Below are 119,153 nucleotides of genomic sequence, written 5' to 3' on the forward strand. Positions count from 1 at the left end.
CATGTGTGTGTGTAATACTTGCAGCTTTTTTAGTCAAAATTATTGAAACAAGGAGGGTGAGGCCATACAAAAAATGAGGCTAGAACAGTTTGAAACAGACTATATCTTTCCTTTTGAGCTCAAATATACATAATCTGACCCGAATATGAAAATACATATGTATATGTGTAGTACTTGTACCTTTTTGAGTCAAAATTATTGGGTGTACGTACACCCATGTCCACTTCTAGAGATCTGCAGGCTGCAGCTGCCATTGCATACAAGATCTGCAGCAGAGTGCATACTCTCTTGCAGACAATCTATTTGTAAACAGCAGAGTATGCACCTATTTGTACCCATAAGCAATCTAATTCCATCATTCCATGATCACAAAGTGCAGAGTGCAATTATGCACCATCATCGTGAACTTCTCTTTATGTACTTCTCTGTAAACAGTGATTATACTTATGTTATTTTATTTGACTATAACTTCTGTTTGGTATATCCTCGATCTTGTATGTGAACTTCACATGCTACAATTATTTCAGAAACAAAAAAAAAATACAAGTGTCCGAAGCAAGGTTAATTCCATATGCAACTGTGTGTTATTCTGCAGCTCAGTGTCACACTTAACTGTCCTCTGTTTTTCTGCAGAACGCTTCTGGTTATACCATTTTATATTTATAATATCTTAGTTTTAGTATCTTCCTCTCACTCTTCACTGAGTTTATAAGTAACTTTGTGGTGCAGTCAAATTTGATACAAATCATTACAACCACCATGCCTCCCCGTTAGTGATTTCCAGCTCCCAATTTGTTTCGCTTGTGAACTCCATCTTAGCCAGTTGAAATCAGAACTGTCTTGTCTGTGTTAAAATTGAGACATCATTTTGTTTTCTTGGCTCTCGGCAGGGAACACCAAAAAGTGAGTACAACTGACGGAAATGGGTGGCTCGGTTGTTCAGAAAACTTCCATATACTGATGTTTGATAACAATTAAGTATCAACATGGTGACTTGAATGGTGAAAAAAAATTCTAATTATTATTTTCAACTAATTCTGAATACTGAAGAGCCCATGGTCAAGGTTGCACTCTTCTCAAAGTATCATCCCAAAGAGACGGTAAAGGTAAAATAGAATCTCAGAGAATGTCTCAAGTTTGCAGGTGCAAATCCCAGAGAGCAACAGAAGCTGGCATCCCAGAGAGAATATCACCTGTGTAGTTGATTCTACTCAGTACTCTGTAGTTCGCGACCATAACAGGTTAGCATGAGAAGCTCCCAAAACAACTTTGCAAGATGTCCTTACTGGGAGCAGGTGTTAAACCTAAGTCAAATTTGCCATCCTAGTTTGGGAATCTCACATTCCTATGCACCACAGGAAAACATACAGCTGCCAGAATCTGAGAGTTTGATTTTAAGGTTAACAGGAATAAGCAGGGTCAGAAGAGGAACATTTCGAGTTAGTTTACTTATGTGGTTATGCCTAATGCTTTGTGTATGAGAGTCAACCAAATTGCAATCCATGTTGTTCCTCTGAAACATTTGTAGATTGTTATAGTATCAACCATTTTCTTCACTCAGGTAATATAAATGCTTTAGACCACAACACAGTACAAAATTAACCACAAGCTGTTACCAAGACGTGGTGCTTGTGTTTCAGAGACCATAAACACAGTGCACTCCTATGATCCCATTGTCATAGCCAGGCAGCAAACCCAGGATATTTAGTATGAACTTATCCCTTCACTGCGAAGCCCAAGTCAGCAACACCACCACTTGAGTTTCTCCATTCTTCATGCATGCTCGACAGAGTCTCTATCAGAAATATGTGAAGAATGCCTGAATGTTAGGATCGTTTCAATCAGTTGAGTTAAATCATAAGCACAGCTAATGGTGCATTTACCTTGCGGGTTCAGCCAAAGCTTTGATTGTAGCCAGTATTTCTTCTAGCTCCTTTTTTCCATACATTTTTGTATTTTTGCTTTCTTCCCCAAATAATCTCCCAAGTTCCTTCTCCATGTGGTACTCCAGTTTCCGAGAAGCAACGATCATAGTTCCAAGGCGGTGTCCAAGCTAAGGTCAAAGAAACACAGCCGAGATGGCACTGAATAAGTAAGAGAACTAATTGTTCAAGGATTGATGATAGAGGTACATCATATCAGTACATGTATGGGACAGTCATTAGAAATCAAATCCCCAAATGGAGGGGTAAAATTCTCACATCACTCGTGAAGTCAGGTTTCAGGCACAGCGGATGCTAGCAAAACACATTGCTGCAATAGCATAACAGCCCATACTAGCTTGGACGTTCCTAGCATAACATTGTTTAATTTGGCTAGTATGATCAGGATATACCCCACACTGGACCAAATTGAAGGAAAAAGTGATGGAATTTCCACAAAGCAGCAGAAGTGGGCGATCACACTAGTGGACGAAGGCCCCTCTAACCAGGGTCTGGGGCTCTGGATAACTAATCGCAACAAAAGCTCGCTCCTGACAAGTTCTTGCAGCAGAATCAGGCAATGCGCTAGTTCGTTTTGCAGCAAAAAGTAACCAATTTGCCACTTTTGGCATGGCATTGCTACGTATGCAGGAAGAAAATTGAAGCAACTGATCCACAAGGGAGTGCAATAGCACAAGGCCTCCATCAACGATGGTGACCCTTGTTTCTCGGGCAATTCAATGGTCAAGCAATTTTACAGACCGACTGACCGATCGATCGATCGATGCAAAGGACTAATCCGGGGACGGCGAGCTCACCGTGCGGGAGTGGTAGGCGAGAGGTCGAGAGCTTCGTGGGCTCACGTAACAAATCGACGACCATCGGAAATTTGGATGGGCCGTCTCAACCCCAACAAACGTGTAACCCGCGCTGGTTTTTCGAACCAATCTTTACATAAGCATTGCGTACAGAGCCGAGACAGTATGTTACCGAGATAGTTACATGCAGTGCTTTATCTCCTCGCAGCTTGTGCTGCCTTACGAGCGACGTATGCAAAAGCGTAGAGCCCCAGGCCAACGCCTGCGACGCCAGACCCAATGAAACACCGCCACGCGAGCTTCTCCATCCTTCTTGCATTGCATGCTCGATGGCCTCTCTGTCGTCGAAAAGGCATGATGAAGAAATTCTTAGGATCATCGTCGATCATTTCAATAGATGGTCATCATCTCACATCAGTGCGTGTTTACCTTGCTTCCTGGAATGAAGATTTGATTTCAGCCACCACTTCGTCTATCTCCTCTGCACTTTTCGTTTTCGGCCAGTGACCATCTGTTTCTGTCCATCTTCCGAGCAGGACCAGCTCCATTGAAGTACCATGATCTCACAGCTCCATGATCGCCTAATAAGATCAGATCAAAGAACATTGCGAAGCTGTGAGATGCCATCATGCCAATGCATCAGCAAGAACTAATTAATTGTTCAAGGATTGATACGTAGTATAATATAACAGAGGCGCACCTGATGAGAGGAGCGGCGGCGGCAGGCGAGAGGTCCTCCTGTGCCCGTCGTCGGCGGCGGTGACACACGGGCGGCGGGGACCATCACTACGGGAAACAAGAAAATTGCCGAGTGTATTTTTTTTGCCGAGTGTTTTTTTTTCGAGCACTCGGCAAACAAGCTCTTCGCCGAGTGTCCAGCCAAAAACACTCGGCAAAAAAAAACACTCGGCAAATCGGGGCTTTGCCGAGTGTCAAATAAAAAACACTCGGCAAAGAGGGGGGTTTGCCGAGTGTCAAAAAAAACACTCGGCAAACAGGGGGGGTTTGCCTAGTGTTTTTTTTGACACTCGGCAAAAAAATAATTTTTTTCCCTCTTCTCACCATGAAATTTTTTCTACTCCCCACATACACCATGTGGTACTCCATGTTAAAATTTGGTATATTTTTGGATTTATTTGCTATCTTTATTTAATTAATTGCATTTCAAGGGAATTTTTGGTATAAGTCAAATTTGAACCGCAAGTGATTCAAATTATGGAACAAAATGAGTAGAAAAATGATATTCATGTTTTTCGGCCCAATTTGAGACCTGACCCATGAAATGACAAGAAATTTCGAACATCTTGTTCAGGAAACACGACCACGAACATGTGGCAGTGATATTTTTAAATTATAAAAAAAATGAGCAAAGTTTGAAAATCATGAGATTTGTCATGATGTGATGATATCATAGGTGGAGGCTGTGGAAAAAAATTGAGAATGTTTTGCATATTTCATCACGTACGATGTTTACAAACCGAAGTATTTCCGAAGAAAAATAGTAACGTTGAGAAGGATTGCATAAGATTTGGAGTCAAAATAACGGTCGAGTTTTGATTTGACTACAAAACTTTTTGTATAGTGAATAGAGAATATATATTATTTCATGTAAATTTTTGACAGTTTTTTGAAACTGTTGGATATTTTTTAAATTTTTTTTAAAATAACTTTGCCGAGTGTCCTACGGTAGACACTCGGCAAAAAACCCTTCACCGAGTGTCACCCCTAGGACACTCGGCGACTTAAAGTGCCCGGCCACCCAAAGACTTAAGTGCCTGGCCCCCTCTCTCCCTCCCGTCACTCCCACCCATCACTATTCCCTCCTCTCTCCCTCCCGCCGCCGCCCGGAGCCCCCCGCCGCCACCCGCCGCCCGGCGCGCCGCCCGGCGCCCCCGGATCCGCCAGCGCCCGCCCGGCCCCCGGATCCGTCGCCCGCCCATCCCCTCCACCGGATCCGCCGCCCGCCCGGCTTCTCCACCGGATCTTCTTCCCCGCCCCTCCCCTCTGTCACCGGCGGCGCCGCCCCCGGGATGTCCTTCCCCGCGGCGCCCCCCCCCCCCCAGATCCGGTGCTCGTCGTTGGGGGAGCTCGGGCAGCGGTGCTCGTAGGCGGCGGATCCGGTGCTGGCAGCGGCGGGGTTCATGGCGTGGCGGCGGGAGGCAGTGGCGGTGGCTGGCGGCGGTGGCGGCGGCGGAGCATGACTTTTTTTTTATTTTTTTCAATAATTGGTTGCCGAGTGTTTTTTTGGCACTCGGTAAAGTCTTTGCCGAGTGCCCGACACAAAACACTCGGCGAATCAGTGTTTGCCGTCAGGATTTTTGCCGTGTGTCGTTTGCCGAGTGTTACACTCGGCAAACGTTTTGCCGAGTGTTTTTGGGGCTTCGCCGAGTGCCCTTGGCACTCGGCATCTTCCCTGTTTCCCGTAGTGCATGCCGACCCTTGTTGCCAGATAGCGCAGCGCCATGGCAGGCACACGCGCACCTCCTTGCTGGATCTTGAGAAGACGCCGCTCGCAGCGGCGGCAGCGCAGGGGAGGAGGAGAGAGACATTCGCGGGGTAGTCAATCGAGCTCCTCCTCCTCTTCTTACAGAACTACCGTGGGCTGGGCCGTGTCCAGCTTCGTGGGCCGTTTCGAGTTTTCAACCCCAACACCAACAAAAAAGAAAGTCAGGACACGTCACTCGTGACACTTTGTTGTCTGAGTTTATTTTTAATTTCCTACTAATTAATTTTGCTCAAATAAAAGTCAGCCGTTCAGTGGGCGAGAAATTCAAATATGAAATATGCGGTTGTCCGTCCCGTAAAGAGTATCAAATTATACTCTAAAATTTGAGTTTATACATCCACACCAATGAAAAAGTTTGCATAAGCAAACGTGTAGAGAGCCAATCAAATGATTAATCGATATTATTTTTCTAGTTTCAATGCATGACAAAAAAAGATAGCACGATTTCTAATAACAACTAATTACAGGCAATACCATCATTTCTCGTAATTACTATTGTATCTCTGAAATTTTTTAAAACAACACTTTTTATACGGGCCTGATACCCAACTGGAACAGAGTAGCTTCTCCTCGTCAGCAGGATTCGTGATTGACAGACCTGTGTCAAACCAACTGCACACACCATCAACCATCTAGTGTAACACGAAACTAGTTTAGCAGCACAGATTACAATTCATCAGACGTCAGCCGTCGATCTGACAAGCGTGGCATGAAAATTATTCCCCTCAAGTTGCAAACATTCGAGAATTTTTCTTAGCCTAATCTTGAAGCAATTGCTATGCAACAAGCGACTGGTTTTTGTTCACTGATACAGCTTTCCAAGCACTCCAGAACAAGCAATGGATTAAAGATACCTCTGGTGGACTCATAATCGTCCACAAAAATGATAAGTAATTTGTCTTTTTTAGCTCACATATTGTCAGTTTTTTCTATAAAAAATTAGTGTGTCAATATGAGTATCCATGACCTATAAGAAAATTATTTCACTAATTTTGAAAACGCACAAATATTGTTTTTTCTAAATGGGATGTAGGCATGTAGCTAATCCCAAGCTCACTCAAATCTTTACCGCGTCTTGTCAGTAAATGTGATTACAAAGGGACGCTCTGTTGGCCCTGTTTGTATACGCTTTTTTGGAACTCGCTTATCTGGCAAGCAAGCTTATCTGATAAGCCTGCTCTCTGGAGAATCTGCTGTCTGAATAAGCAGGGTGTTTGGCAATTCTGATTATTTTGTGTCGATTGTCTGTCCTAGTTGGTAAATTGACCTGAATGCCCCTAAGGCTGATAATAGCTCGGTGAGGGTGCGGAGGAAGACGGGCAGGGGAGGAAGGCGGCAGGGGCCAAGCCCGGCGGCGGGGGCCAAGCCGCCAGGGGCCAAGCCCGGCGGCGGGTGCTAAGCCCGGCGGCGGGGGCCAAGCCTCCAGGGGCCAAGCCCGACGGCGGCGGCCAAGCCCAGCGGCGGGGGCAAGCCTGGCGGACGGCACCCGGCGTCGGTTGCAGGGGCGGCAGCGGCAGACGGGAGCCGGCGGCGGGGCCAAGTCGCCAGGGGCCAAGCCCGGCGGCGGGGGCAAGCCCGGCGAACGGGAGCCGGCGGTGGTCGCGGGAGGCGCGGGGGCGGCGGCGGCGGACGGGAACCGAGCGCCAGCGCCGGGATCTGCAGGCGGCGGGACTGGCGATGGGATCTGGCGGCGGACGGGATCGGGCGGCGGACGGGAGCCGGTGGCGCTCGCGGGAGGCGTGGGAGAGGCGGCGGCGGACGGGAACCGAGTGGCGGCGGCGGGCCAAGCCCGACGGCGGGACCTGGCGACCGACGGGAGCCGGCGGCGGCGGGCCAAGCCCGGCGGCGGGACCTGGCGACCGACAGGAGCCGGCGGCGGTCGGGAGGCGGCGGCGGTCGCGGAAGGCGCGGGGGCGGACGGCTGGAGCGTCGGTGGGTGAGGGGCAGCGGTGGGAAATTTCCTTCGCTTACTGGAGAAGCGTCTCCCACCCCACTTACACAATAAGCCGGATGCTAGTTGTTTCCCAGCTTGTGCACTAAGCGGCTTACGTAGCAAGCGGGAAATAATCAAAGCGTTTGGGTGGGCTTATGGCTTATTTCCACCGATAAGCGGGAAATAAGCGGATACAAACAGGGCCGTTATCAAGTGGTGTACGCCCTGGGATGGCCGATAGAGAGTTTAGTAGGAATGTTAGCTGCCTAAGCTCTGTTTCATTGGTATCATTGTGTAAGTACCCAATGATCTCCAACCCATGTATGTGTGCCAGGTAGGCTCGTGTTGTTATATGTAACTATTTCCATTTTCTTAATCCAAAGATACACAACTCTTCTGCGCATTCTTGAAAAAAAACAGTAAAACACGCATAGTCGGCCAAACCAAATTTTCCAAACAATGGTTACGCTATTCGTACGTCGCCACGATCTTCTAACTAAAGATGTGGCCACGTTGGACCACGTTTGTTTGTCTCCGATCAGACTAGCGTGCCATGTACGTTTGGGGAAAAAAAAGAGACTAGCACGCCACGGAAAAAATAGCGAAAGGTCATCTTTGAATAGACCCTTGTATACAGACCAAATCTTCAACACATCTCGCTATATCAGACCCCAGTTGCTGACTTGTCTACCTTTTCCTGCCCTCTCAAAGTCTCTGACAACATTGTATTCTTAAGTTCTCATCTTACTTTGCAATATGATTTACCCTCCAAAAGTTCTCTATACGAAGGATAGCTGTGCACCACTTCCATGTGATTCAATCAAAGGTCAGCCGTAAATCTTTCCTTGTACTCAAAAGTTAATATATCCGTTGTCTCATGTATAGTATTCTATGTTGCATTTCCTTGAATCCTAATGGCGGAGATGGTGAGTTCTGTGGTTGCCCAGGAAACATTTAGCCAAATCCTGTCTGGGCTGGTTGACAGGTACAAGGAAATTAAAAGGAAAACTCAAGTGCAAACAGAAACTTGGAGAGGCTGGAGATGGCACACATCAAGCTGGAGGCTGCTCTTGAGACATCTAATTAGTGGCAGATCACTGATGCATCCTTATTGCGTTGGCGTAGGAGGCTGAAGCGTGCTGCTCAAGAGTGTGATGACACACTGCACAAATGCAAGCAGAGAATCCTAGAAGACGAACAAATGGAACGGGATGTAAAGAATTCCTCCCTCCCTAACCGTATTGTGCATGCTACCAAGTCATTTGCTCTCTCCATATTTAAACGCAATTACAATGACTTGAGAAGATCCATTGCTCAAAGATTTGAGTGGTATGCAGATGGTGCTAGTGAGTTTCTGAGATTCATAGAGCTTGGTGGCACACCATGCCTTCACATGCACTTTGAATCTCTAGTCAAAAACATTTTTGCAGGCAAGGAACTACATCATAAAATTGTTCGGGGAAACGAGTATCCTTTGTTTCAATTATTGTTGAGTCCCATCCGTAATCCAGTGCATGGAATAGATGTTAGCCTAACATTTATCCAGTATGATGGTACACCGGAGGGTAATATCTGCTTTAGTTTGGCCGTGCAGCTCTCGGAGAGTATAGACATAGTTGGGATCGCAGTTAAGTGCCTCCAGTTATTTGCCCCTCATTTCAAGTGTAAATTTAAAAATATTAGAAATGAACTTACTCAACTACACAATGCAGACTTCTCATGGGAGCCCTCTTTTCATTCGGACCATAAAGAACATTGGGACAAATTCAATAGCTTGTTCTATCAGGTGGTTCGGCCAAACCCATTTTGTTGCAAGGAGCATGGACAGCATGAGGTTCGATGTTTTAGGAACATGGACATGGCAGGATCATCAGATGGTTTGCTAGAACCAGTAATTCTATTTGGTTTGCATTGCCACGTCTCACTAGCTATGTACAGAAAACAGAAGACCTTACTATCTGAAGACCTAATTTCTCTGCAAGATTATCCATATCTGAAAGCTGGGATCACCTTTTCACCCCATGGCTCTTTTTGCCAGCGAATAGGAGTTCTGAGATAGCGGCGATAGTCGGCAAGGAGCAACATTTCTTGCATACAGACATTACCCTGGAACAGCTGGAAGAGAGTATGCTGCCAAAGGCAATAGATTACTTCTGCTAGAATGCCAAAGCAATGGTATACCAAATGCTTTGGAAGTCTAAACATGGCAGTGCACTTATTCAGGTTGAGAAGCCATGCACGAGCGCATGGAGATCAAGCATGAGAAGACAGAGCACTTCTAGGGGAGCTAGGAAAAGAAAGCTGTTTCAAGGAAATGATGAGGAGCTCATTAGGAATCGGATACGTCTCTGTCACTGGCTTGACTCATGGTTTACACATGTGCCTATCCAGTTGCAAAGGTCACTCATGATTCAGAAAGAAAAAGAAATTTTGATAGCAGCACCACAGTTACTACACCTGAAATTCTAAATCATTTCATTAAAGAAGAAGGGAACCTATGCAACTGTAGCACATCACTTATTCTTGGTTTCAATTCGTGTGTCTTGTATGTGTGATGTTTGGTTCTCACCAGTTGAGTATACGCTGGGAATTACTCAATTACATGGGAGATCAAAATGCAGTGCATTTGTAAGCGTAGACTTACAAGTGTAGGGTCTAATCCAAGAGGCCAAAGCACAATGAATTCTCTCCAGGCTCGTGGGCGTAATGCTTCTTCCATATGTATGTGGTTTACAAAGTCATCTGAAGGAGGCAAGGAACCTTCAAGGTTTTACAATTTTATTTTCAGGCTTTTTCTGTCACTGCCAAAATTACTGAAATCTACGAAATTTCGGTGTGATTTCTTCAAAAAACATTTATAGTCTTCACCAAATTATAAGACTTTTGAACATTTTCTGGATCTAAACAAATGACTACTATGATTTATGGCTGTACAATTATTGAGTTGAAGAATTTGCAACACAAACAATAGAAAATATGAGTCTAGAATACCATATTTACAATAAAGCAATGTATAAGTGTAATACTGAATTTCAGAATTTTCTTTCGGTCACCACCGAAATTCGGTAAATTTCAGTGAAATTTCATCGATATTAGGAACCCGCTTCAACAAGTGTCCTGATGGTTGATGTGTTTGGTGGTGTTCAGTCTTGTGTTTGAGCAAAACTGGGTCAAGATGCCCATCTGCTAAAGTTTCGCATTGTAGGGACCAATTCCCTCCCAACACCTCACCATCAAAACCCTGCTAGTTACTTCACTAGTGCTCCTCTAAGCTCTCAAAGTCTTCGAGTTATACCTATCTCCTTCTTAATCGATCCTCTCATCTTCACCATCGGTGATTCAACCGCGGTATGTATAGCAACTGACCGTGCATTCCTCTTTGATGACCATCATCTCTCATTCAGTTGGCAAGTCGGTGAGAGATCAATCAATTAATTTAACATGATGCACAATTCTTCATTTTTTTCTCAAACGATTTAATCACCTCTGCATCTCATGATCGCTCTTTGTTTTCTGAACAGGGGACCCCTCCTAAGCAACACTCATGGCAGGCATGGTGGGTTCAGCTGTTGTGCAAGAGACCGTGAGCCGAATCACCTCCTACCTGTTCAGCAAGTGTGACCATGACAAAAGGACGGCATCCACAGGGCATCACATTGAGAGGCTTGAGATGGCACACACCGAACTAGAGCTTGCACTTGAGAGATCTTCAAGGATGCCGATCACAGACGTGTCCCTTCTACGGCGCAGGAAGCTGTTGGAGCGTGCCTTCAAAGACTGCGGAGATCTGCTACACAGGTGCATCAAGCAGCAAACAATGGACGTCATAGAGTTGGAACAACCAGTAAGACACTCCTTCTCTAAATGGATCACACATGTGACACAATCATCCGTGTCCTCCTATTTTACTGGGTTTCGCAAAGACAACATAAGCTGCTCAGATGTTCGAAGAAACGAGTGGTTTGCCGAGTGCGCCAACCGTTTCCTCAGAGATGTGGAGTCAGGATGCTCACCTCTGCTGTGCGTGTTCTCTAACCCTCTTGTCAGGCAACTTCTTGAGGGCAAAACTCTAGAGTACAAGATGGTGCAAGGAAGTATACTCCGGTGTCTACACATACAGCGCATGTGTGTGGAAGGGCGTGGTGTGGAGGCGACGCTGGAATTTCGCTATGAAGACTGGAAGACACCGATGACAAGTTTTTCTCTCACGCTGATGCTACGATTGTCAGAGAGCACGGACATTATCGGAACTGCTATCAGATGCTTGAAATCATTCACGTCTTCGATGAACGATGTGACTGAAGCAGCTGTGAGAGAACTCACCCAACTGCCTCAGGAAGACATTTCCCACTCACACGCTGCTTCATGTTTCACCTTAAAAGATTTGTGTTCCTACGACACCCACTTTTGGCGCCCGGATCCACTATGTTGCAAGCCAGACGGGTGTCCTACCAGCTACATCCCATCAGAATTATCATGCAAATTCCCGGAGCAGGTTATTCTGATACACATCGAATGCTACGTTTCAGCCTTTGAGTGCAGCAGCCTGCATAGCACGACTGATGGAAATTCAAGAAACCTCATGGCTGACCGGCCACCTCTGAAGCTTGGAGTGGGCTTCGCACCTCACTTTTTCCATGAACGCACGCAAGGTAGAACTGCAGTTGAAATAATCGGAGGGAAGAAAGAGCTTATAAATGATAGCCTACAGCAAATGGACGAGACAGTACGATCAAAGGCAATCAAACATTACATTTGCCAACCTGATCTGACGGATTATGGAATGTTTCTGAAGCCAGGACATGGCGGTGCCTACTTCATGGTGCAAAAATCAGGCACTGAAATAGTAAGGGCGCACAAAGTCGATTGTGCTTTCAAAACTAGGGGATCTTCAAAGAGAAGGCGGTCGAAGTGAGAAGAATGGAGCAGGGGTGGAAACTTGGAGGCGCCCTGCCCTTCCCCCCATTTCTACCACTCGTCGAACGAGGTGTATGCCCTACCCACTCCCATCTCGCTACCTCTGCTGCTTGATTCTTGTATGATAGTATTACAGAGTAGTAGGTTAAATAGAACATTACACTATAATCAATGTTGCACTGCTAGAAGTAAAAAAAAGCGATCATTCTATAATCAATGTTCTGTTTTTCCTCCCTATGCCTCACCCTTCTATTAGTGACTCGTCTTCTTCTTTTTCCTCTCTAATCTTGGGCATCACTTCTCCTTCTTAAGTTTTCATCTTTCCTCGTAACATTAAGTTGGCATCTTAAGCACGGCATGAAAATTATTTCTGCAAACTTGGAATTAATGTTTGAATATTTTCTGTTATTAACATGTGGCAGTTCATTCATCTGGAACCTTTCAAAGAAGAAGACATTGTTGAATTCCTTGTACAGTGGCGTGCAAATTAGATGATAGCTTTATTCACCGGGTCTTGGAAGTAATCCAACCACCCTCAAATGATGATAGCTTTATGCATACTGGCCAATTATGTGCAGACACGTACTGAAGTGCAGATTGTCACTTTGCTCTGAAGTCAATACACATTTTGGAAAGGAAGTCAAGTCAAAATATAATACTCATTTAGTCAAAAAAATTCCCCATGTATATGCCAATTTATCCCCACCCTCAGTATCATTTTCTTATCTTGCTCTTGAAATCACCCTGTTATTGACTAAAGATGGTCAAACCAAGTTTGTTTTTGTCGGTCAAACCAAATTTTACAAGCAATGGTTATGCAATTCGTACGTCGCCACGATCTTCCATTGCTGTAGACTAAAGATGTGGCCATGTTGGACCACGTTTGTTTTTGTCCCTGCGCGTGTGCGTATCGAACTGGAACAGATAGCTTCTCCTCGTCAGTTCGTCAGCAGGATTCGTGATTGACAGACCTGTGTCAAACCAACTGCACACACCATCAACCATCTAGTGTAACACGAAACTAGTTTAGCAGCACAGATTACAATTCATCAGACGTCAGCCATAGATCTGACAAGCGTGGCATGGAAATTATTCCCCTCAAGTTACAAACATTCGAGCATTTTGCTTAGCCTAATCTTGAAGCAATTGCTATGCAACAAGCGACTGGTTTTTGTTCACTGATACAGCTTTCCAAGCACTCCAGAACAAGCAATGGATTAAAGATACCTCAGGTGGACTCATAATCGTCCACAAAAATGATAAGTAATTTGTCTTTTTTAGCTCACATATTTTCAGTTTTTTCTATAAAAATATTAGTGTGTCAATATGAGTATCCATGACCTATAAGAAAAAAATTTCACTAATTTTGAAAACGCACAAATATTGTTTTTTTAAATGGGATGTAGGCATGTAGCTAATTGTCACGCCCTAAAATTTTTGAATTTTAGGATTTGATTAAAAGGAATAAATAAATAATGATTTTCTCATAATTTTAAATTTTTCCTAACATTTATTTTTCTTTACAGGAAATTTAGTATAGGAAAAATAATTGTTTGTTCTGCGGAATTTAATAATGTTCTTCTGTGTCTGTGTATTCATGCCGGTGCATCTTGGTTTTTTTAAGTGCAAAAGGTTTTAAAATATGTTTGGACGACAATCATGTTCTTCTAAGAATTTTCCAGCTTTTTTTGGAATTTATTCTCATTTTCCTAGAGCTTAATCCAATTTTTGGATGGTTCTATAGGTCTTTCTAGGAGGTCCAAGTATTTTATTTGGGTTCCTCGTGTCCCAAATCATCTCCAAAAATTTTCATGAATTTTTAAGAGCTTTCGGAGTATTTGTTGTGATTTAATTACGATTTCAGAATTTTTGGAATTGTTTTCAAATCCGAAATTAATTCCCAAATTTAGAAAAAAGAGGAAAATAAATTCGGACTCAAACTGGGCCTATAAATACTTTCCGGTGATCTCTTTGACGTCCTCTTTCCAACACTGTAAATCACATCTCGTTTGGACAACCCTAGCTCCCGCGGTTCAACGCCGAACATATGGATCTGTTAAACTTCAGCGAGTTTTCCAGCAAGCAAATCCAGCGAAACCATCAGTCCTCGGCCGAAGGTGAGCGCACCAACACATTAGTCACATCGTCCTCGTTCCGTTTTGCCGCTCAAGCGCGAGATCGGTTGTCGTTCTTGGCGAATCCCTCTTTTTTTCCCATTTTGTTTCCCTCTTTTCTTATCGCCATGGTGTAACAAACGAGTCAAAATTTACCTTCATTAAGCTTAAGTGAAGTCATTAGAGCATAATGGCACCAATGAACAGCTTTGCACCCAAGTAAAATGACCCATTTGCCCTTCATGAGCTGAATCAGTGTTCAAGCCATAACTCAAAATTTTGCTTAAGAACTTGAAAATATGTCCAACTAAGAGTTGTATAACTCACAATTTCTAAAAACTTTGGTAATTATCACTTTGCTGGAAACGGATCAGAAAAGAGCCAAAAACTCGAAATACAAAACCTGTGCTGAAATTGCAAAACAAGAAAAGTCCCAACTTGGGAGCTTTTATTTCAAAATTTCTAATGTAAACTCAAGCTGGACTCTATACAAAAGTTTTAGAGCTGCGAGCCATGAACAACTTTGGTTATTAGTGTTTGGCCAAAATCTGCACAAAAGGGCTTCAAAAACGAGGTCAAATAGGGCTAAAAGGGTCAACACCGTCACAACTCTGAAAACTGTCTAAGTCTGAATTTTCAGATTTGGCCGAACCTTGACACATTTTATCTCACAAACGGTTTCGAATCTGAGCAAACTCCTTTAATAAAGTTTGAACTTAGTTCTAAGGTCTGCAACTTTTGTAAAAGGAGTGCACGTCGTCCAGTTCAAAACTCGCGCATAAATTCTCCCCAAAACCCAGCCTGTCGCATGCCTCTGTTCGCGCCTGTCACGGAACGACGGCGCGCCCGTGCCGCACCCGTGCACCGCGCCCTGCAGCCGCGCTCTGCAGCTGCCCCGTGGCATGCCCCCTGTCTCCCTGCAGCGCCCCGTGGCATGCGATTCCTGGCGCCGCAGCGGCCCCTGCCGTCGCTCCTCGCCTGCAGCCTTGCCCCGCTGCCACACGCGCACGCCGCGAAGCCCCGCACGCCACCGCCGCTGCTCCGCGCGCACGCACGCCCGCGACTAGACGGTAACGCTTCCGCCTTGCCTGCAGTGCCTGGCAATGCCGTCCGCCACGCACGCATGCCTCGCTGCAGCGGCTGCCTGTGACCTCGCCTGCCGAGCCACCTACCACGCCCGCCGCCAATGGCGCCGCCACCATGAGTGCCAAGCAGCAACATGCGCGACACCTCTTCAGCCCCAGCTGCAGCCGCATGCCTCGCCGCGGCTATAAAACGCCCACCAGCCCGCCCGCACTCCCCTTCGCCGCTCCCCGCATCCGCACCGCCGGAACGCCAGCGCCCGACACCGTCACCGCCGCCAAGCGACTCCGCCGCGGAGCCCCTGTCTCCGAGCTACGAAGCCCCTCGCCACCACCCCCAGCTGCTTTGCCTCCCCCTCGCGAAGCTACTGTGCCCGCCCATTGCCTCCGTCCTGCCCGTGCGCCGCCAGAACGCCGCGGGAAACACCGACGCCCAAGCTCCGCCTCTGCTGCAAGCCATTCGCCGCTATTCTGCCCCGGCCGAGCCTCCCCGTCGCCCCCAACTGCTTCAAATCGGCTCAAGGTGAGCCCGTAAGCCTTCCCGTAAGCTCAAGGGTGTGTTTGGTTTCAAGGACGAGACGGGACGGAATGGGATGGTTCCAATTTTAGAGGTATTGGATGGGAGTCAAGTGGGATGGGGTCATCCCCTTGGAGGAATATTCCTCTAATATGCGGGACAACCCCGTCCCTCCAAATCGAGCAAACGGGGTCATCCCGATTCGATGGTGCGGCTCTCCGTTACCAACGTGAGCGAGTGGAGACGAGCGGCGGGATGGCCACCAGCAGGGACGAGAGGAGCCTCGAGGGGATTAGCGGCAGGACGACCGCTGCGCCGTCGTTGGGGCGACCGCTGCGCCACCGGCAAGGCAAGCGGGAGCTTCGCCGCAGGTCCTCGGGTGACAAGATCTGGCGCTGGCGAGGCAGAGCGACGAGCTCGGGCGACAAGATCCAGTGCGGGCGGCGGGCACGAGCTCCCCAGGCAACGCGGCCAGGGCATGAGGCCGGCGGGGGCGGGTCCTCGGGCGGGGGCGGTGGGGCCGAGGTTCCCTGGCGGCGCGGCAAGGGGCTAGAGCTCCACTCGTGGCACGCGGCGTGGTCCCTGGCAGGCAGGGCGAGCTCCCTTGGCGGCGGCGTGGTCCGTGGTGGGCAGGGCGAGCTCCCTTGGCGGGTGGGGCGAGCTCCAGTGCCGGTGGGGCGAGCTCCCACTGCGGGCTGCCATCACACCGAGGAAGAAGATGAAGTTGTTAGAATGACTGGTGGGGCCCGCTAACGGGAGCTAACAGAAGCTACAAACGGTGCTCGTCCCCTCTACCGTAAAACCTCCAACCAAACAAAAAATGAGGATGAACCTGTCCTTCTCAATCAAACATGAGTTGGGACCATCCCATCCCAAAAACTTGGGATAGGATCAACCCATCCCATCTCGTCTCCAAACGAAACACGTGCTTACCGTCCCAAGGCCGCCGGCGAGTCGCCGGAATTTCGGCCGGCCGCCGCCACACGCGCGCCCGGGGACCCGATTGTGGTTGAGAAACTCGAATTAGGGGCTTTAGTGGAAAACTCAGGGACCCCTGCACAAATAAAGTATAGACGTGAGGGTTAGATCGCAAGTTTGCCTCGGAGTTTTGTTTTGTTTTTGGCAGAAATAGAATAAACTTTGTAAATGCACTAAACATCGTAGAAAAATCAAAAAAATGTTAAATTAATTTTGCTAGACTCTGTATGAAGTGTAGTTTCTTATAAAAATAATTTTGGCACATGTCTCTGTTAGAATTAATGTTGTATGATTTAATTGTTGTTTAGCTCATTTAAATCATAATAAATCAAGGAAAAATGAAAAAAAGGTAAATCAAACTCTCAAGTGTATGTAACATAGAATAGGAACTTAGAAAAATAATTAGGAGCCTAGAATAGACATTTAAGTCACTATTTTAGTTTTATAATTGAAATCTAAGGGTAAATTTTTCTTTTGCATAACTATTAATCCAGAGATGATAAAAATTTGAATTCACTTGGAATAGTTTAGGAATGAGGTGTAGTTTACATGAAAATATGAAACGTTGGCTGACACTTAATGAAAGATAAATAGGAGTAATATATGGAAAATAGATATCCTTCACTAAAAATCATAAACAATTCACAGAAGTGTTTGTTTCACCCCTAGAACCCCCTGTTAAAATTTCATCTCCAGATTCGTTATGGTTTGTGAGTTAAAAATAGTTAAGTGTATTCTACCTTAGGGTAATGAAATGTTTTTAATTATTTTTGTACACCTCTAAGGGATCCCAAATTTTTACAGTAGCTTAGTAATGACAAAGTTAAGTTGATGGTAAAGTTTCACCTTCTTTTGTTGCTGTTTGGTTTGTCAAACTAAATTTGGAAGATGAACCGGTTTAAAGGCAATAAAGAAAACAATAAATTATGAAATGGATAAAAATGGTACATTGGAAGAGGTACAGGAAAACATTTAGAGACAGGATAACTTTCCAATCTTAAGTTTAAATAGCTTGGGTTATATATGAACGCAATCACCAACAAGTGAGCCAAGAGTTTAAAATTGTGAAGTACCTTTCTCGCGGAATAATTGATGTATGTGTTGGTCTAAGGAAAAGTATGTCTTGAAATGAAGTTTCTTTTGTAATAATATATCAAATGCCTTTCAGACTTCTGAACTTGCATTTTGAATCATTTGCATTTGCACCTCATGTAGAGCTGAACCTTGCTGACGGTACGTACGAGCTGCACCCGGTGCCCGAAGAAGAAGCCGTAGTGGATCTGCACCACGTCGAAGTCGAGCCCGTGCCAGAGCAAGCCGAGGACCAGTTCGCTAACTCCGAGTGTGAAGGCAAGCCCTGGAGCATAAATTTCCTATCTTTGAATACTTGCAATATATTGGTTGCCTTGATTGTGCATTTACGTTTCTAGGAATTGATTGAAACCATAGATGCATGAATGTAGTACCCTTGACCTGAACACTAGTATAAGAAGTCGAGTAGTTGCAATGCTTAATAGGACTCGGTAAAAATTGAGTGATTTCCTGGCACTCGCGAGTTATAGGAGTTGAATGATTTTTCTTTTCGTTGCAACTATAAGGATGATGGATGGGGCTGGGCTTATGTTGGTACTCGGTGGTTTGCCCCGTCTATCTACTTAAAACTTGACTAAGGTCGAAAAGTGATGGTGTTCGTGTCAAGTGTTTGAAAGTACTAATCTCACACCTAGTATGGGATGGGGAAGCCTAGTACCTGATTGAACCGGGATGTGAGCGGATCATTCCACTGTCTCTAGAAACTGAGTTTCCCCCTAGTGCATCATGTGGTGACAAGTGCGGTCATAGTACGGCGTAGTCCGGGTCTATGGAGCCTTGTATCAAGGGAGGTGGGCCCGACACGGGTCTGGGAATTGATGGGGATGGCTGACAAGTGAAGCGACCCTTCGTGGTGCGCGGATGTCGTGGGATTAGGTTCGCCATGCATGGTTAATAAATTCGAATCGATTCGTCTACCTCTCACAGTTTGAGACTACTTGATCACTATGCTACACTGAGTAAAGATGGAACTTGGTGATGATATAAATGTTGATGCTTGTCAATTAATTGTTTGGAACTATGCTTGCTTAGTATAGGATGCAAATCTAGGTTGGTTAATGAATTTAGAACTTGTGGCTAAAAAGTTGAAAGTAAGGACCTACACTAGTCGCTTTTGGCAAAAACAAACCCCCTAGCCAAAAAGCTAGGTGTTGGTGGAAGTAGTACCACCGGTCGGTTAAGTCATATTGAGTGTAGTCGCTCAGCCTTATTTGTGACATCTCTTTTTCAGGTAATGAGAACGAGTTCACTATAGGTGGTACTTGGCCTACCCAGCTCCCTCATGGCTGGACAGTTGAGTGGAAACCCTCCTCGGATGGCGAGGATGGGGATTGTTGATGTCATGATCGGCTTCGTCATGATATCGTGTATCGACGTTTAGCTTCCGCTCGCATTTTATCTTTCGCTGTTGAACACTTGCAAACTTGTTGAATTTCCAAAACTCTGATGTAATAATTGTTGAACTATGTTTAAATGTGATGTGAATGTTGTAATCTCTGTGTAACCACTCACCTTCGTGTGAACTCGCTTTCCCGATCCTGAGTTGAGTGGTTTATCGGATGAAATCCGATAGGCGACCGAATTGATTTGCTTAAAGTGCATGATCGCGTGTTAGGCGACTTAAATGTACTTTAGCCAAGTTAATTTGGACGGTTCTGCCACACCTGGCATCAGAGCTTGGAAAGTAGCACAGAGAAAACAACGGACCTTGAACACCTTTTTCTAAATTTTTTTTGCAAGAAATGAGTTTGAAAATTCGTAAGTTCGATAAGGATGGGCTTAGTACGAGAAGCCCTAGGGAAATTTTCGGATTATTTTAAGGTGGCTATTAACTATTGGTTATTTATACTAACTTCCAGCACTTCGCCCACGTTTATCATACGTGCGCAGAGTCCCGCATCGCAAGTATGCGAAGAGTGATAGAATTCAATTCCAACGAACCTATCATCACGGTTGTTTCTCCCACGTTTATTATACGTGCGCAAGGTTCCGTATGTAAATCATGCGAAGGGTGGTATGGTTCGATTCCAACGAGCCTATCATCACAGTTGTTCACCCACATCTATTATACGTGCGCATGATTCCGCATCACGAGTATGCGAAGGGGTATACGGTTCTATTCAAAAGAACCTATATCTGGTTGTTGCGCTGTCCATGCAGCATTGCACGCATGGGTGCCTTTCTATAGTGAACGGTAATGTATGAGGACACTTTCGTGAGTGCTGGCACGAAAGGTTTAAGAAGTGATGTAATTTTTTCTGCAGGTACACTAACTGCGCTTACGTAAGAAACGATATTAGAAAATCGCTTAGTTATTATAGCGAGGGACGTAATTATTGCCTTGCCACTGGCACTAACCGCGTAAGTCCAAAACTTTTTGGCAATTATTTTAGTTGTGAGGACCATTAGGAAATGCATGCATCATGAAATAAAATTGTGAAACTAAAAGGACGAAAATCGATTCGCATATGAGTTTAAAGGTTGCACAACGATAAGGACCTTCTAGCTGTCCTCTTTCCGATGCTAGTGTTGTGAAAAGTTTTCGACCTATTTCCACGTGCTATCTTCTAAAACTTATTAAGAAAAGGATAATTGAAGTAACTTCGAATCAACTTTGGTTGGGGTGAAACATAAAGTTTTTTTCTAGTTGCTACTCAAAGATAGGCTGAGCATGAAAGATCTTTTAAGGAGGAAGCAAATGGAATTGGACTCATATACTTGTGAGCTGTGCATTCTACAAAAGATGGAAAAGATGGAACATCTCTTCTTCAGATGTAACTTTGCTAAATCCTGCTGGCGTTCGATTGGCATATCCTTTACCCCAACAAGGACAGTTATGCAAATCCTCAAACAAATCAGAAATAGACTAGATTTACCATTCTCTATAGAAATTATCATTCTCATGACCTGGAGCATCTCGACAATGAGGAATGATTGGATGTTCAATAACATCAATCCGATAGTACAACGATGCAAGATGAAATTCACACATGAGTTTTCAATGCTCCGTCATAGAGTCAAACAAACCATGTTCCCCCTTAGGGCAAGTGCATTGGTGTCGTCTAATAGGCGGTCTCATGCATTGACACGTAATCTTGAGACGATTCAACAGGCAATCCGTACAATGGGTTGTCCTATAAGTTGTCTGATAGTGGTATATAATTCCTTAATTTGTGCATAAGAAAAATAAAATATTATGAGTTGCATGGCAACAATAACTCGTACAATGGTTGTTAAGTTGTCTCGTAGTCCTACAATTTAGCTCATGAGGTGGTTGTTTTGCGAAGCAACGACCTCTTTCTCTCTCCTCGCTCTCTCTCCTCCACATCATCAAAAATCCTACGTGGCACTATATGAGACGACTTATGAGACCCCTGACGTGTAGCAATGTACCTACCCTTATGGAGGTCCGGTTAAATCCCCTGTAACTTGACTTACCTTACGCTTTCCCTTACCTGAAGCCCTCGGACTTCTTTCCATCTTTTTTGTTTGTGTAATAGGCCCGTAGACTCCTTGTACTCTTTTTCCTATTTATTTTTATTATATAACCAGTAGGGGATCACCCTCCTGTTCTTTTAAAAAAAAAGTTTCGGTGACCCTTCCCTTGCTCCCCCTCAATCTCATGGAAGCTTGAAAGAGTTGGACATCTTCTTTAATCAGGTAAGCCAGGTCCACGACTTCTTTAGGTTCTTGTTGAAATACTCACCGATTATGTTCCTTCCAAATATTCCACCAACACTTGCACATGAAAAAGATGTGCAGAGTTGTATTCTGATTTGTTTTGTTCTTGGACCTTGTCAGTCATCCAACCACACACTCCACTTGATTTCCCACGAAACTTTTGACCAATTGATGCCTGCTGGGAAATTATATACAGACACGTACTGAGGTCCAGTCACACATGTCAAAATATAAAATACCTTCAGGAGACTTGAAGTAAAAGAAACCCTTCTTTAGCCAACGAATGTTTACTTGTGGAGACCAATTCCTCCCTACCCCTCACTATCAGCGAGACCCGATTATGGAAATGACCACTTCTTTTTCCTATTAAAGTCTTGGGCAGCAATTTTTTCTTACCTTGCACCTCCAAGCTATCCCAGCCCTATACTCAGGATATTCAGTACCTCCATGCAATTCCATCATCAAGTAAATTCTTGAAGACGGTATGCCAAATCTTTGCTTATGATTCAAAGTTCTTTCGTGTTCCATATTCAATTTGGCAGATAGAGATTTCTCTAAACTAATTATGCATCGATTTGTAGTCTGTTCCTGTAAATAGTTTCTTATTCATACTGGTCCATGTGACATTTCCTGAGCAGGGAAGGCTGCTAGTCTGCTACAAGTGCTTGAATCCTAATGGCAAATGTGGTCAGTTCTGTGGTTGTCCAGGAGACAGTTAGCAAAATCATATCTGATCTCGTTCACAAGTGCGAAGGGAAAGAGAAATCAAATTCAAAAGAAGACATGGAGAGGCTGGAGATGGCACACATCAAGCTGGAGGCTGCTCTTGAGATATCTAACAAGTGGCTCATCACTGATGCACCATTGTTACGTTGGCGCAAGAAGCTGAAGCTTACTGCTCAAGAGTGTGATGAAGCCTTGCAGAAATGCAGGCAGAGAATACTAGAAGAAGAACAAATTGAACAGGAGGTGAGGAATTCAACCTTTCCTAAACGGATGGCACATGCTACTACGTCATTTATTTTCTCTGCCTTTAGCAGCAACAAGAATGAGTTGAGCAGATCCATTGTTCAAAGATTTGAGTGGTTGTCAGATGGAGCTAGCGAGTTTCTACGGTTCGTGGAGCTTGGTGGCACACCACGCCGTCAGATGACTGTCAACTCCATGATAAAGCACCTTTTTGCTGGCAGTGAATTACATCATAAAATTGATGGGGGAAACAAGTACCCTTTGTTTCTACTATCAGTTGTTCCCTGCCGTAATGCAGAGCATGGGATAGAGGCTAGCCTAATGTTCATCCGAAAAGATGGTAATGCACCGGAGAATGACTTTTTCCTTACTGTAATGCTACAGATTTCAGAAAGTACAGACATTATTGGTATCACAATCAAATGCTTGCAGTTATATACCCTTCATTTCAAGTCTACAGTTGAATCTATTAGGAACGAACTTACTCAACTTCCTACGCAGGACTTATCATGGGTGCCATATGCTGATTCATGCAAAAAAGAACACTGGGGCAAAAAAGAACACTGGGATAATCTTTATAGCTTTAGCACTCGATGGTTTCGCCCAAACCCATTATGCTGCAAGCAGCATGAACAGCACAAGTTTTGTCATAGTAGCAAGGCAGACAGTTCAGGATTGCAAGATGTTTCTCTGGAGTCAGTTATTGAAGTGAATTTGCAGTGCCAAGTCTCATTTTCCAAGTATAACAAACAGAGGACCTCAATGTTAGAAGGGAAATGTTCTCTGCAAGATTCTCCCTATCTGAAAGTTGGACTCCTCTTTACACCCCATGACTATTCGGAAGACCTACTGCCTGCAGATAGGAGTTCTGCTGTTGTTATGGTCAACGGTGAGAAGCAACATTGTCTTCACACAGATATGACCTTGGAACAAGTGGAGGAGATCATGCTGCCAAAGGCAATAGGTTACTTCAGCCAAAACACTGAAGCAACAGTATACCAGATGCTTTGGAAGTCCAGATCCGGCACAGCATACATTCAGGTTGAGAAGGCAAGCATCTTCATGCCTAGAACACGGAGAACATTCCTTGGAGGTAGGAAAAGAAAGCTATTTCGCCGAAGTGACGTAGAGTTGGGGAATCTGACAAACGTGGTCTCTCATTTTGTCGACTTATGGGTTAAGCATGCTCCCATCCAGCTGCAAGCCTCGATCATGGACTGGCTTCAGAAAGAAAAGGAAAAGCAGTTAGCGCCACAATCACTGCGGCGGAAATCTAGACCGTGCACCATTATTGATCGATCGGGGGAACAGGCAGAAGTGAAAATGGAAAAGGAGTGTTCCAGGGAGGATCGCATGCAGGTTGGAGTTAGGATTCATAACTGAGAATTAACAGATCTGTCAAAACATCGAGGTTCAAATGATTTCAGAGCTCGAATTTGGGTTAAATGCTCCTGGTACAGGGTCAGGACCAATGAGTTCCTATCTTCGTCAACTTGTATTTGTTTTGGTCTTTGTTACGGAAAAAAATGTTCTGAATTAGGAATCTATTTTAGTATATAGCATCCTGAAAGCGGAGAACGTGTGTACAGTATAGTGGCAGTTCCATTCTATGGTTACATTCGAACAGTAGTATAATGTAGTATTGTGTACCGTAAAAGATTTTTTTTATTTTAGTTGCACTGTAACTTATCTGTAAGTGTAGAGGTGTCCTTTTAACCATTACAATTGATGGGAGGAAACTGCAAAATAGTATGCCTGTTACTTGAGCCAGTTGCCGTGTTTTACTGGAATCAGCCTGTTTCTGCAACCAGCGTCTGCGTCGTCAACAGGACAGAAGCGTTAGTTTCCGGTCGACTGGTGGCGCCCGCGCATCCGCGACGGCTTCGTCTCTCTCTCTCTCTCTCCCGGGGCCGGCCGGCGGGCACAGCCGCACAGCGGCGTTGAATGGCGCAGATGAGCTGGCCGACGTCTCAGCAGAGCTTTGTGCCTGCGCCATGTCATGCCGCGCCCAGCATCCCGCCCGTCGGCCCCTTCGCCTCCAGGCTAGCTAGCTGCCTCTCACACCGGCCGGCTGACGGTAGCGTGGCGCTGGCTAGATGCAAGAGGGCGTGGTTCCGAGGTGTCCACGAGGAAGAGGATGGCAGCTAGGGACTGGCTGAGGTCTTAGTGTGGTGCCGCTCCGGCCGGCGCGCTGTGCCACCATGGCCCCAAAGGGTGGACCCCCTGGGCACCTACCAGCCGCCCGATCGATACCGTGCGGCCGAGATCTGGGCGCATCGCAGGAGGCGTCTTCCACGTCAGGCCGGCGCTCGCGGCAGCTGGTGGCCTTGGCCGGGCGGCAAACCGTGCCGCGAGCGCGGCCAGACGTGTTCGTTCGTGGAACGGTGGAAGTAATGCCACGCGCCGCTCGGGCCTCCGGCGATGGTTGTCCCGGTGCCGCCGTGTTGAGGAGGCCGGGGAGGAGAGGGAGGAGGGTGCACGGCGGCGGCGGCGCCGTGGAGGACGAGGGAGAGCGGCCGATGCGCCGTCCACGGCCCACTACGGCCGCTGTCGCGGGGTTCGTTCTCCCTCCGGCCCAAGCTAACGCCACAGCACTGCAGGAATGTTATGGTTCTGGGCCAAAAAGTGGTTGTGGTGTGTGGCCGGAGGGAGAGACAGCCAAAAGCCCAAAAAAAGGCCGACAGGCCGCCGCCGCCGCCGCAGGCGCGGAGGAGGCGGCGACCGGCGATTATGGGGGTGCGGTGCGGGAGCGGAGGCGGCGCCGTGGAGGACGAGGATGATGACGAGCGGCCGAGGCGACGTCCGCCACCACTGCCGCGCTCACCGCTCAGGGATTAGAGGTAACCTCGACTTACTCCCCTGCCCCTGTCCCGCGTCGAGTGCGTCTGGAGCCAGTCGTTGGATGGAGCTGGGCTAGGAGAGACACTAAATCAATTGCTCAAAATCAGTCAGTTTGTTGTCATCCAGCTTCCAGGATATACAGATACAGCAGTACTCCCTTTGTTTCCCCCAGCTATCCGTCCTCTGTAGTCTGTACTTGGACGTTCATGCATCAAATGCAGTCCTTCTGATTAAGCAATGAGGGGCAGGCAGAACACAGAGAAAAAGAGGATGTAAGGAGAAACGTCGGTGAGTCTTAGACGTCAGCCAGGGTAGAAACGCCTTTGGAAAGTTTTGCTTCATCCACTACAAAGTTACGAGACAAGAGGGGCTGTTTCAAGCTGCCGACTTTTCCTAGTTCCCTGCCCCTGTACGGTACCGAATTCATGGGTGCTCCAATTGTCCACAGTTAGCATATAGAGCAGCCTCCATGAAAGGGTACAAGAGGTTTTCTGTTAGATTCTCATAGTTGATTGAAGTCGGATGTCCCTTCTTGAGCCGGCATTTTCCACATGTACAGGCCAAATCCTCCGGACACTTTGCTGCAGACCTCTGCTACTGAATAGTCTGCATCTTTCTGTTTCCTATAAGCCTTGGACCACACTATCCTCTTCTTAAGCTCGTATCTTACCTTGCAGTTTCAAAGGTAGATACCTTCATACATAGGATATTTCTGACCACCACTTCCTTGCGATTCTGTCGCAGTTAGATTCTTACAGCCGCTAAGCTAAATCTTTGCTTGTGATCCAAAGACCATGTATTTCTATAGTCTCTTATGTTTATTGGCGTACTGTCATATGTTGCATTTCCAGAGCAGCGAAGGGATGCTATAGATTGAGTCCTAATGGCAGAGATGGTCGGTTCTGCTATTGTCCATGAAGCAGTTAGCCAAATCTTGTGATCTGATGTCATTAATAGGCATAAGGAGAAAGAGAAATCAAAGGCCAACGAAAACTTGGAGAGGCTAGAGATGGCGCACATTAAGTTGGAGGCTGCTCTCGAAACATCTGAAAAGTGGCAGATCATCGATGCACCCTTGCTGCGCTGGCGTAAAAAACTGAAGCGTGCTGCTCAAGAGTGTGATGATGCTGCTCAAATGCAAACATAGAATCCTAGAAGAAGAACAGATAGAAAAAGAGGTGAGGAATTCAGCCTTTCCTAAACGGATAGCACATGCTACCAGCATATACAGATAAAGGAGTAGTCCCTTTCCCCATGGCAACCAGTCCTCTGTACTTTGATGCATCAAATGCAGTCCTTTTGACTAACAAATTCAAGTTAAGAAATGAGGGGCAGGAAACATAGAAAACGAATATGTAAGGAAAAATATCAGTGAGATTAGACATCAGCCAGGCTAGAACACCGTGGAACTTTTTTGCAGAGACTCGGATATTTTTGCTTCATCTACTATAAAGTTGTGTCCTGTTTTAAGTTGCCTCGCTTATCTGGCAAAGGCCAAGATATTTCTGAGTTTCCTGCCCAGTACAGCTGCTGAATAAGATGTTTAATAAGTTGACATATTTTACGTCGTACTCCACCTGTACCATTTAGCATAGCAGCCGCCATTTGATTTTTCTTCACACAGCTTAAATGCACCCCCTTCAACTTGCCAGTTGCCATCACGTACTACATGTTAGGCAACTATATCCAAGCACGTAAAAATGCGGAGACTCTCACTGCTGATTGAAGTCAGATGTCCCTTCTTGAATCAACATTTTCCTCTTGCAGAGACCAAATCCTTTACATCCCTCAGACCCTCTGATAGTGCATTTCTGTTAGTGAATTGTCTGCCTCCTTTTGCTTCCTATAAATCTTGGTCCACACTATCCTCTTCTCTAAGTTCATATCTTACCTTGCAGTTCAAAGGTAGATAGATACCTTCATACACAGGATAGCTGACCACCGCTTCCTTGCGATTCTATCGAAGGTAGATTCTTACAACCGGTAAGCTAAATATTTGCTTGTGATCCAAAGTCCATATATTTTTAGTCTCATGTATACTTACATACTGTTATATGTTGCAATTCCTGAGCAGGGAAGGAATGTTATAGATGCTTGAATCCTAATGGCGAATATGGTCAGTTCTGCTGTTGTCCATGAAGCAGTTAGCCAAATCTTATCTGACCTCATTAACAGGCATGAGGGGAAAGAGAAATCAAAGGCCAACGAAAACTTGGAGAGGCTAGAGATGGCGCACATTAAGTTGGAGGCTGCTCTCGAGACATCTGAAAAGTGGCAAATCACTGGTGCATCCTTGTTGCGCTGGCGTAAAAAGCTGAAGCGTGCTGCTCAAGAGTGTGACGACACGCTGCACAGATGCAAGAATAGGATCCTAGAAGAAGAACAGATCGAACAGGAGGTGAGGAATTCAGCCTTTCCTAAACGGATAGCACATGCTACCAGGTCACTCATCTCCTCTGCCTTTGGCCATGATAACCAGTTAAGAACATCTATTGTTAGAAGATTTGAGTGGTATGCAGATGGTGCTGGCGACTTCTTGAGGTTCATCGAGCTTGGTTGCACACCGCATTGTCACATGCCCTTCAACCCTTTCATCAAGAACTTTTTTGCAGGGAAGAAGCTGCAGCACAAAATCGACCAGGGAAATGGGAGCAGTTTTTTTATACTGTGGTTACCCTTCATTACTGCAGAGCATAGGGTAGAGGTTTCCCTAGTCTTCATCCAGAAAGATGGTAATGCACCAGAGAACAATTTTTACTTCAGCATCATGCTACAACTTTCTGAGAGTACGGACATAGTTGGGATTGCAATGAAGTGCTTGCAGCTGTTTACACCTCTTTTCAAGTCTAAAGTTGAAGTTATTAGGAACAAAATTATGAAACTGCCTGCACAAGACTTCTCATGGGTGCCGTTTGTTGACTCACGCCAGAAAGAACATTGGGACAATCTAGTTGGTTGTGTCTCTCAGTGGCTTCGTCCAGACCCATCATGCTGCAAGAAGATTGACCAGCATGAAGCTCACCATTGTAGCAACACAGACACGTCAGATGTTTCTCTAGAACCAGTTATTGAAGCGCATTTGGAGTGCCAAGTCTCACTGGATGGAGGCGAAATTTGTCTCCAAGATTCTGAATATCTGATAGCTGGACTCCTCTTTATGCCCCATGGTTCTTCAGAGAACCTGTCGCCTGGGGATAAAAGCTCTGCTATAGCAGTGAATCACAGTGAGGAGCAACATTGCATGCATAGAGACATTACCTTGACACAGCTGGAAGAGATCACACTTGCAAAGGCGGTAGAGTACTTTCGCCAAAACACAGACGCATTAGTCTACCAGATGCTTTGGAAGTCTAAACAGGGCACTGCATATATTCATGTTGTGAAGGGAAGCACGAAGATGCAGAGCACACGACGAATGATTCGGGGAGGAAAGATTGTGCAACAACAGGAGCGAGATCATGTGGTTCCTCAGTTCCTCAACTTATGGGTTGGACATGCACCCATCAGGCTGCAAGGCTCGATCGTGGACTGGATTCAGAAAGAGGGAAAAAATAAGCTAGCATTTTCACCGCTACGCCTGAAACTCTAGATCATTTAACATGGATCGATAACGGAGATAAGATTTAAAAGAAAACAGAAATTTTCCGGGTAGTAAGTAAATGTTGAAAGCTCTTCTTAACAGTGGACATGTCCTTCAAAACATCATTCTCAGTGCAAGAATATTGATAAAATCTCCATATAGGTCCCAAGACAGAGAGGAGAATATCTGCAGCATGAAGGTTATTGAGTTACATATGCAAACAGTTTTTTCTGTGTTGGTCTTAGCTAAAAAAATATGTTCTACTTTAGGAATCTATGTAAGTGCAGTGCAGTATGCCGCTTTTTTAGGTTTGAAATGTCCTTTTCATATGGTCTCAATTATATCTTATTTGCATCTTATCATTTTGCTCATCATGTGCTGGGAATTGCATGCATGGCTTACTACATCAATGCATTTGTAAGTTGTAAGCATAGACCATATTTACTTTGTGTGCAAACATTGAGCATGTGGCTATGTACCACGGGCAAATTAAGTTGAAGAGAGATTATTATGAGATCTTATCCGAGTGCGTTTCACTGAATGTACATCCTTTCGTACTGGAGAGATGGTGGTTGATTGCACACTTTCTTTCTGCAGTTTTTGAGATGCAGACAACGTGCAGCATCAGAGTGCCTCCCAAACTGCAGCCATTTTCCAGGGGCTAAAACCATGGACATAAATTGGTTGCTTCCACCGGTGGAAAAGTGAGCATTAGTCCCGGTTGAAGAGACACATAGGTCTCGAAAATCCAACCAGAACTAATCTATCAAGACTAAAGGGTTAAAAAAAATGGGCCCACCTGCGCGCCGCCCACTTCGCCTGGAAGAAAGGGAGAGGAGGAGAGAAATAAGGAAGAAGAGAAAGATTGCCTGCACGAGACAAGGGAGGGGAGATGATAAGGTGGAGAGAGAGGAGATGATAAGGTGGGCTAAACGCCTCACCATCCCACTAGCCGTTACAACCGGGACTAAAGGGTCTCTTTAGTTCCGGTTGATATTACCAACCGGGACTAAAACTTCCGTCGTCGGTGGCCTTCAGTGGTGGTTGTTTGACACGGGACTAAAGACTATTTAGTCCCGGGTCCAAAAAATGACCGGGACTAAAAACGCTGGACGGAAGATACCAGTGTTCAAGCGACTAGTTTAGGTCCTCCCAAAATTTATATCCTTCATCTGACAAATATGATAGCTTTTCTGAGCTCCTTGTACACTGCTGTGTTAATTAAAGATGTTGACTTTCCTGTTCACCATTTGATTTTCAGGCAAAGCGGTACAGGTTGCCGCATAATGGCAATATATATCTCATATTGCTATTAAGTCAAAATCATAATACTGTGACAATCTGTGCAAAATCATATAGCTTATACTGGGTTCCTCCTATCCACTCCACGCATCATTATCATAATATTCCTATTATTGACTTTTATGCTTCTTTTCGCTCTGAAAGTCTTGTACTTCACTATCTTCTTCTTCCTTATGTTCTAATCTTACCATTCAGTATGACCTGAAGCGCGTGTGCTCAGGAATGCATGCGATGACACAATACACATAAGCAGAAGAGAATCCTGGAAGAACAAATGGAAAGGAGATGACCATATCCTTTGTTCGAAGATTTTTTTAGTTATTTGCAATTATTGGTGCTAGTGAGTTCCTCAGATTTAGAGAGAGCTTGGTAGCACACCACTTCGGTAGTTCGGTTACCTTACAAATACCTATGTGTGGTGCAAGGTCCACACCATAAATTCAGCTCGCGTTGCGTTCCCTACAAGTGAACAAGCTATGTAAGGCCCGTCTACAAGCGGACAAGCTATGTAAGACCGGTCTTAGTGCACAGTTTCATTAATGCATTGTTACCAAGACTGGAAACTTGGTAACTGTGCATGTTAGGTGTTGTGGGGATGAAACCTCTCTCTCCTCTCATAATAACCTTACCAAGTACGTGTATGCTTACAAACACACGCAGTTGCAACAAATTAAAAGAAACTGGCCGATCAGAAAGTGTTTATTCGCAAAGCAGTCAGGGCGTGTGCATCAGTTTTATTTACTGCACCCAGCAAGAACTCCCAAGGCAGCGAAAACGGTGTTGCCAGTTTGGTGACATGTCATTGTTACTACGTCCCCGTGGAAAATTAAAGCACCTGACAAAAGGGAATGTAATAGCACAACACTGACATTAATCAACGATGGTGATCTTTGTTTAATTCTAGTATAGAGGACCTTGATGGACAAGCAACTGACGGGAGTTCTCTGCGCTTGTTGTTGACGGGAGCAAACGACCATCTTCCGAGCAGCAGCAGGTCCACTCAAGTAACCAGCAGCAGCCTAAGATCAAAGAAACAATATATCACGTACGGTTTGCGGTGCACCGCAAGCAACTTTGAACTAGCACAAATAGCGTCTGTGTTAGTGGGTGCTCGTCTGCCAGCATAGAGCGGGTTGTGCTGACGGACGATGTTAGCCACCCTCCAGCACAGATACTTTCTGTGCTAGCCAGCACAAATCGAGCACAATGATCAAGAACTAACTTTTTTTCAATGGATTGATACCTATAACAGTCAATAGCTAGATCGAGCCACGCAGGTTTGGTTGATTGGCGCCAATGCCAGATAAGAACATCGTTAATTCTCTTGCTGCATGCAAGAATAATCCAGCAGGTTTGGTTGATTGGTGCCGATCGGTCTGGCCAACAGCGGTGTACCGTCGTCGTCGTCGTCGTCAGCAGGCGAGAGGTCCTCCAGTGCCCGTCGTCGTCGGCGGTGACACACACATAGCGCAGCGCCATGGCACCCACCTCGTTCGTGGCTGGAGATGGAGAACACGACGCGTCACGCGCGGCTAGGGTTTCGCGCTTTCGTCGTCGTTGCTAGTCGAGAACGCGAGATCCTTCTCATCTTACGGAACAAGCGTGGGCACTGGGCCGTCCAGCTTCGTGGGCTCACGTCGCGAAGAAGAAACAAAGAAATTTCGTCCGGATGGCTGGGCCGTTTCGACCCGAACACCACCAAAAAATTCAGGGACACGTAACTGGAACAGTCGTTTTTGCTACTCAAATGCTCTTTTTGTGATGTGCTTGGACCAAAGTGCAGCAGTAATAGCATAGCACATCTGTAAGACTGTAATAGCGTGTACTGAGGTGTGTGTGGGTAAGTGGGTTATGCATCATGAGCAACAAGAGCTAAGGAAATATCGTCACAAGAGATCATGCATGTTGTGTTCCTCCATGTCGCGTGCCTGCACAAGTCTGCCGCCACCATCTCCCCCGCACCAGACCGCTGCCGCCGCCGCCCGCCCGCGCACACCCACCATCCACCCACGCGAGGCCGCTGCTGCCTCAACTAAGCCCCCCCTGCTGCTACTCCTGTTGCGGGAGAGAGCCATGGAGGAAGAGGAGGAGATAAGAGAGAATTAGAAGGTGAGGGGTTCCACCTAGCTCCACGTTGGCAGACATGTGGACATTTAATCTAAGCAACTGTGATTTGAACCTTACATGAACCAATTAGTAAGTTTAAGAACTTCAAAGTAGAACGACATTAGCTGCCAAGTTTACTTACCGCCCATGCATTTTACTCGAGGTCGAGCCGAAGCTGTGGTCTGGGCCTCCAAAACCGCATGCAGAAGCTTCCTCTCCCCATCCCGGGGGCCAAAACCAGAGACGACATCTCTCCCGGTTCCAGATGCGCGCGCCTTCCTTCCTGCCCCCAGCCCGACACGCGTCTGCGTCTCCTCTCGCGCGCGTTCTGATCACCGCCCGCCGACCACACCATCAGTCCCACTATAAAAACGACCACACCGACCGCGCCTTCTCGGCGAGAGAACGGGACAAGACTAACCAAGCCCCGAGATCTCCATCCATCGTCATCTTCTTGGCAACTCCGACGACGAGCTGCTCGGCCGTCATCCCGGCCGCGATGTCGAGCGCGTTCGGCGGCTGGTGATCGGCGGCGGCGGTGGAGATGATCGGGCTGCGGGGGCGGGAGGCGATGCTCCAGGACCTCGGCTCCGCCTCTTCGGGCGCCGCCGCGCGCGCAGGGCGAGCGAGACGACGTCCGGGCCGGGGCCGCGCCGCCGCCACGGCGTCACGCCGCCTCGGAGGATCGGAGGAGGACGGCGCGTCGACGGCTGCTGCGGGTCCAAGTACAAGCGGCACGGGAACGAAGGACGCGGGGGCGGGCGACGGCGACGCTGGTGCGGTTGCGGCCGGCGCGTCGCCGCCGGGTCGTCTGAGCGCCGAGATCGCTGTGGCCATCCTCGTTGACTGCTTCGGCTACTGCTGAGATCATCATCATGGCATCCTCCTCCTCATCATGCGGACCCAGTCGGCAGTCTCCCCTTTTGACCTTAGCATATAGGAGTATACTACATGCATGTAGTATGTACTTCCCTTCGTGATACTGTTGACTTTTTCCATTCAATGTTCGTCTTACAAATATTTTTCAAATAGATAGACCTACGGGTTCAATCAATCTATCTAAAGTACATTTGACAATTATGACATAATGATACACATTTTACTTAGTTAACTAGCTTGTTCAATAGTACATTTGACAATAGATAAAATAGTACATTTGACAATAGATAAAATGATACATATTTTATACATTTGACAATAGACATAATGATGCACATTTTACTTTAGTTAACTAACTCGTTCAATAGGACATTGGACAATAGACATAATGATACACATTTTACTTTAGTAACTAACTCGTTCAGTAGATATTGATGGTCAAAATTACTCATGCATTTGACAATGGATATAATGATATTGACAATAGACATAATGATGCACATTTTACTTTAGTTAACTAACTCGTTCAATAGTACATTGGACAATAGACATAATGATACACATTTTACTTTAGTAACTAACTCGTTCAGTAGATATTGATGGTCAAAATTACTCGTGCATTTGACAATAGATATAATGATATTGACAATAGACATAATGATGCACATTTTACTTTAGTTAACTAACTCGTTCAATAGTACATTGGACAATAGATATAATGATACACATTTGAATGTACTATAGACATAATGATACACATTTTACTTTAGTAACTAACTCGTTCAGTAGATATTGATGATCAAAATTACTCGTGCATTTGACAATAGATATAATGATACATATTTTACTTTAGTAACTAACTCGTTCAATAGATATTGATGGTCATTAGAGTTCATGCATTTGACAATAGACATAATGATACACATTTTACTTTAGTAACTAACTCGTTCAATTTCAATAGATATTGATGGTCATTAGAGTAAAAAGTTAACGGTGTCATGGAGGAAGTACTCCATATTATGCAGGAGTGGATGAGAAAAGATATTATATTTCGCGAAATGCAAAACACTGATATTTGAATTGTTACGTGATTGGCTTTTGTATCCGACACAATATGGGCTGCAATCCAAAAAGTAGGGAACGGGCTTTGCCTTTTCTTTTTCCAAAAAGAAAAATGGTGGAATTGAATCTGAGAAACAAGGAAAATCGCAAAGCAGGAGGTAATAGAAAACGATGCGAAATTTCATATGCTCAAATTGAGGGAAAAGTGTGAGTTTTTTTCCCCTTAAAAAACGAGGGTAAAAAAAACAAAAGAACAAAGAATAAGCAACATGTTGGGCCAACCAAACAGCCCATGACAGCCCACAGCCACCACTCATCGAGCCCAAGTAGGCCCATCCTGAAACCCCCGTTGGCGGCAACCTGCCAAGATATCCCCGAGAATTCGCGCTCCGTGCCCCCAAAATCTCCCCATTCCCTTCCCCTCTCCCCACCTCCCCCCCACCGCTCCCCGCGCCGAGAAGGGGAACCCGCCGCCGCCGCCGCGAAGCAATCCATCCGCCCATGGCCTCCCCGTCGGAGAACGCGGCCGCGCCGCTAGAGGAGCCCCAGGCCCCGCCGCCGCCGAACCCCAGCGAGGTGGCGGAGGGGGAGGAGGAGCCCAAAACCCTAGAGCGGGCGCAGGAGCTCTTCGACAGGGGGTCCAAGGCCATCGAGGACGAGGACTTCGTCGACGCCGTCGACTGCCTCAGCCGCGCGCTCGAGATCAGGTTAGGGTTTCGTTTCCTCCCCTCACCCCCCCCCCCTCCGACCTAGTTGCCTGAAGCGAACCCGCGTGTTGGTGAGTTTTTGGAGTAATTGGTGGTTGGTGCGGTGCGTTTCTCTCTGGATCTGCTGGATTTGGCACGAGCGCTTGTGTAATTCGGGGATTCTGTTCACTAGGGTTTAAGGGGTTCTACAGTAAATTGCCTAGTAAGAGTGGTTTCGTTTCGTTTTGTTAGTGAGCGAGAAGGAGGATGGTTGTCATTATCAGGGATTAGTGGAATTGGCTATCAAGCTGTGAGCGTTGTGTCTGTGTTTGTTTATTTTATTTTATTTTAGATCATGAGCCCTGTGTTGGTTGGTAGTAATGCGTAAATTGTTTTCACAATCAATTAAAGCGCAAATAGTTAAGAAAACCGTGTTGTCTGTGTGAGAATATGCAAATGTTTCAAAGTTCAATCAACAGTGAACAAAGTCAACATTGAACAGATAGTACCATTAACATTGCTGATGAAAATCTCTGCAGCTCAGTTCTCGATTGTGTTGTTCTGACTTGTTTTACGTTTCCTCTTCTGGCTTGATGTAAGTTTTGTTAAGAACCTTTTTAATGGTGCACTGAAAAAATTCCTCCTATGTTACCAACTAGGACTGCACATTATGGGGAGCTCGCTCCAGAGTGTGCCAGCACATATTTCAAATATGGATGTGCCCTGCTATACAAAGCTCAGGAGGAGACTGATCCTTTGGGCAATGTTCCCAAGAGTGAACCAAATGAAGAATCAGTGAAGAGTACAACTGCTAAAGCTGATAGTGAATGCTCAAAGGCCTCTGGTAGCAATGCTGAGGATGCTGTGTCTTCTGGGAAAGTTGGTGCTGAAGAAGGTATACTCTGACCTCATGTAGCAACGTCCACTGAAACTCACTATGATTCTGTTTATTTTGATAATTTATAACTAAACACTAAGTATGAAATATTCTTTTCATCTGTTTACACCTGCTAATATTATGTGGAATTCCTCCCTTATCAATAATTTGCTCCGATGTGTTTGCAAAGTACTCCAATAGTTAAGTGGTAGAACTAATGTCTTTAATTTCCATAAGCACCTCATTCTTCAAAGTGGTTTGTTTTTCTCAAACCACTTTTTCGCTATCAATAGTAAATGAGTTACTAGACAATAGAAAATACTTTGAGTGCTCATATATAAGCTTTGTCTTGTGGGTGCGATTCAGTTATTTTTCTTCTAGATTTGTGTATTCTGTGGTGTCCTTATCTTGTGTACTTGAATAACGATGCTAGAATAAACAGTTAGGTGTCACTGGAGCACTAACTTTATTTGATCCTCATGCAACTAGCTGCCTGATCAGTGTGCTTGCATGGGCCAACTTCTACTAAGATACAATTTTCCTTTGTAGTTTGGTGTTAATGTGTTTGTTTCTTTTAACACACAGTCCAATACTAACAGTACCTAAGCTGAGCTAATAATGATTAAATTGATGGTTTTGTTCCATGTATTTTTTTGGCTCTGGTAGATATTGATATAGTCCTTTATTAGGTGAAAGCTCAAATGGCAAAGATCACGGGGATGGAAATGGTGAAATCGAGAAGGATGACGATGATGACGACGATAACGATGATGAGAAGATGGGAGATGAAGAAGATTCTGATTTGGATCTTTCGTGGAAAATGTTGGACATTGCTAGGGCAATAGTTGAGAAGAGCCCAGACAACACTATTGAGAAAGTAAAAATTTATTCTGCTCTTGGTGAAGTTGCATTGGAAAGAGGTAGTCGCGGTTTCCTTGTTACAGTCTTGCATTTGATTGGTGAGCTGTTAATACTCATGGCCCTCATTTAATTTCAGAGGACATAGACAACTCACTCAGTGACTACATGAAAGCTTTAGCCATGTTGGAGCAATTGGTTGAGCCTGATCATCGTCGAACTGTGGAACTGTATCCTCTGTGACAGTTATACAATCTTGTGTGCCATACTATTATATAAATCCAGTTTGCAACCTGTCTGTTGGTCTCTCTTTATGGGTACATTGTAGCCTGTAAAACGGAAGACTTTTGCCTAAAGATGTGCCTTCTTTAAAAGTCTATATATTAGTTCAGTTCATTTTGGTTCATCAGATAATGCGCTTGTAGCTTTACTTGAATGCACTTGTTAATGTAGATGATAAAATTACATCCTCACACCCTGTATTGTTTTCTTGCTTTTCCTTTGTCGATTTCCTTGATTCAGTCCTAGAAACTTCCGCATATGTTTGGTTTATGAGCTCGCATCCAAGATTGGAGATGCAATCCCATATTGTGCAAAAGCGATTTCACTATGCAAGTCACGCATACAGTCTCTGAAAAATTCCAATGATGCTTCTTTGCCTGGTAAAGATGGTGAATCTGCTGCTGAAGGGGGCTCAGAAAAATCAGCTCGTGAAGCTGAGATAGAGCAGCTTACTGGCATATTGACTGAACTTGAGAAGAAGGTAAAATGATTTAGTTTCATTTTTGTTTTGCTTCATGAGCCTTAAACTGTATCAGTAGTGAAGATGATTTGTCTTGCTTTAAAGGAATAACAACATCTTTGAATTGTTTTGTGTTCAGCTTGAAGACCTGGAGCAAGCCATGTCGCACCCAAACCCTATGGAAGAGGTCATGAAGGTGATTGCATCCAGGGCAGCTGCTGCGCAGAAAGCTGCTGATGGGATGCCAAGAGCTGCATCTTTCACCTCTTCCCAGATGGCCACTTCGAACAATGGCTTTGACTCCTCCGTCATGTCTACGGCAGCAACAACCGGAAGCACCGGAAGTACTGTGACTGACCTTGGCGTTGTAGGCAGAGGCGTCAAGCGAGCTAACATCATGCCGATCTCAGCTGAACCTGCTCCGAAGAAGCCTGCGGTGGATTCAGCATCCTCAAAAGGCGATAGCAGCAACAGCTCGGAGCCTCTTCCTACGGCACAGAACGGTGATGAATCTGTATCGAAGTAGATTACAATTTCGGTACCCCTACCTATCATGTTAACTTGCTGGAATCTGCTAGTGGCCTATGTCTATGTGGTTCTGCTTCAATTAATGTGCCCTGCTGTTAGCTGTTTTAGCTAACCTTTTTAAATGTTTGAGAAGAGTACTGTTTGAGCCATGAACTCATCCTGAGCTCTGTAACTTGTAAGGTTAAATTGCTGAGAAGTTTATCACCCGTGGTGACTCGTGCCTAGTATATCGTAGTATGCGTGGTAAGGGTGTGTTTGGATACCAGGAGCTCCCCGTCACATCGAATGTTCGGATGCTAATTAGGAGGATTAAACATGAGTTAATTATAAAATTAATTATATAACACTAGGCTAAATTACGAGACGAATCTATTAAATCTAATTAATCCATCATTCGCTTACTATGGCACCATGTTGTCAAATCATGGACTAAGTATGCTTAATAGATTCGTCTTCCGATTTAGCCTAGGGGTTGTGCAATTAGGTTTGTAATCAGCTTATGTTTAATACTTTTAATTAATGTCCAAATATCCGCACCACGTTGTCAAATCATGGACTAAGTAGGCTTAATAGATTTGTCTCCCGATTTAGCTCAGCGGTTGTGCAATTAGTTTTCTAATTAGTTTATGTTCTAATTAGTGTCCAATATCCGATGTGATAGGGGCTAAAATTTTAGCCCCTATCTCCCAAAGATCCCCTAAGTTTAACTTGCTGGATGTTTCACTTGATGTGGCCTGCTGTTGGCCGTTTTAGCAAAGCATGGCGAGTCGTCTGATATACTGTCAATGTATGTTCGGTGAGATGTGCTATCTGGTGTGTTTTTTTGGTTATTTCTCCGTTTGGTTCTTGGTTACCCTCCAATTATGGTTCACTGCTTTGCTGTTGACCATGGCTATTTCCGTATTTGGTTTCTTATCGTGATGGGCATTCAAATTTTGCTATGTTGAGCTCTGATTTTTTTTTTGGAGAACATACATACTGAGGTCTGATAAGAGTATAATCATAATGGGTTTCGTTTCAGCATCTGTTTGTTGATTCTTTGAATTTGTCCACAAATTCAGTTTCGTTAGAAGAGGTGGTGGGCCTCTGCGCCTCACCTTTCTCCGACCAACAAAGCCCATGCGAAGGCAAGAACGTGGAATTTTTTTTTATTTTTTTTATTTTAACATTTTTTAAAAATATATAGTTATTTTTTTTTACAAATTTATAGCCAGATGAGACGGCGAAAGAGATACCGTAGCATCCTTACCGCCGTTTCAACCGGCGGAATCTCCCATCACTCGACACTACACTTTCAAAAAATCATAACTAATTCATATCAACTCGGATGGAGATAAACGTTATATGACAATTGTAGATCTCGACGAGATGTACAATTTTGTAGTTGAAACGTTTTTCATTTAATGTCATATTGGTGTTCAAATAATCGACACAAGTTTCAGATCTAAAATTGAATTTTAGATCTGAAACTTGTATCGATTATATGAGCAATTAAATGACTCCAAATGAAAACGGTTTGAACTAAAAAGTTGTAAATCTCGTAGAGGGCTACAATTTTCATATAAAACTTATCTTTATTAGAGCTCATATGAATCATTTATCATTTTTTGAACTGAAACTTGTGTCGATTATTTGAGCACCAATATAACATAAAATGAAAAAGTTTAAACCATAAAGTTGTAGATCTCATCGAGATCTACAATTTTTATATAAAGTTTATCTCCATCCGAATTGATATGAATTAATTATAATTTTTTGAAAGTGTAGTGCCGAGTGGTGGGAGATTTCGCCGGTTGAAACGGTGGTAAGGATGCTACAGTACCTCTTCCGTCGTTTCATCTGGCTATAGCCGTTTCAAACGGCGGCGTAGGTCTAGATTTGCAATTTTTTTCACTATATATTTTTGCAAAATGCTAAAATAAAAAATAAAAAAATAAAAAAATTCCAAGAAAGTGTGTGGGCGGCGGGCCGGCAGGCGGCATAGTTAATTGGGCTGAGCGCAAACACAAGTTGGGTGATTGGGCCGAACGGATTTGTAATATGCGGTGGCACACCTGACTCTCTCGACGCCGGCGCCGGCGCTGCCGCTGACTCGTCACGCCGCCAACCGTCCACCCGCCACCGCGGCGCCCCCCGTCCTCCGCGAATCACACCGGCGCGACGCCCCCGCCTCGCCCTGGCCTATCCGCCGGCGGCGCTCCGCCGCCTCACCACCAGCCCACCACCAACCGCCGACCATTGCCGGGGAGGCGGGGAGTCGATGTCCGGGAAAGAGAGAAGCCCCCACCCCCCACCCCCCCACCCACACCCACCCACACACACACAGAGCCAACCTGGCGACCTCCATAGTCGCCGCTGTACAACGGTGCCGGTGAGCTTCTTCTCTCCTTAATTTTCCTTTTCATTTTTTTCTTTGGCATAATTATATTGGTTGCTGTGCAAGTAGGATTGACCAGTAGATATCGATCTAGCGTTGCACCACTGCATTGCAATTCGGGACTGATTGAGCCCAACGGATTTGGCTGCCCAATAAACATAAATCAATGCGACTGATTTGCCCCGCAACGGCCGCGTGCTTGCCGAGAAGGCGCCTGACCTGGGGGAATAATCCCATGGCGTGAAAGATGAAAACATTCTGTGATGGTTGGATGATGCTTGCCTGGTTGTGCAGGGCTAGGATCGAGACATCTGCCCCGCGGGTGTCGATTTGTGCAAATTAAAATATACTGTTCTTAAATATATGATACCGTTGACTATTTTTTATTCGTTTGACTATTCATTTTTTCTACAATTTTTTTTGCAAATAGATAAACCTACAAATTAAATCTAAAGTACATTTGATAATACACATACTTAAATATATGACACCGTTGACTTTTTTCATTCGTTTGACTATTCATTTTTTCTACAAATTTTTTTTAAATAGATAAACCTACAAGTTAAATCTAAAGTATATTTGATAATAGACATAATGATACGCATTTTACTTTAGCTAACTTACTCGTTCAATAGATATTGGTGGTCAAAGTTGGAGTAAAAAGTAAACAGTGTCATATTTAAGAACGGAGGAAGTACATGACGATGTGCTTTGTCCATGGCGGATTGTTGGCATATGTAATCAGTAATTATGCCATGCAGTAGCATATGGCAGGGTGTGTGGGTGGTGTTGCTGTCTGACGACCATCAGCTTATCTTTGCTGCATTTTTATTTCCAGCACCAACTGGGTGAACTCTCGGGCCGGGATCACCCAAGGACCATATTATATACTTATTTACCTATCATATTATTTTTTAAAAAAGTTTATTTCACAGTGTTTCTTGTACTTTTTCCCCCAGGAGAGGAGATATCTGGCATCTATGAGAAGGATCTCCTGCCAGACAGCTGCCTCCACCTGAAGGCCGTGCTTGAAAGACCTAAAATCAAAAGGCTGTACTCTTGGGAATTCAGAATCCAAACAATCTGCAAAATGAGCCACTGCCAGACTCAAATGAGGACCCTGATGAGGAGGAGCACATACAGGCCCAGATGCAACTACTAGTTCAAGACCTGGAAAACCAAGCACTAGAGCAAGGGGAGGTACGGGGCGGCCGCCATTCCATAAGGATTGAACCCATCAGTTGCCAACGCAACGCGTACGTTACGGGCCTCTAGAGCTTTTGCAGGATAAATCGCATCAAAGCTTCTCCAGGCTTCAGCATCGGATGGGTGTACCAGCTTCTCAGGATTATAGCGACGGCCATTTTTGTGCCATGTCATCTGTTTCGCGGATTCTTCAGTCATGAAAAGCCGTTGGATCCTCGGTATGAAAGGAAGATACCGTAGAACCTTCACAGGAATTGCGAGCTGCTTTTTCTGACCGTCACCATAGTCAACCTCCAGAAATCTAGACGATTCACACTTCACACAGTATTTTGCTTCCGCATACTCTTTCCTAAATAAGATGCATCCCTTCGGGCAAGCATGTATATGCTCGTATGGCATCTTAAGTGCATGAAGGAGTTTCTGTGCCTCATACATGCTCTTTGGCAAGATGTGACCAACCGGAAGCAGGCTTCCAAAAACTGTCAACATAATATCAAACGCGTCTCGACTCAAACTAAACTGAGACTTCACAGCCATTAGGCGTGCAATGGCATCTAGCTGAGAAACCTTGGTATGGACGTGAAGGGGTTGCTGTGCCGCAGACAACATTTCGTAATAAGCCTTAGCGGTAGCCTCTGGCTCCTCCTCCCCACGTGCCTCTTCGAAGTGTGCTTCATGATAGTCATTTAACATGTCTCCCACCCCGGCATCATCATCAAATTCCTCGATGTGTTGTCTCAAGACCTCCTCTCTCCCACGGTCAGATTCACCATGGTAGATCCACCTGGTGTAGTCTGACGTAAATCCGTTCTTCACCAGATGTTTGCCCATGTCTAGCTTGGTTTGCCGACGCATGTTTCCACATTTGCTGCACGGACACCAAGTCGATCGAGCTCCATTGACACTTGCAAACGCCCGTTCCAAGAAAGCATCCGTCTTGTCAAGCCATTCATTGGTCAACGTATTCTGACTAGTGCGACCCGTGTACATCCACTGACGATCCTCCATCCTCTACCATTTAAATAAGTAATACAAAATTCACATTGCATATACACGTTCCTATATTGTCTACTAGGTAAAGATAGGTCCTAATCCCACCCGAGGATGTGTAGGTGGGTTTAGTATCCATGGTCTACTCCGACCCGAGATAAAATTTCGGCAGCACCTCCCCGCTGTTCTCCAAATACACGTCCTTGATAGGAGATTGTGTATCTGGAGAACAACAGGGAGGTGCTGCCGAAATTTTATCTCGGGTCGGAGTAGACCATGGATACTAAACCCACCTACACATCCTCGGGCTGTCCAAAAAACGTGGACAATTCGAAACAGATACGATTATAGATATGCAAAGATCTGCATATTTCCAACCGTATCTCTTTCGAACGGGAGACGCCTAACTAGGTTACGTGATATACGAACATTATACGGAAAGAGAGGTGTAGCATGCCTCACCTTGCTATCCTACAAAGTGACGAGTCGAGGACGGTCCTTGTAAGCCTCTCCTGCAACAAAAGAAACAAAGCATTGTTTAAGTCAAAATTTCGGCAGCAACTCCCCTGCACGGGGAAGTTTCCAAAACCTGCAACATAATAAACGGCACGATAGCCGACAACCACAATCTCACCAAAGAGTTGGCACGATGGCCAACAACCACAACCACAACCAACCACACCTCTATTCTTTTCAACATTTTCTAATTTCTACTCTTCCTTCTTCTCGAATTTTCTAAATCCATGCCTCTAATTTCTAAAATAAATGCTACCACATCCTACCACCTCTCTAATATTTTCAACATTTAATTTCTAATTTCTAATTTCATGCATTCTCTAATATTTTCAACATTTTCAACTTACCGGACGGTGCGGCGGCCGGACGGGGGCGGCCGCGGGGGGCCGTCGCGGGAGGCCGGCCGGGGGCGCAGGGGAGGCCGGGGAGCCGGCGGCGGCGCAGGGGAGGCCGGGGGGCCGGCGGCCGGCGCCTTATCCCGGCGCGGGCGGCCGGGCGGCGCGGGCGCGGGGGGCCGGGCGGCGGCGGCGGCGGCGCGGGCGCGGGGGGCCGGGCGGCTGCGGGCGCGGGCGTGTGCGTGCGTGGCTGTTGGCGTGCGTGTGGCCGGGCGTCAGGCGCGCGTTAAGTGTGGATAGGGCCACTTTGCCGAGTGCTTATGATCTAGCACTCGGCAAAGCCTTTGCCGAGTGCTAGATCAGGAGCACTCGGCAAACATTTTTTTTTAATTTTTTTATTCGGATTTCGCAGTGCGTCTGGCAGGTGGACCGCGTCTATGTTTGCCGAGTGCTTGTGATCTAGCACTCGGCAAAGGCTTTGCCGAGTGCTAGATCAGGAGCACTCGGCAAACATTTTTTTTTCAATTTTTTTTTGGATTTCAGAGTGCGACTGGCAGGTGGACCGCGGCTATGTTTGCCGAGTGTCCCAAGTTTGACACTCGGCAAATCGGCTCTTTGCCGAGTGCCATCCCTTGACACTCGGCAAATGAGTACTATTATTTCATGTCAAACTAGTTTTATTAATTAAAAGATTGTAAAGTTTGCAAAAACCTAGTCAAATTCACTAAACATTGCGTATTTCATTTTCTAAGTAATATTGTTCCATCATTTCATGGATTTATAGCTCATATTAAATTTATATCTATTAAATTCATATACGTGCAATTAATGAATAAAAATTACCAAACGGATCTGAAAAATTCCCAAAATTTGACATGAACCAATCTATGTTCTCTATAGCCTATAAAAAAATTGGACTCAATGAGAAATACATGTATCGATTCGTCTCAAAATCTTACCGGATCCTTCCAACTTCTACGAATCCTCTCGGGAGATGCTTCGAATTCTAAACATCATATGTCAAAACTTGTGCGAAACCTTGTCAATTTTTTATCACAGCCTCTGCATATGAAATCATAGCATCTTGCAAAATCTCATAATTTTCAAACTTCGTTTGTATTTTTGAGAATTAAACAATCATTTGGCCACACGTTCGTAGTCGTGTTTCCTTAGCAAAATGTTCGAAATTTCTTTTCATTTTATGGGTGAGACCTCAATTTGGACTCACTAACATGAATATGATTTTTCCACTCATATTATTCCATTATTCCAACCACCTGCAGTTCAAATTTGACTTAAATCAAAAAATTACTCTAAATGAAATTAATTGATTAAATATAGCAAACAGGTCAAAAAATAGTCCACCTTCTACCATGCAGTGCCAAATGCCATACATGTGGAGTGTAAAAAGTTTGGAGGGTGGAGGAGGGAAAAAAATTACTTTTGCCGAGTGTGTCAAAAAACACTCGGCAAACCCAATAGTATGCCGAGTGTGCCCCCTAGCACTCGGCATACTCACCACTTTGCCGAGTGTCCCATCACAACACTCGGCAAACTAGTGGCTTTGCCGAGTGCCCCCCGTAGACACTCGGCAAAGCCTAACGTCCGTCACACAGTCGCGACAGCGGCGGCACGGGGAAGTCACGTGCTCGGCATTTTGCCGAGTGTTTATCTTTGCCGAGTGCCTCGTGGGTGTTTGCCGAGTGCCTCGTGGGTGTTTGCCGAGTGTTTTTGTGGTGGCACTCGGCAAACCGGTCCTTCGCCGAGTGTATTATGTTTGCCGAGTGTTTTTGGTATTGCACTCGGCAAACCGGTCCTTCGCCGAGTGCCCGAAATAATACACTCGGCGAAGTAATTACACTCGGCAAATTCAAGGTTTCCCGTAGTGACAGGACCAGCATCAGGAAGAGATGGATCTGCAACTGAGTTTGTCTGTACCTCTCCCTTCCTTTTCAACCCCAGATGTCAGTGGACAAAAGGGGAATAGTTCTGGGGAAAGTGTGCAGCAGCAAGTCCAAGTGGAACAAGTGCAAGAAGGAGAAGTCCAGCAAGAAAATGAGCAGGTGGTTGTTCTGGCCATTCCCACCATTCAGCAGCTTCAGAATGTTCAAGATGGGCAGATTCCAGTGGCCCAACAGAATGCGCAGCACATGCCATTTCCAGTTCAGGGGGTCCAGAACATGGGGCCAAACCAGGAGAATGAACACATGGAGGTGGACAATTCCTCCACCCAATTCAGTTAAATCAGTAAGGTGGGCCAGAAGCACAGTTCAACATAGACTTAAATGTAAACATGTTCAGAGCTGAATCAGGACACAGTAATGATGCTGATCCAGGGTGGGCTGCAAGGTTGAACGAGGCCTACAACAAGCCAGTTTCTAGCCCAGATCTGCAACAACTTTGGACTAGATTCTTCTCCATGGAGGGCTCCCCTGAACAGGTGATCACTATCTCTAATGAATGGGCACCTTTTTTTACTGTTAAGCTGCTCACACCTAATAAGTTTGACTGGGCAAGTTCATTCTTATCTTCAAAAGCTCGTGAATTGTTAATGTCTGGAGGCAAAATCAGTGCAACAATGTCTCTATCACTTCCAATTGCCTGTCCTCAAAATGCAACACCTGCATGTTTAAATACTCAAATTCAAGATAACGATATTCATGATGACTCAACTAATCCTGGTCCCCGTGTTCAGAGAAAGATCAAAATGTCAACGCCACTGGTGGAAACACGGGCAAGAAGGAGCCCCAGGATAAGGAGCCGCAATGCTGGTTTCAAGCATACGAGCTGCAACTCAAGGAACTGCCTGGCCTGTGCTGCTGTACCACCTACGACGACCAAGGCAATGGTGGCCATTGGGGAGGACTTCTGCAAGATAAGCAAAGAGAAGTTATCTGAAGCAACTCTCCGAACCAAGCCACCAACAGCCAACCTGATAGGTGACAAGAGAGGGGCCAGTTCAAAGAGACAGAAGGGCAACGAGAGCATCAAGGAGGTGGAAGAAGGAGAATGCTCGGCCACAGGAAGGAGGACCGAGAACTGATTTGGGACCTTCGTCATCATCTTTTGTCTTATAATGATGTTAACACTACGGAAAGTCAAAAATTGCCGAGTGTATTTTTTTTGCCGAGTGTTTTTTTTCGAGCACTCGGCAAACAAGCTCTTTGCCGAGTGCCAAGCAAAAAACACTCGGCAAAAAAAGAACACTCGGCAAATCGGGGCTTTGCCAAGTGTCTAATATAAAACACTCGGCAAACCACCCTCTTTGCCGAGTGTCAAAAAACACTCGGCAAAGAGGGGGTTTGCCGAGTGTTTTTTTGACACTCGGCAAAAAAATAAATTTTTTTTCCTCTTTTCACCTTGAAATTTTTTCTACTCCCCACATACAACATGTGGTACTCCATGTTAAAATTTGGTATATTTTTGGATTTATTTGCTATATTTATTTAATTAATTGCATTTCAAAGAAATTTTTGGTATAAGTCAAATTTGAACCGCAAGTGATTCAAATTATGGAACAAAATGAGTAGAAAAATGATATTCATGTTATTTGGCCCAATTTGAGACCTGACCCATGAAATGAAAAGAAATTTCGAACATCTTGTTCAGGAAACACGACCATGAACGTGTGGTAGTAGTATTTTTAAATTGTAAAAAAACAAGCAAAGTCTGAAAATCATGAGATTTGTCATGATGTGATGATATAATACGTGGAGGCTGTGCAAAAAAATTGAGAAGGTTTTGCACATTTCATCATGTACGATGATTACAAACCGAAGCATCTCAGAAGAAGAATAGTAACTTTGAGAAGGATTCGATAAAATTTAGAGTCGAACTGACGGTCGAGTTCGGTTTGACTACAAAACTTTTTGTATAGTCAGTAGAGAACATATATTGTTTCGTGTGAAAATTTGGTATTTTTTTGAAACTGTTGGATATTTTTTATTTTTTTTTATAAAAAAACTTTGCTGAGTGTCATAGGGTAGACACTCGACAAAGGCAAAAAAAAAAACCAAAAAAACAGGCCGCTCCTAAAATCCCCCGCACGCCCCCCTCCACCAGTCGTCCTCCTCCCGGCCGCAAGCCCCGCACCCGCCCCCTCCTCAGCTCCCTCCTCTCCTTCTTCCCCCCACCTGCACCCCTGGCCCCTCCCTGTGCCGCCATCCCCTCCCTCCCTCCTCTCCCTCTTCCCCGTCGCCGGCCGGTCCCTCCCCTCCCTCCCCTTCTTCTACCCCGCCGGCGTCCGCCCCTCCCTCCCTCCTCTCTCTCATTTCCGCCGCCGCCTACCCTTCCCCTCCCTAATCCCGACTCTGCCCCAACCCCCTCCACTCCATCTCCGCCGCCCCTCCCCGGATCCGATCGGATCAGGCCGCCGGCCCGCCCCTCTCCCCGGATCCGGCCGCCGCCCGCCCTCCTCCCCGGATCCGGGGGGGGACTCCGCCCCGGATCCCTTCAACCGGTGGCTCCCTTCAACCGGTGTGGTGGTGGAGGTGGTGGCGGGCCAGGTGTGGTGGAGGTGGTGGTCGGCGGGTGTGCTGGTGGAGGTGGTGGCCGGCAGGTGCGGTGGTGGAGGTGGTGGCCGGCCAAGAGAGTGGGGGGCAAAGATCTTGTTTCCCCTTCCCCTCCCCCCCTCTCCGACGGATCCGGCGGTGCTGGCCCTCCCCTCGCCGGATTCGGTGGAGCCGGCCTCCTCTACAGATCCACGGTGGTGCTGTGGTGGTGGCGGAGCAGGCGGTGGTGGCGGCGGTGGCGGAGCAGGATGTGGTGGCGGCGGCGGCGGCGGAGTAGGTGGCGGCGGCGGCGGCGGAGCAGGATGTGCTGGTGGCGGAGCATGACTTTTTTTTTATTTTTTTCAACAATAGGTTGCTGAGTGTTTTCTGGGCACTCGACAAAGTCTTTGCCGAGTGCCCGACACAAAACACTCGGTGAATCAGTGTTTGCCGTCAAGATTTTTGCCATGTGTCGTTTGCCGAGTGTTTTTGGGGCTTCGCCGAGTACCCCTGGCACTCGGCATCTTCCCTATTTCCCGTAGTGTAAGACACCTTGCAGTGATGTCTAGTGGGAGGATGGGGCCCACAAAACAATATCGTTTGTCGTGAATTGGTGGGTAAACATGCTTGGGTTAATTAGTTGGATTATCTGGCTTCATTTTGCTTTTTCGTTATGTACTTTGGCAAACATTGGGGAGTTTTCAGTGTTTTATATGACCGGTTTGTTCCATAGAAATGACGGTGTTGTGATCAGAAGCTGCACAACCAATATTATTCAGAGTTCATAATGAATCAGACTCAAGGCAAAAAAAATTGGGGAGTGCTGTCATGGAATGTCAGGGGATCAACTCGGTGGAAAAATGGGACGCGATTAAAAGTAAGATAAATGAGTCCAAATGTGATATATTATGTTTACAGGAAACCAAAAGGGAAGCGTTTGATCAAGTATATATCAAAAAAAATTTGTCCTCACTCATTGGATGAATTTGTTTTTCTGCCCTCGGTTGGGAATTCGGGGGGATCAATAATAGTTTGGAACAAGGCAAAGTTCAATGGCACTTTAGAATTTCAGAATGCTTACGCCCAATGGGTCTCATTCACCTGCAGAGTGACAGGAGAAAACTGGTACCTACGCTTGTTTCTAAACTGGCCCATATATAACATCGGCAGTAAGAATTAATTGTGTTGACATTTTATCGGTCTCCTCCATAATTAATCTGGCATCAAATTAATCTGTACAATGTGCAGCCGATTGAAATTAACATCATCAATCGGCTCTTCTCGTTGGAATATTATATTGACTTGAAGTAACTCCAACAAGCCGATGAATACTCCCTTAACTAATAAACTTGAGATAGTTGTCGTAGATACTTAACCATCTGAATAAAAAATGTGAGTCTTCTATCTTATGTCCCACTGGGCGTGTCAAAATGTGTTGATGCAAAATTCTGACGGTGGTGGACCCTGCATTAGCACATGAGGACCTGGAAGATATGCTAAACTCTGGTGCGGAATCCAAATTGGTGCGCATGGTGTGCGCGGACGTGACAATCAGTTTAACCATTCAACTGACAAGGTAGAGATAATCCTTCTTGACGAGGGTGAGTAGTTCACCGGCTATCAGCCGATTCAATATAATTTCACGATAACCATCGGCTAGAAAGTCGATAGGAAACAGAGCGCCGTCGAGCTCTCGCTCCACCACAACCAGAGCCACAAGCCAAATGAGATCTAAACTGATATCGCGACCAATATTTCTAGGTGAAACCACAGTGATGCGCTCGGTAGTTGCAGCCTATAAACACTCAGCAGGACACCAATCTAAACCTCGTCAGCCGATGAATCCAATCATAATAGAACTCAATTCCAACGGCACTCGAGGGGCAGCCAAGATTAAGATGCACCAGGTTATTAAAAACAGATCTATCATCTATTCCGACAGAATTAATAACAATTAATGTGTCGTAAATGGCAAGATGATAAAACAGATAAATATCAGCCGATGTAAGCTTAATCAAGGTGGGATAACTAGTGAATACCGTAGATCGAGATAGAAGTGATGCGCCGTAAGTCAAAGATCCAAGATACTCGATAATTGGTAGATAAAACTAGACAAAACCACAACGATGCGCCCGGTAGTTAAAGTCTAGAACACCTGATGACGGGTGCTAGCAGCTTCCGGAGATCGAGGACGATGCAGCCCAGCTTGCTAGAAGGAACTCGTCGAGAAGCTATATTACTCCTACTCCTAATGCAATGGCGTGAAGACGAAAGGTAAAAGTAAATATGTTTATTTATTGATCGTGTGATAAAAATTATAATAACCTTGGGCGCATATTTATACCCCGAACTAATCACTCCTAGCATGAACTAATCACTCCTAGCATGAGTCGTACGGGACTTGCCTAATACAAAATATTTAAATAAAAGGAAATACTAAAATACATGGACTCTAATTTCCTTTCCGCAGAGTCTTTCACGATGAAGTTTCTACTTATACTGATTTCGGCCGAGGCATCTAGATTAGAAAATATTTAATTCCAACAATTCGAACGCCATCTCGTGGCTACCTGAGACTTCAATTATTTTAATCATCCTTGCATGACACGCTAGCTTTCCCTCTTGATGCCATCTACAGGATACCTGCCAATGCATACTGATAGCCGATGATTTTTCTCCACTCCGGACTTCACCGGGTTTATCGACCAAAATTCGGTGTCAACACTAACAAATGTATATGCTCCTTGTACTCCAAAAGAAAAAATGGAATTCATTCATTGGTTCAAAGAGATTGAGATGAAAGATGACGATAAATGGCTTGTAGCGGGAGATTTCAACCTTTTAAGGAGGCTAGAGGATAGAAATAAACCAGGAGCTAATTGTTAAAAAATAATGGCTTTCAACAACGCCATCAGCAAACTAAGGTTAGTGGAATTGCCACTCAAATGCTGTAAATTTACCTGGACCTGTAAATTTACCTGGACCAACAAACAGAGAAACCCACTTTTAGAAAGACTGGACTGGTTCTTTATCTCACCGGCGTGGACAGCCACCTTTCCCAATACCTTTGCCACAGGTTTATCGAGAGATACCTCGGATCACACACCTTGTATGGTTTCAGTCCAAACAAATGTGCCAAAACCACAAACCTTCATATTTGAGAACTACTGGTTAGAACACGAGCATTTCTTACCGGTTTTTCAACATGCTTGGAACTTACCGTTGCACCATGTGGATCAAGCTAAAAAGATTACGGGGAAATTCAAAAACTTGAGAAGAGTTCTTAAAACATGGAAGGCACAATTACCTAGTTTGGCAACGACAATCTAAAACAACAAAATAATCTTACAATTCATGGATATAGTTGAAGAAACAAGCGATTTGACACTCGAAGAATGGAACTTCAGACATATCGTATGAAAAAATTTGGAGCAATTTTTGCATCAACAGAAAGTATACTGGAAGCAATGAGGAAAGGTAAAATGGATCAAACAGGGAGATGAATGCACCAGGTTTTTTCACGCACAAGCCTCGATCAAGAACACCAAAAATACAATAACGCATCTGATGACAGAAGGAGGAACACAGGTAACCCAACATGAGGCCAAGGCTGAAGTTCTTTGGAACTCTTTCAAACAAAGGATGGGTGAATCGGATTATACACATATGTACTTTCAGCTGTAGGATTTATTGCAACAAGATGACAACCTTCTCAGCCTAGAGGAACCGTTCACAAAAGAAGAAATAGATAGGGTAATTGCTGAATTGCCAAATGACAAATCACCTGGACCAGATGGGTTCAATGTACAGTTTCTCAAAAAATGCTGGCATCTTATAGCACATGATTTCTATAAATTGGTGCAAGATTTCTATGAGGGCAATTTCTGCTTACAAAGCATCAATTCTTCCTTTATCACACTACTGCCCAAGAAAGAGTCCCATTTATGTTGGTGACTTCAGACCCATCTCTCTTCTTAACTCCACACTGAAGTTAATCACGAAGCTTTTAGCACAACGCCTGCAGCAGGTCATAAGGAGGCTCATACACCATAATCAATATGGGTTCATTAAAACAAGAAGCATACAGGATTGTCTAGCATGGGCATACGAATATTTACACATTTGCAAAGCCTCGAAAAGAGAGCTGATCATCCTGAAATTGAACTTTGAGAAAGCATTTGACAGGATTCAACATCAAGCAATTCTTGAGATTCTCAAACATAAAGGCTTTGGCACCAGGTGGTTGAAATGGATTAAAGCGATACTTGGGTCAGGAACTTCATCGATACTCTTGAACGGAGTTCTGGGGAAGGTTTTTCATTGCAAAAGGAGGGTAAGACAAGGTGATCCCTATCACCTCTCATCTTCGTCCTTGCAGCGGACTTACTACAAACAGTGCTAAATCATGAAAAGTACATAGGGAACATCAATCTACCGATACCACAGAGAGCAGGGACAAACTTTCCAATTGTACAATATGCTGATGATACATTACTCTTTATGGAAGCCTGCCCACGTCAGTTAATGGTACTGAAAGAAATACTACATATCTTCGCCATGTCCACATGACTGAAGGTGAATTATGCAAAGTCAGTAATGATGCCGTTAAACATCTCTGAACAAAAGCTACAAAGCTTGGCACAAACTTTTGAATGTCAAATAGGTTCCCTACCTTTCATTTACTTAGGCTTACCCTTGGGGACAGTCAAATTGAAGATAGAACATTTCATGCCCCTAATCCAAAAAGTGGAAAGAAGACTGAATTCAATGTCCATGTTCTTAAGTCAAGGAGGGAAACTGGAAATGGTAAACTCGGTACTATCGTCATCAGCGGTGTTTCACATCTCAACAATCAAATTACACAAGGGGGTCATAACACAATTAGACAAATTCAGAAAACATTGCCTCTGGAGAGGATCAGATCACAGTTCTAAGAAGCCTTCAAAAGCTGCATGGCCACATGTATGCCTACCTAAGGAAAGTGGTGGACCGGGAGTCATCAACTTAAGTGCCCAAAATGAAGCCCTGTTCTTAAAGTTTTACATAAGTTTTTCAACAGGGAGGATATTCCATGGGTTCATCTTCTCTGGGAGAATTACTACCATAATGGCAAATTACCAGGTGAACAGAATAAAGGTTCCTTCTGGTGGAAAGATGTGGTCAAGCTCCGGGACAGATACAAAGGGTTAGTTGCGCTGTTTTTGCATGATCTATGGAATGGAGTATTATCAAAATTAGATTTCCCAGAGCTTTTTTCCTTTGCTACGAATTCCAAGAGCACATTCAAAATAGTAATGGGGAAACCACAGTTCATACAGAATTTCAATCTGCCTTTGACCACACAAGCTCATAATCAGGCTATCGCTTTGCAACAATGGATCTCTAAGCTACCTTACAGACTGACAAAGACACTTGGTCCTACATCTGGGGATCACCAGCATTCATAACCAAAAAAGCGTATCAAACAATTATTGGAACAAGGAGCATCCATCCAACTTTTCGTTGGCTATGGAGATCAAGGTGTCAAAAAAATACAAAATTTTCTTTTGGCTTCTGCTCAAGGACCATTTAAGTACAAGGGATCTCTTAGGAAGATGACAAATGCACCTAGAATCATACACTTGTGACCTTTGCATTCGGCAAAAAAAGGAAACGGTAAAGCACTTATTCTTTTCTTGCAACTTCACCAAAGCATGCTGGAATAGCATAGGAGTCACCTACATTGCAACAAGAACAACAATGAACATCATTGGCCAAATCAAAACAAAGTTAGGAGTATCATTCTACATGGAAATCATTGTACTTATGACATGGAGCATCTGGACAACAAGAAACGAGTGGATGTTTAATAACTTGGATCCAAGGCCAGAGCAATGCAAAAGGAAATTCGTTTAGGAATTTAAGGATATTTTGTTAAAAGCCAGAGCAAGACGCATTCAACAAATGGAAGTGTGGCTACACTCTGTTTAACCCTTTCTTTAACTTTCCGCCTAGGGGTCATTTCCCCTCCCGTGTGTAATAACTAGAACTTTTATCTTTTATTATTAATATATAATTAGTAGGGGGCTCGCACCCCTCCTGTTCTCTCAAAAAAAAGTCATCCATATGCTGCAAACTTGAGGGCAAGCAAGTCACAACGAAAGGGAGGCGATGGGGGTGGGAGTGGTGGGTGTATGGCAAGGGCGCCTTGGGCACCCTAGCTGCTTGGGAAGCTTGGTGTGCTGCTGGCTCGGATTGACGAGTACAAGCCTGCTTACTGGAGCCAAGAAGTGAGGTCAAATTCCTAGCTAGAGAGAGCATGCATGCGTTCCTAAAGATGTCGGATATAGAGGAGCCTGATGAGCAAGCAAAGTGCTGGGCAAGGGAAGTGCGGGAGCTGTCCTATGACATCGAGGACAAGGTTGATGAGGACAAGGAAAGTTACTTCCTATCAGTTTCTGTGTCTCCGATTCTATTTTGGGTTTATATGCTTGTGGTTACCAAATACATGTTCCTCTTTTATAGTACCTGCAAACAATATAATTCGAGTATTATAGATTCACCTCACCGACTGGCCAAGTAATGTTCAACATTTATGTACTTTTATTCATCCTCCAAAAACTTTTCTGTTCTATAAATATAAACCAATATGCTAATGAAACCCTCTTAATAGTACGATCCATGAGCTACAAACTAGAAAAACCTATATTACACTAAGTGTCCTTCGTCTCTTTGTGACTTTGTGACACTTATTACTAGAAAGGTCCTTAGCCTTGTCGCATTAGCTCCATGCCGCTTTCCAATTCAAATTGAGGGGACACATTCAAATAAACTTATGATATTATAACCAACATATATCCGCTTTAAAACACAAGGGTTAGTCACAATTAAATGGTTATCATTTATCATCGAAGCACACCCTTACCAAAGGTGCGAAAGAGTCTAGTGATTCCTAGGTGCTTCGCTGACGTCCTATCCTAAACAATGAAAGAGATTCTCTATTTGTGATGTTGGAACTTCTGACTTTAAGGTTTGGATCCCAAGTACTATATTGTCGTGATGCTAAAACTTCTGACTTTTTGATACCATAATAATTTACATAAATTCTAATCTTGATGATGTGGATACTTAAGAGAAAAAAATAAGCGTGAATTTCATAGATTTCGGTGAGGACCGAATAAGGGTGAAAACGTAATTAAGAACCCTGGTCTTGATAACTAACCTTCTGACCATAGTTTGGCTGGCAGAATAATTATTTTGAGCAATGATTGATGCCCTCGAAGTAATCATCCTATCATGTGTTACATCCCCCTTAACAATTTGAGTTGACCAGCACAAGCATGCATCATGGTTGGTTCCTACTCCCACCGTTTCGAAATTACTCGTCACTTTAGCTTTGCACTAAGTCACATAACTATATCTCTGACCATCAATTCTCCTAGAAATTTAGTCCATATGGAATAAAAATGATATGTTTTCCAGTAATGATGTGTTTTTTATTTTTAAATTATATATTTTTCTCTTTACCTCTGTTCCCTTTTATTCCTTATTTGCTCCACCTCCTTAGTACTATAGTGTGACACCCGACTCAATTTGGTTGGCCCAGTATGGCCATGAGCACAGGTGCGCATGTTTAGTGCACCTTGCTAGTTGAGTAAGGGTGGAACCAACTTATAAACCTTTGTCAACCAGCCATAGCACCTTCGGGTTAACCCTTTTACACGAAGCGAGGATAAAAGTGTAAGCAGAGTGTTATGTGTACGCGCGCCCGCCCCTCGGAAGGGCTAGACGGTGCGGCTTTGGAGGACGGGGTTGTTACAAATGGTATCGGAGCCGACCCTCACGGTTGCGCGTACGGGTCAGTGTGCGGGCATATGGCGCATGGCTCGTGTGGGCTCTGGATGGGCCACATGGCATGGCATATGGTGCCAGCATTGGACGTACGGTCGTGCACTAAGAGGAACGTTCCTGGACATTTGCCCATGTGTGGGTGAGTTGGACCGACCCTCGCGGTTGCACGTACGGGTCAGTGTGCGGGCATATGGCACATGGCTCATGTAGACTCTGGATGGGACACACGACATGGCATATGGCGCCGTCACTGGACATACGGTACCGACGAAGACGTCGGGTTCTTTGAGGGGGGTGAATGTGACACCCAGCCTAATTTGGTTGGCCCAGTGTAGCCCATGAGCACAGGTGCGCATGTTTAGTACCACCTTGCTAGTTGAGTAAGGATGAAGCCAACTTATAAGCCTTTGTCCACCAGCCATAGCACCTTCAGGTTAACCCTTTTACACGAAACGAGGATGAAAGTGTAAGCAGGATGCTATGTGTACGCGTGCCCGCCTCTCTGAAGGACCGAGCGGTGCGGTGTTGGAGGACGTGGTGTTACGTATAGCCTTCCTTCTTCCTTATCCGTCAAAGCCAGACCAACACGCTGCTGACCTTTTGCATATCGTTGGAAGTTTGACTTTGTTGCAAGCTGTTGGACAAGTACAATTTTGTACAAAATATTGTTGCCCCATGTGGTGTCAGCTAAGCTCGATCTAGCCGGCGTGATGCCCCAACTAAATAATGCCACTGGCGTCATAAAAAATAATCTCTCCGGCCACCTAGCCTATATATACCCTAGCTATGCAAGCCGGCCAGTTCGCCGTAGCCGAGTCGATCAGCTGGTCGCAATTGGATCCGACGACGCAGTTGTGAGATCATCAGGGTATCATGCATCTTCTTCTAATCAAATTAATAATAATCTGGTGCTGGAATTAATATGATTTTTCTGTTGATGCTGTCCTTCTTCTTTAATCAATCTTCAATTTTGCAGGGAGGGTCGAAACGATGATGGCGGCGCTCAAGAACAAGAGGATGGCCGTGGCCATCGTGCTGATGCTGGCCATGCTTGCCATGGCGATGACGGTTGCGGCGAATTGTATATGTGACCTTTGCAACTGCGAATGCGTCGAGTACTGCCAGCATATATGTCCAGAATGCGGGTGATACTTGCGCCTACACCTAGCTTGTTCCAACAATAAGCCATGCCCGTCTGTGTGTATGCAATGTACCTGCCATATCTCTTGGCAAAGATTAATGTTTGTTAAGATCTTACATGAGTTTTTTGAGCTACCGTACCAATAAAAGTGCTAGAGAGCATTGAGTGTGCATCATTTTCATGGCTAGCTTCACAAGATCAAACCCCTCTTAATAGTAGGGTCCATGTTCTACAAACTAGAAAAATCTATATTACAATAAGTGTCCTTCATCTCCTTGTAACACTTGTTACTAGAAAGATCCTTAGCCTTGTCGCATTAGCTCCATGCCGCTTTCCAATTCACATTGAGGGGCAACATTCAAATAAACTTATGATATTATAACCAATATATATCCGCTTTAAAACACAAGGGTTAGTCACAATTAAATGGTTATTATTTATCATCAAAGCACGCCCTTACCAAAGGTGCGAAAGAGTCTAGATGACGCGCGAAAGAGTCTAGATGACGCCTAGGTGCTTCGCTGACGTCCTATCCTAAACAATGAAAGAGATTCTCTATTTGTGATGTTGGAACTTCTGACTTTAAGGTTTGAATCCCAAGTACTATATTGTCGTGATGCCAAAACTTCTGACTTTTTGATACCATAATAATTTACATAAATTCTAATCTTGATGATGTGGATACTTAAGAGAAAAAAATAAGCGTGAATTTCATAGATTTCGGTGAGGACCGAAATAAGGGTGAAAACGAAATTAAGAACCCTGGTCTTGATAACTAACCTTCTGACCATAGTTATGACCATATTTTGTACAAAATATTGTTGCCCCATGTGGTGTCAGCTAAGCTCGATCTAGCCGGCGTGATGCTCCAACTAATAATGCCGCTGGAAAAAAATGTTGCCCAGTACGTGGCTGGCACACCCAAATTGTTAAAGTTCGTCAAAACTTTGAGCCCACAAGCAAGAATGTGGTGGCTACAAACCAACCTTCTGACTTGTTGGTCCCACAACGCAGTCACAGACGCTCCCGTCGCTCATGTCTCGAGCTGGCGTCGAGCTTTAAACAACAGTGACAAAGAAAATCCATCAACCGAACATTTGGCATTTCTCAGTAACTAACAGTCGTCCTGATACATGAAACAGTTAAACATGGATGCAACATACTGCTGCTAGACCATCGGAACAAAAGAAAAAAACTTTCTTCACACAATTACATTATTAGTGTTGAAACAACTGAGGACATACACTACCGGAAACACTACCGGAAACAGTAGATTTCCGGAAATTATGTGCAGAGAGGCTGTCGTCCAAAATAACCCTCGCTAAATTGTTCATCACCCTCACTAGCTAATTCCAAAGAATGCACAGCAGAAACGTACGTCCAGTTGACGATACAAAGACGATCGAGGCCGGCCTTTTCTCATGCCTTCTGATTTGCTTTGTTTCCTGCCAGGATGCGGGAGATCTCCAGGCCACGGCTGAAGGCTTGGTTGAACAGGATGCGTGACTGGAACGTCGACGCAAAGGGGAACCATGAGAGGAGAACGATGGGCACAAAGATGATGGCGCCCATTACCGCGTCGTACATCCGCGCCATCTCCCGGACTGAATCCCATAGCCCAAGGGTTTTCGTTACCCTCTTCCATGTGATGGCCAGCTGCCATGACAAGTAAAAAGTTATCCACGGATCATCATTATATTAATTGACAAATTTGGTAGATGATGTAACTGGAAGACATTCTTCAGAATCAATTATATGTTTACAAATTAAAAAAAAGGAAGCTGGAAAAGGCAGCACATGAACTGAAACGAAGACAAGTTTGAAAAAGCTATAGTGAATATAATCTAACAGTGTGATCAATAAGTAGTAGCAGACTGATGTAATACAAGCATTTAGGAAATCAAAACGAACAGAGGGCGTTGTTGTACTCACACATAAAACAAACCAACCAGTTGCTATAAAAGCAAGTGCACATGCAAATAAATCCACAATAGTGAACCGTGTGAATACAATAAGTAAGGTAATTCCTGCAATAATCCCAATAGCAAGGAGGTTAGAGTTCGTCCCCATAATTTAAAAACGTGCAACATGTGAAAAGTCCAAACAATTAACAGAAATAACCTGGAAAAGGAGAACCATAACAAGGAGAACAAGCCATGAGAAACCGTAGACCTGGACAGTAATAAAAGGCATTAGATATAGAAATATGTTTGAAAGAAAGAAATTTGGTGGCAGGAATTTTAGTAAAGCATGCCATGCCAAGTCTAGGGGCTTGGGAGAGGGGTAATTTGGAGGCCTCCCCGAAATAGGGGCTATATATAGTATGGGGACTAAACCTCGATCTTTTGCCTTGGCTCCTGAATATTTTGTAGGGGCCTGTTTAGGGGTCCGGTGGAGTTGCTCCAGACTTTTGAAATGTATTGGTTGAATTCTTTATGACCTTGAAAGATGAAGCTACAGGATTCCTACACAGTTCTCACTTTGTAGATTCTTACTTTCCTTTGGATGAGGATAGGCTATACTAACTCCTACTCGCATGCAGAGGAGCTACCATCAGTCAGCTTGATCAACATCAAAGTAGTGAGAGGTGAAATAAGACATATATGATATATGCAAATCTTGATAAAGATTTAATATCAATGTATAATTAGTTAATAACAAGTGGCTGAGCAATTGAAGAACTTGCACTGAAGAATGGCAAATCGAGAGAGCTCGACTTACCGCAAGGGATGTATTATGGGCTGTAATCTTAAGCTTGTACACAATGCCATACTGAAAAATGAGAAATCTAAGGGTAAGGATTGTCTCCAGGATACGTCCTCGGAATGTCCGGATATGATCCTGTATAAACATATTCAGATAATTTTTTTTTCAAACGGTGTTAGGTTTTCATTGAATAGAACGAATTACCAAGTGTTAAAACAAGTATAATTCAAACACAGTGCATGGTTACTGACCTGCTCCTCATCCCACCAAGATTCCCAACTATTGTAACCCTTTACCCCAGCTCCACCTTTATAAAGTAACCAGGTTTTCCAGTCATCAAAGTCCTCCACAGTCCTGTTATTTCCAACAACATAGTCAGTAAATAGGGGGAAGAAATGCAACAGTAAATACATACGCATCAACAAAATGCATTAGTACCAAAACAAAAAGAAATTAAGTTAAAAAGCATCCATGTATCTTATGCATGAAAAAACGAACATATTTTTCAAACCAATTTTAATAATAGTGCATACTATCTCCCTATACTTCCAGAGCAAATAATTCATCAAGTATTGTGTTGTGTTTCTCCATAATGTGAAAAACTCACTAAACTGTCAATTCTCCCAATCAATGGTCACCATAATTCAATGCCAACAGCCAACTATATTCAAGGAAGAACTTTAAGATGGGATTGAAATAAACATACTTTTGCCACTCAAAACCAGAGGGGTTGAATATGTAGGGTGCGAAAAGCCAAGAAATAGCAAGGAACCAGCTACTGATAAGAATAAATGAAGATGAGCCACCCTTCGTGTAGCCATACGCAATGTAAACGATGAGGAGGAGAGCAACCTCAAGCCTGCAATAATAATGCCTTTCAGATGGACCATCAGCTAACAAAAGAAGTACACTTAACTAGAATTAAGGATTCCACTTGCTGTGTCAGATCCTTATAATGCCTAGGAAAACATATATCAGGTGTTTCCAGGTGTGATTCATAACCTTAAGCTGTCAACACATAGGTTACAGTCTTCATGTTTTGGACACCATACTTTGAAACATAGATTCTGCCTCTTTAATGCACTAGGCATGTCGCACAGTAATATAAGATACTTCAAGCAATACGATTGACATAAAAAGATAGCTGTCCTTATACATTTATGGAAAATATAATTGCATGACTACAGGTCAACTTCCTGTAAGAATTTATAATTACTTTGGAAAGTAAACTTACGCTTTAACAAAGTGGCTTCGAGAAAAGAGCCTATAATTTTCAGCGAACTTTATGTGGCGAACAACAAATCCTCTTCCAGTAGCATGATACTGCATGATGGAAACTGTTAGAAAAAAATCTAGGAAGTGATAATGGTAATAACAAATAATACAATTGTACCTTTGCACCACCATGGAGGATTGTTCTACTGAAGTAATGTGTTTTTGTTCCAGGAGAAAATGTGAAAAAGACTGAGCAAAACTGGAGCTGCATTGTAGTAAAACTGAAAACAGCCTGCACAAGGTTGAACAATATGATGAGATTAAAATATCCCAGTAAAGAGCAGGTGTATTTTTCCAAAAAAAAAACAGAGAGCCCACCTTCATCAGCCCCAGCTCCAATATAAATTCCATTATCATTGGTATTGCTGTAAAAATACCAATCTGGACCAAAAACTGAGCATTTAAAGCAGCATCAAGTGCAGCGTTCCCCAAAAACCTAGCTTGCTGAGATATTGAATAGTCAAGTCCAGAGAGTGCCTGTTAGAATAGCATGTCTCGTTCAAATACTGCAAAAGAAAAGGAAACAACATTCGGAGAAAACAACATGAACCAGGAGCATAACACATTGAAAATTCAAAGTTCTCACCAGATAAACCCTTCCGTACAAGAAGATATACAGAGTTAGAACAGTCATCTGCGTGCATAAATGAACAAACGAGTCAACAGACTGGTAGTAATTAACAATATGAAAGTTGCAAAATTAGTTCACTATAAGCAAATTCCAATTGCAGAGTTGTTCCAGGTGGGCACCAAGAACCAAATTTCCAAGCTAGGATCAGGGAATGAGAAACAGATGAGATTTCCAATCCAAAATTTCAATAGAATGTTGAAAATTAATACTATTCAAAAGGTTCAGGCTCAACAAGCTCTGGGTTTGATCTCAACAGCCAAGCTAGATTCCTAACGCGAATCAAGAACAAACTCAACTCAACATTTTACCAAACAGCCTTTTGGGACTCTCATAGAGGCTGAGTTATGGACACCAAGCTTCTAACTAGAGAAGCTTCTAACATTTTACCATAAGCCTCCTGCATCCACTCATAGAGGCTGCATGAACGCTCAAGATTTATGTGGCCCAAGATTTATGCCAAGTTTACTTCTGTGTTGATTTATGTGCATGAACGCTCACTTCATGCTTGGCAAGCTTAAGTGGAACCAACATACTGAATCCTCTCATCTTTTGGAACATTCAATCTTTCAGTCACTTCTTATTTTGTTTCTAAGTTTGACCAAGTAGTACTTTGAGCTTTTTATGACATAGTAGCAAAGATTTTCGAGAAGTTAATCATACCATGAGTGAGACGATGGTGAAATTAATAGAAATATCAACAGGTGATCCGACCCCTGTACTTGACTGTGTAGGTATAGTATGAGATTGTCCCATTTCAAGATAGTGTAAGCTATGTCTGCCTAGAGTTTCTTGGAGCCTACTTGTTAAGTAAATATTTAATCATGGCGTGAGTAGCCTTTAGCTATGCCTCAATAACGTGTCATCAGAGTTTTGACAATTTTTTCATACTGCTTATCTCATATTGAATTTAGTTTAATTTGTACTGTTGACATCTTCAATTCTTGCCCCCCCTTTTTTTTGAATTGTTTGGGAATGTTAGTCGTTCTACATGTCAGACCTATGCTCCGGTCGATCGGCACGCGACATGGCACCTCCGGCTGATGGACGACATGTTTGCTCTTCAAGCTTGCATAATCGAGCGAAGGCGATAGCATCATAGAAGTCACGTGTACAAATTGGTGGAAAATTCGAGGGATGTTATGTTGGCTGGTAAATATTATATGCCAGCACTCAGCACCTTGTATGCGCGGGCTCAGAAAATTTTGCCCTGGTAAGATGAGATGAAGTTGCTTACCGCCATTGTCAAGAGCTACATCTTTTAATTTTTGAATTGTTGATGAGGCGAGCGAGGCTAGTCCTGTCTAACATGTACACACAGTGAGATGTATCTTCTTGGTGAATCTATTTACCTTCCTGTTTTTTCATCAACATTATGGTGTGGTGACCAAGGTTATGAATTATTTTGTTTCTTAACGCGTGGTGAATTGGAGTAAATTGTAAACCTATTCGGAGTTCATATTTTGTTTTACTTCTATCCACAGTTCCAACTTGCATACATGCCAACATCTAATTGCTTTTCAAAGAACAATGTATTGTTTTCCATCTTCCAATTAGATTTTTTTTTGAGAAAATCTTCCTTTAAGTTTACAACCATGTCATGCGTTGGAAGGTAGTTTTTTTTTAAACAAGGTTTCTCTCAGGAATTAATGCAAGCGGCGTGGGTTCTACGGGCCCGCTTTGCTGCCCGGCCCACAAAATTATTGTTTTTTTTTCCTAGCTGCAAAATTCTTTGGCCCATGTTGTCCACCCTGCCGAGAGCCCACCAGAGAAGAGCAAAAAAACGGAAGAACCTTCAGTTCCGTTCCCTTGTTGGTGTCGCCTCGCAAGTCGCGAGTAGTCTTGAAACCTAGAGCTACCGCCGCCGCCCTCCTCCGTCCCGTCATCTCCCTCCTCCTCGCTGCTTCATCTACCTGCTTCTTCGCTGCCAGCTTGAGGCCGATTCCATCGCCGTGAGATATTCGTGAACCCTCTTCATCTTGTGTGGCGCATTATTATGTATATTTTTCGCTTATCCTGATTTGTCATGGAATATGGGAAATTTTGGGTAGGATAGATGAGGATTTGGGGACCGAAGGTTGAAGATAATTTCCCATGGTCTGGTACTCTGGTCACATTAGTTTTTGAACATCTATCAGGTGTTTTGTTTCTCAGTTTCTAATTTGAATTCTTAGTTGTACATCTTCTTATTACAGTGGACACATATTGCTAAGTTCTTCAATGGTTCATGTTTTTGCACATGTAGATTGTAGCATCAACCAGAGGTGTGTTTATTTATGGCAACCCCACCATTAGAGAGGGCTGGTCAAGAAGCACGACAGCAAAAGAGTATGCAAACAAAACTTGGAGATCCTTCAGCTTCAACGAGCGCAGCCATAGCAAACTCATCGTCATTGAATCGCAAGTCATATGGTGTGAATAAGCTAAAGCACCCAGCAAGGAAGCGGAGGAAGAAGTCCTCCTGTTCGATCGTGCCAATTATGAGGTCCCCACAACTGAAGAGGATGCTACTGTCGCCGAGGATGGGCCAATCTAGAGCAAAACGCTTGAGGCCCCCTTCCGTGAGAAGGGATGGGTCGCCATCAGCTACACCGGGCATATCACCATGTACAAGGTCTTCATCTCAACCACCAGCTTCACTTGGTGATATAAGAATAATTACTTCTCAAGATCCTAGCCAAGGTTAGATTTAACTTGTCAGTGTTTTCAACAAGGAATAGGTCAAATTCCCTGCTGGATTCCCTATCGTGATTGACTGATTATGTGGTATTGCTTTCAACTGATGATGCTATTCTTGTTAAGTTTATTTTGTCAACTAGGCCACTGTTATCATAGTTGTATCCTTGATGCTTATTATCTTATACAATTTTAGGACTTATCTTTCTGAATATGTTAGCAGTACACTGTCCTGATCAATACTGGCATACTTATTATGGTATATATGCATCGAGAACAACTAAAATGAACAAACTTGGATTTTCTGTCTGAAAAGAGTTTGAGACAAATTATGATGGAAATTTACTTGTATAAGATAAATGCATTCACTGTTCCTTTATAAAAAAAATGCATTCACTGTTGTTTATATTTATTGCTTATTGCCAATCGATAGAATCGTAGAGGCACTGCCATAGGTAGTAGGAAGCAATGTAGCATGCAAAGATTGTATTAGAATGAACCAAATGGTTGAGAATATGAGAACATGTTCTCTGTCCAGTTATGCTAGTTTCTTTGAAAAAATGGAATCTTAAACAAGAAGTGTCATGTAAAAATAATGGTTAGCTTCATTGTATTGAAAAGGTTACCTTTCAGCTTAATTAGTTGAGCATGCACCAATTTGAAGATTAAATGCTGCTTTAAACATATGGTTTACAATAGTTTCTAGAACTACAATCACTGAGGACATTGTAATAAGCTCACATGAGTGAAGGTTAGCCCTTTAGGAAATGATCAAGACCTCATATTCTAACGGCTTGTCGTCTAACAGCTCACATCTGGACTTCGATGAAGAATGTGATTACTTGTGTGCTATGTCACTTCATTATCAATGATTAGAAACTGCAGAAAAAGAACCATAAGTTTTGGTCTTGAGACTTCACCCTTATAACTTCCATAATAACTTTGGCTTTCCATCTTACTAATTATTTGGCCCCACCCCACTACGCAGGCCCTACCAGTGGTCAGACTCCCACCATCTGTTCAAGGATCATGCTGAGTTCACCTTCCCACGCTGACATCGATCGCATCCTATACATGGAGCCACCACTCCACCCTCACTCGTCGTACCCACTGATGGAGGCATTGATGGAGGAGCTCATTGAAGAGATTCTCCTCCGCATCCCACCGGATGAGCCTGCATACCTCATGCGAGCTACCCTTGTATGCAAGGCCTGGCGCATCATCCTCTCCAATCGTGGCTTCCTCCGTCGCTATCGTGAGTTCCACAAAACACCGCCCCTGCTTGGCTACATATTCTACTACAACACCAGCATTGTTCCCCAATTTGTATCTCTTGCCTCCACGTTCTCCCCACCAGAGGCTTATGATGACCGGACATGCCTCGATTATCGCCATGGTCGTGCTATCTATATTTACGCCCGAAGGAGTTACATCATATGGGACCCCATTACTGGTGACAAGCACCTAATAATGGTGCCTGCCACATACCATCACTCCTACTACACTATAATGGAGCGCAGCTACTTCTGTACTGCAACGGTGCTCTGTGCCGTGGATGGCTGTGATCACCTCAACTGCCATGGTGGTCCATTCCACGTCATCTTTGTGGAGACATACATTGTCAATGGCGTGCTTGTCGCATGGACGAGCATGTACTCTTCGGCGACTTGTACATGGAGCACCTCGACCTCCATTAATGTTGATAACCACATCGATGGGACACGTTGTCTTCTCATTGGTGCCTCACTCTATGTCCCCCTTGAGCATGGCATAAGCATACTCAAGTATGACCTGAGCAGCCATGGTCTGTCCTTGGTCAACACGCCGAGAATGTCTAGGGCCATTATGATGAAGGCAGATGATGGAGGACTCGGGTTCGCTGTCGTGTTAGAGAATTGCATCTATCTGATGTCATGGGAAGCTAGTGCTAATGGCATTGGTGGATGGGCACAACAAAAGGCTATTGAGCTGGAGACATTGCTCCCCAAATCTCTTGACCCATCATACCCTCATGAAGTGATCGGTTATGTTGAGGGCACACACACTATTTTCATCAGCACAGATGCAGGACTCTTTACACTAGAACTCAAGTCAGGGCTGGTGAGGAAGGTAGGCAAAAGAGATGCCTACTACAGCATCATACCTTACACAAACTTCTACACTCCAGGTATTAGCTTTGTGCCATATTCTTCACCATTATGTATGCATTAGACATGTTTTTGTTATTGATCTAGGTTAATTAGACATGCATATGATATTTTAGTTAGTATCATAGAAGTACGAAAGATGGTGTTTGTGCTCAGGAGTCACATCAATTGGGTTTGTGAAATTAGATGATTGCATTCAAATCTTTAACCCTAGAAGCTTAGACATTACTACACAACTTCTGCTACATGTTTGATCATTGATTTATGAATATTCGGTGACACTATAAGAGTAAGCTGAACTTGACGTTGATTTATAAATTATAAGTTTTGTTTTATTTTTTTGGAGATATCTGTTCACAAGTAAATGAAAATGAAAGCTTGCAGTCTCCTATGCATGAAGATAACTTTTTGATCAGTATATAAGTTGTTATGAGCTTGAAATTTATTTTTGAGGGCTGAATAAATCTTGAAATTGGCTAGGTACTACCTTAAGGAACTTTGATCAATGATCTATTTTATATGGCCAATTTGATGTACTGATATTATGGTCACTTATAGCAACCTCAATCTTACAGTCATTTAAAGTTATCAAATTCAATGTGTAAAAGTGAGCTATGATCATGATTGTAAGTTTTCTGCATATCATCTTTTCAGATCTTGCCAAGGGCAGATTGTCACCGCCTTGAAGATGCAGTTATGTTCAGATCTGCTACTAACTGTTGGTTCTTGCAGAGATGATGATTCAATGTTTTGTTCTCGATCAAACAGTTTAAGAAAAGAGTAGGCCCTCATGGTATTATATGGTTAGATTTCATTTGGGCAGCAATAATTTGTCATCGTGACAGTGGACTATATATCTCTTGTTTCCAGGTGGGCGGGTTAAGTAAGAGCTGGTAATATCATGGTGATCAATTATGCATGTAGTTATTGGCATCCAACTTGTTACGTCATCAACTCATCGTTATCCTGCAGCTGCGTAGTTTAATTTTAGTACCATTTCACTTCCATGCCTGAACTTTATGTCCATTTTCCGTAGCGTCTAGACAAAACTAAAAAAGGAGCCGACCAAATTGGCAGCAGCTTCTCACACACTTGCAATTTGCTAAATAAAATTCTTAATCCTTCAAGTTGGTTATAAGTTGAATGCGTTGTCGTAGATATCCTGTTAGTGGCAAGAGATTTTTTTTATTTTAACATTTTTAATTTAAAATTTAATAATATCTCGAGCAAAACTCAACTTTTTGTAAGTAGTGCTAATCAATTTGACATCACTACTCATGGTTACACCAATCTATTTGGAACTAACATCCCTATTTGGCGAGACTCAAGAGGTGAGTTACGCCAAACATATTGGCATGACTTGAAAATTGTCACGCCAAGTACCATGAAGCGACTTGCCTCTTGATGAGTCAGTCCATTAACTTTTTCTTTATACATTTGACTATTCATCTTTTCCACAAATAATTTTACAAATAGATAATTTTCCAAGGCCTGGCGGGAGCACCTCACCAACGCCGCCTTCCTCTGCTGGTACAGTGAGTACCACCACCTGCCCCCTGCTCGGCTGCTTCTACAACCACAGGTTTGGACCTACTGCGGCTGACTACGTGCCGGTGATCCGCACTCCGCTCGTCCCGCGCCTGCCCAACAATGGGCGTGGTCTCGTCATGCTGGATTGCCGCCATGGGCGCGTCCTCTTCCGAGGGTGCGCCGCCGCTGCGGAAGGCCATCCCTCGTTATGTGGGACCCTCTCACCGCCCACCACAAGGACGTGCGCTAGCCCATGGTGTTCCCGAACGCCAACAACAATTGGAGCATGGGCATCCTCTGCGACGCCGTCCAGCCCTGCCAGCACGTCGACTGCCATGTCGGTCCGTACCGAGTCATCTTCATCGGCATGCCCGCCCCCCCCCCCCCCCCCGCCCCCCCCCCCCCCCCCCCCCTGCGCCCCTCTGCCGCTGCCACCTGCATGGAGAACATGGCAACCACGGTGGTGAATGACAATGACAACATGTTCTTTGGGACCGACGGGAGCGCTATCATTCGGTATCAGTTCGTCGGCGAGGCGCACCGCCTGTCCTACATCGAGGTGCCACTGGCCATCCTAGGTGTCCAAGGCACCGTGCTTGTACCTAGAGACCGACAGGATCAATATGTTGCCCAAGCCTAAGGGTACCTTTATTCTGATTCCGTTTATGGGATTCTACACCCCGAGAGGAGTCTGAATTAGTTTTGCGATTCAGTTGCTCTGTTCATTGTCTCGATGTCTGAATCAGTTTTGCTCGGGAGGAGTGAATTAGTTTTGCTATCAGTTTCTCTATTCATTGAGTGTCTGATTTGTCCGCACGGTAAACATTGAGAAATTACTGAATTGTTGCTTGGTGGGAAATTTGCTTCTCTGTGTTCTGTTGCTGGAGTAAACATGAGAGTGCTCTCCCATTTGTGAATTGGGACTCCACACTTATTACTTCATCAAAGTTCACTAGTTGAACTGACTGGAACACCATTTATTATTGGCATATAATCCAATATCAGCTTACAGTATCAGCATACAATCCAATATTAGACCTGTTTATCTTATCTCAGCATACAACTGTACATATCCATATCAACTTACAGTCAACAACACTGATATGTTTAATTTTTTATCAGCATACAACAGTACTTTTCCATTTTAGGGGAATACAGGATGCCTTCCTTTTCTATTCCCCATGCCTATTTTCCATTTCAGCTTGGCACTAGATTTTGTGGATTTGCCATTGGGCTTGTTCTTTGTTGCTGCCTTTTTGTCCTCAACACTGCTGCGACTCAAGCCCCTTTGTGGACAGGCGCTGCTTCCGCTTTGAGTTTGGCCCTTCCGCTGGGTCTTCAGCAGCAGAGTCGTTCACTGCCAGAGGAATAAAACCAAGAACATCATTGTAAATGGAACAATGAACAATTAGCATTACACTGGAGGTAGTACTTGAAACAGCATGAGATTCTCAGGTTTTCAAGATTCTATCCCTGACTAGTAATGCAACTTGTTCTACTTTGAATATGCTGTAACCTCTAGCTTTGTTGGTGCATCATCATCACTTCACAACATGTATATGTAGTTCCGTAATTTTCTATGACCTAAACTAAGGACCGAATTCCATCAATTTTTCATCATGGTAGACACACTACTTAGTTTTTTTGGTATGATAGTCTGCAAGTCTTTCTTATATGAATACATAACAAACCACACCGCTAGCAGAGACTAATTGGAAAACAAATCAGAAGCAGAAGGACTATATTGCACAGAATCAAAGCAACTGACTGACACAAGAAATTGCAGAAACGAATACCTTCCATTGGGCTTGACGACAGAGGAATAGCTTGACGATCCTGTACAGCATCCAGTGAGGATGGGGAACCAGAATGGTCCTCCAACTTTGATGAGCTTCCAAGGCCTCTCTGGCTGCTCATCAGGAACATCTGGGGAAGGAATTGCTAGTAAGAAGATGATCTCGTAAACAGAATGCTCCACATCACTCAACATTACGAAGAAGAAGATGGGATCGAGGAAGGGGTGCTGGAATGGGAGCTCGACACTGACGATGCACCCGACATCGACGTTCAGGATGTGGATCAAAGAAACTACGGTGTCAATGTCCCTATAATTGGATTCGATCCTTACCACGAGGTCATCTCCTTGCATCTCAATCATTATCATCTATAGCGTACCATTGAAGTAGCTCCAAGGTTCAATACATGGGCAGAAAGTTATGGTCATCATGCTCGCACGATGAGAGTGCACTATCGTACTTCGTGTACTCGCCCTGTTGAACCGGAGACTTGTCCGAAGAGAATTGACTTGGAATTTCCCTTAAAAAAATAGGATTAAGTACATTATCTGGTGGTGGTCGACTTGCCTCAGGATTATTCTACCAGCAAGGCGCCGTCGACCCTAAGTGATGACAGACGATCTCAGCATTCATCTTTGTGCTGTGAGCAGACATAAGCTTCAGAATAAGACATCATCCTCGAAAACAGTAATAAATATCGTCTTCGATTTTAAATATTTTACTTCCTATACATGCACTGAAAGTTTGTAGGTGAAGCAAAGTTATTTTAAAAAATAAGGAGAAGAATATGAACCTATACATGTGTGAATCACGGCTCACGCTCCGGTAGACAATGCTACTGTTTCCGGTAGTGACTAAATAGCCTGGGATTTACTGCTGTCCTGACTATGGCAGTGTGATGCACTCAGTGTATGGTAATGTAAGACCTATTTAAGGCCTAAGCACTGTCTCGGCGATGTACCCATTTACTTATGCTAGTTGTGGAATTGTTGAATGTCTTACTCTCTGTGGTCTAAACACACCCTGTATGTCATGTTTTATGTCATAAATAGACTTGTCTTTGTTAAACCTTGCTCTACTTGTAAGCTGCATTTGTTATGGGTTTGAACCTCCCATTCCTATTTGCCGTCCACCGCCCTCCAACTGACCTCGCCGCACTGCTGTACCACGGCCCAACCCCTGGCCCTAACCAGGGGCGCCCCTTCTTCTCCGGCAGCGGTGGCATGACGACGACGGGTCACGAGATAGCTCGGTAGCGCGACCACATCGTCGATAGACTTCTCCCATTACATTCTTTATTGTTAGGTATGACCGCGCTGACATATGTTTTTTTTAAAAGCACGTGCCTGGGGCATGATGTACCTTTGCTAGTTGGAGTAAAAATGCGTGCTTTGGACTCTGCAGTCCTTGAACTGAACACGCTCCAAATTTGACGAAGTTTAGTTTGGATCCAAATTACTATTTCTTTTAAGCCCCACACCAAACAGCCTAATATGTCGCCGTCATGTATATAGCTGATCTTTGCCCTTCTCCAAAAAGGGACAAAATGAATACTGCGACATATGTTACTGACCAAATGCTCAAAGTGGAACATCCACACAACACATTGAGCTAGTTTGAAGTACATGATTAACGCAAGAAGAGAATAAGGTTACCTGACCGGTTATTGTTGTAGTTGTAACAGATATGTGTTTGTAAATTAGTTTGGCCAAAGATATCTCCTAGAGGTCCTGTATGTATATTGTAATTTCCTGTATGCTGTTTTTGCACAACACAATAACACGCAACCGTCGCACCCTTGAGGTTGGGGCGACGTTGCACGCAGCGCAAACGCCTCTGTTATCTTTCAGCCCCAAGTCCGGAACGGAACCGACTCATCATCATCCTATCCTGCTCCTCCCGATTTCTCGCTCCCAATGCAACAAACCCGATCGCGCGACATGGCGGCGCTGCCGGCGTTGATGGAGGAGCTCGTCGAAGAGATCCTCCTCCGCGTCCCGCCGGAGGAGCCGGCGCATCTCATCCGTGCCGCCATGGTCTGCAAGGCCTGGTGCCGAATCCTCTCTGATGTTGGATTCCGCCGCCGCTACAGCCGGTTCCACCGAATGCCTACCCTGATGGGCTACATCTGCAGCGTCTTCATGGACGCATGCCTCCAGTTCGTCCCAACCACTAGTTTCTCACCGCCGCTGCCGCCTACCAGCTGCTACTACAGGGCCCGTGACTGCCGCCTACCAGCTGCTACTACAGGGCCCGTGACTGCCGCCATGACCGTGTGCTGATCCAAGACGACTCACCAGGCTTCATCGTCTGGGACCTCATCACCGGCAACCGGCAGCACCTGAGCTCTCGCCCTTGCGCGCACCATCACCAGACCTACTTCTCTTCCAATGAGGCTGTGCTATGCGCCCGCCATCATCATGGCTGCGACCACCTCGACTGTCATGGCGGTCCGTTCCTCGTGGTCTCTGTGAAGTCAGTACACGATGCCGGCGCCGCGGAGCATGATGCCACGTACACGTGTGCGAGCGTGTACTCGTCAGAAACCTGCACTACTCATGATTATTATTACGATGTTGGGGGCTGCATGAAACGCAGTCTTCTTATCGGAGACGCGCTCTACTTCACAAGCAGGACTGTCCGTGATGTGATAAGGATCCTCAGGTATGACTTAGGCAGCCATGGGCTGTGCGTGATCGACACACCACTAGTGTCTCACAAGCAGGCTATTCCCATAGATGTTGATGGAGGGCTTGCATTGGGATCGTCCAATATGATGGCAATTGCATCTGTACATGGTCACGGCAAGTTGATTTGAATGGGGTTGGAGTATGGGTGCGACGCAATGTTGCTGATGAGCTCGAGACAGTGATCCCCACATGGCATCGCTTGCTATACCCAGTTGACACGATTCGCTTCGTAGAAGGAACAAATACTGTCTTATTATGCTTAGGTAATAATGACAGAGACAGAGACTTGGGAGTCTTCACACTCAACCTCAAGTCAAGGCAGGTGACGATGGTCGCCGAAAGATGGGATGATGATGTCTTACCTTATACGAGCTTCTACGCTCCAGGTACCACTCACTTGTGCCTTTCTTAACGTCGTCACCTTACACATGCATGTCTTCCTTCTTGTTATTTACATACTTCTATTCAAGCATATGCACCAGGTTAGCACCAATAGGTTTGGGCAATTAGAATCTTGCAGTTTCATATGCACCAAGTTACTCGCTTATATTTTTAAGTACCACTCGACTTCTATATGTTTTGAGTAGTCATGATCCATGAATAATTAATCAGATGAGCAATCAAAATGTACAAATGATGCATGACTTTTTAGGTAAGAGAATTGATATATGAAATCGAAAGCTTGCAATCTCATAAGAACCAAGATAACTAACTATGGTTTCTTTTAGTTGGTTCAAAGTTTTAATAATTCTTGATATTTGTTTTACTAAAAAAAATTCTTGAAATTTGCTAGATATCTATAGAAATTTAGCGATATACTACTCATCGAACCAAGCTTTCTCTTATAATCATCCATAAGTACATATCTCAAACATGTGCAAACATCAATTGAGCTATACCATGGTTGTAATTTTCTGCATCGCATCTTTGCAGATCTTGCTAATGGAAAACTGCCACCGCGATGAAGATGCAACAGTCCATCCCTCAGTGTGCTACTGTTGGCTTCTAGATGAGTAGAGTGTTTTCTCATAGCTCACCAGCCGGCGTTTTGCTTTGCACGTCCCATTTATATTTTTCTCCTCCGCCAATTCTACGGTCCATTTATCTTTCTTTTGTGTTGATCGATCTGTCTATGCGATTGGAAATGGTTAGGTAGAATGTCAAACTTGATGGAATCTAACCTAAATCTCAAACTTCAATTGTATTTTCCTCACAAATTGGGCATCTCATGCTTTCTGCTTCAATCCTGATCTTGTTAAGAATTAATGCAAAAGAAAAAAGATGATCCAATTAATATGTATTTTCTATCTTAAATCTTCCAACATTTACAATGTCCTATTTGGATATTTCGAATGTAATAGTTCATAGTATTGAATAAGCTATCACAAAAATTTTAATGCACTAGTTCAATATTTAGTATATGGCTCTATGCTATTTCAACATTTTTAATTTACCCGAGAAACATTTTGAAAGAATTAATTGAACATTTTAAATATATACTATTTCAACACTCTTCACATAAAATATTGAACTAATATAACCTAAATGTTTTATTTGGTTTTGAGAAATATTGAATCAAGAACTTACAAGTGTTGAACAAATTCTGCCGTTTATTTGGTTTTGTTGCAAAGAGGAAAAAAAAGTCATAATAAATCCATAAGAACAATGAATTGGTAATGCTGAGGGTTGGGCCGCTTGGGCTGTCCATTTTGTAGCAATTTTTTTTAAATAAGCTGCTAGTTTGGGCTGGCCGTAAGGTGGGCCGTTTATGGACCTGCGCGACACATAGACATGGGAAGTCCCGTTGACTTCTCCCGTTTGCGCGAGAGGCGGCGGCTGCAGCGCGATGAACGCGCCCATCGTCGGTGAGTTGTCGTCCGATTCTCATGGGGATTTGGCCGTATTCGGTTGCCGTGATGATTCCGTCGAGTTCGGGGCGGGCTGTGTCGCGGATTCGGGTCGTCCTTCCGCTGATTGGAGGTGGAATCTTAGGGTTTTAGGGGGGATGAGTGAGGGGATTAGGGCTGGTTTGGTTCGGTCCCGAATTTCTTCTCGTTTAGGTGATTTAGGACTTGTATAGGTTCGGATTTCGATGAGCGATTTACTCTTTGTCTTCCCCACCCCAAGAGGTTGCTAGCTGGTCATGAGTGATTGCTTCAGCCTTTCAGGGGAAATTGGAACGCTCGGACTAGAAAGGTTCTAATTCGTTTTTGCCATTTCAAGTACCCACCTCAATGTTAGTAGGCTCTAATCTGCATATGTTGTCTGCAGAAACGTAGTATTTCAGGGGAAGTTGAGACCATGCGCATAGCGCAGTGGTAACACACAGCAAGGATGCAAGCTGCAGGTCGGTAGTTCGTTCAACTCCTTTTCCTCAGCAAAAGAAAACAAAACAAAATCATCCCCTCACTGGCAAAACCCAGGTTTGGGTTCTCCTCAGCAAAAGAAAAGAAAAGAAAATCTCCTCACTGGCAAAAGCTGGGTTTCGGGGTTTTTTCGACCAATGGTAAAGGTTTCATTTACCTTTTTGGGACAATGTCCTGGGGAGGTCATTCCCCAGCTGGCCAAGTTTTTATTTTAGGGGAAATTGGATTTGTGCCACCGAGATATCGCAATTTTAGAATACCTTATCTGCCTCGGTTTATTTTAATAATACCAACAAAATTTCAGGCTATTTAAAGATATGCCAACCTGTTGCCTTTCCTCCTACTTTATTATTTCGAGTGGCATTCGACTGAGTCCTTCCTCCTCCGTGCTGTCTTTGCCAAGAACCGCCGCTGCGACATGCCAGGGTCACCGCCATGCGACTCCAAAGGTCTGTCTTGACACCATGCCATGCCCTCTCCCGCTCGTCACTTCTTATCGCCGCTCCTTCCCCTCTCCTGGCCCTAGGAGCACAGATCTATCTGGCCTCGGATTACTTCCTTCTTTTCTTTATTAGGGAGCAAACAAAAACAAATCTATGTTATTTTCCAATCGAATCCGTCCCTAGCTGTCGCCGCGATGTGCTTGTTCGGCAGAGTGCTAGCATGCTCTATGTGCAATTTGCTATAGCATGTTGCCCTATTTTGGGTAGGGAGGAGTTCAATTCAGCACAGATCTGCAGCATGAAGGTGATTTGGGCAAGGTGGAGTTTGATTTGCCGCACTTAACCGAGGGAGGCAATTTAGGAAGAGGAGATCCTTTGAAATTGTGGTGTGGTTTGGTGAGCGGCGGTGACTTTGGGCACAGGCATGATTTATGCTGTGGTACGGTGTGTGGCGGCATCGGGTGGAGCTGAGCTGGGGCGTGACAGCTTCAGATGGAGGTGACCTGCTGTGGTGTGGCTTCGAGTAGAGGTGGGCCGCGATGCAGATGCTTCAGGTGTAGGTGTTGGGTGCGGCGGTGTGTGTGGTAGGGACGCAGAGGTGCTATATGTAGAAAGATAGCAAAGCAATGCAACGGAAAAGATGATTGTTGGATGGAAATTTTTTCACTAAGTATCATATTTCTAAACGGGCGCGATCAATCGATGCACAGATCCATTTTTTCCTTAATTTATCAGAGGAAGTTAATCATATATCTGTGAAATACTTTAGCATATATTGTGTTTTTTTTATTTCTATGTTGACAAGAAACGTGTTGAAATATCTCTGAGATACTGAAGTGCTCTATTCTCTGTATTCTTGTAGATCCATATCAGGGGGAATTTCCGGAGATAATTGAGGAGTACTTGCAGCATGGTACCATGAAATGTATCGCGTTTAACCGTACAGGGACACTTCTTGCTGGTAATTATTTGAGCTTGTTAGTCTTCAAGTAAATTCAAGTGAATTGTGTAATTATCTTCCTAGTTCATATAGAACATGCTGGTTTCTTTTATACTTCTTGACTGGTGTTACTTGCTGAAGTTTATTTTGGTTAACATAGATTGCAATTTCTTTTAGTCTGGCTAGGCACTTTCTTTTCTGTTTTACTGGCAGGGCCAGTTGGATTGCCTGGCCCCTACTGCAGCTATTGGCTTCCCTAACTATTAGAGTATATTTGATAGTTGTAGTGGATTGCCTGGCCCCTACTGCAGCTATTGGCTTCCCTAACTGTTAGAGTATATTTGATAGTTGTAGATATACGTATCGTAGACTGTCATATGTATCCGGGGGAGCCTTGCCCCCCTTCCCCCCCAGTCTTTGTACTCTATATATACCGGCCGAGGCCTCAATGCATTACAATCCATCCATTATACCCAATCTGTTCTTCCTACTTGGTATCATGAGTTTAGGTTCTAATTCTCGGCGACAAACCCTAGCCGTCGCTCGCTTCCGCACCGCGCGCCCCCGGGGAGATCAATCTCCGCCAGGGGCAGTGCCACAATTTTTTCAACGGATCCGTTGATCCGTCTTCTTCAAGCATTGTCAAGCAGCAAAGCAGATTGGAGACATCGCCATTGGGTCATCCACCGCTGGGTTGGGCTCCGTGGCCTCAACCGTCAGGGGCCGCAAGCTTGGGCGACACTCGCTCGTCTGGAGCCATGCTCCCATAGCAGGCTCGCTTTGGACCTTTGGTGCCTGCATGGTGGGTCGCGCCGGCCAGGACGTGCCTTCGCCGTCATTCGTCTCCCCTTCTCTAATCCTTTTTTTCTTTTGTGGCAACATTCCTGTGCGTTAATGCATGAAGAAGAAAATGTGTCTTCTTCTTTTGCATGATAAGAGATCGGGATTGCGTCGCCCATCGCCCGTTGACCTCTCGCCTCTACTTTGACATCGGTGTTGACTTCACCAGCTCCTGCCTCATCTCCGACTGTGCAGCTTGGCGAGATGGACGGCGCCCTAGGGGACGCCCATGTGCATCGCCCTCCTCGCTGCTTCGTCCGTATGTCGACCTCTGCCGGCTTGTCGTCGGCTCCAGCGATCGGGATGCCTCCGCCGACTTCGCCCGCATACTTGATCTGATCAGCCGATGTGCGTGATCCACCTGGCTCAAGTGACGTTTGTCCTTGTATTGCGCACCTCTTCCCCGAGTATGGAGGGCTACCGCTGCGTTGCCTCTTCGGGCAGCAGCAGCGCCACCCGTGGTCTCCTTCACCGTTGCATCCTCACCGCCACCAACCACATCAACGACCTCGTCGTTGTGCCTTACGTGCATGGTCTTCATTAGGCTATTTGAGTTCTTCGCCGTCTCCTTCGAGCTCCGCCGCCGCGTCATCCAGATCATCAAGCCTTGCGTCAGATCATCCGAGTCAGCCTCCTCACTTCATCCAGCACTACCTCGTCGCCAGCGTCGCCGTATAATCTCCACCTCGTTCATCTACTCCAACAACTACGGGCTGCTTCGGCATCTTCTACCTCATCGTTCTTCTATGCCCGCGACTGCCATGGAGGCCTTCTCTTCTAGTCCCTCAGACAACGGCGCCTGGTTGTGCACTCTCCCTTGCACATCCGGTATTGGCAACACCGGTGCGTGCCATCATCCCCTATGTGTTCCTAGGCCTGGCAAACCCGGGAATGTCTCGCCCGGTGGTTAGACTGTATTGATTTCAGCATCGACCCTCCTCTACGATTGCCTCGACGCATCACCGTCTTCGTCTTTGGCGTCTTCCCCTACGCGCCACCATCCTCACGGCGCCTCCTCGTGCGCCCGCGGCTTCATGTGCGTCTCCCTCATCTTCGGCAACCTCGATAGCTACATTGACCACGGCTACCCTACGCACATCCTCGACCATGGCTATTCACCCTTGTCTAGGCTACCTCGACATCGGTTTAAAGGGGGCTATCATCCGCATGAGTTACTTGCTGGTCTTCTCTCCAGTCGCAGCATCCGCACCACGCCGACATTATAACTTCGGGGGGGATGTCAGTCTGTTGTCTTCTACTTTCAGCTTCTTCTCCAGTCTCACGTCTGTGGTGCTCCCGCTGTGACTGTGGGGGGATGTTAGAGTATATTTGATAGTTGTAGATATACGTATCGTAGGCTGTCATATGTATCCGGGAGAGCCTTGCCCCCCAAGTCTTTGTCCTCTATATATGCCGACCGAGGTCTCAATGCTATACAATCCATCCATTATACCCAATCTATTCTTCCTACTCTAACACATGAAAAGATCACCATCATTTTCTTTTCCTGTCAATGTGGAACATTTGGTGACCACAATCTATAATTCAGGACAAACTGTTTCTTTTAACCTTTTACTCATGCTTTCCTCATAGTGTGATCACACTAAGTTGTATCATGTGCACCAAAACAGAAGGTGTACTGGATATTGGGTTCTGTTGATGGGTGCCAGAGAATGGGAGTGAAGAATCTGTGTTAAATTAGCAAGGAACCTTGCGCTTTGTATGCACCTTTAGTTTTCTGTGGTTCACTTTAGCAGCAGTAGAGGAGCTAGGACCAATGCTTGGGGGGGGGGGGGGGGGCAATTCGACCAAAGCCAATGCGTGTGCTACTTATTCAAATTTTATCAGTTTTAAGTGCCCTAGTTCATATTTGCATTGGAAAATATAACAACATCAGGTTTAGATGCGTCAAATTTGCATCCATCAGACCAAAACAACCTGCCCTTGCACAAAAATCCATTCTCCTGGGACTCTTTCGTACTACCTTGGCAGTTTGGTGCTAGCAAAACCAAACTGCACGAGAACAGGATGCACAAAAGTCTCATGCAGCCAATCGATCAGCCTTCAATTGCTCGCGACATCCTCGGGGGGGGGGGGGGGGGGGGGGGGGGGGGGGCGGCGAGGAGGAGGGCGTGTGGCCCACTTTGGCCAAGGCATAGCTCAATAGGTTTTGGCTATTGCAATACCATGATACAGAGTGCTGGTGTGAAAAAGGGAATGCTGCGTACATTCGTTAAATCCAGAAGCTTTGTTTACTTTATTATAATAATATTAATATTAATTCTATATGAGGTTGGTGCTGCATTCCTGCAAAACTTGTGATATGTATGTCAACATTGTTTTTGAAATGCAAATCTTTGGATGGTCACCTTGAAATATTTTTGCACTGGTCAATAACAACTTCTAGTACATATTTCCAGCTGGATGCTCAAAAGGTAGCTGTGTTATCTGGGACTTCGAAACAAAGGGGCTAGCAAGAGAATTTCATGATAAAGATTACAGTGCATCTATAACAAGTGTGTCCTGGTCCAAGTATGGCCACCGTTTGCTCGCCTCTGCTACTGACAAGTCATTGACACTTTGGGATGTGTCATCTGGGGAAAAGATTTCCCGAATAACTCTTGAGAAGACTCCGTTGCATGCCAGTCTTCAACCTAGTTGTCCAACACCATCTATTTGTTTGGCATGTCCTCTGTCTTCTGCACCTCTACTTGTTGATTTGGATACCGGAAGTACCAGATTTCTCCCTGTTTCTGTATCTGAGAACAGTAACCCCTCTGCACATAATCCCCGTAATAAATTTGCGGATGGTACCCCACCTTTTACACCAACAGCTGCAATATTTGATAAGCATGGGGATCTGATATATGTGGGCAACTCCAAGGGAGAAATTTTGATCGTAGATTCAAAAAGCATACAGGTACATGCAGTAATTCCGATCCCTGGTGGAGCTGTTGTTAAGGATATTGTTTTAAGTCGGGATGGCCGATATCTGCTGACAAATTCTAATGATCGGGTCATTAGAGTCTACAAGAATATTCTGCCTGTTAAAGGTTCTGGAGAGGAGATTAGAAACATAAGCAGCAACAGTAATGACTATGAAAGTCACTATGATAAGTTAAAAGTAAATGGTGCTAGCTGCCTTATTCTTTCCTGTGAACTTTCTGATTCCATCACCAAGACACAGTGGAAGACACCATGTTTCAGTGGTAATGGTCAGTGGATAGTTGGCGCTTCTGCAAACAAAGGTGAGCACAGGTTGCAAATATGGGACCAAGCAGGGCCCCTTGTAAAGATCCTTGATGGTCCAAAGGAAGCTGTCATTGATCTTGCCTGGCATCCTGCTGAACCTACAATTGCTACAGTATCTGTAACAGGCCTTGTATACATTTGGGCCAAAGAGCATGTGGAGAACTGGAGTGCGTTTGCTCCTGATTTTGAAGAATTAGAAGAAAATGAAGAGTATGCTGAACGAGAGGACGAGTTTGACCTGAACCCACGTGAAGAAGAGGTGAATAAAATTTCTCTACTCGTCTTTTTAACTGTTATTCTTATTCATGGCATGCAACTTGAGCATTTTCTCCGTAAATCCTCTATGCAGGCTGAGGAAGTATCAATAGACGAGGATGCTGATATTGATATTGAGACATTTGAGAAGAATGCAATGTTCAGTGATGTGGAGGATTCAGTGGATGAGATCGTCTTCTTACCAGCAATTCCTTCGCCAGATGTTCCTGATGAGCAGCCAGTGAAATGCCTTGAAAGCTCATCAAAGTTGGAGGATAGCAGCCATTCTGGTTCCCCATCCTCAATGGCTGCTGTACAGGATGGTCAAGCTATTCCTATGGCATCAAGCCCAATGGAAGGTATTCGTTTTTGCAATTTCTTGTATCGGTTGCTTTGACTCTGCAATATAGTCCTGCTTGTGCCTATGGTTTGTTTTCCATTTAGTCTCTGCTAGCGGTGTGGTTAGTTTTGTATTCACATAAAGGAACTTGCAGACTACCATACTAGGAAAACTAAGTCATGCATCCACCATGATGAAAAATTGACAGGAATTTGGTCCTCAGGTTAGGTCATAGAAAATTACGGAACTAGATATAAATGTTGTGAAGCTATGATGATGCACCAACGAAAAACTAGAGGTTACAGCATATTCAGACTGGTGTGAGTGGCATTCCTAGCGCCAGAGCACTTGGGATCAGGGATAGAATCTTGAAAACCTGATCATTTCGTTTTGTTTGTAAGTAATACCTTCAGTGTAAAAGGTAACTGTTTCATTCACGGGGAATTAATGTTCTTGGCTTTTTATTCCTCTGGCAGTGAACTACTCTGCTGCTGAAGACCCAGCTGAACTGCCAATCTCAAAGCGGGTGAGGCGTCTGTCCATGAAGGGGCTTGAGTCGTTGCAATTTGAGAAGGACAAAACGCCAGCAACAAAGAGCAAGTCCAACGGCAAGCCCGCAAAATCCAGTGCCTTTGATGATGAAGCAACTGAGGACGAAGAGGTTAACATCGAAACCTAGTGTTTCCGACGACTGACCAAGAACAAGATAGGCATGGTGGGGAATAGAAAAGGCTACCATGCGTCCCCCGCCCTGCGGAAATGGATACTGTTATTTGCTGAGGCACAAAGTAAACGTGTATCACTGAATGTATCAGTGTTGTTGACTGTATGTGCCAATATTGGGTAAGTACTGTTGTATTCTGGAACGAGATAAACGTGTCTGGTATCAGTGATGATATGTTATATGTTGGATCAGTCGTGTATTTCGTTTTTTATATTTGTCACAAAGATGTTAAGATTAATATACCTTTGATACTGGAGGTGATGATGGCCAGGTGCCTCATCGTTTATGTTACGTGGATACTGAAAAGTGTAGGCATATAGTATATGCGGCGGATTTGTTTTGTGCGCCAGAGGCCAGGCATTGCAGGAGGCTCTCCCTGGACATGCCTTGCCCGCCGCGTGGCGCCACTGCTCCTGGCGTGCGCGTCCGCCGTCGCCGGCGGCGGTGGTGCCAGCCTGCCAGGGCGAGCGCGTGCGTCACGTCGCTCGCCGCCGCGTTGGCCTCGCGATGCGCCGCGGCGTAGTAGACGTCCAGGTGGACGCGCGCACGGCGAGCGGCACTGCCTCCGCGGCGTGCCGTGCGACGGTCGGGAACATGGCGTCGTGCGAACTCGTGGGTCATCTACGGCGCCCACGGCGGCGGTGCGTGACTGACCGTTACTGCTGCTGCCGCCGGCATCCTCGCAGTCGCACTATGGCAAGTGTGGCAACTCCGTGAAGAAGTCCTGACAGTGACACTTGGTCACTTGCCACATTCAGAGAGGAATTGGAGCCGGCGCAGACTGAACCTGCTGTGCTCATGCATCCACTTATATCTTCAGAAGCTAGGGAGCTTCCACTTGCCATAATTTGCGATGTGGTTAAGGTCTAATGTTGCGGCTGTTGATCCCCACAAACCCTAGTTTAACCAATGGAAAATCTAAAAGCTGAAGAGACGATGTATTTGTTGATAGTACGTGAGAACCTTACATAGAACTTGTTGGGCGAGAAGAGATACATTAGTTGATCATGACATCTACCTGCTTGTTACTTACTCCCTCAGCTCCATCCTGCAAAGAGTGTCGCTTTAGGTTTATTTTAAGTCAAACTGTTTTAAGTTTGATCAAGTTTACAATGAACAGTATCAATATTTATAACACTAAATATGTATGCTATGAAAATATATTTCATAATGAATCTAATAAAACTTGCTAGATATCAAAAGTATTGATATATTTTTATATAAATTTGATCAAACATAAGATGGTTTGACTTAGGACATAACTAAGGGTACACTCTTTGCTGAAGATAGACAGAGTAATAAATGATCTCAGTTACTAACCCTTTGTTTCCTTAAACTGCACAAATTAAATATAACTAGCAAGATGCCCGTGCGTTTTGCTACGGTGAAATGTGGTTGTATTTTCTAAACCTCGTGTATTTTTTATATTTCTACTACTATATTTTATTATAACGGATCTCTATACATTTGCTAGAAAATCAATAGAATTTTGACTTAACATACTTTTTCTACTCATACTTATTACACTTTTATTTAAGCAAGTGATTCCTAGTAACAAAAATAGGTAGAAGCATAATATATCGTACCATGCAAGCATTCTAATTTTAATCTTAAAGTATATGAGGATTATATAAGCGAATCCGCAATATAGTGGACAACTGTATAAGCGATTTATGGGTTCATTCATCCCTCTTCTTTTTATAACATTCACCACTGAGATCAAGTTGATCTCATTGTACGTACAACACTGAGCGCATTGATGAGAATGGCCAATGTGAGTACATGAGAAAACACAAGCCCATGCCCTTTTGATCTGGTGCGTTTTTGGTGTACTTGGGCGGGGCTTCCCTTTAGCTGTTCACACATTGGGCGAAGGGATGCTCCCTCCCGCCGTAATCCATGTCGAGGATATGTCTGTGGTGCTCTCCTCCTCGAGGTTGGTCTTGACGGCGGCGCTGGAGAAACCGGCCACCCGCATAACTCGGCTCACACTGGGATTGTCGAGGATGGAACTTCATGGTTAGCATAGGCTGTTGTTGCTGCGGTGGCGAGGTGGATGGCGGGCTTGGCAGCGCCAGCACACCAGGTGCACCCCGCACACCTCCCATCTACTACGGCCGCCCGCACACTAGGCTCCCGGCCGCCCGCCCTCGCTCCCTGCCACCCGGCTCCCCCACTCCGCCCCTCCCTGCTTTCCACCGCCCCTCCAATCTCTCCGCCGCTCGCTCCCGCCGGATCCAGATCCGGCGCGGGGCACAACTCGGAGGGACGGGGCGTGTGCCGGCCGACCACGGCGCTGCACGGGCCAAGCGTGGGCCGCTGCTACTCCGCCACAACCTCTTCACTGCCCGCCCTCGCTCCCCGCCGCCCGGCTTCCCCACTCCGCCTCTCCCTGCTTTCCAACACCCCTCCTTGCTCTCCGCCGCCGCTGCCCACTCCCACCGGATCCAGACCCGGCGCGGGGTGCAGCTTGGAGGGAGGGGGCGCGTGACGGCCGGCCTTGGCACTGCATGGGTCGAGAGTGGGCTGCTGCGACCCCGGCGGGGTCGTTTGTTTCGGTTTAACCCCCCTCCTTTTTCCACCCGAGCCCCCATTTGTTCAGCATTTGGATTGCGGGTTGATTACTAAAAAGTTGAGGGACTTTTTTGTAAAATGACCATGAGGGACGGAAAAAAAAGAGGCATAAGCCTTACTTCTTTAATAAGGTAGAGACTTATTGACCACGACGGGTTACTCTTTATTTCTTACTCAAACTTTCCTTTATTTCTCTTGGTCCTTTCTCTTGGTCCTTCAGTATTTAATAAGATTTTGAGAATGATCAATTGACCTCATTTGTTATGAGATGCGACGAACAAGGTGTATATCTGTAATTCTGTATCCTACGGCCTAAAGTGTAATTATTCCTCCTCAACCATATCCTATTAATCCCATTTGTTGCTCTCATATGTTTTCATATTTTATATCTGGCCAATCTGAAGGTGACATCACAAATCTAACGTTACAAACATTTGGGAAATTCTCGGAGAAATCATTAACTAATTTGTTTCTAGCCTTTTTGGTTTGAGGAATCTATCTGATGTTCCATCTTACAAAAATTGTTTACAATGAAGTATGCAACAACTCAAACAGTTGCTGGACCTCGACCGTGGGCTAGAGAAAGTCCATTGAAGTACAGACCTATCAAGAAAAAGATGGGGAATCTGCAGGAAAAATCCAAGAAAGTCACGTTGAGAGGTTATTAACGCCCGTCGCGTAACATGGTTGAACGCCCAGCAACCACGATCGCCATGTCGCCGCCGCGCCCACCGCCGGAGCTGATCGACGACGTCGTCACGGAGATCCTCCTCCGCCTCCCGCCGGGCGAGCCCCGGCACCTCTTCCGCGCCTCCCTCGTCTGCAAGCTCTGGCGGCGCCTCCTCACCGACGCCGCCTTCCTCCGCCAGTACCGCCGCTTCCACCGGACCCCTCCGCTGCTTGGTTTCTTCTCCCGCTCCGGCTGCGACGGAGCCATCCCTCGCTTCGTCCCCACCACGGCAGCCTCCCCCTTCCCCCGGCCGGTGTTCGATTGCCACCCCTGGTCCGCCATCGACTGCCGCCACGGGCGAGTTCTCCTACAAAAGATGCAGGGTGGGAGGAACCTCACCGTCTGGGATCCAATCACCGGTGGTCAGACGGAGCTGGGCGGCGGCGACTTCATGTACAGGTCCTTGTCCGCGGCGGTGCTCTGCGCCGCGGCCGGATGCCACCATGACGACTGCCATGGAGGCCCCTTCCTCGTGGTCTGGATTGGCAGAGACAGCGCGGAGGGGCCAGTGCACGTGTCCGTGTACTCATCGCGAGTTGGTTCGTGGGGAGCGTCGATTTCTGCTAACGTCGCCGTTGATGACTTCATCAACCCCAGTCGTGGTGTCCTTGTCGGAGATGCAATCTTCTTCATGCTTACGATGAGTGCCAGAATTCTCAAGTATGACTTGGTTAAGCATCACTTGTCTGTGATTGACCCGCCGGCAATGTACGACAAGGGCATTTACCTCGTGCCAACCGAGGACAATTTGCTTGGGATCGCTGGCATCAGCGGTTCGAGCCTTTACCTGTGGTCGAGGAAGGCGAACGCAGAGGGAGTTGAAGGATGGGTGCAGTGCAGGGTGCTCGAGCTTCGGACTCTGTTACCAGTTGGCAATAACCCTTTCACAAAGGCTGTTGTGATTGGTTTTGCCGAGAGTACTCGTGTCATGTTCATGTTCACGGATGTTGGTATATTCATTATCGAGCTCAACTCAGGACTGGCAAAGAAGATAAGCGAGCCTGAGATCTACTATCCCATCGTACCCTTCATGAGCTTCTACACACCGGGTATGGTTCTGGAACTTTGCTTGTTAATTTGAGTCCTGCATATATTGTACATCCTCTATATATTGTGTACTGATGCTGATTTGTAGGCATGTGCTTAAGAAAACTGAAAATATGACAATGCAAAATCACATGTAATTCTTTGTCAGGTCCAACCTGTTCATGGGGACCATTCTTGATATTGGCAATATTCTTTCACATTGTGAAACCTGACTTTGTGGATCTTTTGAATTGCACTGATGATAGCCATTAGCTCACTTTTTTAATGGCCTTTTAGCTTGTGTGTTATTTTACTATGATCATAACTCTGTATTATATATTGATCTCGCTTCAGATTGCACTAGCAGCTGATTGCCATTGCCAGCGGTGACACCTTATTTTCCTTGTGAAAGTTTCGTTGTCCTGATGTTTACATAAATTAATTCTGGGAATAAATGCTACTCTTGCTTTTGAAAATGAACATCTGACAAAGACAATGCAACATCACAGCTAATCTTGTTTTTGGTCATCTACTTGATACTGACAATGTGCGCATTGGAAGTACTAGTTGATGATTTTTTATCAACCACAAGTTGATGTTCTAGTATTTTTTTTGTTTGTACATTCTTTCACTAAGATCTCTTGTATATGTAAAACAGTAGGAATCACTACTATTTCATCTTACAAAGTTGTATATATAGTAAGTTATGAAATTACTTTAACCTGTATGCTTGGTACTTCTCAGATTGTGCTTGCGGGAAATTTCCATTACCATTAGAGACAAATTAATTGCTGCTGAGCTGAAGTATGGTAGTACCTGTCAAAATTTTCAAATCTGCCAAGCTGAATCTTCCCCTGTTGGCATGTTAAAGGGCTGATGCTTTGAAATGTTTGTCAGTATTATGTTAATTTAATTTCTTGTAGCGTAAGTCACAATAGTCAGATATGGACCTGATGTTCTTCCTCTGTATTTGTTTATGATCATGACCGTGAAAACTATGTCTGAGGTTTAGAGTTCATCTTACTTTGGTTAGTGTTATATTAATGGGTTACGAGAGTCCTCTCGGAACTGCGCATATATTTTGGTTCTTTTGGCTGAAAGTTGAATCTGATGGCTTGAGTTAAGCTTTTTACTTCCTGAACGAGGTTGGTTGTTTCAGCTTTTTTTCCCTCTAGAATACACCTTGAAAATGTTGAGATTCAGTACAATTTCTGTAGGCAAGGATGCTGTCAGGGGGTTCGTGTACTGATTTAAGCTTCATTTTTTTGGACTTGGTGCTTTGATGCTCATTTTTTTTGTTTGTACAACACTTGGATGCATATGCTAGCTGTTGCTTGGTTCATTCTGAAAGATGAAAATGGCCTGAGTATTCCGTCAGCATGTTTCAGAATTAGCCCCTCAATGCAAAGCATGTTCCAGAGAATTAGCTCCTCAAAGTTCATTAAAAAAACGGTCACGAAAAAAAAAGTTCATTAAAAAGAGGTGCCATTTATGTAGGTTGCGTACCTTAGCACAGCCGTGCAGCATGAAATCTGCAAGGTTCAGCTGATGACCTGATCGTGAATTTCTTTATTATACCAGCAATGTGAATTGCAAAGCAGCTGTTGTATAACACAGTTGGGACTTGGGAGTCAGTAATCTATTCAATTAGCGACGTCAATGTTCAAGGATAGCATATTGTCACTTGCATCAAGGTTACCAGTTATGGTGTCATACTCATGTGAGCCTTTGTTCCTTCGGGGCTTAGCCAGGCTAATGGGCTGCAAGTAGCCATGTTCGGTAGCCTGGTTGGAGTTTTAGGCCATTCCCACGAGATGCAAAAAGATGGAGTAACCTGCATCGCATGGAACACAAAAATTGATTGTTCCATGGGTGCAGGCCGTAACTCTGGTGTTTCTTTTTTCTCAACCACCGTCACTCGCCCAACGCAGGCCTTGGCAGGTAGTGATTAAAATTTCGACCGAAATTTTGTGAATTTCATGAAATCTTAGGTCTTTTCGACGGTACTATTCACCGAAAGGTTATTTTTTAATCCAGATTTCAGCTGAAATTTCATGAATTTTGATGATTTTGGTGAGGATCAAAAAATAAGTGAAAACAAAATCTAGAACCTTGGTGGCAGTTCATGGCCCAACGCAGGCAGCGGCAGGTCCAACGGACAGCCGGTGGCAGGTGCCGCGACAGCGCACACGGCAAATGCGAGCATCAACAGGGTGAGTGGCGAATGCAAGGCGTGGTGGCGCGTGGAGGATTCCGAGCATATCTGTAGCAGAGAGTGGTGACGGGAGGGCGGAGGCGATGCTGCGGCCGCAGAAGCGGCGGACTTGGACGGGGTGCCGCAGTGAGCTCACCGGCATCTCAACCTCGTCGTCACGATCAACCACTCAGCCGGAGGCTCGCCCCCGTCCCCCTAGCCTTCAGCCTCGTGAGCATAACCGCCGCCAGCAGCGCAATCCAGCCGCGACCGTGGAGCCGGAGCTCCTCAGCGGAACAAGTTCAATTCAAGAGATGAATCAAATGAGGGAAAATTCAATTAAAGATTTAGAACTAAAATTGGGTAAGGAACGAGTTCGATTGAAGAGATGAATTGAATTAAATTAGCGATGCATTAAGTCAAGCACCAGATGCAATGCTTTTGAAACTGATGACCAGGCAAGGGGGTTGTGCGTGGTCAGCATGGCAGCAAGCAGCGCGACCGGGCTGCAAGCTGTAGGGTATGCGGCGGTGCATGGAGAGCTGGGGCCACGGAGGGTGACGGTCGGGCAAATGGGCAGCGGACGCGACGGCGCGCCCCAGGTCGGGGCCTCAGCGGTTGGGCGAGCGGCAGACAGGCGCCAGCACAGAGAGGAAGAAGAGGCGCCTCGCTGCTGGGCTTCTTCTACTGCGTCGGGTGCCCGACCTATTCCCCTCCCTTCATCCCCACCACGGCGGCACCCCCATTGCGCAGGCCGGCGTACGACGACCACAATTGGTCGGTCCGCGGCTGCCGCCACGGCCGCGTCGTCATCATGAAGTCGTTCAGGAAGTTCGCTGTGTGGGATCTGATCACGGGTCACCAGGAGGAGCTGCCGAAGCTCGACATCAGGTACACGGACTAAACCGTTGCGGTGCTTTGTGCCGTGGCCGGCTGCGACCACCGGGACTGCCACGGCGGCCCCTTCCTCGTGGTCTGCATGCGTTACATTCATTGAGAAAAGCAAAACAAGATACTAAAAAGTAAATAATACCATCTTACATGATTTTTTTTGGCGAAAATTAAACCATCGTACATGATTTGCGAACACCAGAGGTCCACGTAGTTCTTCACCTCTAGTCTAGTGACTAGAGGGAGAAACAGCATACATAAAACATATTTTTTTCTTGATTATTCGCGAATTGTGACCCTAACAAATTATTAAGAGACATTAACGATAGAACCCTGAAAGGCTGAAACATCTCTTGTAGGGCAATCATAAGCAGATCATCTCAATCTTCTAACGTTTCCACTTTGCAGCTCTCCGGGTCTTGGACCTGCCGTTGGGTTCCGGCACACGAGCCATTCCACTGCATGACTTCCTCACACAGAAGTATGCAGATCCATGAGCAGATAGCCAAAGCGCTGAATAGCTTTGCTCCGGCTGACGGGCTGCCTTTGTTCTCACCATCTCATCCATTTCTTGAATGCTTCCAATTTTGTGCTTGAATGTGCTACCAAGCACCTCGTGCGCCCAGCTGCTTTCCTGCAGCTGCAGGTCTTCCCCAAAGTGAGGCGCGCAACAGGATGTGACCTGCAGAGGCGATGCCCTATCTTTCATGGCATTTCTACTTGCTTCAACAGATGAGCTATGGCATAGGCTGTACTCCAGTGCTGAAACATAGCATCGAAAAGCGACGAAAATAACTTGCTCTGGGAATGTTGACGAGATGATGTTGTTGGAAAAAGATTCCTGCCCGTTTGATTTGCAACATATAGGGTCCGGGCGAAAAATCCAAGTATCTTGGGTATGTGACTCTTGAATGCCAACCCATGGAAGAGCATACTTATGTGATATGTCTTTTCCAAACTGCAAATCACGCAGTAGAGTGAGTTCTCCCATTGCAGATCTCGTCACGTGTTGAGATGCCAAAGACTGCAAACATTCAATAGCAATTCCAATTATGTCTGTGCTCTCTGAGAGACGTAGCATCAACCGTAGTTGGAAACTTTTGTGTGGCATCTTGCGATCATCATAGCGATAGGCTAGTTCTGCCTCCACACCACGCTCTTCCAAACTTATGGGCCATATATGAAAACGGCGCAGGAGGTCCCTTTGCACTACTTCATATTCGAGCATTTTCCCTTGAAGAAGATGCCTGACAAGAGGGTTGCAAAAGGTGTATTGCTGGAGTGAACAGTCAGACTCCATATCCCTTACAAACTTGCTGGCACAATCTGCAAACCATTCAAACCTTTTAACATCAGAGCAACTCAAACATGGTGACTCGTCCTTTTTTAGGCCAATGAGAGATAAGGACAGATTTAGACCACGACAAACCCGTCCAATTTCCTGGCCTTCTTGCTGTAACCGCCCCTTGTGTTTGTTGAGCAGATTCCTGCCCTCAACGTAGGCATGTTTGAGCACCTTTCTGCGGCAAAGCAGTGAGACGTCTGTGATTGGCAGTTTCGCAGATCTCTCAAGAGCAAATTCCAATTCAGAGAGGGCCATCTCTAGCCTCTCGAGGCTGTGTCCTTCGGAGGCCTTGCCCTTGCGCTTTCCAAACACGAAAGAAGATATTCTTCCCACTGCCTCCTGAACAACGGCTGAACCCACCATTTCCGCCATGAAAAACCTGTATATGCAATCTATTTTGAGAGTTGATTTTACCTGGTGACCAAGGGGACAAGTCAGACAACATGAAGTTTTCTGAGAAACCCGTTACTAACGGAATGCACTTTTAGATGATAACTAATGGAATGCATGATCCTTACCCTAGTAAACTTCTTATTGCACCAGCATGCAGCAGCGACTACCCAATGCAAGCCTCCTGGAACGAATACGATGTTGAGATCGCAATATCATCGAAGCAGGGGAATGTTCCTGACGTGCTGCACTCAGCTGGAAAACTGCTCAAAATTTAATCTCATGAGATTAAGTTTTTCCACGAGTAGGGCATTTTTGTATTCTTAATGCAATGGCTTCAGAACCTGTAAGCATGTTGCATAGATAAGTATCCTTTAATATTTAGCTTAGTCTTCGTCAAACATTATGAGTTGGACCTTATCAACCACCAGAATTTTATGTGAAGGATAGTTGACAATGGTTGCTGAAAAGAGTATATAAAATTGTTTGCATCCCTGTCAAGGGCCTGTTCTTAGCCAGCATTTAGAAGGTGGCAGAAGCTGCATGCATCGCTTCCAGCACCAATCTTCTAAGCTGAAAGCAAAACAATGCAGCAACAATTTAACAGATCAACACCCTGACATGGCAACTGTGATAGCGAAAGGGGAAACTTCTCTGCTGCTTTGGGTCTTCCCATTATTGAGCTTGTGCCTTCCAGTCCTTCAGGTTACAGTGGACACGTATGTATTTCACTACTTGTGATTTGTCAATGTTTAAGCAACTTTACCCTGACTAAAACTGGAAGTGTATTGTATTGAACATCAAACTGCAATTCGATGTTTACATATAATTGGTAAACAAAGCAATTTTATTGAGCAGCTAGTTGGTAAACAAAGCAATTTTATTTCTCAACCAGGAACAAGTTTCATTTTACATTGAGCAACAGAAACACGATACAAAAATGACTTACTACAAGTGATGCAAAGTTAAAGATACCACAGTCATCTAGCAGCTAGGGGTGAAGAAACTATACATAGGGCACATTATTGTCTTTGTGATCCATGACATTTACAAAAAGGTGACCTACCTCCACCTTCTATTGCCTTCTCTCTTGGCAGCTCTTCAGGTATTGGGCAGCGCACACTTGCAGTATGGGGAACTGACTTCACACAAAACAATGCAGCGCCATGCTTGGAGGCCCAGCGCACTGTATGTTCCTTCAGCTCTTTTTGACTGATAAGACACTCCATTGCCACTTTCCTTGCCATATTGCTTGTTTCTTCTAGGCTACCACGTCTAAACTCCGTTGCTTCTATCATGAGCTCTGTATGAGGCCAGAAAGAAGCTGACAGCAGAAGAGTTGGGGGCTGTACTTTGGTGCAACACAAGCCGTCAGATGAGCAACTCGAGCAATATTTTGGTGCTGAAATTAAGGACTCAAAACGGAATGCAATGACTTGCTCTGGAAATATCTGTGATAACTCTGACAACATGATGTTGCTAGAGCCCTGCCCATCTGCCGTGCAACATACTGGATCTTGGCGAGAAAGTTTTGTTATTAGGACATAGAGCTCGTTATTGCCAACCCACGGCATAGCATAGGCACTGTCCAGTACATTTGGTAGTAGGGTAAGTTCTGCAATTGCAGATTCTGCTGCAGGCTTCGACAGAAATGTTAATGACTCTGTGCATCTAATAGCAATCGCAACCAAGTCCGTGCTTTCTGATACTCGTAGCCACAACAGTAGACGGAAGCTCTTCTCTGGCATACTGCGATCCATATACTGAAAATGCAGTGATGCCTCTACACCACGCTCTCCTAAAAATGCAGGGCGAATGAAAAATTCACGTACTTGACTTCCTTGAACCATTTCATATTTGAGAGCTTTCCCATTGAGAAGATGCCTGACAAGAGGGTTGCAGAAGGTGTGGTGCCGGAGAGAACATCCAGACTCCACATCTCTTACAAACTTGCCCGCGCAATCTGCGAACCACTCAAATCTCCTAACACCATCCGTATTCAGCCCACCAAAAGATGAGATGGACAGATTCTTAGAACAAGTAATCCATCGTTTACGCTTTACCCCTGGCCTCTCTTGGTGGCCTTGCAGCTTGTGCTTGTTGAGCAGATCTATACCCTCAACGTAGCCACGCTTCAACAATTTCCTGCGGCGAAGCAGCGAGGCCTCTGTGATTGGCAGCTTTGCGGTCCTTTCAAGAGCAAACTCCAATTCAGAGAGTGCCATCTCGAGCCTCTCTGCACTGTGGCCTTCGGATGCCTTCTCCAAATGCTTGCCTAACATGAATGAGAAAGCTCTGCTCATGCCCTCCTGAACAACTGCTGAGCCCACCATTTCAGCCATGAGGAACCTATAAATGCAGTATCTTTAGGGTTACTCTTTTGAATGAACACAACAGAGAGACAGGAATGCTCAAGTTACTGATGAAATACATAGTCCTTACCTATACCCCCTTGCTGCTGAAGGTAACACTTGTCTAAAACGTCATTTATAAGAGAATGGAGGGAGTACTAACTTGGTTGAACCAGACCTGCAGCACACTGATGAAGTTGTTCAAGCCGAACGGAACCAAGCAGCAGGTCGGACTCTGCTCACGGCCCTACTGAAACAACGGTTGAACCCACCTTTTCTGCCATAAGAAACCTGCATATGCAGTCTATTCAGCGGTTGAGTTACATGCTGATCAAGGATACAAGTCAGACAACATGAAGTTTTCCGAAGAACGCATTACTCATGGAATGCACGATCCTTAGCTTAGCAAACTTCTTACTGCATCAGCATGCAGCAATGGCTACTAGGCCAAGCCTCCTGGAACGAATTGGATGTTGAGATTGCGAAAAGATCGGAGGTGTCACAGTTGTACTGATCCTCATCGAAGCAGGGGGAATAATGTTCCTGATATGTCACACTCAGCTGGACAACTGCTCAAATCTTCATATGGCATTAAGTCTTCCACGATAAGGGCATTTATGCATTCTTAATGCTATGGCTTCACAGCACGCTGCATAGATAAGATTCCTTTAATCTTTAGCTTAGTCTTGGTCAAACTTCATGAGTCGAAGCCTTATCAACAACCAGAATCTTATCTGAAGCTCGTTGACAACAGTTACTGAAAAGACAATAAAAATGTCCACATCCCTGTCAAGTTCCTGCTCAGCAAAATCACAAGGTAGCAGAAGCTATGTGCATCGCTTTCAGCACCTATCTTCTAAGCAGAAAGCAAAACAATGCAGGAAGAGATTTAACATATCAATGTGCGGCACAGAGACTGTGGTAGCGAAACAGGAAACTTCTATGAAGCTTTGGGTCTTCCCCATAATTGAGCTTCTGCCTTCTAGTTCTTCCTTGAGGTTACACTGGACAGATTCTACATGTTTCGCTACTTGCGATTGGTCAACATATAGGCTTAGCCCATAAGTAAATTATTAAGTAAAATTCACCCACATAATATTTTATAGTTTCTTCGAAAGAAAAATCATTTCTAGACTGAACCAGCTGTCAAGAACAACGCAGAGTCACAATTGCCAAATTGTAATGGCATATATGCTTAGCGACTTGTCGATCTAGTGTTCTTTTGTTGCCTTATTTTCGGTCCATCTGAAGGTCACATGCCATATTGAACCCAGTCTTGTAAAACATCTGAATTAGTACTAGTTCTTAGCACAAGCTCAATTGCTAATCCTATAGGGTGTGAATGTTGAATTGGTTATAATAAATTGTATTCAAGCTTCCCCTATTTCCTGATGGTGGGTGGTGTCCTTAACGCCTAGATCGAATCTGCCACCTATCTAATCATGGTAGCAAGCCCAGCAAGTGATTCGAGTGACAGCTTGACCTACTCTCCAATCTCAAATCGGAGAAGGCTAGAATCAGGCAGAAAATGTAGAGAGATGGGATCGAGTATAGGACGGGTGTTCACCTGGAGCGCGCCCGCGCGGTGGTGGCAAGCGAGGCAGGAGGCACGGTGCCTCTCCATCAATTGCGCACCGCCGCCACGGCTTCTCCTCCCCTTCGTCGCCGCACCCGCACGGTGGCTCGCGACGGCGAAACCGCTGCGGCGGCGCCCCGCCGCCACGTCGCCGCCCCCCGCCAGGCCGGCACACGACAAGAGCAAAACATCCTGGGCCCATCCGGCAATCGGCGGCAGCGTGGTGGGCCTCATTGACCTATTTTAGCATAGGCTCATGGCGGCCTAGAAAGAAGGCCCGACCACACGTACATAATCCTGTCGCGCGCGCGCAACTCGATTGCAATTCACCAATCACCACAGCCAATCAAAAGCTCGCGCCGCCGCCGCCGCCGGAGCTGATGGACGAGCTGGTCGAGGAGATCCTCCTCCGCCTCCCACCGCAGGAGCCCGCGAGCCTCGTCCGCGCCGCCCTCACATCTGCAAGCGCTGGCGGCGTCTCATCTCCGACCGCAGCTTCAGCCGCAGGTTCCACGAGTTCCATCGCACGCCCCGATGCTCGGATTCCATTGCAACCTCTGCGATGCACACAAGATGCAGGTCGCCCGCTTCGTGCCCACAACAACCTCCTCCTGCTCTCCGTACGCCGGTGATCAGTGTTGGAAAATTAGACAACTGCACGATTAATTTCTGAACTAGATTTATCATAACAAGAATAAAACTTAATATGCAAATCTCTAACATACTAGGTAATAATAAGCACAACTTCATTATCTCAGAAAACATACTGAAATAACAGATCGGATCACGGCATACGTACAACATCCAAATACAGGGTGATTATTACTGTGTAAAGAAAGGGGCATATTTATCTTGAATTTAAGTCCACCTTTTCAAAATGCATCTGTGCAAGTGTTGCTGTTAACTGCCATAGCCCATAGTTGTGATAAAAAAAGTTACTGTTGTTTGGTTAGACATTTGCTACTTGCGCACTTGCTATCCCTGTTTTTGATGAATCGAAGGCAAATTTGATTCATTAATCAGCTAGCTGACATCATTTTCAAAATTTGTGAATTTCTGCAGCACTAGGAGGAGCATGTACAGGCGAGGGACCCAGCGCAGGTGCCATAAGTACATGAAAGGCATAAGGTGTCCATGCGAGAGCTTCTCTTGGCCAAGGGAAAATTGGGCAGTAGTAATATTGGTAATAACATACATGAGATGTATGATGGGATTAACTTTTAGCATCATGAGATTAGTTCTGGTTTTTTTTGGTCGGCCTTAGCTTTGAACCTGTTCAATTTGCCTGTAAGCTGTTGCCCCCTCCATTGTCCTGCTTGCTCTGTGACTGTTTGTACTCCAGTAGTCCAGTACATCTGCTTGAAATGGTATCTTATTTTTAAAAACATCTATGCACAAAGAAATGATCAGTACTAAGATTGCGTGGAATAATAGATTGATTAGGGTTATACAACAGGTACAAATATATAGGTAGTCATAGGAGGCGCCTGACCTAATCACCTAGGGCACGGCAGGGATGCCGGCCTGGGCCTAGCGCACAGCCAGGCCCATATACACGCATACACATACAGCCCATGTACAATACATGCTCTAACACAGCCTCACAGTCTGATCATCGGGAGGCCGTACGTTCAGACTGGATCTGAACTCCGTGAACACCGAAGAAGGCAATCCCTTGGTGAATATGTCGGCGTACTGTGAAGATGTTGGAACATGGAGGACACGGACATCACCAGTAGCAACGCGCTCACGAACAAAGTGGAGATCAATCTCCACATGCTTGGTGCGATGATGTTGAACGGGGTTCGAAGACATGTAGACGGTGCTGATGTTGTCACAATATACCAGAGCGGTGCGACGAAGGGGCGCATGGAGCTCAACTAGGAGCTGGCGCAACCAGGAGACCTCGGCGACGGCATTGGCAACCGCCCTGTACTCAGCCTCAGCGCTCGAGTGAGAAACTGCAGTCTGCTGCTTGGAGGCCATACAGAGAGTGGTTCAGCCAGCAAACATAATCTGGATGGCTGGAATCCTCAAAACCTGACGGCTGAGCGCAGTACACTGTCTCGGTCAAAGTCTCGTGAAGAAAGGCATTCTTCACATCCAATTTGTGAATCAGCCAATGTCGTGAGAGAGCCAGGGACAACACTGTACAAACGGTGGCAGGCTTCATGATGGGGCTGAAAGTCTCCGAGAAATCGATCCCAGGGCACTGAGTGAATCCTTGAAGCACCCACCACGCTTTGTAGCGCTCTAGAGAACCATTTGCCTTAAATTTATGCTTGAAGACCCACTTGCCTGTGATGACATTTGCCCGAGCAGGACAAGAAACCAAATCCCAAGTGTGATTCCCGAGCAATGCGTCGAACTCCTCCTGCATAGCGCGGTGCCAGTTGGAGTCAGCGAGGGCGCCCCGGTAACTCCGAGGCGTGGGGGACAGCTGGGAGAAGTGGAACAGTGATGGTAGACGAAAACGCAGCTTCCCGCGCGTCGTCATGGAGTGCTGATTGGTGACCGGGCGCACGGGGATAGCACCTCAAGGGAGCGCCGTCGGAGCGGGAGACTCGGGAGGTTGCCGAGGACGCCTGGAATACACCAGCAGCGGCTATCCTGCACCGAGGCGTCGGGTTGGCGAGGCAGCGGTGGGACTCGCGGAAGAAGCCGTGGCAGCGTGGGAGAAGCACCAGGGGATGCGCCAGGAACTCCAGGGGCGCTAGAGGCTGTGCGTTGCAGCGCGGGGAGGGCTTCAGGGGGTGCACCTGGACTGGCAGAGGTGCCTAGCCCGTCGGAAACGCCTGGAAGAGTCCTAGGCGCAGCGCCTGGAGTGCCAGCCACGCCTGAAATTGCCCCAGGCAGCGAGCAGCCATTAGAGGATGCAGCCGTACGTGGCTGTGCGGGGGCTGGAGAAGCACCAGGGATGCTTGAGCGAGGATCTGCATGTAACAAATATGATGCCGAGCTAATAGGGGGCGGTACCACATCAGGCTACTCTACCAAAAAATCGAAATCCTCGTTAGTCGGTGGTGAGTGCTGCTTAACGAAGGGAAAAGTGGCCTCGTCAAACACCACATGATGGGAGATGATAACCTGATTCGATGAAAGGTCAAGGCAGCGGTATCCCTTGTGATGAGCAGAATAACCTAGAAAAACGCACAGGGTGGAACGAGGAGCGAGTTTGTGTGGCGCGGTCGCAGATAAATTCAGGTAGCAAGAGCAACCGAATACCCGAAGGTGAGTGTAGGATGGCGCAACGCCAAACAAAACCATGTGCGGTGTGGAGGAATTAAGTGCTTTGGTGGGCAAAAGATTGAGTAAATGGGTGGCGGTGTGCAGGGACTCAACCCAGTAGGAGGGAGGCAAACTAGCCTAAAAAAGGAGGGAGCGAACCATGTTGTTGATGCTCTGAATCATGTGCTCGGCCTGCCCGTTTTGTGGCAACGTGTAGGGGCAGAACATGCGAAGATGGACCCCGTGTGTGAGGAAGAAGGTGCGGGAACTTGAGTTGTCAAACTCACGGTCGTTGTCACACTGGACGGCCTTCACAATGGCGCCAAACTGAGTACGCAGAAAGGAGAAGAAGTTAGCCAAAGTCGCAAAAGTGTCAGACTTGAGACAAAGCAGAAACGTCCACAAATAATGAGAGCAGTCATCGAGAATAGGCAAGTAATATTTGAAACCAGACAATGGGAATAGGCGAGATCCATAAATCATAGTGAATAATATCAAAATTCTTCAAAGCTCTAGAACTCGATGACTGAAACAGGAGGCGAGTGTGCTGCCCTAGCTAACACGCATGACAGATGGTGTGAACATCCTTATTACACAAAGGAATGACCGAAGCGACTTGAGACATGACTTCATGGCCAGGGTGCCCGAGATGACGATACCACACAGAGGGGTGGAGACCGCAGCAAGAGCATGAGCAGCAGGAAACTGCTGGGGGTAAAGGGCCCAGAGCTATTGCACCTGATGATCACCCTCCGAGATGCCAGATCCTACACAGAACAGCCAGCGGGGTCAAATTTGATAGAACAATTGTTTTCAGAGGTAAACTGGCGAACAGAAATAAGATTCTTAATAAGTTTAGGTGAAACTAGAACATTATTAAGAGATAGGGAACCCGAAAAATGAGCTGCACCAATGGCAGTGACAGGAAGCAAGGAACCGTCACTGACAACAATTGATGAAGGAAAGGCATACCGCGGTGGAGAAAAATGTGAAAGTGTACCGGTGTCTAAAGTCATGCGGGAGGTGGCACCTGAGTCGAGATACCAGTCGTTGTTCTACGGCTGGTTGAGGGTCATGGTGCTGAACGTTGAGGTGAGGGACTGCTGATCCCAGGAGGACTGCTGGACTAGGTACGGCGCCTGCTGTCCCTAGAGGTGCGCCTGCTGCTGCTGAGCGTAGAGGGCCTGCTGCTGGGTGATGAGGCCCTGCTGTGCCTAATGTTGGGGGGCCGTGGGAGGTGCAGCGGGGTGAGGAAGCTACTGAACCTATTGGACAGGGCCCGGGTACATCTGAATTGTACCGGTCCAAGGGTTCTAGAAGGAGGGCCAGGAGGTTGCTGGCCCCCCTGAGTAGCGCCAGGAGAAGGGGCCTGGGCACCAGCTGCAGGTGTTTTGGTGTTGTTGCTGCCGCCCTGCCGCTGCTGCCTGCCTTGGTGGCCCCGATCCCGCTTCTACTTGGAGGAGCTACGCCGGAAGAGCCCCCCTTGCAGCCCTTGGAGCTGGAATGGCCACCAAACTGGGGAGGCGCGGAGGGGCACGAGGAGGAGCCAGAGTTGGTGCTGGCGAGGAGGGCCATGGATGGAGTCGTGGAGGGAGGTGCCATCATCAGTTCATCAAGGAGCAGGTCATCGCGGGCTTCCAAGAAGGTGCAAAGGGGGCGAGAGCACTGAATGTTGCGACCGACGGCGACAAACTTCTCGTTGAGCCCGCGGATGATGTTGAGGATGAGAGTGCGGTTGGAGACCGCCTCGCCGAGATCGCCGAGGGCATCCACCATGTTCTTGAAGCGAGAACAGTAATTTGTGATGGACAGATCACCTTGGATGAAGGTCTGAAACTTAGCATCGAGGTAGAGGGCGCGCGTCTCTCGGTTGCCAAGAAACTGGGTCTCAATGGCAAGCCAAGTGGCGCTAGCAATGGCGTCGCGCTCGCCGCGGTCCATGACGACGGCAATGAGGTCATTGGCGATGGTGTCGTAGAGCCAAGACCCAACGACGCAGTCCATCCAGCCCCAGTCCGATGAAGCCAGGGTGGGGACGTCACGGAGAACGTGATCCTGGAGTGCGTACTTCCCGAGGGTGAGGAGGAACTGCTTGCGCCATCGGGACTAGTTGTCGGCGGCGGTGTCGAGGATGACAGGGACGAGGCTCCGGATGTTCTGCACGGCGACGGCTTGGGCGTGCAGGTTGATGATGGTGGCAGCCTCGTGGAGCAGCATGGCCTGATGGGCATCGAGCGCCTGATCGAAGACGTTGAGAGGTCATCGCGGGCGTCCTCCTCATCAGAGTCAGGCAAGATGCCCTTGCGCTCCTGGGCGGCGTGCGCGAGGGCCTCACGAAGACGGGCGTCGGTGGCGGCTTCCTGTTCAGCCGTGATGGCACGGGCGAGGGCAGCGGTGCGAGCCTCGTTTCAGGGGTGCAGTGTTGAGCAGCACCGACATCAGCTGCGCACTTGGCAGCCTCAGCGGCGGTGCCATTAGCCACGGCGGCGGAGGATTCAGGCGGCAGTGTGCCAGCCATGGGAGAAGCGACGCTGGAGGGGCCGGTGCAAGGGAGCGGCGCCGGCAGGGGTGTGCTAGGGCTGCAGTGGTGGCGTGCTAGATGCGGAAGGTAGGGAATATGGGAAAAACCCGGACTTGTGATACCATGAGAGCAATGGAGATTGCGTGGAATAATAGATTGATTAGGATTATATAACATGTACAAATATATAGGCTGCCATAGGAGGCGCCTGACCTAATCACCTAGGGCACGGCAGGGATGCTGGCCTGGGCCTGGCGCACAACTAGGCCCATATACACGCATACACATACAGCCCATGTACAATACATGCTCTAGTAAGTACCAGTTTCATATGCTCCAGCTTATACTTACGTAGTTGCAATGTTGGTCAACATGTCGTCGCATAAAAAATTAGTGTATAGCCTGTATTTTGCTAATTATGTCATTTACGGCCAATCTGAGATTGTGGTCATCAGATGGTAGCCCCATGATCAGATTTTTTTTTTTGAGTTGAGCCACATGATCAGATGGAGACTCTGCTTTGTGCGTCAGAGTATCAGCATGTCGGATATGGGCCTTCCGACGTCCGAGATGATGATGTGGGTCGCATTCAGCACCACGGCCCACCAGATCATTTCCTAGGCCAGCACATACCTATTCGATGTACGGCCCAATCGTCCAGTCCCGCTACGGGGAACAAGTGCTCACACGGCAAAGCCAGGAGGCAAAGCTTTTTGAACAAAAAAACACCGCGGCCACTGCCACCTACATGCCGTCACCACGATGCACATGCCCACCGTCGAGCCTCCTCCCCTCAAGCCCCGCCGCTGAGCCTGCTCCCCTCAAGCCGCCACCGCCGAGCCCAGATCTGGCCGCCGCCGGAGCACCCTCCCCTCGAGCCGCCGCCGCCGAACCCGGATCTGGCCGTTGCCGGAGCACCCTCCCCTCAAGCTGCCATCGAGCTCTGGATCTGGCCGCCCCCGAGCCCCCTCCTCAAGCTGCCGCCGCCGGAGCCCCCTCCCTCGAGGCGCCTGTCCCAGCCGCCAGATCTCGTCGGTGGGGAGAGGGAGGGGGAGGGACCTCGCCCGACTGCCAGATCTCGCCGGTGGGGAGAGGGAGGGGGCGGCGGGAGAAGGAGGGGAGGGATGAGGAAGAAGGAGGGCGCAGTGGAATCCCTCCTCGGACGGCGAGGGCAGGGATCATTGATGTCATGATCGGCTTCTTCATGATATCGTATATCGACGTTTCGCTTCCGCTTATTTTACTTCGTCTTTGTTGAACCTTGCAAACTTGTTTGAATTTCGAAAACTCTGATATAATAAATTGTTGAACTATGTTAACTTGATGGGAATGTTGTAATCTCTGTGCTACTCACCTTCGTGTGAGCAATGCTTCTCGATCCTGAGTAAAGTGGTTTATCGGATGAAATCCTACGAACGACCAGGTTGACTTGCTTAAAGTGAATAATCATGTGTCAGGCGACTTAAGTGCATTTTAGTCAGGTTAATTTGGGCAGTTCCGCCACAGGCGCCAGCGTGAGGAGGGGAGGGGTCGTCGCCAGTGGGAGCTGAGGAGGGAAGCGGGCGGCGGTCCGACAAGAGCTGAGGAGGGGAGGGGGCGGCATCCCGGCGTGAGGAGGGGAGGGGGCGCGAGAGGGAGCGCTGAGGGAGATGGGGGCCGGTGGGGCGTGCATGAGTGATGGGCCGGGGTGGGGGTGCTTTGTCCTCCAAATCTGCACCGTCCAACCCACCTTCATCCTCCGCTACCGCGCCTTCCACCTAGGTGCTCATCTGCATGGCTGTATTAATCGGAGGCTCGTTGTAACACTTCATCTTCCAAAGGAGCACCGTCCAACCCTTCCGAGGGGCGGACATGCGTACACATAGCACCCTGCTTAACACATAATACCTTGCTTATACTTTTGTCCTCGCTTCGTATAAAAGGATTAATCCGAAGGTGCTATGGCTGGTGGACAAAGGCTTATAAGTTGCCTTCACCCTTGCTCAACTAGCAATATGGTATTAAACATGCGCCACTACTAGGCCATCCAAAGTTGGGCCGGATGTCACATACACCCCAAAGAACTCGACATACTCGTCGGTCCAACTCACCCACACTTGGGCAAATGTACATGAATGTTCCCTCTCAGGACACGCCTGTACGTCCAATGCCAACGCCATATGCCATGTTGTGTGTCCCAACCGTACATCCAGTACCGATGCCATATGCCATGCTGTGTGTCCCATCCAAAGCCTACACGCGCCATGTGCCATATGCTCGAACACTTACCCGTACGTGCAACCGCGAGGGACGGTTCTAATACCATTTGTAACACCACACCCCATCCTTCAAAACCGCACCGTCTAGCCCTTCCGATTTAGATACCAGTCAACCGCACCGCTCACGCCGCTTTTTGCTAAAGAGACCTTGAATTTTCTAGTTTTTGCACCCAAAGTCCTGCGCAGTTCAAAAGTAATTAGACCTAGGTCCTTTTCTTTCTGTAGCGACTCCGGCGAGCCGAAGCCAGCGGAAAATGGCACGAGGGTGCACGGAGCCTGGACGGATAACTTCCTCACCTCCTTCCCTCATTCCTGAGTTACTTGTCGTCGACCCGGAGGCGGCGAGGCGGGATATCGGTGACGACGGATGCACGCACGGACTTGAGCTCAGGTGGGGTGGCGCTAGGCTCGAAGACGGCTAGGGTTTAGGGTTAGGTGGGGTTGAGGGGATGCGGCGGCTGCTTATATAGGCCGGGGGGTTGCCTTGGCTTGCGGGCCAAGGGAGGCGGGGTGCAACATGACCCGGACTTGAGCTCAAGTCGAGCTCGGGCGTGTGTGGGAGGTAGGAGATGAAAGGTGGGCCCTGCTTGTCATCGGGTGCGACGGGAGGGAGCTGGCATGGAGGGGCGCTGCTGGGTGGCTTGAGCGCTGTTGGGTCAAGCAAGCTGAGCTGCTGCTACTGGGGTGCTGCGGTGGAGCCGGGCTAAGCCGATGGGAAGAAACGGGCCAAAAGACAAAAAGGATGGGAAGAAACGGGCCGAAAGAGAAAAAGGAAAAGAAAGAAGAAGAAAGGTTTAAAAGGAATGCAAACAAATGAATTCAAAATACAAATTTGAATTCAAGCAACCAAAAACAATGCACCAGTATGAATGCAACAATGAACTACTCTTATGGTTCATTAATTTATTTTGAAAAAAATTTAAGTGCCTAAGAATTTAAATACAACCTCAAAATCCTTAGACACATGCAATTAAATTCTAAGAAATTTTATTAATTGCGAAATTTGAAAATTAGGTGTTACATTTGGTCATGTTTGTCTTGTTGAGGATAATTATTTATCTTGGCAACATGCGTCGAGAAGTAGTTTATTTTCATTTTTTTATTAACCGCAAGTTTGGTGGTGCAATAATATTTTGGCTTGTACATTCTTTTGCTCTCTGGTTAATGTTAAACAGTATCATATTTGATTTTGACTTGTATGCTTTGTACTTTCCAGATCATGCATGCTTGTAGCAAATTGCTTTTGCCAGAGGAGACAAATTGATAACTATTGAGATATCTGGCCAATTCGCAAATCCACCGAGGCATGTTGCAAGGCTATTAGCTGATGCTTTAAAATATTTGTTACGGTACTATATTGTGTAGTTTAAATTCTTGTGGGAACAAAGTCAAAATGGTGGGTGGCTCCAAACAAGCTAAGCTGGAAAGGTCGGGGAGGATGACACTTGGAGGAAACCGCACTGTGAATTCTGGACGCTGTGACTTGAAAAGGTTGTGTGGCTGTTGACCACTTGGCCGTCGCTGTTGGATTTATTAGCACTGCAATGACTCACACTTCACTTCAAGATGAAAGATTGGTATATTTCATATATCATGGCAAATCGCAGAACGATTTTTCACTTGGAGGCTCATGGAGTTCTTTTGCCTAGCATATATAGATGAAGATTCAATAATATTCGTGGCTTGCAATTTTATTCGTGGAACTTTCAGCCATGTGTTGGTTGAAATCTCAAACATCAACCGTTTACATCACGGTTCAGACATGGGAAATCATATTGTTGCGTTTCATGTTGTGGACAAAGTAGTAAATTGAGTTCAGCTAGTGCCTTGAACCAATGCAACTTGTCTAGGGACAGCATCATCAACCTACATCTTTCATTAATAAGAAGATAAGGAAAATACATTGTTAGCTCAAGAAAACTCTGGTGCCGGCCTTATCTGACCGCCACTTACTAAAACAATCTATTGAACCTATGTGTCACTTATTTGGGCCTCCTTTGTCGATTGATGTCCTTTCTTCAACCACCTTGTCTTTGCTTTTGTTCTTGTCTAGGACCTGCCTGCTGGTTTTGGGTGCACCTGCTCCTTATGTGCTTTCGCTTTTTAGCATCAAACTTGGCAACACCATGTTTAGTGACCCACCTGATCGAGTACTTCATGATCTGTGGCTGATGTAGAAAACAATTTATAGCATTTGATCTTATCGTCTCACCGACATGTTGTATGCTAACATCTATACATTCTTCATCATTTTTTCCAATTACCTCGACTGCATAACTTGCCTGCAGCTGCTGCTCTTCCTGCACACAGTGAGGATGCAAGGAAACCGTCAGCTTTAAAGGTGGCCTCTGGTGGTCTCTCATGAGACTTCTTTTAGCCACTCCATGAAATGAGCTACGCAAGTTGCAATCTTTTGCTGAAATGTAGCACTTGAATTTGAAAAGAATTACTGCCTCTGGGAGTACGTGTGATAGCTCTGTCGAGTCGATGCTGTTAACACAAGGTCGTCCGTGCCCTCTTTCTATGCAGCATAATGGATTGGGGCGACACGTTTGAATGATTTTGCAATGCTTCTCCTGAATGCCAAGCATGGGAGGAGCATTCGAATGGGAGACGTCTTGTAGATTAGCTAGTAGGGTGAGTTCTCCCATTGCAGTGTCAACCTCATCAAGCTTGAACTGGGATGCCAACGACTGCAGGCAATCCATGGCAACCCCAGCTATGTCTGTGCTCTCTGAGAGCCTCAGCACAAACCAAAGAGAGAAACTTTTGTCAGGCCTCTTGCGATCCAAATACTTGTACTCAATATGCGCCTCCACGCCGCGCTGATCTTCTTCTAGACGTGCGGGCCACATGGAGAACCTGCGCTCTTGGCCTGCTTGCACCCTTGTGTAGATCAGGGTTTTCCATTCGAAGAGGTGCCTGACGAGAGGGCTGGAGAAAGACATCCAACGCCGGAGTGAACAACCAGACTCCACCTTTGTTAGTATGCTTCGTGCAGAATCTGCAAACTGCTCAAATCTCTCGACATCGTCGCAGGTCAACCACAACTCATCCTTGATCATGCTGCTGCTGATGAAAGATGAGAAGCAAAACATGGAAGTAGGAGTAACCAAACCTTCTTGAGATGAGGAGGAACTCGTTGCCGCTTGCGAGATCTCCTGCTGGCCTTGTGCCTGCCGCTTCTTGTTCCTGTTGAGCAGAGATGCGGCCTGGATGAAGTCACGCTTCAGCTCAATCCTGTCGCGAAGCAGAGAGACCTCTGTGATCGGCAGTTTCGCTGTTCTCTCCAGGACGAACTCCACCTCGTGGATGGCCTTCCTGAGCCTCTCCAGGTAGTGTCCTTGTGAGGCCTTGTCCTTGCGTTTGCCCAGCACCAAGGAGGCGCCTCTGCTCACCATCTCCTGAAGAACGGCTCCACCCACCACTTGTGCCGCTACCGCCATGAAGTCCTCCATGTGTGAATTGAACCGGCCGAGCCGGGGGAAGGAATTGATATACCTGGTGATGATCTGAGGTCCGAGGAGAAGAGAACAGCATCTGTATATTTTAATTTGATGCGCACAAGAATAGTATTGATCATGATGAAATGTGCATAGTTGTCCTTACCTTAGTGTTCTTCGTCTTGCCCGCGGCCGCGTGTGGCTCAGCTAGCTGCTGATAGCACAACTAGCAGGTGCTTACTGAGGGATGTGGAGCTGATCGAGGTTTATGATCACAAATAGATGGGAGAAGGTGATCCATCCAGCGATAGTTCGGTTCTGTTCATTCTTACGGGTCCGAACAAGCGGTATCAGTCGATTCTTGTGGTGTGGCATGTGTGAAGCGTCAGTGTCAAAGCTGCATTATACGACAAGTTGAAAGCAGTAAAGTCGTCCCCAAAAGTCTAGCTAATCTTTGTCCAAGTCCAAGACCAAGTCATTGTTGCCTTCAATTCCTGACTTGGGGGCTCACAATTATCAACCACTTTTTCTTCAATCTGAAGGAAGCTAGCCTGTCATGCATGATGAATCAACATCACTAATAAGGGGGCCAAGGCGGCCGCCCCCACCCAAGTCATGCAACTTTCCAGAAAAGAAAATCAAATTTTGATTAACTTTTGAAAATTTTAACACTATTGCTCCTCTTCTACTAACAAAACAAAATTTTAAGTTTCTAGCTCCGCTCCTGACTACTTACACCTTCGTTCGTAGGAACACTTGACTTTACTGTATTTCCATCAAATCTTAACAAAATTCCGCGATCAAATGACACTCCCGTGCAACCTGAGAGGGCAGGAGATGACATGCTCTCACAATCAAGTTTCAATCAGATTGGAGGTGCACTTCAACTCGAGCGCTGTGCTGCCTCTTCTTGTCTTCGACTCTTCCGTCAACCAGCGCCGCCGCCGCCGCTTCTCCGGCCGGCAGTCCGCCGCCGCCTCTGATCTTTCTGGGCCATTCCAAACTAACTCCGCCCGAGTAGGCCCATGAAGGCACAACAAGCACGACGGGCCTCTCTCTCTCACTCTCGTCTTCTCCCAATCCAGTTCCCCACCCAAACCCTCACCGACCCCGAGCGCGCCGCCCACCATGGCGGCGCCGCCGCGCCTGCCGGAGCTGATCGAGGACGCCATCGCGGAGAACCTCCTGCGGCTCCCGCCGGACGATCCCGCGCACCTCTTCCGCGCCTCCCTCGTCTGCAAGCTCTGGTGCAGCATCCTCTCCGACCACGCCTTCCTCCGCCGTGTTAGCACTAATCTTGACTTAGCACATATGTGTGTGTCGCGTGCAACGCGTGCGTGTGTGTGCGTTCTCGTTTGAGTCAGTTAGCTTGTTTAGGGAGAGTCCGTGTCAGGCTAGGACGGCCGTGGCCGCGTTCAAGCTATCGTAATAGGTTCGGCCAGATGGTGCGCGTGTATGGGCTCGCGTTCGCGTCGTGGCCAGTTTCTGTTAGGGTTGCAGTTGCAGACTTGCAGGGATGGCTGAATCGTTGGCCATGGCGTCAATAGCGGAAGGGAGTGCGATCTGGCGTGCGAGTGGAGTTGAGGACCGGTTCTTGCGGAGGAGTTTGGTGCTCGGAACGCAGAGAAGGCCGAGTCCGCCGGGGTGGTGCGTCAGTACGCACCGAGCTCGCCGTAGTGGGTTGTGTGGGCGCTGCGACTCTACTGGACCTTTATATGGCCATGTAATCCTTGTGTAAACTTCTGTTCGAGTCCATTTTGAGTTGAATAGCAGGCTGCAGGTCGTTCGGCGGCCGTGGCGTTCGTCGCCGGAAACTACTGTTCATCTTCCTCCTTGCGTCTGTGCGTGAGCGTGAGTGATCTTAGAGCTAGTTCCAACAATTGGTATCAGAGCCGTGTATGCCCAAGATCCTGCGCTACTACCTCGACTCCATGGCGATGGTTCCGCACAGTGTCGGGGGAAGTAGCGGTGTCTCGCTCGCGTACCCGCTGCTCTCATCGACGAACTACACCGCGTGGGCGATCAAGGTGGAGGCCATCCTTGATGCTCAGGGCCTTTGGGAGGCCGTGAATCCGGCGGAAGGCGAGGTGGCGGACGCACGGAAGGACAAGACGGCGAGGGCACAACTTCTTCAAGCGCTACCGGAGGACATTCTCTTGCAGGTGTCACAAAAGAAGACGGCGAAAGAGCTTTGGGATAGCCTCAAGACGAGGTTTGTCGGAGCCGACCGCGTCAAGGCTGCTCGTCTTTCAACCTTGAAAGGCGAATTCGACTTGCTGCGCATGAAGGAGGGGGAGCCATTGGATGACTACGCCGGCAAAATTAGTGGTATGGCGGCGAAGTACGTCAACCTCGGCGCAACACTTGACGACTCCGCCATGGTTAAGAAGCTCCTCGACACCGTCCCAGATCGGCTCTACCCAGTCGTTGCAGGGATCGAGCAGTTTTGTGACGTGGAGAAGATGCCTTTTGAGGAGGCGCTTGGGAGGTTGAAGGCCTTCGACGAGCGTTCTCAACGGCGCACTCAAGCTAGCGAGACCGATCATGGTCAGCTCCTGCTCACGGCGGCCGAGTGGCAGGCTCGGGAGAAGCTCAAGTCTCCGGGAAAGAAAGGTAAATGCTACAATTGCGGCGTCCGTTGACATTTTGCCAAGGAATGTCCCAAGCCAAAGAAGGAAGAAGCGGTCCTTGCGACGGCGGATGATGAACCAACATTACTTTGAAGTATGTCTAGAAAGTAGAATAAGCAAGTCAAGATTAGGGGGGAAATTGTTAGCACTAATCTTGACTTAGCACATATGTGTGTGTCGCGTGCAACGCGTGCGTGTGTGTGCGTTCTCGTTTGAGTCAGTTAGCTTGTTTAGGGAGAGTCCGTGTCAGGCTAGGACGGCCGTGGCCGCGTTCAAGCTATCGTAATAGGTTCGGCCAGATGGTGCGCGTGTACGGGCTCGCGTTCCCGTCGTGGCCAGTTTCTGTTAGGGTTGCAGTTGCAGACTTGCAGGGATGGCTGAATCGTTGGCCATGGCGTCAATAGCGGAAGGGAGTGCGATCTGGCGTGCGAGTGGAGTTGAGGACCGGTTCTTGCGGAGGAGTTTGGTGCTCGGAACGCAGAGAAGGCCGAGTCCGCCGGGGTGGTGCGTCAGTACGCACCGAGCTCGCCGTAGTGGGTTGTGTGGGCGCTGTGACTCTACTGGACCTTTATATGGCCATGTAATCCTTGTGTAAACTTCTGTTCGAGTCCATTTTGAGTTGAATAGCAGGCTGCAGGTCGTTCGGTGGCCGTGGCGTTCGTCGCCGGAAACTACTGTTCATCTTCCTCCTTGCGTCTGTGCGTGAGCGTGAGTGATCTTAGAGCTAGTTCCAACACGCCGGTACTGCCGATTCCACCGAACCCCTCCGCTGCTCGGCTTCTTCAGAGGGTCACACCTTATCAATCACATCCCCCGCTTCGTCCCCACCACGGATGACTCCCCCTTTCGCCAGCCGGTGTTCGATTGCCGCAGCTACTTCCCCCTCGACTGCCGCCACGGGCGCGTTCTGCTCAAGAAGCCGGAGACCGACCACTTTTTTGTCTGGGACCAAATCACCGGTGACCGAGAGGACGTGCAGGAGCCCTGCATCCAGTGGTTGCCCGCCGCAGTGCTCTGTGCGGCGACCAATTGCGACCACTGCGACTGCCATGGGTGCCCCTTCCACCTATGACAATTGTATGGGCAGGCTCGTGTGTGTGTGCACATACTCGTCGCAGGTTGGTGCTTGGAGCACGTCGGTTTCTGTTCACGTCAGCAGCGAAACCTTTGTGAACCAGAGTCGCTGTGCCATTGTCGGACATGAAATCTACTTCGAACTTGGCAGGGGTGATACAATTCTAAAGTATGACTTTGTCAAGCATCACCTGTCTGTCATTTACACGCCTGATGACTCTTACGACCACGGCATTGTCCTCATGCTCACGCATGATGGTTTTCTTGGGCTCTCTGGCACTAAGGGTTCCAACCTTTACTTATGGTCGAGGAAAGCAAATCCAGAGGGATTGAGCTACAGCCATTGCTGCCTGTTGCCAACCCTTTTAAAGAAACTATTGTGACTTGTTTTGCTGAAGGGTGTGCGTGTCATCTTCATTACCACCGATATTGGTGACTTCATTATTGAGCTCAAGACAGGGCGGGCGAGGAAGGTAGCTAAGCCTGGTACATACTATCCTGTCATACCCTTCATGAGAAACACACCAGGTATTGTCCCAGCCCTTTGCCTGTTTGTAATCCTGCATTGTTCTAATACTGGTTTGTAGGTTACAGTTGAATGGAAACTATATGATGCATATGCCTGTGAAAATTGAATGCATGGTATGAGTATTAGGACAATGCAATGTTACACATAATGTTTTGTCAGGTTCAACCTGTTCATGTGGACCATTCTTGATATTGGCAAGATTTTCTCACATAACACAACCCAACCTTCTGAACCTATTTAATTGCACTGATAAACCTTCAATTGCACTGATAAACGAAGTTGGCGAAAGGGGACGGGGACGAACCAGCTGATATCATGAGCTTGGAGTAGACCTCAGCAGATGACAGACTAGCGGTCTCGCGGCCAAAGGGGCACAGGCATTGATCTTCTCCTTCACGGAGTGAAACACTGGTGAGCACGTTGTTGATCTTCTCGAGTTCGTCAGAAGCCTGGTGTGATAGGCGTGGGGTAAGATGCGCTTCCAAACCATCGTCCAACACCTGTGCCACTGAAACATTCTCATCAACGGCATGAGTGAGGAGCATTGGGAACATGTCAAGTAGCCGGCCTGTAGACAGCCATTGGTCGTGCCAGAAACTGGTTGATGAGCCATCCGAAACTGCAGAGCAGGTTAGTGTTCGATACAGCAGCAGCAGCCCCTAAAGATCATTCCAGTGTGCCCCATTGATCTCGCCATGGAGATCCACCGGCCTGACAAGGCTGCGCACCCAGCGTGCCCAGGAGGAGTCGTCAGGGTGATGAAGCCGGTGAAGAAGCTTGAGAAGGAGACTTTTATTCTGCGTGGACAGATGTTTGAGGCTGAGGCCGCCATGGTCCGTTGTCTTGCAAGTGTTTTCCCACGCGACTAAACATTGGGCACCACTGACCTTGTCTACGCCGGCTGTTAAGTGCTTCTATACGATGCCAGGGGGAAGGAGTACCGACATGGCATAAGTGAATTGGCTATCCACAACGCTGTTGATCAGCACTGCTCTGCATGTTGCATTGAGGAGTGAAGCTCGCCATCCACTTAGCTGCCTGTCGACCTTGGCAATGAGTGGGGTGAAAGCTGACACCCGAAGCTTCCCATTTGACAGTGGCAATCCCAGGTAGGATTGGGGGAACTGCCTAGCTTGCATCCGAGGATGCTTTGGAAGTTTGCCGATGAAGAGTTCGAGACATTCATGGGCACCATCGTGCTCTTATAGAAATTGATTTGCAAACGGGTTGCTGCTGAAAAATGATCCAGAACTTGCTTCAGCGCCTCCAGCCCGTCTTGGTCAGCTCGGAGAAGCAGGAGTGTGTCATCCGCATACTGGAGTACTGGGCACGGCTACCCAGGTGCTGCTGGGTGTGAAATCCGTGAATCACCTTTTATCAGTTGTTGCAGGACGTCGGCCACCAGGAGGAAGAGGTAGGGGGACAATGGGTCGCCCTGACATAAACCCCTCCCACATGTGAACCAAGGACCAGGAACTCCATTGACCAGAACAGCCATCTTTGAGGTTTGCAACAAATCATGGATCCAGCTGATCCACATAGTCGGGAACCCTCTGGCCGCCATGACATCGACGAGGCTGCTCCAGTTCACTGAGTTAAATGCTTTGGAAAAGTCGAGTTTGGAAGCTTGCGCCGATGGCAGCACTAGACGAGCTCCATGGCATAAACAAAGTTCTCGGAGATGGAACGCCCATTGATGAAGACTGTTTGGTCCAGATCAATGAGGCGCGAGATCTGGCATTGCAGTCTTGTTGTGAGCATTTTGGAGCCAATCTTCAGTGAACAATTCTGCAGGCAAATGGGGCGGTAGTCGCCATGTGTCGAGGCGGTAGCGAGCTTGGGAATCATGACGACATAAGACCGATTGAGCCGTTCCAGTTCAGCCTCCCCTTCCTGGAACGCGCGCACCAGCTGCATGACCGATGGTGACACGGTGGTCCATGCCACCATGTAGAAGGCTGGTCCAAAGCTGTCAGGTCCAGGAGAGCTGGACTGGTTCATGGACCGCACGACGACATGCGCCTCCGACTCCGTGAACGGCATCAGCAGCGGAGCTGCGTTCACCTTCTCCGTATTGGCGTAGAGAGCGTTGAAGTCGGCGGCGCCCATGTCCACTGGACGTGCACGCAGGAGGTCTTGCAGGTGCGCGGTGAGCGTAGATGTTTTGTCGCGGTGTGAGGACACCACAACCCCATCCACAAACAACACACGGATGTTGTTGCGCCGTAGTCATTGCATAGCTTGCGCGTGGAAGAAGCGGGTGTTTGCGTCTCCCTCGCGGATGGCGTGGTACTTGCCGAGATGCTTCCAGTACGCCACACGTTCGCGCACGGCGAGCTCCAGTCTGTCTTGGCAATCACGGCACAACTGAAGCTCTCCTGCAGAAAGGTAACACACTTCCTCAAGCACATCAAGCAGGTAGTTAACGAACTTGCAACTGGGGAGGAAAGAGGGCGGTGCTTGCTTACGCCGAACCCACGCCTTTGACATGCATCAAACCGCTTTCAAAGAGTGAACCATTGTCGCCGCCGCGCCGTGCGGTGAGCTTGCGTGCCAGATCGGGAGAACCGCGGGCAAAAAATCAGGGTGTTTGAGCCAAGCCTTTTTAAAAACAGAAGAGATTAGCTTTTGGAATGACCGTGAACATGCACAGATGGATTGGGGTGTGATCGGAGGTTGGTTTGGGTAGGGAGTTCTAGGAAGAAATGGGGAAGGTGGTGCTCATAGGTAGGTTGAAGAAGATGCGGTCGAGATGGGCAAGGGTGGGGGAGCTTCGGTGATTGGACCAGGTGAACAATCGATCAAGGAGGGGGAGATTGATAAGGTGGAGCTGCTCAATTGTGTTGTTGAACGCGGTGTTGAGGGTGGCGTTGGAGGCGCCATTGCTGTTATCTGCCTCACCCAGGGTGAGGTTGAAGTCTCCTGCCAAAGTCCAGCACCTAGTAACGAGATTGGCTATTTCCTCCAAAGATCCCAAGAAGGAGAGGGAGTCCCAGTGATTTGCTTGCGCATAAACATTGGTGACGGCAAAAGAGTAATCTAAAGCAGTGGAGGACAGAATGGTTGTTAGGGAATGTGGCCGCGCAAAGCAGGTGTTGAGGGAGAAGACAGAAGAATCCCAAGCAGTTATAATGCTGTCGCGTGTGTTGTCAGCGTCAGCGCACTGGAACGCGTCCAGGTTTGCCGAGAGGAAATTGCGAGCTTTCCAGTGATCCATGTGACAGAGCTTCGTTTCTTGAAGACAAGCAATGTTCAAACGTATGGAGGAGAGGGCATCGTGCACAACAGTACATTTGATCTTATCACCCAAACCGCCAACATTCCAAGGGAGAAGAGAAAACGAAACATTGTTAGAGTTCATGGCTAACACAAGGACACCAGTTCATCGACAGAAAGGTAGAACAGACACAACAACAAACGGAGAAAGAAAGAGTTCTAGCTCTAAGGAGAATGTGACATAGACAAAGGAGATCGGGGAACCACAAGGCAACACTGGGAACGCTAGAGCGAGCTGGAGGCAGATGGGGATTGTATCCCCAGATCAGAGCGTGTCTACTAGCAGAAGTGGTCAAAGCAGATCGCGCATTGGCCATCTCGAGTTCAAGCATCAGTCCTGGGGAGCACCGTGTTCAGCTGGTGAGTTGTGGCGGTGCCAATGTCGAGGACCCGGTCCAGCGCGTGCATGGTGGCGTTGCCAAGTCCCGCTACGTCGGCGAGCTTGGTGAGATCCATAGGCGCAATTGGCTTCTTTGTTTGCTTCACAAGCTTCTTCTTGTTCAGCTGGCGAGTTGTGGCAGCGCCAATGTCAAGGATCCGGTCCAGCGCACGCACGGTGGCGTCGCCGAGTCCCATTGCGTCGGCAAGCTTGGCGAGATCCACAGGCGCAATTGGCTTCTTTGTTTTCTTCATAAGCTGCCGTGGCATCCACGAACTTACCGCCGTCCTTGGCAGCAAGGCACTCGTTGTTACAGGTGCTAATCTTTGCCCGGCCCATGGCTGGCGCGTGGTTTGCAGCACGTGTGCCCTGGAGCCGCCGGTGCGTCTTGAGCAGTTGGTTGGGGGGAGGTAGCTGCTGGCTGCGATGGTGGGAGGATGGACTGGCGTTTGGCATGGCCATGGCATGGATGGGCACGGTTTCACCCGCATGCCAGGTGAAGAGCAGGACTGGGTGAGCACGGCAGGTGTTGGTGGTGGGGACAACAGAGTGTGGTAGGTGGATGATGATGGGGAGCGGAGGCAGGTGGGGTAGTGGGAACGCGTTTATGAATCCATGGCACAGGATGGCGGCATCGAGGAAGGTAGCTGGGTGGAGCGGCGGCGCTTGCTGCAGAGAGGCATGGGGTGCAGGAGGTTAGCGGGGTGTGCAGGACCGTGTTGTGCGGGGGCAGGGGCGGCAGGTAGTTGTGTGAATTGTGCTGGTGCTGGCGGGAGGTGCTCATTGCCCAGAGTATGCCCAGGAGCTGGTGGTGGCAGCAGGGCGGGGCCAAAGAACGGGATCCACTACCTGTTGGCGTAGATCTGCTACTCGTGCGGCCAGATGGCCAGGATGCTCTAGTGGAGGACGATACCGCGGCCGCTCGGTGTGTGCACGCCGATGCGACTGGGAACGTGGGGGTGCTGCAGCTCGATGACGAACCTCATGCAGGACCGGTCAAATCTAGGCAGGCAGAAGGGATCTATTTCCATCACTGATCCAACACACCTGTAGATATCCCGGACTTTCTTCGCCTCCCAATGTTCCTCCGACAGGTTCTAGGCCGTGATGTGCGCCAACCAAGCGGGTTCGCGGAGGAAACGGTCATCCGTGTCTTCAACGCACTCCAAGTGGACCACCGTGCCGTTGAGGCAGATGGGCTGGACTGCCATAGCAGCTTCACACGCCGCCTCTATTCTGAAATGCAGGAGAGCGACCCCAAGGGAGGAGGGTAGCAGCGGGAAGCGAAGCTGTGGCGTCGCAACGTTGAAAGCGGAGAGAATGAGCGGCGTTGGGTTGACGGCCGCCATCGGTGGCTCCACTTCAACGAATGCAAAGCATGCGTCATGCTCCCAGTCGCCTTCCGCCACCAAGATTTCGAGATAGTCCGGGCCTTCCACCAAATCCGCGCTTTCCACCGACTCATCCTCGTTAGATGTTGCTTCCACCGAGTCGCTGTCCTCCTGCGCTATGCCACCGATTTGTGGGCAATGACAGTGTTTTGTGAGAACCAATAGGTAAAATATAATGGAATTACTAACTTGGTGTCCTCTATGTGACCTGCACACTCGAATTTCCTCTATTTTCTGTATCACAAACATTATTACTGAATAGGCAATTAGCAAAATACAAGCAAATTTCCAAATCCACCCACATCGTTCACAACCTACCATAATATGCTTAATTGTTCGATATTAATCCGCATAAATAAAATTAATAGTCACTGGTATATAATAAGGTCCTACTCCCGTTCTCCTAAAATAAAATTAATTTGTAACCAAATCTTTTGTCCTAAAATAATGTGCATTGATCCATGAACAACGAACTAAATTTTGGAACGTCAAAGGCAATCTTTGGGACATGATTAATCGAGGGCATGGAGTAATACTAAACGGTCCAAATCTTCTTGTAAATTGATTTAGTTTAGTCAGCAGGGAGTACTACATGCTTTGCTGCCTGCAAATTTCCAGAAATCAAATTAACAAAAATGCCGACGGTGTAGCTTTAAAAAAAAGCGTGTCCTCACGTGGCAGCCGCCGCCTCTCATCATCGCCGTCGCTCCCCCGTCCTCCCTTGTTCTTCCCCAATCCAAATCCCCAGCCAAACCCTCGCCCGGCATGGCGCCGCCGCGCCGGCTGCCGGAGCTCATCGACGGCGCCACCGAGGAGATCCTCCTCCGCATCGCCCCGGAGGAGCCCGCGCACCTCGTCCGCGCCTCCCTAGTCTGCAAGCTCTGGCGCCGCCTCCTCGTGGACCCCGCCTTCGTCCGCCGGTACCGCGAGTTCCACCGGACGCCTCCGATGCTTGGCTTCTTCCAAAATCAGCTCGCCGCCGCCGACCGCGTCCACGCACCCTGGTTCGTCCCCACCACATCAGCACCCCCCTTGCCGCAGCTGGCGTTCGAATATTCCACGGGATGGGAAGTGCTCAGCTCTTGCCATGGGCGGGTCCTCGTCGGCCACGGGTCCATCGGCATGAACCTCGTTGTCTAGGATCCCGTCACGCGCCTTCGGCAGAGGCTGCCCATGCCCAGAATGCGGCTGTGCTTCAACTAGTCCTATGCGGTTCTCTGCGCCGTGGGCAGCTGCAACCACCTCGATTGCCACGGAGGCCCCTTCCTAGTGGTCTCCGTGGGTTCTTGCCCCGTTGTAAGTGCTCCTGCCACTGACAGGCTCGCACGGGCGTGCGTGTACTCATCAGAGACTCGTGCGTGGGGCACACCCACCTCTGTTGACTTGGGCGTCAGTGGCAATGTCAACAACAAAAGGAGTGGTGCTGTTGTCCGAGATGGCATCTATTTCGCCCTCACCTGGGGTGAAAGGATTCTGAAATTTGGTTTGGTCAAGAATTGCTTATCTATTATTTTCACACCAGACGTGTACCAATGCGGTGTTGTCCTCATGCCAATGGAGGATGGTTCGCTTGGGCTCGCCGGCATCAAGTGTTCAAGCCTTCACCTGTGGTCAAGGAAGTTGGATCCAAAGGGAAGTGCCGGATGGGTACAATGCAGGGTCATCATCTTGAGAAATTGTTCCCCATTAACAACGCCCGCAGCCAACCTAGGGTGATTGGTTTTGCTGAGGGTCTTGGTGTCATCTTTTTGGGGACAGATGTTGGTGTTTTCATGATGGAGCTCAAGTCAGGTCGGAAGAGGAAGGTAGGCGAGTCCAGGGTTATTGTTACTATCATCCCGTTCATGAGCTTCTACACTCCAGGTACAGTGCTAGCACATTGCCTAATGTAATCCCGCACTAAAATTTCTGAAGTTTCCTTAGTTCAGATCTGTATATTTTCAATGGAATGCAAATAATATTTATCTATATATAAAACTGAATATTGATGATGATGTTGGCCAGAAAACAGAATACACAACCTACATTGCACCTGGTTTCGGTTCTGTCTGAACTTTTAAAAGCTATTTTATTGAGATAGGTATGATATGCCCTAGAAGTTGTTTTTTTTCCTCTCTTCACAAAGCAGAGGGTTCTGATCTATTATGTTGATATCTCCTATGGCTGCTGTGAAGCTCACATGCCAAAACCTCAACCTTGTGAGCCTTTGGCTTGCACATTATTTTACCCAACAATTCATTAGCTAATTTTATGGCATTTTGGCTTGCACATTATTTATCCTTCTTGTAAATACTACACAATAGGTAGCCTGCATTGTTTCATATTTAAATACTGTTTGGGTTAGTTACAAATTAATTTTAACTTGTATGCTATTGCTTGGTTCTTTGCAGATTGTGGGAGCAGAAAATTGCCACCACACATGCAGGAGATAAATTAATCAGTGCTGAGATGAGGTATGGTAGTACCTGGCCAATTTGCAAATCCACCAAGCTGAATCTGCTGCAGTTTGCATCTTGCAGGGCGGTTGCTTTGCAATGTTTATTACTACTCTCTTGACAATTTAATTAATGGTTCTGTGAACCATCATGGTGCCTTTAATATTATGATCAAGATTGATGACTACATTTCAATTTTAGTTAATCTTACATTGGATAGTGTTTTGTTGATGGTTAACAGTTCCACTTTGAGCAGAAGCTATACTGTACGTGGTTGTTTTCCCTGAAAAATGAAGCTGAGTACTTTGGTTTAATTTTCATTTCTTTGTGAAAATTCAGTTGTTCCGATATGTGCATGTAGTTCTGGGAATAAATGATACCTTTTCTTTTAAAAATTAAATATGTGGAAATGCAATGTCACATCTAATCTAGTTGTTTGGTCACGCTCGACTTGCTAAGCATAGTTCTTGATATATTAGCAAAATGCACCTATGAAATAGTTGATTATTTTTTAATTGCAAGTTGATGATCCAATTTTTTTTCATTTACATGTTATTGTTGTACTCTTATAATTTGAAACAGTATATAGTGTGGTATGAAGCAACTCTAACTTGACGCTTGATACTTTCCAGGTTGTGCTTGCAACAAATTGCCATCGCCAGCAGACAAATTAATCACTACTGAGATACCTGGCCAGCTTAAAAATCCAGGAAGCTGAATCAGTCACTGTTGGCATTTGGAGGGTTGATGCTTTGAAATGTTTATTAGTATTCAGTTTGTTAGATTAATTTCTTATAGGGTCAGCCACCATGGTCAAGGCCTACCCCAACTTGCTTGGAACTAAAAGAGTTGTTGCAGTATTAGTAGTAGTGTAAGCCACGTCACCAGTTTTTATGTTCTTCATGGCTAGTTGTTTAAGATCATGATTGTGAAGACTATGTTTGAGGTTTTGAGCTAATCTTACTATGGCTGGTTTTACATTGATGGTTGGTGAGTCCACTCGGAGCTGAATGCGTATTGTGGTTCTTTTTTTATCTGAAGTATGTTTGCATTATTTGTCATGAAGCCATTACAGGGGAACATGTGTATCAATTCTGTATTCTATCATGAAGTAGTTTAGGGCTTCTCTTTATCTTCATTATTTTGCTCTCTTTGTAGATATTAGGTGTGGATCAATAGTCGCTGCTGCTTTATCCTACAAAACTGTATATATTGAACTGTGAAAAACATTGAACTTGTATGCACGATACCTTTCGAACTTGTATTGAACTGGCATCAAATTGCCATTCCTCACATCAATAGCTGCTGATCCGAACTATAGCAGTTCCTTGGTAGTTTGAGAGTCAGTTTGCAGCTGTTTGTATCTTGCAGGGGGTGATGGTTTGAAATGTTCGGTAATCTGTTTGGCAGTTAAATTTAAGAAAGTGTA

The 119,153-nt window shown here is 46.3% G+C and overlaps 10 protein-coding genes, 1 long non-coding RNA gene and 1 pseudogene across 23 annotated transcripts; 9 read left to right on the forward strand and 3 right to left on the reverse strand.

The window, feature by feature from the left end:
* Window positions 1-21,953: 21,953 nt before the first annotated feature.
* On the forward strand, window positions 21,954-24,218 carry LOC117845797 (uncharacterized). The gene is made up of 2 exons (XM_034726881.1): window positions 21,954-22,042; window positions 22,199-24,218. The coding sequence occupies exon 2, from the start codon at window positions 22,236-22,238 to the stop codon at window positions 23,910-23,912; it is 1,677 nt and encodes a 558-aa protein (XP_034582772.1). The 5' UTR covers window positions 21,954-22,042; window positions 22,199-22,235; the 3' UTR covers window positions 23,913-24,218.
* Window positions 24,219-25,297: 1,079 nt separating this feature from the next.
* LOC117842609 (uncharacterized) lies at window positions 25,298-30,159 on the forward strand. Of its 5 annotated transcripts, none has more exons than XM_034723091.2 (3): window positions 25,298-25,369; window positions 27,269-27,353; window positions 27,445-29,464. In XM_034723091.2, exon 3 carries the CDS (start codon window positions 27,475-27,477, stop codon window positions 28,957-28,959), a length of 1,485 nt encoding a protein of 494 aa, XP_034578982.1. In that variant the 5' UTR covers window positions 25,298-25,369; window positions 27,269-27,353; window positions 27,445-27,474; the 3' UTR covers window positions 28,960-29,464. The 5 variants fall into 5 exon arrangements, 4 of the variants coding, with proteins under 4 accessions (XP_034578982.1, XP_034578985.1, XP_034578983.1 ...); XM_034723094.2 differs by having other exon boundaries at window positions 25,303-25,369; window positions 27,269-27,336; XM_034723092.2 differs by lacking the exon at window positions 25,298-25,369 and adding an exon at window positions 27,048-27,183.
* A 4,550-nt stretch (window positions 30,160-34,709) lies between these two features.
* Window positions 34,710-38,194, forward strand: LOC117845844 (uncharacterized). Its single transcript, XM_034726929.2, has 6 exons — window positions 34,710-35,006; window positions 35,645-35,880; window positions 36,552-36,782; window positions 36,860-36,950; window positions 37,249-37,483; window positions 37,602-38,194. The coding sequence occupies exons 1-6, from the start codon at window positions 34,801-34,803 to the stop codon at window positions 37,986-37,988; spliced, it is 1,386 nt and encodes a 461-aa protein (XP_034582820.1). The 5' UTR covers window positions 34,710-34,800; the 3' UTR covers window positions 37,989-38,194.
* An 18,301-nt stretch (window positions 38,195-56,495) lies between these two features.
* LOC117846018 (uncharacterized) lies at window positions 56,496-57,050 on the forward strand. Its single transcript, XR_004638199.2, has 2 exons — window positions 56,496-56,602; window positions 56,711-57,050. It is a non-coding gene; the product is annotated as an uncharacterized lncRNA (long non-coding RNA).
* A 966-nt stretch (window positions 57,051-58,016) lies between these two features.
* On the reverse strand, window positions 58,017-61,541 carry LOC117842844 (callose synthase 10-like; annotated as a pseudogene).
* A 3,732-nt stretch (window positions 61,542-65,273) lies between these two features.
* On the forward strand, window positions 65,274-66,993 carry LOC117842848 (uncharacterized). Its single transcript, XM_034723372.2, has 2 exons — window positions 65,274-66,327; window positions 66,962-66,993. Exons 1-2 carry the CDS (start codon window positions 65,274-65,276, stop codon window positions 66,991-66,993), a joined length of 1,086 nt encoding a protein of 361 aa, XP_034579263.2.
* Window positions 66,994-74,169: 7,176 nt separating this feature from the next.
* On the forward strand, window positions 74,170-81,438 carry LOC117846573 (protein RBL). Its single transcript, XM_034727794.2, has 5 exons — window positions 74,170-74,188; window positions 75,995-76,093; window positions 79,333-80,423; window positions 80,514-80,778; window positions 81,236-81,438. Exons 1-5 carry the CDS (start codon window positions 74,170-74,172, stop codon window positions 81,436-81,438), a joined length of 1,677 nt encoding a protein of 558 aa, XP_034583685.1.
* A 3,665-nt stretch (window positions 81,439-85,103) lies between these two features.
* Window positions 85,104-85,868, forward strand: LOC140221774 (uncharacterized). Its single transcript, XM_072291730.1, has one exon. The coding sequence runs from the start codon at window positions 85,104-85,106 to the stop codon at window positions 85,866-85,868; it is 765 nt and encodes a 254-aa protein (XP_072147831.1).
* A 3,152-nt stretch (window positions 85,869-89,020) lies between these two features.
* On the reverse strand, window positions 89,021-93,611 carry LOC117843029 (uncharacterized). 9 transcript variants are annotated; one of them, XM_072292019.1, is made up of 6 exons: window positions 93,364-93,611; window positions 93,257-93,275; window positions 93,148-93,162; window positions 91,700-92,982; window positions 90,762-90,896; window positions 89,021-90,657 (listed from the first exon to the last, which is right to left on the reverse strand). In XM_072292019.1, the coding sequence occupies exons 1-5, from the start codon at window positions 93,365-93,367 to the stop codon at window positions 90,775-90,777; spliced, it is 1,443 nt and encodes a 480-aa protein (XP_072148120.1). In that variant the 5' UTR covers window positions 93,368-93,611; the 3' UTR covers window positions 89,021-90,657; window positions 90,762-90,774. The 9 variants fall into 9 exon arrangements, with proteins under 9 accessions (XP_072148120.1, XP_072148122.1, XP_034579477.1 ...); XM_072292021.1 differs by having other exon boundaries at window positions 90,762-90,977; window positions 93,364-93,610; XM_034723586.2 differs by lacking the exon at window positions 93,148-93,162 and having other exon boundaries at window positions 93,163-93,275; window positions 93,364-93,610.
* Window positions 93,612-104,409: 10,798 nt separating this feature from the next.
* On the reverse strand, window positions 104,410-106,453 carry LOC117842893 (uncharacterized). Its single transcript, XM_034723417.2, has 2 exons — window positions 106,177-106,453; window positions 104,410-106,079 (listed from the first exon to the last, which is right to left on the reverse strand). Exon 2 carries the CDS (start codon window positions 106,023-106,025, stop codon window positions 104,586-104,588), a length of 1,440 nt encoding a protein of 479 aa, XP_034579308.1. The 5' UTR covers window positions 106,026-106,079; window positions 106,177-106,453; the 3' UTR covers window positions 104,410-104,585.
* Window positions 106,454-107,908: 1,455 nt separating this feature from the next.
* LOC140221785 (uncharacterized) lies at window positions 107,909-108,725 on the forward strand. The gene has a single exon (XM_072291748.1). It carries the CDS (start codon window positions 107,909-107,911, stop codon window positions 108,650-108,652), a length of 744 nt encoding a protein of 247 aa, XP_072147849.1. The 3' UTR covers window positions 108,653-108,725.
* Window positions 108,726-116,054: 7,329 nt separating this feature from the next.
* On the forward strand, window positions 116,055-117,726 carry LOC117842897 (uncharacterized). The gene is made up of 4 exons (XM_072291731.1): window positions 116,055-116,420; window positions 116,493-116,626; window positions 116,812-117,152; window positions 117,680-117,726. The coding sequence occupies exons 1-4, from the start codon at window positions 116,055-116,057 to the stop codon at window positions 117,724-117,726; spliced, it is 888 nt and encodes a 295-aa protein (XP_072147832.1).
* Window positions 117,727-119,153: the final 1,427 nt, after the last annotated feature.

Source organism: Setaria viridis, chromosome 2 (genome assembly GCF_005286985.2).
Source record: "Setaria viridis chromosome 2, Setaria_viridis_v4.0, whole genome shotgun sequence".
In the NCBI taxonomy this organism is placed as follows: domain Eukaryota; kingdom Viridiplantae; phylum Streptophyta; class Magnoliopsida; order Poales; family Poaceae; genus Setaria; species Setaria viridis.

Excerpts from the sequence above, each read along its gene's own strand:
- LOC117842609 (XM_034723091.2), top strand. The coding sequence starts at position 27,475 with ATGGCGAATATGGTCAGTTCTGCTGTTGTCCATGAAGCAGTTAGCCAA.
- LOC140221785 (XM_072291748.1), top strand. The coding sequence starts at position 107,909 with ATGCCCAAGATCCTGCGCTACTACCTCGACTCCATGGCGATGGTTCCG.
- LOC117845844 (XM_034726929.2), top strand. The coding sequence starts at position 34,801 with ATGGCCTCCCCGTCGGAGAACGCGGCCGCGCCGCTAGAGGAGCCCCAG. Across the intron at positions 35,007-35,644 it reads AGCCGCGCGCTCGAGATCAG|GACTGCACATTATGGGGAGC; the intron begins GTTAGGGTTTCG and ends GTTACCAACTAG. Across the intron at positions 36,783-36,859 it reads TGAAGTTGCATTGGAAAGAG|AGGACATAGACAACTCACTC; the intron begins GTAGTCGCGGTT and ends ATTTAATTTCAG.
- LOC117843029 (XM_072292019.1), bottom strand. Across the intron at positions 90,897-91,699 it reads GAAGGCAATAGAAGGTGGAG|TTTTCCAGCTGAGTGCAGCA; the intron begins GTAGGTCACCTT and ends AATTTTGAGCAG.
- LOC117846573 (XM_034727794.2), top strand. Across the intron at positions 76,094-79,332 it reads TACAGGGACACTTCTTGCTG|CTGGATGCTCAAAAGGTAGC; the intron begins GTAATTATTTGA and ends ACATATTTCCAG. Across the intron at positions 80,779-81,235 it reads GGCATCAAGCCCAATGGAAG|TGAACTACTCTGCTGCTGAA; the intron begins GTATTCGTTTTT and ends TTCCTCTGGCAG.
- LOC117845797 (XM_034726881.1), top strand. The coding sequence starts at position 22,236 with ATGGCAAATGTGGTCAGTTCTGTGGTTGTCCAGGAGACAGTTAGCAAA.
- LOC140221774 (XM_072291730.1), top strand. The coding sequence starts at position 85,104 with ATGCAGGGTGGGAGGAACCTCACCGTCTGGGATCCAATCACCGGTGGT.
- LOC117842893 (XM_034723417.2), bottom strand. The coding sequence starts at position 106,025 with ATGGAGGACTTCATGGCGGTAGCGGCACAAGTGGTGGGTGGAGCCGTT.
- LOC117842848 (XM_034723372.2), top strand. The coding sequence starts at position 65,274 with ATGGAGGCATTGATGGAGGAGCTCATTGAAGAGATTCTCCTCCGCATC. Across the intron at positions 66,328-66,961 it reads CACAAACTTCTACACTCCAG|ATCTTGCCAAGGGCAGATTG; the intron begins GTATTAGCTTTG and ends TCATCTTTTCAG.
- LOC117842897 (XM_072291731.1), top strand. The coding sequence starts at position 116,055 with ATGGCGCCGCCGCGCCGGCTGCCGGAGCTCATCGACGGCGCCACCGAG. Across the intron at positions 116,421-116,492 it reads GGTCCATCGGCATGAACCTC|TCCTATGCGGTTCTCTGCGC; the intron begins GTTGTCTAGGAT and ends TGCTTCAACTAG. Across the intron at positions 116,627-116,811 it reads AGGCTCGCACGGGCGTGCGT|ACGTGTACCAATGCGGTGTT; the intron begins GTACTCATCAGA and ends TTTTCACACCAG.